The sequence below is a fragment of the Echinococcus granulosus genome (assembly GCF_000524195.1).
Source record: "Echinococcus granulosus chromosome Unknown EG_S00091, whole genome shotgun sequence".
Taxonomy (NCBI): domain Eukaryota; kingdom Metazoa; phylum Platyhelminthes; class Cestoda; order Cyclophyllidea; family Taeniidae; genus Echinococcus; species Echinococcus granulosus.
This window is the reverse complement of record NW_020170471.1, coordinates 129,492-272,125: the sequence shown is the minus strand read 5'-3', so window position 1 is coordinate 272,125 and position 142,634 is coordinate 129,492. Positions and strand designations below refer to the sequence as shown.

At 41.6% G+C, this 142,634-nt stretch overlaps 19 protein-coding genes across 19 annotated transcripts in view; 10 read left to right on the top strand and 9 right to left on the bottom strand. All coding sequences in view use genetic code 11, as the record gives it.

Moving 5' to 3' along the window:
• EGR_07955 (DNA repair and recombination protein RAD54B) overlaps positions 1-4,430 on the top strand; it is a gene marked incomplete at both ends in the record, with an annotated part of 6,569 nt that extends 2,139 nt beyond the window's left edge. The window contains 4 exons of the mRNA XM_024497204.1: positions 1,619-1,801; positions 2,923-3,209; positions 4,146-4,283; positions 4,313-4,430. Of these exons, the coding sequence (XP_024348402.1) occupies positions 1,619-1,801; positions 2,923-3,209; positions 4,146-4,283; positions 4,313-4,430 (726 nt within the window). The remainder of the gene's footprint in view (positions 1-1,618; positions 1,802-2,922; positions 3,210-4,145; positions 4,284-4,312) is intronic.
• Positions 4,431-6,119: 1,689 nt separating this feature from the next.
• Positions 6,120-8,254, bottom strand: EGR_07954 (hypothetical protein; the record flags this gene model as incomplete). Its single annotated transcript, XM_024497203.1, has 3 exons — positions 6,120-6,248; positions 6,325-7,295; positions 8,020-8,254. 3 exons carry the CDS (start codon positions 8,252-8,254, stop codon positions 6,120-6,122), a joined length of 1,335 nt encoding a protein of 444 aa, XP_024348401.1.
• Positions 8,255-9,831: 1,577 nt separating this feature from the next.
• On the top strand, positions 9,832-11,052 carry EGR_07953 (hypothetical protein; the record flags this gene model as incomplete). Its single annotated transcript, XM_024497202.1, has 1 exon — positions 9,832-11,052. The coding sequence occupies one exon, from the start codon at positions 9,832-9,834 to the stop codon at positions 11,050-11,052; it is 1,221 nt and encodes a 406-aa protein (XP_024348400.1).
• Positions 11,053-14,863: 3,811 nt separating this feature from the next.
• EGR_07952 (hypothetical protein) lies at positions 14,864-16,288 on the top strand (the record flags this gene model as incomplete). The annotated part of the gene is made up of 1 exon (XM_024497201.1): positions 14,864-16,288. One exon carries the CDS (start codon positions 14,864-14,866, stop codon positions 16,286-16,288), a length of 1,425 nt encoding a protein of 474 aa, XP_024348399.1.
• Positions 16,289-20,131: 3,843 nt separating this feature from the next.
• Positions 20,132-21,283, bottom strand: EGR_07951 (hypothetical protein; the record flags this gene model as incomplete). The annotated part of the gene is made up of 1 exon (XM_024497200.1): positions 20,132-21,283. One exon carries the CDS (start codon positions 21,281-21,283, stop codon positions 20,132-20,134), a length of 1,152 nt encoding a protein of 383 aa, XP_024348398.1.
• Positions 21,284-23,568: 2,285 nt separating this feature from the next.
• Positions 23,569-24,717, bottom strand: EGR_07950 (hypothetical protein; the record flags this gene model as incomplete). Its single annotated transcript, XM_024497199.1, has 2 exons — positions 23,569-23,922; positions 24,595-24,717. The coding sequence occupies 2 exons, from the start codon at positions 24,715-24,717 to the stop codon at positions 23,569-23,571; spliced, it is 477 nt and encodes a 158-aa protein (XP_024348397.1).
• Positions 24,718-24,741: 24 nt separating this feature from the next.
• EGR_07949 (WD repeat-containing protein 20) lies at positions 24,742-30,305 on the bottom strand (the record flags this gene model as incomplete). Its single annotated transcript, XM_024497198.1, has 7 exons — positions 24,742-24,762; positions 25,934-26,096; positions 28,006-28,428; positions 28,482-28,804; positions 28,878-29,213; positions 29,315-29,454; positions 30,236-30,305. 7 exons carry the CDS (start codon positions 30,303-30,305, stop codon positions 24,742-24,744), a joined length of 1,476 nt encoding a protein of 491 aa, XP_024348396.1.
• A 962-nt stretch (positions 30,306-31,267) lies between these two features.
• EGR_07948 (Frataxin) lies at positions 31,268-31,804 on the top strand (the record flags this gene model as incomplete). The annotated part of the gene is made up of 1 exon (XM_024497197.1): positions 31,268-31,804. The coding sequence occupies one exon, from the start codon at positions 31,268-31,270 to the stop codon at positions 31,802-31,804; it is 537 nt and encodes a 178-aa protein (XP_024348395.1).
• A 1,171-nt stretch (positions 31,805-32,975) lies between these two features.
• On the bottom strand, positions 32,976-34,107 carry EGR_07947 (hypothetical protein; the record flags this gene model as incomplete). The annotated part of the gene is made up of 4 exons (XM_024497196.1): positions 32,976-33,326; positions 33,825-33,878; positions 33,908-34,002; positions 34,053-34,107. 4 exons carry the CDS (start codon positions 34,105-34,107, stop codon positions 32,976-32,978), a joined length of 555 nt encoding a protein of 184 aa, XP_024348394.1.
• A 6,559-nt stretch (positions 34,108-40,666) lies between these two features.
• On the top strand, positions 40,667-44,200 carry EGR_07946 (Regulator of G-protein signaling 4; the record flags this gene model as incomplete). The annotated part of the gene is made up of 5 exons (XM_024497195.1): positions 40,667-40,760; positions 40,837-40,957; positions 41,451-41,842; positions 43,642-43,805; positions 43,880-44,200. 5 exons carry the CDS (start codon positions 40,667-40,669, stop codon positions 44,198-44,200), a joined length of 1,092 nt encoding a protein of 363 aa, XP_024348393.1.
• Positions 44,201-51,106: 6,906 nt separating this feature from the next.
• EGR_07945 (hypothetical protein) lies at positions 51,107-65,338 on the bottom strand (the record flags this gene model as incomplete). Its single annotated transcript, XM_024497194.1, has 19 exons — positions 51,107-51,166; positions 52,523-52,775; positions 53,832-53,981; positions 55,315-55,575; positions 56,641-56,680; positions 57,814-57,914; positions 58,360-58,451; positions 59,299-59,428; positions 59,505-59,759; positions 60,228-60,416; positions 60,785-60,849; positions 61,207-61,436; positions 62,130-62,406; positions 63,102-63,193; positions 64,246-64,591; positions 64,627-64,777; positions 64,910-65,081; positions 65,114-65,234; positions 65,267-65,338. 19 exons carry the CDS (start codon positions 65,336-65,338, stop codon positions 51,107-51,109), a joined length of 3,057 nt encoding a protein of 1,018 aa, XP_024348392.1.
• Positions 65,339-69,254: 3,916 nt separating this feature from the next.
• EGR_07944 (serine-type protease inhibitor) lies at positions 69,255-77,137 on the top strand (the record flags this gene model as incomplete). The annotated part of the gene is made up of 7 exons (XM_024497193.1): positions 69,255-69,293; positions 70,281-70,326; positions 70,777-70,869; positions 71,355-72,008; positions 74,697-75,136; positions 76,475-76,625; positions 76,941-77,137. 7 exons carry the CDS (start codon positions 69,255-69,257, stop codon positions 77,135-77,137), a joined length of 1,620 nt encoding a protein of 539 aa, XP_024348391.1.
• Positions 77,138-81,209: 4,072 nt separating this feature from the next.
• Positions 81,210-82,334, bottom strand: EGR_07943 (hypothetical protein; the record flags this gene model as incomplete). Its single annotated transcript, XM_024497192.1, has 1 exon — positions 81,210-82,334. One exon carries the CDS (start codon positions 82,332-82,334, stop codon positions 81,210-81,212), a length of 1,125 nt encoding a protein of 374 aa, XP_024348390.1.
• A 2,189-nt stretch (positions 82,335-84,523) lies between these two features.
• EGR_07942 (Zinc finger and SCAN domain-containing protein 5B) lies at positions 84,524-92,610 on the top strand (the record flags this gene model as incomplete). Its single annotated transcript, XM_024497191.1, has 4 exons — positions 84,524-85,195; positions 85,547-86,024; positions 86,894-87,265; positions 92,438-92,610. The coding sequence occupies 4 exons, from the start codon at positions 84,524-84,526 to the stop codon at positions 92,608-92,610; spliced, it is 1,695 nt and encodes a 564-aa protein (XP_024348389.1).
• Positions 92,611-102,421: 9,811 nt separating this feature from the next.
• EGR_07941 (hypothetical protein) lies at positions 102,422-103,741 on the bottom strand (the record flags this gene model as incomplete). The annotated part of the gene is made up of 1 exon (XM_024497190.1): positions 102,422-103,741. One exon carries the CDS (start codon positions 103,739-103,741, stop codon positions 102,422-102,424), a length of 1,320 nt encoding a protein of 439 aa, XP_024348388.1.
• A 3,981-nt stretch (positions 103,742-107,722) lies between these two features.
• On the top strand, positions 107,723-108,382 carry EGR_07940 (Charged multivesicular body protein; the record flags this gene model as incomplete). Its single annotated transcript, XM_024497189.1, has 2 exons — positions 107,723-108,130; positions 108,170-108,382. 2 exons carry the CDS (start codon positions 107,723-107,725, stop codon positions 108,380-108,382), a joined length of 621 nt encoding a protein of 206 aa, XP_024348387.1.
• A 1,967-nt stretch (positions 108,383-110,349) lies between these two features.
• On the top strand, positions 110,350-114,363 carry EGR_07939 (Cyclic AMP-responsive element-binding protein 3-like protein 4; the record flags this gene model as incomplete). The annotated part of the gene is made up of 6 exons (XM_024497188.1): positions 110,350-110,403; positions 110,444-111,079; positions 111,154-111,416; positions 112,864-113,192; positions 113,411-113,571; positions 114,187-114,363. 6 exons carry the CDS (start codon positions 110,350-110,352, stop codon positions 114,361-114,363), a joined length of 1,620 nt encoding a protein of 539 aa, XP_024348386.1.
• Positions 114,364-114,466: 103 nt separating this feature from the next.
• Positions 114,467-119,128, bottom strand: EGR_07938 (hypothetical protein; the record flags this gene model as incomplete). Its single annotated transcript, XM_024497187.1, has 5 exons — positions 114,467-114,525; positions 114,716-114,992; positions 116,544-116,585; positions 117,751-117,816; positions 118,952-119,128. The coding sequence occupies 5 exons, from the start codon at positions 119,126-119,128 to the stop codon at positions 114,467-114,469; spliced, it is 621 nt and encodes a 206-aa protein (XP_024348385.1).
• A 10,037-nt stretch (positions 119,129-129,165) lies between these two features.
• On the top strand, positions 129,166-138,372 carry EGR_07937 (hypothetical protein; the record flags this gene model as incomplete). The annotated part of the gene is made up of 8 exons (XM_024497186.1): positions 129,166-129,255; positions 130,041-130,135; positions 130,193-130,266; positions 134,457-134,534; positions 135,060-135,165; positions 135,376-135,522; positions 136,691-136,742; positions 138,214-138,372. The coding sequence occupies 8 exons, from the start codon at positions 129,166-129,168 to the stop codon at positions 138,370-138,372; spliced, it is 801 nt and encodes a 266-aa protein (XP_024348384.1).
• Between the last annotated feature and the right edge of the window lie 4,262 nt (positions 138,373-142,634).

The window sequence follows — 142,634 nt, the reverse complement described above, 5'->3', positions numbered from 1 at the left end:
TACTTGCAGCCTCGATTTGCACTGCCATTTCTCTCTCCTCCTCTTCTTGTCAATTTCACCCAACGTGATTTGGGATTAAATGATTAGTCCAGGATTGATTAGTTAAGTTTTGTCCGTTTTCTGCTCTTAAATAGGACTTTTCATTAGTTTTCTTCCTACCTTTTGCCTTTACGGCAAGTTGAGTTGTTACTCAAGATGATCAGTAATTGTTTGAAAATGTTGAAATGGCTGGTGTTTTGCCGGTCCTACTCGCTTCTTTTTGGTGTAAAGTGAATCTTTGTTCAGGTTTTTCTTCCCTCCTTATGTGTGTGCCTTTCCTTTTTGCTTTTCTTTTTTTTCTTATGAACCGAAGAGTAGCAACAACACTAATAGCTAGTTAGCTTCTACAACCTACATTTCACGCAACAAACGTGCATGATTATTATAAAAAGAGAACTGCCTTGTGCTTCATCCGTTTTAAGGCCTCCGGGGCGTGAATTTATTAACATTTAGAAGACTTAATATCATCATTTTCCTCTTGTAAGCTTCCTATCTATGTCTACAAATAGTTTTCGTCTCAAATGTCTTATTTTTTTCTAAATTAGCCCTTCGCCTTCACTTCTTCGTTGAATTTTGCTTGTTTAAGTGAGGTAAATTTTTCCCACTTCAGCTTAAAATTACCTGACTTGATTTTCCGGCACCGTCTTTTACATTACTTAAAAATCATAAGTAGTATCCTGACAGGTTCCACCCATTCTGAGAAGTTCCGCCAAAGTAGCATTGATCCATAATGGCTTTAATAGCGTTCATAGAAGTGTTGTTCCCGGTTAACTTTCAAGCTTCACTTCGAGTCTGGCTTAAGGTTTTAATGACGTCAGAACGGCTAGAACTAAGCCTTTTGGTAAAAAAAAGCGCTTTGGCGGCATATCTGATTAAGAATTTGTACCGACATATTTCCTGCAAAAGTCATCTTTGCTTTAGTTAAATTAGCCTCCACTTTTGCGAAGTTTGCTCCAATATGGCATTAATCGTCAAGGCGGATGATGAGACTCATGAAATCGTTAATCCCTCTGATCCCTCATTCGGTTCAAAATCGTCCAATCTACTTAAAGTGAACTCCCCAATGGAATTTACCTCCCCTTTTTTCATTGTTAAAAAAATTGAAATCCTTTATGTCGCCTTTTTCACCGCCTAATGTGTAAAAGTTGACTTGCTGTGCCCGTTTTAAGTCTTAGATAGATTCAATGCATCTTTTGGAATGTAATTTTTAGGTCGATTATAAGTTGTAGAAGTGGAAAAAAATCATCACTTTTAGTTGAATGAAACTTGGCGCTCATGCCAGTGACTCAAATGATATCGAGCAGTAATGGTTGTGGTGTTAATGGCCACGTTAATGGTGCTAAATTTTAAGACCGTCTGAAACACTTAGCTTCAACCTTGCTCTTAAGGCTTGTTGAGAAAGTAGGGGCACTTTTCTTCCTAAACAGAGTGGACTACGCTCATCGTGGTGACAGTCTCAACAGTGGAGAGATGTTAGTTTCTTACTCAGCATCGCTTCAGTTTTACTTTTCCTCTGCACGCTAAGTTTAACCTAAATGTCACAAATCAGTACGGGCGATAACGCAAATTGAACCTTTAGGCTTTAGCCCGCGTCTGGCGCGAAGGTCAGAAACGTCGAGTCAACTTGATTCGCCTAATCACAGCTGGCAGTCTGGAGGAGCGCATTTTGCAGCGTCAAATTGCCAAGTCCTCATTGGTCACCACTGCTATGTCTTCTCTGTCCTCAACCGCGCCGAATTCTCTCAGCCTCTGTGAGTTGAAGGTATGTTGACTGCTGCTTCCCTATAAATACCGCATTAGTGATGAGGAATGCAGTCGTGTAGGCCATGGCTGTGCTTTTTGCAGTTACGTGACAATGTCATGTCCGTTAATCTGCGGCTTCAATTCGTACAATCGCTTTATATCCTATTACATGTTGCAAAAGATCGTGTGGGCATCAGCTGAATGGGTGTCCACATCTTTTGATCTTTTTGGTTAAAATTTGGACGCAATTCTCTATTGAAACAGGATTATACTGGTTCTTTCAGCAATAAGCATGTGGGTTGAGTTGTACATAAGTTTGATAATGGACAACCCTGGTATCTTTTAAGATCAAGCATTTGTTTGGGTCTTCATCAAAGCAGAACCACACTGAAGGTCTGAGCCATAAAATAGCTAACCGTAGTGTGGGGGAGTGGTACCAGTGCTTAAATCCCTTTGATTTCTTTTCTTTTGTTATGTCAAATCAGCACTCCTCTCTTTCCGTCTCAATGCCCCAGTACGAGGTCGCATGTCAACTATTGTTAGTGCTGAAATTTCTTCATTGAGTAAATTTGAATCCTCCAAAATACCTTCTATGATAAATACGTGTATTATTCCACGCTATCATGACGCAAACTGCGTAAATAAAGAGTCGTTGGATAGAGGTCGCTTAAGTGTAAAGTATATGCATAGACGCCATTGGTATTGTGTACGCGGGAATAAAAGTCCAAGCTGGTGAATGCGCCAAATCTTCTTTCCTCTCTCTCTCTCCGCCACTACGAATCAGAATTAGGTCTAAAGGGCAGCCAGCTTAATGGACTTTAATGCAAAGCGGTGCTGGCGGTGTCTGCCGTCATTATTTAAGTATTTAATGTACCATTCTTCTCAACACATTTCGTCCCGATGCCCAAAATGGAGCCAAAAATAAATGCATCTAGATCCGTATCCGTTAATTCGTCCTATGCTGCTTGTCAAACACATGAATTGTGTTTGTGTGTAGACGCGTCGGGCAAGCGTCTCGTCTGCGTGGAATGTTTTAATCGCGCTATGTTCACTTTGAAACTTTATTGGTCATCTCTAGGACATCGATATTGCTGGCATATTGAATGGACGAAAGATCTGTTTTTTTCTCTACTTGTTAAGGAGCTCTTCCAATCACCGCCCAGTGATTCCGACTGTTGGACGCACGACCTCCTAGACTGTCATTGTCAGAGTATTTCCAACGATGACGTCTGTAGCCCCCAACAGATGTCTTCCTTGTGTGATGAGGACGATATGCGAGCCTTTCAACTCGGCGGATCGGGACAACGAACCAAAGCGCAGGAAGAGATGGCGTCTGCGAGCAAAGGGCTCGGACAGATCAAAGCATGGAGACACTTCCTTAGCCCCGAAGCTGTTGCTGAGGCGGTGCCCATGATGGCAACATCGAGGTGTGTTAAAGCAGTCTTTCAGCATGTGGTAACTCCTTCAGATTAGCTGTTTTCTCACCCAACTGCATTCTTTCCAGTACCTCTTCTGCATTTGTGAATATGGCAATTATGAGGATGTTTCGTGTTTTTTCAAAGATATTGAATAGCTTATTCATATGTATCGTTTGTTTTAAATGGGCAGGGAAGTGGCGATAGAACTCGTTCTTTGGAAAGCTATTGGTAGTCTTGTGGAGTGGACGCTTCACTGGAAAAGTGCATTGGGCTTTTGTACAGTAAATTTTTCTGTTGTTCCAAATGATGCCAAGTTTTTAGTCTGTCAAACTTTCGAATCACGCCTTTTTAGTCTTCTATGGGGGTTTTCCCATATTTTACTTATTTTCTCCCATAATATCAAAGAAGATGGAAAGAATTAGGGCGACTTTTCCAGTATTTTGATACTCCCAGGAACATATTGCAGGGGGCCCCGCCCAACTGTTGTACGTGTTATTTTGTGTCAGATTTTGCAATTCCTCCTAATTCTCTAAAAGGAAGGCTTTTTTTCCTGTCTCGACTTCCTTTATGTTAGCCAATCAGCATGTGCCAAAAGCCTAGTGATAATTAAAAATCCCAAAACCGGTAAAATCGGTTATATTTCTCCTATTTAAGACAAGTTTACAAGTTTGACCCAATGGTTAGTAATTGTCAGACTTTTCAACCTCTGCCCATCGTCTGCACTAATAAGCCAAAAGTCGTATCCTACCAATACCTGAGGGCTCCCAGAAGTTTGCTAGCAAGTAATTAATTTTGTAATGATAACTAGTCACGAAGTCATGGAGTTCTCACACATGTGACACCAACTAAAATATGGTAGTGCCTCTCCCACGGCATTCAAGAGTGGGGAGAAAGGGAATATAAAGAAGGACATTGCAATCAAACTCCATAATTTTTTTATCAAAGCAAATCAAAACCTAAGGGCAGGAGATTTCACACCGCTAACTCTTCTACATCCTCCAAATTTATATACACGGGCCTTCTACTCGGTTCAACCCGGGAAATGGGACTGTTGGCAAGCGCAGAAAAGGAAATACTCTCCAGGTGATTAGCACTGCTGGTAATTTTTGTAGTCTGGCCACTTTTGACTCTCGATTGGCCGTGGCACATAGGGTCGTTGCAGAAGGCGAGAATACGGTTAAGACCGGTACTAAGAATTCGTCGCGATTTGGAGAAGCCTGCAATCACTGAAGTTGCTTTAGCCAACGCGAAGATGGGAAGAAGAAAACGGAGGGCAGTTTCGACGTCCTGAAGATGAGGTAGGAGGCTGGGATAGATTTGTCGAAAGGAAATGACCTTGGCAATTGCGGTCACGGTTTCGCCATCACCGAGTCGCTGATCATCTTCGCGGTGGAATACGAGTCCGACACGATTGTGATACCTTTCTGGAGGAGAAGTAAATACCCTCCTTCATTCTCTTTGTTTGAATAATCCTACCTTTTATTGCATTAAAAGAAATCCGTAGGAAATTTGATAGGTTCAATTTTTAGTGCCTAACAGATGGAATGGTGGTATTTTTTTAGACGAGTGCCTTCTTCTTTAGTTTCGATTTTGAGATCGTTTATGCCATTTCATTCTCGTAGTAGCTACGCACTTTTAAGTCACTCTGCCCCTTTTTCGTTGCAGCATTTGGCAAAGGTAGGAAAAGGTAGAATTCCTCTTTCTCCTTTTTTTATTCTTTTCCAAACAGGAATCTGCACTTGGGGTTTTGTTTCACGTACCAAATTGTGGTTTTATTTTGTTTGTGAAAAACGAGGATAATGAATTCTTCCCGTGAAATCATACACCACTTGGAAATGGTGGTATTTCTTTTTTGTCTTACTTCATCTCATTGCAGAAATTAGGTAAAGCTTGTGAATTGAGGTCAAATAATGCGCCTAAAGTTCTACTTGCTTAGATATTTCTATTATTTTCCTCAGATTACATATTTTTAAAAAAAATAAGTCGATTTACGAGCTTTATTTCAGAGGTGCCGTCGTCGTGTTGCCGTCTACATTTGCTAAGCAGCCTAGCCTGGTGTAAAAAGGTGGCGTTATGGAAACCGCTAGGTAAAATTTATGACGTTTATTTGTTACAAAAGCCTATTTTTATTTTTATTTTTTTTGTATCTGAATGCTGCAAATTTCTTTCCGAAGTAGCTACCAACACAGATGCACGCCTACAAACAAATTACTCGGTAAAAAGGGGTACTTCGGATCTTGGAATCGGAAAAAGGGTAATGTGTGCGCATGTTTCGTTCTCTTTTTTCACAAAATAAACACCCAATTCGACTGGTTCATTTGCAAATTACCGATCGGTGCAACGGACATAAGCGGAGAAAAATACATGTATAATTTTTAAGTGATTGGTTGATTTTCAGTCTGCTGCGTGTCGCAGATTTTACGTATTTCTTTTCCAAGGTTTTTTGAAAATTGCCAAACGGACGAGCCAGGAGGGGTATAAATCCAACCTTTGTGGTGGATGACTTGGAACAAGGGGTGAGTATTCCTAACTTCATCTTTTTTGAATCAGGCCAAGAAGTTACAGTTTTTTTTCTTTTAGATCCAGAGACAAAGTTAAAGTCAAATTTTGGCCTTTTTAAAAAGTGATCGCAGGTTTTTTTGCCGCAACCTAAAATCCCCATGCACTACTAGTTGTTTTCCGATGAGCTAGGAAATTCAAAAGGCCCTGTGTAATTACTAAACTAAGTGTAATGGGAAGGCACCGTTCCATTCATCTATCAATGCCAAAATCGCGCCTTACGGATCGCCATTTTACTGCATACCTGTTTTCACTTAGGAAGGAAATGCGGTCCAGGTGTTGTCTAATGTCAAGGCTGACTAACTTGGGGATAATCTACCATCAAGATCTCCTGAGGTCAGATTTATAAAAGTTATTCAATCATTTTTGTACATTCCCATGGGAGTCATCTCCAACGTCATTCGCTTCCATCAAGAAGTAGATTAATCCGGTGGCAAGATTAGAAGGGTAGGGATTTACCAAGCATTTGTCTAGGACATTTCCACCTACCTGAAAACAGGAGATATTTCAGCATATAAAACAGCATTCTTGGAAGGATGGAGAGTCCATGCAGGAGGAAAAGTACCGGTAAAATCCACATAAATTTATCCAAATCACCCGGACAATCTACATTCAAATCGCATCCATCTGTCTCCAAAGTGTTCCTTCGAGACGATAAAATTACAATTCCTGCAGCTAGAGGTAGAATGCATGGAAGCACATCTCCGATGAGGTGATCTAGCGTTGGCCAAATGAAGGAGACGAAGGCATGACTTAGTCCCCAGGAGGCGGAAAATCCACATATGTAAAGTGTGGGTTCTGCAAAAGTCCCACCTCCAAAAAGTGATTCACTCGGTGGAATTCGATTATCCACATGGAAGAGATCAAAAGTCCAAAAGAACTGACTGCTTGTGGTTGCCACAGTAGCGATTATGAGGATGAATGCATTGAAGGCCCATTCGGCCCGAAATCCTGCTATATGGTGCCTCAATTGTTTCAGAGAGATTAGGGAATCAATCGCAAGGCTTGTTATGAGGAGACCTTCCGTGTGCTTGAGACAAGTGTATCCCATCGCTAGAGTTTGACACGACCAACGTCCAAGGAATCCTATCACTGTAAGCATGGGTACTCCATGTGTTGCGTGCATCAGGGCATCATTCAGCTCGATAAACAGGTCAATAGATTCCAGAAAGGTGAGATAAAAGAGCAATCTAGCAATGCAAAGGCCTCCACTACCGGATAGTCGTCGAAGACAATGCCAAGAGAGGAGATTCAGAATGAAGCTGACGAGGAAGACTACACAAAGGATGATTGAACAGGTCTGTTGATTGGGATAGAGATTGAATGGCACTAAATCGGTCAGGAGGAGGGTGGTTTCGTTGGCACTTTTAGTCCAGCCTTGGCTACCAATTTTCCCAGTGAGAAAGGCTGGAATATTTGCCGGATTAGCGAATCGTATAAGCATTTCTGAATGGGTTTCCACTGGTCCTTTTATTTCTGTCGAGGTGGAGGCGTCATTTAGCATTGAGAATGGAGAAGTGGAATGAGCGGAAGACGCTAAAATTTAACACAAGATCTGATTGGATGGTACTTCCGGGAACAAGGAGGTAGAGAGAGGGAAGATTCTTTTGTTTAGGATTCCGGGTCAATTTGTAAAGGACTTGTTTTAAAGCTTGTGCGTAAAAAATATCCTGTTGATTTTGTGGCATAAATTCCAAAAGCAACTACCAAAGCGCTATCTGGCCTATCTGAGAATAAATAAAGGCGATTAGATCTTGGGCAGTAGGCATAAATTGAGAATAAGTTCAAGCGGTTAGCCATTTTTCCCAAAAAAAGGCGTCAGGTTGATTTTGAATCCCGTGTCAAGTAAGATAACGTGACAAGGACTTACAAAAATTTATTTTAATGGATGTGTGCGATACTTGTGAGGTCCCCTTGCGAACAAGATGGCTGCTATGAAACAGCTTTTTTTGTCATTAAGAGGTTGCTGACGGTGTCCAAGGCTAACCGCATCAGGTGTTATAAGATCTCTCCTTCTTCTAATTTTTAAAGCCAAAAGCATAAGGTTTTGGGAAAAGGAATCGCGTATCTCCCCAACTTCTGCGTCAGTCTATAAGAGGTTGGTGTTGCCCTTCGAAGTTCAGACCTCCCCAGTGATATGAACAAAGAGGTCATGGTCAGCCTACATTAAAAAGGGTCATGGCACGATGTGCTTCTGCAATTTTTATTGTCTCAAAAAATGATGATTTAATTATAAAATAACTTAAAGTGATTAGCCTACTAAAAACTGAAGCGTTGATCGCTTTTTCATCCTCTGGTTGGCTTGGACTAAACCAATATCGGCAGGTGTAGTCGCTGAGACGATTGGAGCAGTAGGAGAAGTAGTCCGATTCAAAATGACCTGAGAGAATGAATTCGATGAGTGTGGTATTCAAATCCACCGGTATAAAGGCAGCCTCAGCTTCAAAAGTAGTGCCCGTGGAACTGGCCTTACCACGGCCGCCGCCACGACCCATTGCAAATTGAAAGATCTCCTCTCCCTCTTACGATTCACCGATCTCACTACTCAAGTGCTTGTCAATTAATGTGACAGCAATGCAGCGCCAGCGGTAAAAGAGGCGCCTACCAAAAATGCAACCGAGATGAGGGAGATCTCTTCCCCCCACAAGGCCTCCAATCAGTGGTGAGAGCATTTTGATTGGTCAGCTAGGTCTTGGTGAATAGGCGAATGCCAATGCAAGGCCAAGCGGGTTTTTTGTGACGCAGGCGAGATGATTGACATGAAATTTATCTCAGCTTTTTTCCTTGCAGAGGCGAGTCTGCTGTGATTGCTTTTATAATTTAGTTAATTACTCCAAAAGCGTTGGGTTGTGAGGTAGTTAAAGCAATTGCAATTTCCCATACTTCCGTGTTTATTTTATTCCATTTCGCCTTTCTCAAGGTATTTTGAAGAATAAAACAATTTTTTTCAAGTAAATTGGCACAGTTGAGAAAAGTTTTAAGAATGTTTACAAAGGGGTTCTTTTTCGGTCATTGTAACGAAACTGGGAATTTTGGGTGATATTGGGCAGCCGTGACATTAGTGTCACAGGCATGCCTGTGTTAGGAGTAATAATTCACACTTCAGCAAAGTGGAAAAGCTTGAGCATGGAAACAGGAAGTTTACCTTTTTTTGTGAATCTGACCTTCACTTAAGGAGGTGAATGCTAGAAAAGAAAGGGTCGGAAAATTCAGATCTCGAACATACCCATGCTGAAAGTGATGCCTTTACAAAATTGTCAAATTTTAACTAGATTTCGCCAAAGTCTTACGAGTGGAGCTGATAGAAGGCGCAATTTTTCTGCAAATTTTTAGTTATTTTTTTTGAAGCCAGTGAAATTATAAAGCACAAATCCTACCCAAAAAGTGTCTTCGAGGCGTCAGTTCACTTGGTTAACAACGCAATCGCCGCTTGATTTACATGACAAATTGACGACCAGACGATACTAAATGTCACCTCTGTCTGTTGCAGTTGAGTATGTGACCGTCTTTCCCTTCCGTCTTCTCCTCCCAACAGTTGATGTGGTCATTTTGCGGTTGCATAAGTCAGTGGAGGTTTGACCTGTAAAAATTGGACGGGTTTCAAGTTTGACGTTCTTACTCCTTACGGTTGAAAGAATGCCATGGAAAAACCCAATCAATCTTCTGAAATATAGTGCCTCCCTTAACACTGATACTGCCCTCAGAGTTTATTGCATCATTAATCCAATTGTTTTGATCCTCCTTTATTGAAGTTGACATACACAACCTGGAATAAATCAATGATACTGCCAGAATTTTCTGCCTAAAAGGATTAGAAGAACACACGTCGAAGAAGAAGAAGATGAAGAAGATAAATAAAATTTGACAGTCGACTTGGCGTGTGCGTCATTTCTTGAGTGCTGAGACACGCACCTCCGCACGCGCTCAAGAACGCGGTGTCTTACTCACAGCGTCTTTCCGTAATTTGCTCGTAACCAATCTCCACTTGGATTTTGAGAGCAGAGTGCCGCTTAATAACGGTGGCCTTATTGAAGTCAGTCACTGCACCACGTTCGGCGTTTCGAAAAGCCCCATGGCACCGCTGTTAGTTACTACCGCTACTTGTGTGTGTCGTGACGCCCCACTGAAAGACAAATCGCTTCAGGAGGTGGCTGGAAATGGACTTCGAGAGGCTAACGATCCTCCTTCCTACAAAGTTAAAGTGACAAATTCCAAGGTTTCCTTCAAATCAACTAGTAAGGGAGCAAAAAAGCTGGAGCCTCTTGAATTTCAGAAGGTGAATGATATGTACGTCATTGAGGAATCGGATGTGATTGCCTTCTCTCTTTCACATAAAAAGGACCCCACTTGCTTAGCCTTGAAATTCAACGACACTAATTCGAGAAAAAAGTTTCAGACCCTGGCGAATACCAGCATTTCAAACACCAAAAAGTCGAAGTCAAAGGAGAAAAAGAACAAGAATAAGAAGGAGAAGAAAAAGAAGTCCAAGTCTAAAGAAGCGCAGCAGAACAAGGCGTCGGAAGAAAGTAAACCTGAAAGCACTTTGGAACCGCCACGTGAGAGGTCTGGCAATTCAACAGTCACTATGAGCGACGTGAAAGCATCGCAACGATCTCGCCGACCTTCATCATCTCGGACGATTAATGACGAAGGGAGACAATATCGCAGATCGCCGTCTGTAAAAGATGGATCTAGCGTGTGTTCTCATTGTCACCAGAAACTTCCCAACAGAATGATGGCCAGCAGGATAGAATACGATCCTCCTCATCATTTGCAGTCACATTCACCACGGTCACAAGCCAGATCCTACAACTTCAGTCGGAGTAGTAGTAACGGTAGTGTCTACTATATTGGACCACGAAAGATGTATCATAGATCTCACATCAGAGATTCGCCAAGTGATGCGTGGACCAATGAGAGTACTGAGAGTTTATCCACCTCCATAACAACTACCCCTACTGATGGGCACTTCGTGAAGGTTGACAAAGTACCTTATAGGACGCCAGTGTCCTATCGTAAATCGTCACCACGACTCAAGACGTCTGTTTTGGAACCCACCTCAAAGCGGCACAATTCTAAACGCAGTAAATCTCAACCAAATGTATTCTACCTATGGGATTCTAGCAGTGATGAAGGGGATGAAAGTGACGACTACCGATCTAACTCAACTTCCTCGGATGACAGTGTCAGTTCTTACAACAATGTCATTCCCAGCGTTGAATTTGCTCGATCAAAAAAAATTGATAAGCTTCTCCAAGAATTGGGCAAGCCTGGAGCTATTCGACTGTACTGAGACCAGTGACACGATTTTCCTTCTGCCTTGATGCAAGATTCCACTTTCTATTCCTGAAAGGATGTTTAACTTATTCTATAGTTTATATTGCCTTTTTTAAAAAAGATTTGACGAAATTTTTCAATATTTTGCAATTATTTGCCATCCAATGAGATTTAGAGAAGGTTTTCATTTAATTTTTTTTACAGTTTAGTTCCCATTTTCAATGAGAGTAACTCATGGAAGAGATGGACGTTTTGACTAAAGTGACTGAATTATTTAAACATATTACTGGAGAGAAATGTCAACTGTTGATCGTTAGGTATTTAGACCTATCACGCTGATTTAATGTTGTTCTTTTTTCAACCCTAATAAAATATTCCAACTCCACTTGGGGCAGAACCATCTAGGGTCGGATGAATGGTTGTCTAAACAATGTATTATTCTGCTTTTAAGAACAATGGAATTTGACCTTGGCGGGTCACTTGAAGGCTAACAAATTCGCCCCTTGATATGTTTCGGCAGTTGGTTGGAAATTGTGGAAGAGTTGCAAATTCGCTGGTTTGATCAATCGAAAAGGCAAAATATCTAAGTTAAGCGGGTAAAGGTGGCTTTGATTTGCATCTAGCTGTCTAATAAGTGGCGCCATTGAGGGTGTGCAGTGCCTACTTCATCGGCACTGTGTAACTTAACTCGAAAATGTGTAATTTGAAAAATGGACCCTTTTAGCAAGGAATCCTCTCAAAATCCATCTAAATAAACCAGCTGTGGTGATTTTTGCAGGTTCTTGACATCCTTGGCAAATGATTGCTCGTGTTTTTTCTTCAATAGGCGGTGGCAATTTGTTTACGACCCAGAAACGGAATTGAAACGCATATTTTTACTGATTTGTTAAAAGTAGTATGTGGTATCGCCTAAACTGTTTGGCAATCAGATTGTCCTATTTTTGACGTTTTTGCATTCTCCTGTTTGAAGTATCCATCATTGCATTGCTCTAGTACCAAGGGCGCACTTTTAAATGCTTAACACAGTAGCAAGCCTTAGCACAAGTTGATTTTAGATCTAAAAGCTGATAAATCATTTACGACTGCAAAATCGTCTTCTTCACATACCTCACCTTGGGGATTGCTTTAAGATTTGTGCTCCAAGTCCTAACTGACTGTTAAACCAGTGTGCAAAAGCCGCAGGCTGGTGGTGTTACATTCTATGACACTTTTTTTCCTTCGATTTACCTTGTCAGCAGCAGGGATTGACAATTGGATGATAATTGTAACGCAAGATATTTTGCATCCATAGCAATTTGATTTATATTGTATCTTACGAGGCTAAAGTTATAATTCTTTTCACAAACTAGTCGGAATTTCAATTAACATCCTGCCTTTAAATCCATTAGATATTACACATTGAAAGTTGACGTGTAAGCAAAGTGTGGCACTTCCTCTGTTGTCACTCGATTACTGGAAAGCCTACCTGCTTGATATTTCCCAATTCCTCTAATTTTGAATTGTTGCCACTGATGCTGTTGGGTAAATAACAGTCAAAATTCCCTTAGCACATTTGTATGACCCAAACATGAAATCGTATGACGTGTCAGTAACGAAGTTACTGACATGCACTAATTATCACTAATTGATGTTCTTGTGCATACCTGCACAAGAACATGATTCCCTTTTGAATGAGCGTCTCCGTGTATTTGATTCGTCTAATTCTTCACCCTCTAAAATCCAAGCTGATTAAAACGAAACCGTTTATCAATGCTTCCACTCTACACTGCTTGGCGTGGTATTTAAAAAGTTTAAATGCTCCACATTTTGCTAAAGTCTGCCAGAAATACATAATAAAATACTAATTTTCTTTTCACAAAATGTCGAACAAAGGGTTGTTGAATTATGAATATTTTTACTCACGTAAATAATGCCAATTGAATCCCCGAGGGAAGTCTACAGTCAGCAAGGCACATTGACAAGACCTGGGGATGGGACTCATGTCACTGTCTAATTACAATTCAGCATAACACAATTCCTGTCATCTGATCACTCTGCCACGGTGACAGTCTGACAAGTGGTGAAATCACCTCCACTTTGTGACATTCACCTTGACTCCCTGTCAATTTCGTCATCGTGGTGGCAGGTTAAATATGCCCTGGGCCTTCCAATTATCGATAAAATGCAGGTTTACCTTGATCAGGGTTGTCAAATAATTGATGGTCATCTGCTCATCACCTTCTACAATTTCCTGAGCTTTAAGTTTAATTACTCATGGAAAAAAGTGCTTTGCCGTCTCAAAATGTCAAAACATGTGTCGATAGTTGCGACGGTTGCAAAATGGTTTTAAGATGTCACAGTGTGGAATCAAAACAGCATATCTACTTAATGTAGAGGAATAAAACCACAATAATGTGTAGCATTATTTCTAAATTTTACCTTTCAGGAATTCTTGTCCTTTTTCAGAAACCGTAACTCTGCAACTCGAATCGTACCAGTACGGGCATTGTTGATCCCATTCACTCTCTCCCCACATTCCTAGCGCTGCATACCCCGACAGACGGGCATCAGAGTAATGGCATTTATAGCAATTAGATTGCCTTGAAATGATAAGCAAATTAACTCGTAATTGTGCCAAGGCAAGGCATGGAAAAGACTGAATCGACATTGTCTCTTGTACTGGTGAGTTGCTACCTAATTTAACAGCTTTGCCATTCATCCTACCATTTACTTTTTGTGGTGAAAAAACTAGTTTATAGATCCTATTTACCTGAGTTTGTGTTCTTTTTCCTCGGTTCAGTTTATCTGTTATGCACACATATGAGCCTCGGCATCCAAAAGAGATCGCTTGGATGGTTATCGGTCCTGCGGAACTAACCTCAGCGTGCAAACAAATGAAGGGAGAGAGACGAGCTTGCCCTCCTCCCTCCTCCGAACGAATGTCATAATAGCGTAGTTAGGACCATCGGAGTAAAAAAAATTATAAAGGAAACCTCTATTTGACCTTAAACATTATTCTGCCAAAATAGGGGACAAGGACGCTACCTGATTGGTTGATTTTATATTTAACTAAGTCAATAAATAAAAATGCCTCAAGGTAGGGTTTTTATAGAAAATGTGGCTAATTTAGACGTTTTAAAGGACCCATCTTTTTGTGCTTTGCAATTTGTCTAACAGCACTCTTCCTGCTTCACATGACCTCTCTATTCATACATGCGGTCTTTCGGCCTTTCTATCAGCAGGCAGTAAAAATTTTGCCGTCTCCCAGGGGAAAACTTGATGCCAAACAATAGAATATAGCTCAAGTAAATGGCAGTTTTGTTATTAAATTTTGGTCGAATTACCTCACTCCTTATTCTAATGAAAAAAAATTAAGTAGTACTCCTAACCGTGCACGATTAACTACTTATAAGTCCTCGCAAAATCGGAGGTCTCTTTAAAAAATTATAACGTTCATTGAGATACATATGCTTATGGGCGACACATTCCAGAGCATGTATTCGATCGGTGGTGCCAGGATTTTTGGTGAAGAAGTGGCACTAAAAAGTGCAAAGCATTGAGTTGGTTGCTTTTATACTTGGCAAGCGCGTGATGGTATTCGCTGCCTACAAGCACAATAGCTTGATTCGCTACCACCGTCAGGAGGTGGAATGGTAGAGGTGCGTGAAGCCCTCTTTTACACACTTGCACAAAGCTTCTGCCAATCACAGAAAAATATATTTTTAATTCAATTACGCCATCGAAGAGGCATCCACTTAATTGGTAGTCCTTCGACTCGCCTGCTCATTATTCTTGCTTCGTCAATTTACCACGAAGCTCTCACTTTTGTCTAACTATTGCCAGGAGTGATGTCAGTTGTAGTCACTCATATTCCACGTTTTCACTCCCGTGATGGGTATACTGGTCCTAAATATCCTCCCGAGGGCACCTGTTCAGCGGTTCTTTTGGAGAGAAAGTTTGTTGCTTCCCATGGACCGCCGCCACGCATTGATGCTGCTCGCCTAGCTCGAACAATAACCGTTCAGAGGGGATCTCAACGAGACGTTAACATCTGTGTCTTTCGTGACCGTCTTCTGCTTAAAGTCACAGGCAGGGGCCCAGATTTGCCTGAAATATTCTTCGATGATATAGTACAAATTGAACTGCTCTCAAGCAAACGTAATATTCTCTTCATCCTCTGCGGACGACGTGGAGTTGGATGCTACTACTTCTTCAAGATTACTGACTACGGTATGGCGGAGAGGATCAAGGAGCTGGCTGATCATGTTAATCCCAACCTTATGCATGGTCAGCAGGACTATGGGGCCCCGATGCATAACTTCCATCATTACAGAATGCAAGAGAGACAACCCTTGAACGTCTACGCCTATGACAATCAACGGATAGATCGTGACTACAGCGCACCTCCCTCTGTCTCTAGCAAAGGCAGTAATACGGCTTCCGTCGTCTCTTTACAGCGCCAAAACTCTTTCATTGGCTGGGAAGGGTATAGGGGGAATCAAGACGCTCGCCGTGGTCGTTTTTTTCAGAGTAAACAGTCGTCGATTAACCCCTACCGAAGTTCCTCACGATCTAGATCACCTAGTCCACGAGAGAGCAATAAGACACTATACATTAAAGCTCAGGGAGGCGCAAGTCGAAGAAAGGCGGGTTCGATTAGACGGAAGCGTCAACCCTTACTGGGTACGGAGGATAATCGACCTCACTCAAAGCCTGTTAGTCGACCAGGCAATCGCAACGATAAACGCAAACATGGTCCACGATCTGCGATTGCTCCACGAAAATATAAGCCTTCTGAACGTCCTAAACCACGAACATTCATTCTAGACAGTAGAACTGGACGGAGTTACAGAGCAGCTACCACCGCGAGACGAGGCTATGATACTGAGACTAAGTCTGACTCGTCAGAATCTACATACGACCTTGCCGACAAAGTGCAGATTGGCCGACACCCTTATCCGCATGAGCCTCGGCTCAGAAATGTGGATTACCAAGTTAAAGAAATAGATGATTACGACTGGGAGAGTTTGGATAGTTGGGATCTTGAGGAGGGTAAGGCGTTTCGACCGTTTGAGGGTGAAACTTTCAATGCACCCCGTACTCAAGGCAGGCATCCTAGAAATGAGGACTTCACTAATGGTGAGGAGTCAAATTCCTCTGTCGACTCACTCTACCTGGAGCGTGATATGGAGCAAGGGACAAATTTTTACCAACATAATGTCAACTATCTACCCGAGTTGGAGAAGAAATTCCATCAGTTCAATCTCAAGTAGGCAGTAGACGTACCAATTTACAGAAGGTGTCGTGATGTTACTTTTGTGCTCCCCTCTCCCCTCCCTCCGCTCCTCACAACGACGATTTTGTAGCTTTCCTCCTACACATGTATATCTTGCATTTCCCCTCTACAAGGTTCCACTTTTCGCATTCCTTTTTTGCCTTATCTCTGCAAAGCCAGTTTGTAATTTTGGGATAGAATTGTAGGCTCAAGAAAGGGATTTAAGGGTAGTTTTATTTCAGGAATGTACTTTATTCCACTCATTCGGCCGTATAAATGTACTTTAGGACAAATTAATGATTTACCAATATTTATTTTTTCTGATTATATATTTTATTACCAACTAGATGGAAGCAAATAATCAAAGGAGTTGTTTGGACTTTAACCGACAAAGTTTCAACATCCTCCAAGTGTCAAAAGACTGACTCATATCCTGAGTTGAGAATACTTATATTTCATAACTTTTTAAGAAGCTTTTGAGTGAGTATGAGGGACTCATGACACTTGAAACCAATTCAGAAGTAGAGAAGAGAGGGAGGTTCTAAATTGTGGTGATCATCATTTTTTTTCCTCTGACACCTCAATTGTAGGTCTGGAGGAGGGTCTGTTTCTAGTTTTCGATGTAAATCACCTCCTGTATTTTTGCGGCCATTTGGGTTTGCTGATGGCGCTGGTAGAGTCAGGCAGTGTAGCCAATAAAAATTCTCAAAAACAGATCAATATATATTTTAGCCAATCAGCGTTGTTTATTCGGGGAGGGTGAAGCGGGCCTACACATTGCTCTCTACCATCTTCGTAAATTGACAAAAAAATCGTTTCAAAATTGATTTTTGCTTAATTTTTATGAACAAATCTGACGAAAAGACCTCTCAACTTTTGCTCCCTTATTTTGGGCACTAAAGAGGGTTGTCTTTGACCCCTAAACCATACAATTTCGTGGATACCTGCAATACTGTTCCTACGCTTGTTTTGCACGGTGTTATTGCACTTGCACCACCTTCATTCTCGGCAAGTGAGAGCTAAATGCATCTGTCGTAATCAGGTAGTTGGTTGTCAAAATCCCACTCCTCTGGGCATTTTACCAGCTAAAAAGTATTTTGTCCACCTGACTACGCATTGTTACCTCCGCGAGTTAAATGCTTGTGCTCATGAGTGCCTGCTAAAAAAATTTTCATTTTTGGCATCGTGACTAACACCCTCTGAGTTTGTGCACGCAGATTCCAAATTCACAGGCGACGTGGAATGAAATACAGTTTATTATCACACATCAATTGCGATGAGACCGATTGATACGCTATGTGGGAACTACGAAGACGGTGTAACAAGCGCTTAGTCACTTGAATGAAGCTGGAATCACAACTAATGCCAGCAGAACAGACTGAGACACTTTTTGCTTTGTCTAAGGCAATTGTTATGATTTGTATGAATAAGAGTAGATGAAAGGAGGGGGTGGGAGGAGGTCGATACCCTCACGTGAGCATAGTGGTAAAGAGGGTGTTATAACAGTGAAGTATTTCATTCAGAGCAATGATCAAAGTATTTCCTCATAATTGTTAAGGATATTAATTTGCAACCCCTTCTATCTATTTGCGGTCAGCTTAAACAAAACTTATCGTCGTATGAGACTTAAAAGTACAATTCAATGTATGCGCTTTGTAAATTCCATATAACAGTTTAAAAAGACGCTGCTTTTTGAGTGCCTCTTATCTACTCTAGAATATAAGTAGCATGGTGTAATTGGAGGTAAATAATGTTACTACAATACCGTACGGCGATGCCAGACCCGCCACTCACATTCAGCGTGCAAATGTCGGCTTCGTAGCTAGGTGGAGCCCTGTTGACAGCGAAATCTACGATGACTTGATTAAAGTTAAAGAAAGAAATGTACTCGGCCCGGACCACCCAACTCTTTTTCGTTCACAATCTGTTTCCATTTCCCTGTTCAACTTGCAACAATGAGCAAACGAAAACACCACTAGTTATCTCTATCACCCACCTCATGGAGTACCGTAGACGGAATCATGTACAATAAAAATTTCTTGCTGGAGGCCAAAGTACATCTGGTAATGCGGCCTTCATTCAAAGCGTCATCGTACAAGGGGAAAGAAAAAACTCCTCCAAGGTGGAACCCAGGATAGGCAAGACTGGAAAATCAGTCAAAAGTGTGGCCTTAACTTTCAAGACTTCAAACACGAGATGCTATTCCACTACAGAAGATTCACACCCTAGGATAAGATGGGAGAGAAGGCGCAGATTTAGCCCGTGATCCCATAAGAATCTTCCTCCTGGTAGTGATCATAACCTTTTGGGGTTTGAAAACCCCTAAAAACCATTAAAAGTGTCTGGCAACCGTGGAAGTGCCTATAACAAGGCTGTTCTTTTTTCTGTGAACGAGTTCATGCCACATTTTGGGAATGATTACAAACTTATAAAACAACAAATTTGAATTTCCTTGGCACAATTGCACAGAAGTGCAAAATTCTTGTACAAAATCACCTGGTTTTTAAATATTTCGGAACAAGTTTCTGGAAACTTAATCAATTACTCCAAATGCTACCTCATTGTCTTTAACGGAATGGTCAAATTCAACCTGCTGGCCGGCCCCATTAAGTGGCTGGTGATATTTTCAAGAACTTTACACGTGATTTCGCACTCGATGTCCTGAGTTATTTCACTCACCACCACCTGCTAATCCGCGATCTTGAAAAATCCACACATAGAAGGCGTTTATTAACCATACTGACTACATAAATAATACCAAACCAGTAATTCTCCAGACGAAACTTTACTTATTGTATTCATAATCAACCGACTTCTCCTTTTGGGATCATTTACTTCTTTTAAATGTATAGGTTAAGAAACCTCCGCCTCCTACTGAAAAGCCCAGTTATTAAAAAGTGCGCCGAAGCTATTGACCGGCCGAATGCTTCGTGTAAATAAAATGATGAATTAAGAAAGGTGGCAGATGCAAAAGATAGGTAACTACTCATTGTCAACATTAAAGTTCAATGAATCGAAGCATTTGTGTTGATCTTAGTGTTGCCTATTTTGTGGCTCTTACTTGTGATCTCGGGAAAATAATTTTCATTCAATTCACTCTTTATTAACGGAATCGATTTCGACATTTTCAAGAGTTGCGCACACAGATGGCAACAACGTAGCCCCTTATTTTAAAAATTATTCACTCCATATTATTTTACTACATTTTGAACTTTACAAATGCTTACTTTTGCTGGGCCTAGCATAAGAGCCTTGGTGACTCCGTCTGATGTGCTAGATGTGGTCATATCACCCACCTCCACCTTTTTAACTGGCATTTTGTTCTACCTTCGTAAATAACTACTTACTCCAATTTGAGTGCATGACTTGAAATTTAATATGCTATTTCACGTGGCAAAATTATGCGCAACTCTAATCAGACAGTCGAATGTCGATAATTCACCAGACATTGCTTAAATACTCACTTAAGAGTAACCCATAATTTATAACGCCTTTGGCATGAAGTAAGCAATTTTAGTCCTTCTTTTTCAATTGTCTTTTAAAATGCTTGTTTCATGCCGGGGTGGTGGCACGCCAAAAGTGGTTTCATACATGCAGTAAGAGAAAATCTGCTGTCACTTACCTATGACATTGAGGCGAAGAAATGATGATTCCTTGCTTGTAGAAGATTTTAAACATATTTTAGGGATGAAGAAATTTAAATCCAGTCATACATTATTGTGATGTATTTGCAAATATTTTACACAGAATGTCAAAGTCGATTGCAGAAAATTAGCAGAAAAAAGTATGTAAATTTAAATCCAAACCTCTAGAGAGAAGTAGATAACTGTGTTGACATTACTCATAAGCCGCGTGGTTTATATAGCGCATGAAGTAGACGTTCATTGTATCGAGATGTGGGGGACATTCTGTCCGGTTCCATATAGGATGGATAAATGGTTACTACCTCTCTGCCATGCATGTCGACCAAATCAGCCGTACTCGATGTGGTGAATGAGGATGTGCTGGAAGCAGGAGTTATGTTTGCAATCCTGCGTTCTACGCCTTTTGGATGGTTAAAAGCTCGTGGTTTAGACGCCTTCCTTTTTTTTATACTCTTCGGTGGGGGCCAATCTCTAAGTGTAGGCTCAATGATGGTATAGCTGCCTGGTTTCCAGTGTAATTTCAATTCTGAGGCTTCGGATGTCTCATCGTCTCGTGGCCAAGAAGCTGAAGAATTTCTTTTTCGATGCGGCAGAGCCTTCTCCACCTTTTTTGGTGTTGGTTGTGAGTGATTCCTTTTCTTGATAGCGGTAGTGGCTCTTTTTACCTCAACAGGAGAGCTCTTTTTGGTGTAAATAAGATTGCTATGACCTACACCTGTAGCTTTATTTGAAGTAGACATCTTGACACTGGTTTGAGTGCCTTCCGTTTTCTGATTTTTTGCGGCATTTTCACGGCTAGGACGGGGATTCTTACTCTTTTGACCATTCGCGATGTGATTGAGACGGTGTACTATCACAGGAGGTTGGTTACCTTTCTTCTTATCCGACTGTAAACCCTTGCTGTTTTTTGGAGGAGGCGTTTCCGATGAAGAGTTCACACTTTCTTCCGTGTCGCTAACATTTGCATCACTCCAGGTGCAAATATATTTAGCCACCTTGGAGATATAGTTTGCTTTTTTAAACCGAAGTATCACATACATTCCATAGGTGCTTCGTCGAAATTGAATGAAGCAGACGTCAGAAAAGTTGGGAAGTACAATCAAATGTAGAATGCTAGCAAAAGGGATCTCCGGAAAGGAGGATTCATCTTCATTCTTCTCAAATCGAATCGCGTCATCATAGAGGAGCATTTTATAGTCCAAAAAGCCATCATTCGACTTCAACGCACTAAAGGCAATGAGTCGATGTATCTCCTCGATTGACAATTTTTCGCGGGGCTCTAATTTAACTTTGGCCAGCCCCTTGACAGTTGTCTTGAACAGAGGGTTATATCCACGTGATATTTCCATCCCGAGGTGATCTTAACTGTGGTGTGTATGTGGTTTGCTGGTTGCCAATGTTATTAATCACACACAAGCTTTTATCAGCCAATCGGGTGGATTGTTAAAAGTCTTCACTATCTGCCGAAGTGTATGAGTACATGGAGCGGTTTTAAAAAGGCGTGAAGAGATGAACGATGCAAGTTAACAAATTGCATTAATTGTGACATGCTAACAAGTGAATAGGTTTTAGCGAACATTGATATGTTTTACTTTGAACCAGACAGCCACGCACAAACGCGAATTGTAGTGGTAGCCCATGATGATAATTGGCGTACGATGGGAATTAAATCTTCTTTCACACTTCATAATATATGTATGTGTATAATTAATTTTGACGTGACTATTTTAGCATTAGCAGCAACATTAATTACGATATCATGTAATGCCGATAGAGGCAATAAATAATCAGCCAGAGGTGAGAGCAAATTCATCTAAAGTGGAAGCCTGAATCAGACCTCTTGTCATGCGGCATTTTTAAGAGCACTCAAGTGACGTGAAGAACAAAGCGCCTCAGTAATGCCGTCATATACTTCTCCGTTTCACCTCACCAATTTCTCATCGTGATGGAGACAGATTTGGAAATGAAGACTACGGAAATATTTCAATAACTTCAACGTCTTTACTAAATTAAAATAAAATGTCTAGTATCTTATTATAAAAGTGAGCCAAGTCAACCACGAATATTTGCCACAAATAATACATATTACCTACCGTAAATGCTCTTTGATCAAATGAAGATCATAACTAAACTTTTGGGTTTTTCTTATTGACTTCTTTTGATTTATTGCTGTCATTTTGTTCGAGAAGTTTAAGTGATCCTACTTATGTATCTGTTTCCGCGTAGAGGTCATTGCCGTTAAAGCATAAAACAAGGGAGAGACGAGTTTACGACAGTGTTTGCTAGACGAGTGGGTAAGAGCGAGCAGGAGAAAAGGGGAGCGTAGGCTGCATTCAAGGCTTCGTCAAGATAGATCAAGACGTCTCATGGACTCTCATCTCACCTGGAGGTATTCAGTGTCATGAATGAGAATTTTTGCGTATCTATGCCTGGTCTAGCGTTAAACCCGTGAATTAAGTATTTAAAACTACGGGGGTTTAAACCGCTTAAAGGGCTGATAGCTTTGACAGGATTATGTACAACGGTTGGAGAAAATTAAATTGGATTTGCTGTAAATCACAATAATACATCACTTTTATACGAAGTAATGTAGTTACCGTGTTTTTTTGAGCAAGCTCGTGTGATTCCTCCCCCCCCCCCCCCCCAAACCCCCGGTTGATACAATCTCAACGAAGGTTAAAAGTAACCGTTGGATTAAAAAAAACGAGTTTTTAGGTTTTTCTTGTGAACACAGCTGAGGAACGCAAAGATTAAATCCATGAAAAGACTAACAAATCGCAAGAAATCGACCGCGCCTTCCAAGACCAGGTGTGAATCATAAACAAGGCGACTACTGCTACTTATACTTTATTAGTAAAAATTATAAGTGCACAATCTCTGATAAGACGAAATGACTTGAATACTTTTTTCACAAAATCTATGTTTATACGAACTTGAAGAACCAATTCGTCATAGATCTAATCGAGTTAGTAAAAAACCTACATTCTGGCGACGATAAAGAAGTAATCAAAAAACCTGATTCTATTGACAGCGCACCAATCAACGAAGAGTCCCACTCACCCCAGAGGCGACATATCCAAACCACGACATCCTCACCGACCAGCTTGCTTTCTGCAAACGCGAATACAAATCGCAAAGTACAAACACAAAGCTGAAAGTTTGCTCTAGTCCCCTTCTAATTAGAGCTAACCACCGCCTCACTTATGAAGCACTGGCGTACGACAAAACTACATTCCCAGCGTTTAGCCCATCTGGAGACTATAACATTTCACCCATCCCACTTATGCTAACATCCCAATGGTTTTAATCAAATACATCATCCTGAAATCCTGTCAGAGTGGATGGGATGATACAGAATGACCTACGCCGATATGCTCTAATCTGATTGGACAGCCCGCCTGTCGACAGCAGACCAATTCCAACCAATCACCACCAAGAAAGCATCCTCTACTTACATATATATAATTTGCTTGAATTTACAAAGATGTCGGGAACCAAGATGGCCTAGATACAAGTGCACACGAGCACGTACACCAGATGATACTAAAACGGACTGACAAAGGCGGAGGGGGGAGGCAGGAGTGGGAAAAGGAGGGGTAGAGAATGAAAGACATCAGTATTATCATCATCCCAATCACCGCAGCGCCTGACCAGCAGACTCAGGCACGAACGGAGATCGCGAGAGTCGGTGCTGCAAACCAGGAGAGAGAGCGTGATGACGTAATTGGTGGTTGCTGTTGGTAGGTGTGGCGATAGTACTACTCGTCGCCGAGGCATTCGACAACGAACCACGTATGTGGGCTGGTGATACCTCGACATCGTCGTTCACATCGTCCACTACCTCAACACAATCCACATCAACTCCACCTTCGTCGACGTCAACATCGTCGTCATCGACTTCAACGGCTCCACTGTCATCAACGAGATGGGAGGTGTCAAAGATGCTCAAATCACCGGCAGCTACTGCTGCTGAGCAGCTCTCCATCTGCTGTAAAGCAAGAAAATGGTCTGTCTGTCCATGCTGACTCATTTATCACTTAGGCAAACAGAATAAGAGCTCCTATTTCCTCTTAAGCAAGGGGAAATGGATAAACCCCGTCGTCTTCGAAAAGGAGATAGATACACAGCTTCCAAAATCGGAGCTGAACGGAGTGGTAAACCCTTACTCGTGGTTTGCAAGGACTGAAACTGCTTAGACTTGATAAAATTTTTTCTACTTACATCCGATTTGTATCGACATCTCAATCACGACTGCTGTTTAGCCTTCAGAAGGAGATTCAAAGTGAGGCACTCCGTCCACAGTCCACCACACACACACATAGGTGCACAAACGAAGTATCGTCTTCCGGGGGTGAAATGTTATGGATCTTAGAAGGAGTATGGGATGGGTGGTGAGTAGATAGTTAGGGGGCAACCAATGGTGCGTTAGAATACAAAAGCCACTTTTCATCACAAGTGAGTCAGTCGGCGAGTCAATAAACCGCCTTCTCCCAATGCCACGATTGTTTATAACCTGTTTGAAAAAGTAAAGAACAAATTAAAGGTCCTTGAATGCCCTTGTCGCATGTGAAGACATGGTGCATGGCTTCCACCCCCTTCTCGGGTGTAAAGCGGACTGGCTCGGGACTGGGAGAACCATGAGTCGCCTTGAGTGCCGTACCTCAGTGAAACGATCTGCTAACATAACGTCTCCAAGACGAGAAGCTTCGACAATTAAATCCCCAACACGATAGATCCCTTCTCCCACCTTTCCAACAAGGTGCATGGAAGCCTGCACAAACATTTGTCACTTGGTAGCATCGCGTTACTAGGAGCGATGAGATTCTTCCTGCGGAATAAAGAATAAATCCACACTCTTTTCGATTAGAAATTTCAACTAAATATGACATTTGAACAAAGCAAATCTGCCTTCTGATTCAGTGGCCTTTAGAAGCAAACAATATGCATTTCTAGTGGGAAGGGGGAATGGATGTCTGCAGCCCCTAATAAAGGGCTCCACTTTCTTTTCCTGTTGAATTCCCTAACATTCTGCAACTTCTCGGACCTAGAGATGGCATCTACTTTCCATGATTGGTCAGGAGAGACGTTAGACGCACTTAGCAATTACCACTAGGTCAAGGTCAACCAAAATAGTACCACCGTGTGTCACGGAAGTCAAGCGGTGATCACGTACACACACACGCCGTACTTTGCGGGTTATGCAAACAGGTGGGTAAAAAAAGGGTACGGGTTGAAGTCTTTGCCTCTCCTGATTAACTTGACAGGATCCAACCTCACTCACCGACAAACTCCAGTTATTATACTTTCACTTCCCAGCCGTGACTTTGTAAGTAAACCCAAAGACTACGCAAAAGGGAGACGAAGAGGGAAAGTAGGAGGGGGGAGGGAGGGAAAGAGATTCGCTGAGTGAGACAATATGCATAATACACTCAAGTCACTGTATTTCAATAGCTTAATAAACAAGTTGCGTCTCCCATAGCAGCAAGCACAGTAGACTTAACTAGCTAAACAATAAAATATGGACATTTGTGCTTCAGCCTGTCTCAAACGGTCCATCTTGCTATAGCTGTGTTAATGTTATTGCATTATTTATGAAATCTCCGATTGCCTACCCGCCTGCCTATGACACTCACTTTAAATCACTGCCACCAACATCATCGCCATCACAGGTAAGCATTCAGCATAAACTCCATACAGATTGTGGAGAGCATTCAACTTAGCTCAACACTTTATTGACAAAGGAGCATCAACTACTTTTTCCTTACTTTTAACCCTAAATCCCCAGGGCTAAATTGATCATTTGGCTATGCTCTAGCAAATTCAGAACTACTTCAAACGAGTCGAAATTGTGTGACGAATGAAGAGCTGTTACACCCTCCATATGGCATAAAAAGATGAAAGAAAATTAGGAGAAAATGAAAAATAGGAAAGAAACGGTAGGAGGAAAGCCCATCAATAACAAAGGGAACGGTTAAGTTAAAAAGGCTGAAAAAACGTACGGGCCGAGTGTAGGTAAGAGTGACGCCCTGTTGAAAGGCGAGATTGATGCTGTCTTCTCGAAAGACCAGGTCCGTGATCAGGTCGCTGGTGATGCCGAATTTGGCAAAGGGTTCTAAAATCGGCACGTCCGACAAACGCGGACAATTCGGAGTTCCCAGGAGACTGGAAGGCAAAAAAATAGGAGAAAACGTAACAAATCCACAGCACTAAACTCAACAGAGTCAAACTAAGGTGTTTTGCAATCGCACTGGTGACGAGAAGGCTCGTTGTTTATGGAGAGATTGCTGAACACTTGCGGACTATTGATAACGACCACGTTCGCAATGAATTGTTTATGTGGAGAAAAGCTCCCGGGCAGATGTACCGCCGTCAAATAATGAAGTCGAGGGAACAGAAAATAAAATCCTTCCTCTCTCCAGGGATTTCGAATGATATGGCCTCCTCCTTTTTTTTTGGTGTTCAATACATTACCATAGCGATATTTGCGCATCGACGCAATTCAATGTGTCAAGTAGCCGAGGGATGTGGATAATTTGCTTCATCACGCAATCAGCAGATACATAAGTAACTTACATTTGCATACAGAACTGCCTTTTTAATCCCCATTTTCATGACCGCCAACAAATACGAAATTAAAAAGCCCATTTATGGTTCGTAAACGTGAAGTGGACAACTGCAGGCTTGGGCGGAAGAAGGCGCATGAAGAAGAATACATTTACATATTCAATTTGGTTTTGCCGCTTTTACAAAGCAAAAACAAAGGAGCAAATCACATAACATTTACCTGGCATGGGAGACTAATGCCCAGCGTTGCCAAAATCAACCAATGGAGGGTAAACAAAGCAACCACCTTAATTAATTGAAATGCCAGTCTAATTAAAGTGTATTGTGAAAGAGCATGGGGTACTCCAAATGCCTTCCCCCCTGACATTTGTCACGTAAACAAGAGTCTTAGACTGGGTTGATGTTTGCCAAAAGGAAAGATAATAAAGGAGTGGCGAAATATCCAGAGCCGACTGTAAGTGCTACACCACTAGTGTGTGTGCTTTAAAATCTAAGGTCTCTGAAACAAAAGGCCTTTAAGACATGCGCCAGATGCACCAGAAAGTGATTCGAGGCTGATTTTAAGGGAAACTAACCGTGCAATAGGTAAAAGCAAATGTATAATAGCTGGAGAATTAGAAGAGGAGAAAAAACTATGGAATGAGGAGAAGATTTGCATGCCAAGCAGCAGGAGGAACTCGATTTCCTCCTTTCATTCCTTTTTTTCACCAAGAAAGGATAGTCAGTTCGTGGAGTAAGGAAAACAAAAGGAGAGGGGGCTGCGCTGGCTTGGTAAAAAGAATCACTGGATTGGTCAGCAAAACGAGTAGTTGGTGTTTCGACATCAGGATGAAATTGACCTCCTTCCCCCTCCCCCCTAAGACAATGGAAAAATATGCAGAAAATTACGTAATTTTTAAAAGAAACTTCCATAAAAGAGCAGTGGACCAAAGAGCACGATAATAACGAGATCTTTATCTAAGTCGCGGATAGGTAGAGTGACAATGACATAGGTACTAAACCTGTCAGCCAATCTTCAAAAAAAATCTAATCGTTCATGACAATAATGATATTACGAGTGATACAATTCTACCGCTTCAAACAGAAGATTGATTTTGTTAGTAAAAACACGTATTTTTGACAAAAGGGACTGATGCTCGAATATGAAAGAGGTCAGCATATCTGTTTCGTTTTTTGGATGCGAGTCCATAGTAGATCTACCGAAAGTAAAGTCGGCAGTGGCAGATGGTTTGGAACAAATAAGCAAAGTAAGCAAAGAGCAGAACAACTAGACGGCTTTGTGCGCACAAATTAGATGAACGATTGCATTCTGAAGGTTCTCATCACTTATTAATAAAATAAATAGAATGAAATACCTTGGAATTAGTAAACTACCAACACATTTGCTCCTACAAAGATTTGCAGACAAAAAGAAGTGAAATTTCACTCACTACTTGGAGCAACTAACAAAAGGTAGCCATTAACAAAGACTCTCCAGTGGCACGAAAAGAAAAGCATTTGTACTCACTCCCTAGACAAAACGGCAGATAGGTTATTTCCGTTAACTCCATCCGCAGGACGTTTATCACCGAGGGTGGAGTGGCAACAGTTATCCGAGACGACGGAGGACTTGCCAGATGCATCGCTCTGCTCCGAATGCCGCGAAGTAAGTGGTAACGATGAGCGGAAGCTACTGAGGAAGGGCTTGCGCTTGACCCCACCACCACCACTATTACGAGGAATAGAGCGGATTTTCTCTAACCCGTCCATTGAGCCATCGGTACAGGCAGAGGTGAAGTTGGAAGCAGAAAAGGTGGGCAGTCCTCCCAAATTTTGACGCCCGTTGCCTGTGGACTGATGGAAATGAGAGGAGAAACGGAGGCCCTGACGAATGACGTCCTCTGTCAGCTCCCAGAGACAAAGAAATGTGTCCTGACCGACCGAACCCAAACTAAAAATGAAAGAAGATTTAGTGGCTGTTAGCGTATGGACAGATATGTTTACCGATAAGTACGGAAGGCTGAGTCACTATCAGCGGATGGAGAGGAATGGTGTTGGTGCGGATCCCCGTTCGGAGAGAGTCGATCCGAGCTCGTTGCAAGGTCTCGCATTACAGCAGTACCATTGCAGAGAGAAGGAGGGTAGACAAAAGGGTCAAAACGAACCACACTGGTCCACGACTTATGGCCCTGACCCCGACAAATCACAGCTTGGGCGCTGAAGGACCAAATGGTAATTAGATCATCTTGTCCACCGACGACAACGTACTTGCCGTCTGGCGACCAATCCACGCACGTGAGACCGCCAAAATAGGAGCGCATGAAACCCTTGAAAGAGCAAACAGTAATCCTGTAACTATTACATCCAAAAAAGAAGAAGCTGGCTAAAAAATTCACCTACATATAACTGCATTTGATGGTAGCTGAAGACGCGAAGGTAACCATCCTCACTGACAACAGCCAGATACTTTCCACAGGTAGAAAATGAGAACTGATTAATGGATGAGAGGGGAGCAGTAGAAACGTCGCAATCTTCGGAGATTTTGGACTGTACGGAGTCAGCGAGGATATTTGTGAGGGCCCAATTGTAAAGGGGGTTGCAGGTGGATTTCGTCTTGCAAGTGTATACAACATAGCTAGGGCCCCTTTTGAACAGCTGATAGACAGGAGGAGTAGGACAGCAGGGAAGTTCTTCGCTGTAGAGGTACATGTGTCCACTTGTATGAGCCACCAAAAACTGATTCGTGGAATAGGGGACCCATCTAATACAGGTCACTGCCGTATGTTCAATGTACTTCTAGGAGAAGTTTCAAATTTTCACATGCTAACAAAACCAACCTCTTCGTTGAAGACTTTGCAAGGTTCTTTGTGGAATGGATCAATCATATGAATCTCACCCGCGGAGAAACCCACGAGCAGTAAAGATGAAACACCGAAATCATGACAAACGGGAGCAGATGTTTTGAACGTTTGCTTTCCTGGGGCATGGGAATCAAACATCTAAAAACAGAAATAAGTGGAAAATAAAGCATACTCGACACCCTGAAATGGGGTAAATACAGATATCCCTTCCAGAATTAATGCAGCACACACTTCTGCTATCACAGAATGATAGTCGAACTGAGGACAAGCGACCAGATTGGGGAATACTGGGGAGACACTTAGGCGATACAACTGACTTCAATTTATATGCACCTTCAGGAGTCTCGAAATGTTCTAAAACATCTTTATGTCCATAGTGAATGGACATCGTCGATCGCTTGAGCAAGATGATTTAATACCATAAGAAGTTATGCACAGAAACTCTACCACGGCGTTTTGATAAGTCCGCGACAAAGCAAATGTTTAAAACCTCAGTACAAATTAAATAATATATGATCCACGAACGTGATAGAGATTCAAAAGTTTTGGAAGATGAGCCGCTAATAAGAAATTCAAAAAAAAATTTTTTGGAAAATTAAGTTGCCTGCTAAAATCAGAAAATGATTAACGTATAAAATATTACAAAGAATTCCTAACAAAAAGCGCATGTCTTTTGTTTGCATACCTTTAAATCTATTCCGTGAATCAAAGATTTGGGCAAAAATCAGCGTGTAAACTTCTAATTATAATTTTAAATACCGCTGAAATATTTTCGGTTACCTCAAGTTTTACAGACTAGGTAAGAGTACTTAAATAGTCCATGGCAAAATTTGCACTGCAAAAGGAACAAGAACCAAAATACGGAGTAATCCTTCTAAAACCGAGAGCTAAAGATACTTAGGAAGAAGGGCCACTGGTATGGCTCGGAGGCCAGTCCACTTAGCGTGGTACACTGGCCAAAATACATAGTGACGATTTACCAAAATCGACATTTAAGAACAATCTGATGTAATGCATATTATTGGGTGCTACCTAGCTAGTAGAGAAGTGTAGGAGTTATGGTGGATCCGTGTTATCGCCACCTTTATACAGGTATGGTGGGCATTTGCACAAAGAAGCCTTTCCAGACGGTTGATTGATATTTCCGCTTTGGATAGCAATAGCTTTCCTGCAAAACATGGAACTTGAATAAAAACCGAAGTTCAACATCATTTTTAGCTCTATTGTCTAGGGTTGTTAGCGGTTCTGCCACCCGTAAAATCGCACTTCTTCTGCCCAGCCAAATTCTATCACTTGACAGCGGAACACAGGAAGAATGCCCTTCAAAATCTGGTTTTCGTTATACTGCTGCTACTGGGGTGCCTTGGACTTATCTAGTTAAAAAAAATATAATATTGTGGTAGAATCTACGAATATAACCTACAGAAATGCTAGGGGATACCGGTATAGTCCAGGGTCCAGTCGGCTTGGCAGAAGTATAGTGGTCAGGACGCGAAGTGACCCATTGCCAAAACCGAGAGTTAAACAAACAACGCGTAACTGAATCACCATATATTAGGTGGTGGCAATGCTTTGGCGCATTTATACGTTGTCTAACATCTGTTATGGCACTTTGTTGCAGCAAACTGTGTGCCTACATGTTAAGGTAAAGTCTTAACATGCAAATACATTTTCAATTCTTGAGTTGCTTCTATTCTTTAGGGATTTTCGTATACCTTTATAGGGGTAGTTTTATTCAAAACTGGTTGTAATAAACTGACAAAATGTGCTACTTTTAAGGTAAATTTTAATCACAGTGGGTAGTGATTTTAATTTCATACTATTGTTTTCTAAGTCTTGTTTTTCATTTGGCGTTTTCGTTAAATTGCGGCCTGATTTGAAATTGTGAGGCTGATGGGGGCTTTTTGTTTGCGGGTTTCTATTTTGCCAATGTCCACATCAGCAACAAACCTTGCACGTTTTTTCCTTCGATCTGGCCGATCCACAAGTCAAAAGTTTCCCACTTCCTATCTTTTAACTCAAGGGTACTTCGGGTATGTTGACACAGCTCCTTGTATAAAATACGCAACGCTGCCTCCTGTGACCACTTCAAATACTTCGAACCTATCATGCACTGAATTCAAGCAACTAAGCGAACACGTTTTGGAGTATTTAACTAATGCATTTGAGGATCTTTCGGATAACTTTGATCTTGGCTCAGAATATGACGTTTCCTATTCTGACGGAGTTTTGACAATCAAATTTGGATCTCGGCATGGGACGTACGTTTTGAACAAACAGACTCCTAATAAGCAGATCTGGCTATCCTCTCCAAAAAGTGGCCCTAAACGATATGACTACAACCCTTCGAATGGCTCGTGGATCTATCGTCACGACCAGAGTGATTTATTTCAGCTCCTTTCCAGTGAAATTTCGGAAATCTTACAAGCCAATATTGTGTTCAAGAAACCTCGACTGGATTTGTAGTTGTTTTTCCAATAAAGGTAGTGAGTTTTTTAATATTTAGTTTTCACTACAATCGGGTGCTGTGAATGCTTGTTTGATTTATGTTTGGTCATTGGGCGATATATGCCCGTTAACAATGTTGTAAAGTGTTGTGAAATATATTAGAGTAGTCAAATACTATTTTTGATGACTTTACAACTCTGACATAGCCCATCCGAACCTCTCCCGAATTTCGCGACTTGAGGGAATCCCTCGGTTGTAGTTTTTGAAAGTAAATCGTTTTAAATTCTTTGTGTTAGCGCAAAAATGTTGACAGGTCTGGTGTGAAACATAGTGATGGTGCAGTAAGGAAAATAACTGGATGTGGTTTGTCGTTAATGCTGGACACATTTAGCTGTCGACGTTGCTAGGTCGAGAGTCGCACTTCTAAAAGCAAAAAATGCAGATCTGTGATGGGCATGAATGTAATACGTGTATTTTCGTGTCTAGTACCAATTGTTTGCCTCCTTAGCTTGTGACATTTTTGCTACCATGACAACCTGGAAACAATTACAAGTTGGTTAAATAATCCTTATCAGACTTAAAAATAGACTGCAGAATGCTTAACTCTATATGCGTGTATGTAATAATTCGAGGATTTCGCCATCTTTAGAGATACCATCGAATGTAGTACGTTAAGATTATTACAAGCACTTGCTAACTATGGCTCCTTAATGCAGAGGTACTGCTGCCTTACTGTGGTTGTCATTAGCAATGACAGGGAATAATATTTGCACGTTCGTGTGCAAAACTTTATTTCTAACAAGGCGAATACACAAGAAAATGCGTATATGTTATTTTACATCTGTCGGTCCGCAATCGGGTTTGATTTCTTTGCATTATTATCGAACTCTCAGGAAAGCCATGGATTTATTTGATGCAGCTCTTAGGTTTTTCGCGTATAACTTCAAAATGATCTAGCTCTTATGATCCAAGTAATCATTCTTGAGCCTAGGTTGGAAGTCAAGTAATTAAAGTGCGGTTGTATTTGCACTTTGAAGACGCAGGAATAATTGCACCTGGATATTAAACCATTCCCTAAAAAGTAAACATACCGTATCTTGGATGCAATTCTCTATCCAGGCTTGGACTCGGTCTTCATTTTTTTCTCCACAAGTCAAATTAAAGGCCAAATTGTCCTCACCGGATTCGGCTAAAGGCACCAAATCATAGTACAGCATATTCTCATGATAGAGTAACTGGACTCAGAAAATTTCGACATACCAGAGCCGGACTCTTCATCAGGCTCCTCGTTTAATGGGCAGCATCGAAGATCTTGAAGATCGTCATGAAGTCGGCAGAACTGATCAGAATCTACTGTTTCGCTGTTTGTGCTGAAATCGTGAGACAAGCAGTCCGGAGGCACCAAACCGCGGTTTGCATAGACGTATTGACGCAGCTGCTGCAATTCCAATTCATTAATGTCCAGTCGATGCTGCATGGAGTTAAGGTTGTGCTGGCGAAACGATTCGTCCTGCTGATAGTGGGCAACCGTTGCTCTATACTGAATGCTTTCCAAAGAGGTTAATCCTATAGGGTATGATCAAAGCCTTAGTCTCAGCTTCGACATCGTACAAGGGAAGCGCATTTTTAAAACAGGAAATTTAGACGTCTTACCGCAGCACAAACGTGGGAGTCTCACAAAGCGAAGGTAAACAGCCAACAAAGTCACATCAGAGATAAATGGGTGAGGTTTGACTATGCAACACCATACAATCACGCCAAGAATTGCAAATACAACAGTAGCATCTATAATCTAAGTAATTCAAGAGAATGATAATTATCGTCAGCACAATGGTATGGTCTAGTACCCACAAATTTTAACTAAAGTATTGTATCGTAAAATTACTTAAGATAAGCCTAAAAAATTGGCACTACTCGTTTTATGACACCTTAGAAAATTGTGCATAAACTAGGCTTAAAAAGCAAAAAGTAAATAGATTCACTCTGTGAGCTCTCGCAAATTGTAGTAAGTTGTTACAATGAATCAGAATTCTCTTACGTCAATGGGGAGTCTTATAACGCGTCGACCAGTTATTAAAAGTCGTATAACAACCTAAAATTTGTAGCAAGTAGATGTCTTACTTCTGCAGTAAAAAGTGCGCAGATAATAAATGATATGGTGAATAAAATATCAGCAGTGGAGAATGGGTTTGTGTAGTGCGGTTCATTATCTGCCGCTAGAAATATGACAGAGGGATCTTAACCTACTAAATAGTAAGTAAATTACTTGTAATCTTGAGATTGTGGAGGGTCAAGAGCACTCCAGTATTACCAACGACCATAACAGATAGGAAAATTATTACTTCTACGAGGGCATTGAAAGATATTTTAGTGGGGTCAACCAATTGCGATCTTTAGCATTTGTTAAAATGTTGACAATTACCGAGTAGTTATAACTCCTGAAAACTGTGGTTGGCATAAACTTGTGAAGAGCTTAGATGCCGAAAGCATAAAATTTATTAGGTTTGCCAAGGTCGAAATAGAGACGGTAATAAGGTTCGAGTCAAATAAACATTATTGGCCGTGGATGGCTAACTACGTAAAACATGAAATCTAATTATCTTTAAACATAAACACAACAAAAAATTAAAAACGTGTTAAATTAGAGCTATTCTAGTCACTACCTAAGACATGTAGCGCATGATTTGCGTAACTATATTTCATGGGATTAACTTGGCCAAGTTTATATGTTACACTATACTTATTCATCAAGCATATTTGCTAGCTCAAAAATGTTCTATGACATCAGCGATATGAAGTGCTTTTATCGGCAATTTATCTTTGAAGTGGGTTTTTTACAAACCGTCATAATAAAACAGTTTCATTGCATGAGGCATACTTCCATCGAGATTGAAAACACTGAGTTATTTGTGCTGCTTTGCAAAAAAATGTGGTGGCTATTGCGCATGGGTTGATTTTTTAATGAAGTGTACAACATCGTTCTTTTTATCATGGAATTGCCAATGTAACTACGAATGTGGACAGCTTGACCACCCATTTGATTTCCACTTGCCTACACCGCCTTATACTCTGACAGCCATTTTCAGTTTCATCACTTGAGGATGTCGCGCTTTCTTGCTTACCTGTCATAAATTTTAAGTTAAAATTTAGACAGTTAGGATTGATATACTCATCCCCCTACACAGCAATGACCCTCCTTTTACCACATGCCTCTCCTGGTTCAACATTTGTCGTCGCTCTTTAGTTCTTTGCAATTCAATCATTTTTTAATCATATAAGAAGACGGCTTTGCCTTTCTTTAGCAACGCGCCGCATTTTAAACTAAAGTGCTTATCTTCGAGCCTATAAATAGCTCACACGTATCCAATATGTTAGTGCAATTTAACGACTTTAACCGGAAACCCAACAGATGGCACTTTATGCGTTCGACAAAGTGTGTATTAACTGTGTGCTCAAAGTCTGTAGCCCCCAATTCACCATCTAAAATTAATTTTATCGGTAGTTCGCTTTTAGTCATTTTACATTTGAGTGATATGCGTCTGACCAAAACAGTTAAGCCACACTTTTAACACAAGTGCAGCCAATGTTGCCAACATGTCAAAACTCAGCAAAATGCATATTTTTTCACTCAAATATTAAGTCGAATTCCTTCAAGTAGATCCGGCCTTAACTTTGCCCTTTTGACTGAAAAACATTGACAATGACCGTCTCCAGTATTTACACCCCAGTTTTAACCTCTTTTAACAAAGAATTTAATGGTATCACAACCTCAATAATGTCTTCTAAATAAAACTGCACTTGGTTTAATTCACGTAGCTCACCAAAGCCGAGAACGAATAATGGTCGAATTTACTTTTGCTTGAGTACTAAATTTCAGTTGACTTCAAACGATACACGTCAAACGGTTTTAACTTTGCCCTCATATTTGTCGTTAAAAAATCAACTGTAATTGCTCGCGAGATGACAATATATCCCTACAAATTTTTTACGATATTACTCCCTATTGATATCCGGCGTTTAAGGGTGACTTAAATCTAAACAATGCAGAAGGATACTATAATGGCATTAGTGGAAATGATTCTAAATTGGTTTAATTTGGAATGAATACATGGATCAAAAAAGGTTCCGCCAGAAATATGGTCAGAACTTTTGAAAATTCTCACCAGAGGAAATTGCTCCCTGACTTAAGGTGGTTCTTTAGTCCGCAGTCACATTGCAGAGATTCCCTTTGTCACGCACACTGACGAAGGAATGGCACCGAAACAACTTGCATTATCACTGCTTCTTCAAATTAGTCGATCTTCCATCGAATGCAAAATTTTCCTCTCAAAATAAAATCCTCGAAAACTTATGAATTAAGTCCTCATAAAAACCTTAGGTAATTTTTTATCCACCTTTTTTCAATTTACAGTAAATCTTTGGATCTCGCGTACAACTACCCTATTTTACTAGTTTCTTACCGCTATTTTTACCTTCTATTAATTAATTTACCACCCTCTTTTATTTTAGCATTGCCATGTTAACAAGCTTCCATCGGGTTGTTTTAAAGCATTTGAGACGTGCTGACTCCCGATTCGGAATTTCTGTAAGAAAATTCTGTTGTATAAGGGCCAAAAGTTGTCAATAAACATTGATCTATTTGATCCCAATGACCTTTAAATGCACGCCTATCACATTAACACAAATTGACCAATAAAATGAGAGCAGTCCTTTTGCGCCCTCTTACTGGCCAAAGAGAAATGACCTATAACGGCCCACTATGATAGTGAAAAACACGTCACTTTGCCCACACCTTTGTTGCAATGTACGCAGATGCATGTCTAAATCCCCTTATTCAGAAGCTAACTTATACCTAGTCCCAAATCATCCCAATTACAACGCAAATTTGATTGGTGCCTTTTGGCTACAACCTAAAGATGGCTGAGATGCAGGAAGGGCAGGATGAATGACAAGCAGGATAAATGACCCTCATTATGCAGTTTATTCCCAATAAACCAGTATAGGGCCCTGTAAAATAGAGTTCAGCCTTTTTTAACTGCGTAAGGGCTCCAAAACTTTGGGAGTCATAAAGTGGGGCCGTTTGTGTCTAACTTAGATCACAATGCATTAACTAGAAGGTGCAAATTTTAATTTGAAAGTGGAGTCATATTTGCATATACAATAGAAATTTGTGATATTTCATTTAATTGTTTCACTCAACCAAAGTGCGCGCTTCCATTTCTAATTGTGCTCCAACGGTCAATTAAGTCGGATAAAATATTTTCCCAAATGCGTATCTATTGAAACCGGTGGATATTTTGCCTTTAAAATTGTGAATTTCTAAAGGAAAAATTATTTGCTTAAAGGGTAGGAAGAGGCTCAACTCCATAGTACTTTCCTAACAAAAAGCGGGAAGGAGGGGAACAAAAATGAGTCGAAGAGGTTTTGAAATTTCCTCTTTTTTTTTGTTGGATGAAGTACACGCAAGCAACTAGCATGACGGTTAAACACGCGAGCAGGGAATTGACAAGAAACGACAACAGCGTAAACAATTATTTCGTCTACGTGATTCGGTCCTTGTAAAGTGAGAATCAGGCCCATTACCATAAGAAATAGCCTAGTTAACTTTTTTTCTGTACTCTTTTGTAATAAAAAATACTTTTAATGAGTACGGGAAATGCAAATAGCTTCTGAGTGAAATAATCTCCTGACCAATTTTCCGCAGCTTAACCGGATTAGCGACCGCCTCAAGGGCGCGCAGGATTTAAACAAATCTGAAGGTTAAAACGCAGAATGCTCATTCATTTTTGATAAAAGCTGTCCGCATTTGGTGGTTTTAAACTAGCTTGCAAAAAACGATTTTTTGTGAGGTAGGAGAAGGAACTCGACCTATAAGGCAGAGTTCTGCAACCCTTGATGTGTAGCGTAGTCCGTAGTAACCCTGGATGTCTTTCAAACAACGTTTGATGTAAGAATATGAGGAAGTTAAACGAGACGCCTAAAGTTGCCGTAGCAAAACGTACCACTCACGACCAATGGGACTTTGGCCGCGGGGGGAAAACACAAGGGGCTGGATACCAAAGTACTACAAGATTAATGTGCTACCAGCAACCGGTGGCGCTGAAATACTTGGTGTTATAGAGCTCCTTAATGTAGGGAAAAGAAGGTCATGGTGGGATTTCTAGCTTTTAAATCATTTTTTTGTAACCCTTTAGGGCAAACATTTTCATCCCTCCCCCACCCCACAATTCCTACCCCGTCCCCTGACAAGTTGACAAGGTGACTTTTTCTCGTACTTTCCTTTTTTTGTAAAAATGTTCTACATGAGTACACTTGTCATTTATTGGACACTTACGTAAGTTATCAAAATATGAAGAGAGCTACAAAAGGTAGAGGGAGAAAATCTGCCTTTTATTAATTCTCGCATTGTCTCCATATTAGACTCAGACTCTTGATTATTAGCCCCCTCCACACCCCGATTGTGCAGTCCAACGTGTAAAAGTTCGGAAGTTTGTTTTGTTTTGAGGTGTTATATTCCACAAGGTACCGGACCACACTTTGGGATTTCTTCTGTTAAAGGCAAACGTTATTTGTGTGGGTTACGGCTTCTTTGTCTTCCTCTTTTTCTCTCACTCTGTGTGTGAACATCTGCAGTGTTTAAATGTACTTTTATACCTTATGCTAATAATGTTTTTGTAGCAAACATTAAGAAACGTGTAAGTGTCAGGTAACTTTTATGGCTAGGATGTGACGTCTTAAAGAGAACATAATCGGCTTGAACACCTAAGTTTCATATCAAGTCCTTTTGAAAAGTTGCGTGGGAAATAAAGCGGATTAGTTTAAACAGTAAACAGACAAATTGCGCAGTTATATAACAAGTCGGGGCTTGTTTTGATCGTGTGTCCAGCTGCGCAGGCTTTTACATGCATTTGGCTTGTGCTGATGGTAAGGCAATCCGGTCTAAACAAAATAAAATGCCCAAATGGTTACATTACCAAGGAGAAGCAGCCACCGCCGGAGGCTAAGACCTCAGATTGGTCAAATTTGTGAAAACTTACAACTGAAGGCATACCTGAGCCACTCAGCCTAAAGTAATATTACACATTAGGGTTATTACGGAGTTGGAACTCGAACCCATGACCCTGGCTGTTTGATAGGCAAAAGGAGTTGGTGTGGAATGAGGGGACTGAATTTTGTCCCTATAAAGGCACTTCGTTTGGCGCATTTTGTCAAAAAAAGGCCCTGCTGTCAGGTCAACATTCCTTCCAATAGCCGTGGGCGGTGAATCGCCAGTGCGTGGTATGCGAGAAGTGCAAAATTGTGCATCCACCGAAAGTGACAAGCCGCGCTTTTACTCCGAGAATCAAACCCACCCACTCCAGCCGGAGCGATTTGATGGTAGTTGGAGGAGATGGATTAAAAGCATCCAATGCATCTCTTCAACTACCTATTTATCCAATCGTACTCTTCAACCTCTCGTGGGTCATCTCCGCGCTCCTGGGATGGATGGCCCCTCAGTCCCACTCTTCTCCTCCGATGGGGCCGTCTGCCGCTTGGGAGGGAAACCCGGAGGGCCGCAATTTTTCTGCACTCATAGCAATTTGCAAGACGTCTTCTTTTAAAAATATTCTAACAAAATTTAGAGGGTAAATTTGCCATTTACTCCATTAAATCAGCAGATAAAGTCAACAATATTAAAACCCGCCTTTTACCTGGCAGAAGCCTTCGACCAAGTGTAGGGCAAAAGCTGATTTAGTTGGTTTTTTTGTAAAACGAAATAAATAAGAAACAACTTTTACTTTTCAGTGTGCTCGTAAATGTCCACGAAATATTGTCATTGCCCTTAACTGCCGGAGGGCGCAATGGAAGCTAACAAGTGGACCCATCCACGGCATTTAAGACCCCCCGCCCCACCCAACTAAAAAAGCTGACGCGTCAATTAAATTAAAATTTGAGACAAATTTCTTTTCTTTTTATAGATGAATGCTCAAAAGGTAAATTTTAAAGTAGGGATCCATTGTACTTAATTTAAAATATAGTAGAAAGGAATAACCGAAAGTAAAATGGTGGTTCAAGATTGTTAGTCGTCTTGAGACGAATAGCTTCGGATAGAGGTGCTTGAGAACGAAAAAGCTTCTTGTGGTCATTCAAAGCTCAGCCAAAACTGATGGCTGTGACTTTCGAGGTTGTCTACTTTATGTGATGAATTAGAAGAGTTTTTACACAAAAGAAATGGTGTGGCCTCTGTTTGACAGAACGCACCACAGTCAGTGTGAGGACTTTTGGAGATGCGGTCCCACCTACGTATCCCCGCACCCACATTCTCAAATTACATCCATTACGTGGCAAAGATCTTCTCCAATCTCGACATATCGACAGCAATATTTAGTGTAGAGCAGCGTAAACCGGACAAAGTATTTCACAATGGAAGTTGCTAAACCAAATGAATGTCACATAGTCATAAGCTTCAACGTTCACCACCTTGTCAGTCTCCTTCGCCTAAAATAGGACCAGAGATCCTTACTTCTTTCCCGTCCTCTTTTAAAGGTCAAATTTTGACACCATCATGATAACTGAAAATAGAAAGGGAATTTACTTGAAGTCAACAAATCAGTTATTCTGACATATCTAAGTTCTTCACCTACTTTATCCAGTGAATTCTTTTCATACCTAACCACACCTATTTCCGCCACTCCCACAGCCGAGGCAAGAGATATCCAAATATGGTAATATGCTCCCTCTCCATTGGATCACTTTGTCCCCTTCATAATTGAACCCCTAATGGAAAAAAAATGCGACACTCTATTCAGCGTATTTCGAAACACTTTCCAAAGCTAGTATGATTATGTGATGCTTTTATCGCTCTAACTGAATAGGCGACATGATACACATCGGTTCTTCATGGGGCTGGGTGACTACAATGACGGAGTGCGGTCATTGGCCGAGACGATAGACCAATGTGTGCTGAGAATCCCACTCACTTTGGCGCGGGGGGGTGAGGGTGCGGGTTGAAGGGGATGTTGGACAAGGGAAAGGGAGGCGAGAGGATTAGGGAACCCACTAACTTGTAGATCTGCGCCTCTTACACACACCCAGTTCAGGTCTGCATGGCGTTGACGACACTACTAGCACCGCCACCGCCGCCACTTGGCTCACACCTCGTGCAATGAATCGGCCACGCAACTCACCGAGGTGAGGCCGATTGCACCGCTTTGACCTCCACATTTTCTTAAAAATATTATTTATACACAAGTGGATGATTAAAGCTCTTTTTTGGGGGAAGAAATCGCTTTTCGGTGTTTTGACTTGCTGAAGTCCCGCTTTTTGTCCTCCCTTCGGATTCACCTCGCCCTTTTCCCCTACGTTTATGATATTTCTGTACTCCCCACGACCGGAAATGATTTTTGGGCAAAAAATACCTCTTAAATGAAGAGCAATAACCTGGAAACTACTTAGGAAAGTAGGATCCATTTTTACTACAGCCTGCTTCCTTGGTGCACAACAGTCGGCGCTTGAAACAGTCTCTAAGTGCCAATTTAGCAAGACAGTGGGATGTTTAAAGCCATCTAGAAAACAAAAGACATTATTTTCCCGACCAAAAAAAAGAATGAGCGGAAAAGTTGTTCCAACTTTTATCAGTCCTCAAGTCTATCATCTCACAAAGTACTTTCTGTTTCAATTGCAGCCCAGAGACAAGTAGACCTCAACCCGGTGTTCAGATGAAACTGCGTGCCCATACTGTCCCGGTGCAGCTGCAAGCCCACTCGGAGATGACAATGCTGCGTAGCGCCGCCTCACCAGCTCGGATAGCCAATAACAGCACTTTTTTGGCGCTTCAAAGCACCGTCCGTAATTGCATTCCCGTTGTCCTACCCACGAGTAGGGCGCCGTTGGACTTGGTACCGGAGGCCTTCTGCGCTACTACTACTACTACAACGTTGAAAAGCCTTCAAAGGGTCTCCAGTGATGAGAATATGGCTGCTAGTTTTCGAGTTAAAAAGGTCCACCTCAAAAAGGTCACACCGGAACAAATACGTCGGTGGGAGACTAACTTCAATTTCCTCCTGAATGATTCGGGTAATTGCCCTTTGTTTGGCTAATTTACCTTCTTTTTTTCTGGCCCAGTAAATGCCAAGATACACGTGTCAATTGCTCCTCAACTAAAAGGACTCCTGGTAGGAAAAAACGTCTTGTTTTGCCGATTCTTGGAAAAACCAGTTTTTTTTTCTGCAGCCTGAAGATTAGGCAGAAAATGGGGAACTAACCAACCCTTTAATCGAAATTTTTTCCTGGATAAAAGGATATACGTTACAAGTTTTGTTTTGGAAACCGTAGGGTTGCCAGAAGATTTGTGCCTTTCACGTACTGGAGCAGGGCGCGTAAGTACTTCCGGTGTAAAACGTCGTCGGTGTGACCCAGCCTCTCTCTCTGGGGGGAAAATTATTCCCTCTACAAACTTTGTTTTTTCTCTTCGTGCGAAACGGTTAGTAGGGCCCAAAAAATGACATAATTGCTTCAAGGCGGTGGATCACATGGCCTCGAAATCAGTTGCAAGGCCAACTTCTTATTTCCTCCCATTTTCTTCTTTATCCACGACTGTAATCAACGCGTCAATATCATCCTCTTTTCAATGTCAAAAGCGTCAGCTTTAAAAAGCCAAATTTTCAGAATTTTTATGGAGTTTATGATATTTTGGGGTAAGCAAAGTCCATACTGCACTCATACCTACGTAGTAGGAATGTAACAGACAGTCCAGCAAGAGGGAAGAGCTAGAGCGCGTGAGGAGATCAAAGTTATGCCTTTAGTAAAATCATAGTGTCTGTTCTTTAAAGGCTTTGCCATTTAGTCGGACAAAACAAAGTTAGGCTCACCGACGTACCAAATGCTGCAGCCTCGTCAGTAGGGGCATTAAAGGCGGCCTCCAGCCCCACCCAAAAGGGAATGCAATCACCCGTGCCATAAATTTCTCAGCCCACGCTTTTCCCGGAAAAAGAAGGAATTTACAACTTTCTTCTACCCGTAACTTCTGATTAGAGAAGGGGCGGGGGGCGGAGACAGAATGGATGGGTTTTACAACCTGCGGAAACAACTTTAATAGTTAACAGGGTCAGACCAGTCCGGTGACTTCTTTGTCCCCATTCCAAGGTGAAATGCACAAAGTACGTTCGAAGAGAATCACTAATAAGACTGGAAATTGGACCGGCAAATAAAGTACTGAAGGTAAACCGTAAATAAACCAAAATGTGTGTGTGTAGGAAACCGTCGCGGTAGAGCACCCTTTTGTTTTTTTGCAATAATACCTAAAATAAGAAAACCCGCAGATTTTGCACATTAGTTACCAACCGTATTACAAAGATGCCATAAAACAAAGGAATTTTTGCCAAAAATGTTATACTTTTAAACATTTATTCCATTCTGCTATTTGATTTAAAGCTGTTTTTTATCAAAGGCACCAGAAACGAAAACGCCCATTGTTTCTTCTTAAAAATCTTATGGAAATTTTTAGCAGGCTGTGCTCGTTCTATAAATCCTTTGCCAGAAAACCTGGTAATAACAAAAAGCACCTATCAAGTCTTTAGACTGCAAATTTGAAAGTGGAAAATTCTGCAGAGAAGATTTAAGAGAATTTTGCAATCATATAAGTAGCTATCCTTTGAAATAGTAACTGTTTCCTTATCAAAATATCCAAAATGCCTCGCACCAAATTGGCCGATTAAAACAACAAGAAAGTAATCGGTGATTGCCAATCAAATTGACGAATTTTGTATTAAAAAAATACTGCATTGTTCGTATGAACAAAATAATTTTCTGGCATCAAAACTGTGGCGAATGATAAACAAATAATTAGCGTTTATTTATCTATGTACCTATTATAGATGGTCTGGCGCTCTTCGAACAGTTCCTAGAAAGTGAATTCAGCCAAGAAAATCTTCAATTTTGGGAGGCCTGTGAGCAATATCGGCGATTGCCAGCAAAAATGCTTGCCACGGAATCTCAGAAAATCTACCAACTCTACCTTTCTGTTCAGTCGCCTCGTGAAGTGAGGGGAATATCCCTTAGTTTATAATCTATTAAACAACATGTTTGATTTAACACAAAAAAATTTTATCTTAGGTAAATCTTGACTCAAAAACTCGCCTAAAGACAATCAGCCTCCTGTCCACTCCAACTGCCCATCTGTTTGATAGCGCTCAACGCAAGATTCAGGCCCTAATGGAAAAGGACTCCTATCAAAGATTCCTGCGTGCTCCAATATTCCTCAACTTTAAGAAGTCGGTCCTAGCAAACTCAGAGGTTACTTCAAGATCTGCTCAGAGTGCATCACCTCGACACCGTCGTAAACCCACCCATCACGGCGCCACATCTATTCACAGTGTACTTCCAAATATTCTCAATGTCAGCGCTCTACCATTGGGTCGAAGGCCCTTTGAGTGACGCTTGACAACACCCTAGGCATTACTTGCATCGGCTCGCATTCAGTCATTCATTCAGCCTCTCCACCCACTCCCTCCTTGAAGGGGACACAAAAATTGAGCTTTTAGGCGCGTAGTTTTGTACATGAAGCAAATCATTTTGATACCGACAGTACCACCTCCATGGCGAGTCCTCAACTATTTAAAAGTGAAAAGATTTACCTACTAGTAAAATGAACTGTTCAAAGAGTTTTGGGTTTTCTTTTCTCTTCAATCCTAAGCGTTACCAAAGTTGCTTGAAGGACCAACGAGGGAGGGGAAAACCAAAAAATCAGGTCCTCAAGACTGCCGTGGAATCTACGTAAAAGAAGAAAAAGTGTTTCTCACTCATTTGTCACTTCATGAGCATTTACCACCGGTAAATTTGTGAGTTTTAATTTCCTAGTTAATCAGTGTAGCGGTCAATTTAAACTGCTTAGACAAGGTAATAGCGCAAATGCAATCAACAAATTTACTTTTTTTAACAATCATTGTCACATTGTTCAAATCATGTCGGTTTGGAATTAAACTGCCAATGTCAATGGTCACTTAAAGTGTCAAGGGTGTGAAATCTCTTCAGCACTTAAATACCAGTTTTTTTGTTAAATGAGTTGAAAAGTGACCACCACTTCACCTGATTAATTTTGACATGAAATCGCTTGACACTGACACAATTTTAAGGACTACGCCTCTAAGTGCTGCAAAATCATTCAACTGGCAGGAATGACAGGTGTCAGGCACAACACCTAACGCAACTGACAATTGCGCATCTGGTCATTCGGATGGTGCCTAAATTTGACTCCTCCCTTGGAGAGCTGACATTTCAGATCTGCGCCTCCTTGCCACCTCATTTCCACCGCAGTGCAGTTCAATCTTTCATCCGTGTTTCTTCGGGTGTGAAGGACGTGGTAAACATGTCTTCGCAGAGGCAGCCTCTTTAGTAACATTTTCAGCGGTCAGAGCTCAGGCTACATTATTAAATGCTTCTTTGCAGACTACGAGATTGGAATGTCTGCCAAATGCTGGTGAGGTTTGGCGTTGAAGAGGTCTGAGTTCTCGCTGAAGCAGAGCGGAAGGGTTTGACCGCGAAAGAGATTACCACACGGCTGAGTAGAAAATCGGAGCTGTAAGGAGTCAAAAGCCCGCGACGTTACATTTTCACATTTTCTTGGTTATGTTTTATAGAAAGAAGGTTTTTTCCCCTTGCCGATCTGCGCCGCCTTTTGAACAACTTAACTCAGACGGAGTAAAACAACCCCTCCACCTCGCTTTGCCTCAAAACATAGCTAAAAAAGAAGCTTTTCGTTTTGAGTCCGCCTCCAAATAAATTTTAAAAGGGGATACATTTTCAATCTCACTCAGCCAAATAACTTAACGAGTTAGTAAACATTTAGTGGTGTCGCCTTTCGCCCTCCTCACCCTTCCCCGCCCCCACCCCCTCTGTCCCCATTTCGGAGTCGCTCCGATGACATGGAAATGTCTCTGCGACAAAAAAACGGCAAAAAAAGGCAACTCTAACCAACGCCATTTTTGTGCAGATTGCATTTAAAAATTTTCTTTTGCCTCCTATTTGCCACAGTTTTTTTTTCCGTAAATGTGAGGGAAAGAAGTTGGAGTGCTTCTTTCCATGAAAGGGTATTTCTAACGAGGAAAATATTGTCCATTCAGACACGAAAAGGAAAAAAATGAATTTTTTAAGTAAATTGACTAATTTTTACGTTAAAATATTTGGCGCTAATTTTAGCTTTGTGAGGCTGCAACGAGGGGTGAGTGGGCCATTAAGTATTAATGACCGCTTAGGTACCGTGCCAGAGCCGGCAATGGGGAGTAGGCGGGTAGTATTCCAACTTGGAAATTATCTCCAAATTTGGTTCATTAAAAGTCCTTCTAAAGGTTAGAATTGCTTTAAAAGTTGGCATAAAGTGCGATCAAATGGAGCTTTTTTCACGAGTCGGTCATTCTCACCGTCATGTCGGTAGATTGGCAATTGCAAGATCCTCATCCGACCTCCACCCTAGCCCGTTTTTTTCGCCTCCCTCGCCACACCACACATTTTGTCCTTTATTTTTTTTAAACAAAGGCAAAAATAACCTTGGCTAAGTAAAATTCATCCACAAAGGATAGAATATTTGGAGTTTTTTCTTCATTAATTCTCGGACTTGTCATCGCAAATGGCGTCCATAAGATTTAAAATTATAAGCGAAAATTTTTTTGGCAAATTTTTCTTGAGAGGGCATTTTAATTATTTAAATCAACAATAAAATTTGGGACTTTTAATCGAAGAAAAAATGCCTCTTATTTATTAATAACTGTAGGTTTTCGTTTACTGGATTTGAAATATCAGCAAAAAAATGGAGGCCCTTCTTGAGGAACAAACCTAGTTCATTCACTAAAATGTCTAAAAAATTGAAAAAAAAATTGATATTTGCGGATACATTTGTCTGACAGCAGGTAAAAATTTCCCAGCTCCCTCGATCACCATTAAGTTAGGCTTTTAGCCAATGGCAGCCCTGAAGGCACTTGATGGACAAAAGGAGGTCGATGCCACATCCCTCCTTTCAGGTCCTGTGACTAACCCACGAAGCCAGGCAAACAGACACATTAAACAAGCTATTTGAAATGTTTTTCCACCTTATCCTTTTAAAAAAATTGTGCACAAAATACGCATAAATTATGCAGAATTTTAACAAGCCTTTGAAAGGTCTTTCTTCCTCAAAGCAGAGCAACACCGGCTTTTCTTTATCCACTCTTCCTAAACATAAATTGCAAAACCTTTTCTCCCGCTTTCCAAATAAGCAAGTTAAAAGGTGCTTTTTGCTGATCAAATGATGTAAAGATGTCAAGGTAGCATGGCATCATCAATAGGGAAAAGTTGTGCTTTAACATACTGATAGGTCTCTCCATAAAACAACAACGAAAACATCTCTCCATTTTTAATAAAAAAATATTCGCTTAGGCTATTTTTTCCTTTTGCCTTTTTTATTTCCCACATTTGTAATGCGATGAAGCGGGAAAAAGTGGAGTTATTCCATCAGTGGTTTGGCTCTCTACCCCAATGAAATGCCATTGTGGCAGCCTTTAGTTTTTCAATTGTACAAGGCCGTCTGTTTGATCAAAAATTCAATACTTTCCCGTATTTTTATTCATTTTTTTTTAAATTTTTGTTGTGAGGACGGAGGTGTTTGCAGCAGTAAATACCTCAGTCGGCTTGTTAGACCGTCTAAACGAGGCATGATCAGATAGTCTACGCAAAGACGCTGTAGCCTTCTGCATTTATGGGGGAGATAAAAATCGACTGGATTCTGCACTTGTTACCCTACCTTTTGACAGGCCACTGACAGACCTGTCAACATTCATGATCAGAAAGAAGAGATACCATTGACACTCATATCAGGGCCAATAATCTCGCAGAAGATTGTTTGTCTCACACACAATTGTATAAAGTCGGACAAAAAGTCAGCATTTGATGACCCACCTAAGTGGTACGTTTCAAATGCCCCTTTTTTTGCAAAATTTCAGGGACTTCTCTTCCTTTCACTCGCCGTTATTTGCCAAGTTAAACACGAAAACTGTCAAAGCCTTCACAGACTTTTAGGCGTGACGGTACATGTGGGAGAGTAGAGAGTACCACTAAGTGATGAGTTAAACTAGGTCACTTAAAATGTCCTTTTCACGTTTGACAGCAGGCAACTTGTCAAGAAAAACTTTCAGGTGTATTTAGTGCAAACTAATGCACGCTTACACCGCCTGAAAGGTGAGAGACGTGGTGGCTGTCACATGTCACGCCAAACTAAGTGACAGTTGATCCTCAAGAGCACTGCTTTGTTTCGCAATTTCTGATAACTAGCAAAGAAAAGTGGCAAGGGCAAGACAAGGCACTTATCTCGAGGAGTTTTAAGGAAGTACCACCTTTTTGTGGGCATTGGACAATCCCGCATAAGCAGTCATCGAAAGGTGAATTAGGGAGGGGCCGGAGGAGGGAGAAGCTACTATCGGTGGGTGCATCTACCTCGCCATCATCTATAATGCTTACCAACTTATCACCACAATTCATCTTTCAGCCCAAAGAATGAATTATAGCTGTGTGGGTGTGTTCAGTCCCCACGGGGGTGGGGGAGGGGGAGGGGCGGTAGGGGAAGGGCGCGTAAACAGCAAAATTTATTGAGCACGTTCAAGAAAATTCATTGAAATGCCAGCAAACAAAAAATATGTTACATTTACACCCAGACAAAGTAGTATCCTAGCGATTGAGAAGAAAATGAAAATTACTTGACTCAGCCAGAGGTGTCAATGTCACGAGCGACACTACGAGGAGCATTTGTTATCATTCACTTGTCAAATACGTGAAGGCATCAGGCTCCCCCTCTCCTCCCCAAAAAAACAATCTGACAAAAGCCAAATAAGAGAGAAACTGACTTGTTTTATTTATTATTACAATATTTGCCAACTTGTCAGTGTCAACTTGTCGTCTCATCCAACCAATACCCTTTAAAACTGATTTATTTATTTAAGACTTGTTTTACTGTAAAAGTCTTCCTCTTTTCTATGCACCCTCTCATACCTGTCAGCTTGAATTTTTCTCACGGGAGGCTGTCAAAAAGGCAATTGACAAGTCCTCCAACTGGTGCATTTAAACAAATGGAGCGGAAATGAGAGGGGCGGTGAGGTGAAGAAAACAAAAGGGATGACCTATTGAAAGAAGCAATAGTTGGATTCTGAAAAAGCTATTTCACAAAATAAAAATAATAAAAGACCAGTTGGATCACATTGAAGTTAAATTTAAAGGCTTCCAATGGGGATCCTCTCCTGATTGGTCAATGGTTTTGTTGCGCTTATTTTGTATTTTTTTAACAAAAAATGCATGATTGTAAATTTTTTGTAATTATTAAACAAAAAAGTTAGTCAAATATAACCATCCGAAACAAATGTGATAGATCAACTGCTTGACGCCTTCCGTCCTTCTACCTCCTGCTGTCCCCTTCCCTCTTGTCTTACTGAGGAAGCTCTCGTACTCTTCTTTATGGGTGATTGCGACACATTTGGTCTTGTCTGACACTCTGACAGCTCGATAGCAAGAAGTGACGGGAATCAGTTGTATGCTTCAAGGAACACAGAAGGGATTTCATTCGTTAGATGATGTGAAAAGGTCTCACGCGACAGCGGAACCGACCAAGGTGGGCAAATAAAGTGACAATTTATCAGGAAGAAGGGAGCTAGACGCATCACAAGGCGTCAGTCTAGTCTGTCAATGGAGGTACTGCTACCTGCCTCGCATGGCAAGCCTACCCTCCACTCCGCCAGTTCATTTAAACACTCCAGGGGACTTTTAAGCCCATAAAGATGTAAAAACTCCCAAGAGTTTAAGAAAAATTGTCATCTTTTAATCGTCGTCTTTAAAGTCCTCCTCCCGCCTCTCCCCTCTCCTTTCCTCCGCGTTGCCTGTAACAAGCTCTCGTGTGAACAGCAAATAACCGCAGGGTGGGATCAAAGAGGTGGGAGGGAGTGCGTTCGCAGCCTTGAGAGCGCACTGCCCATTGCTTGTGATACACGGCGTAAACGTATGGTGGAGGCATTTTTAAAACCGCCTCCTCTCTAAGGCAAAACTGGTTCAGACCATATCCTATCCCACATCAAACAAGGTATGTTCTGTAAATCAACCAGTGGAAGGTTTTCGTGTTCCAAGACTATGGAAAGAATAGCCTACTTTGAGGAGGGAGGTTAACACATATCCCTCTTCAATAAAGACATTAGTGAGGCGTGAATATTGGGGAATTTGAAATCAGCGAGGATTCATGGTTTGTTCTTCAAATAAATTGAGATTTGTCTCGGTTTTTAAAACTGTACCACCACACAAGGTTTCCCCACTAAAAGCCTACTTCTACTGGAGAGAGAGAGCGTAGACCTTCCCAGAGAGGGTCACACCGTCCAGCACAATCCCAAGGCGCGCATTAAAGCAAACGTCAATTTTCCCACATAAACTGCAAAAATAAAGTTGATGTGGCTTTCCACCAGCAGTAGATTTCTTTAATCCCATAAATCCACAGGCACAGCTAGGTGTCTTGAAGATCCCTCCCACCCCGCCATTATGCTGTCAATGTCAAAGGCGTTTGCTAATCAAATGACTCGTCATAGAAATTTAAGCGGACAGATATGGGGACATAAATCTTGTCCGACCGTCTGGGAGAAGTAGGGCCGCATTAGTAATGAATTAACGGGGATAACGACTGAGGAACTGAGTGTAATATGATCTGGAGGCAAATAAGTCCCACATTAAAAGCACCTTGAGGAAATTTGGGTACCGTCAAAAAAGCCTCCATCTGGCAGATGAAAAGGAGTGACAGGAGGAAAAAGAAGTAAAGATGACTGCTTTATACGCACGCATACTTGTGGGCGCTATTGTTCACAAGAGAGACACGAGTTGCCCCATCTCCTTTGTCTGTCTGCCTGTCTGTTAATCTGGGTGAGTGGGTCCACGCCAAAAGTTGATCTCCCCTTCACACCGTCCCGCCAACTGACAGGTTTGTCTGCCTACATCCAATCTTCCACAAAATACGAGCAGCTATCTCCTAACTATATAGATACGAAGAAGGTAACCAATCTTTTCAAACGAAAAAGGAGGAAAAAGAAGAATCCCATAACTCATTGTCCATGAGCATTTATTGGAAAAGGTGAAGCCAAATCGTAGAGACAACACTGCAAGAAAATGTGAGTAAAGGAGGCGGTGAAGAGGAGGCGAGAGAGAGAGAGAGGTAAGGAAACATTTTGGGCAGTAGGGTCACAGCCACACACACACCCACACAAACAAGCACAGAAAACAAGTTCATAAGGCAATTGAGTAGAGGTGGAACTTTTTAGAAGATAAATGGAATGTATTCATGCACTTTGCGCATCATATTGGTTCATTGCCATCATCCAGAGTGAGGATACGCGAATCGTCGGCTGTACTATTCTGAAAAGATTAAGAAAAAAGGGTAAAAGAAAACAGGAAAAAACAAAAAAGGAGGCGAGAGAAACGCAAAAAGAGTTATCATCACCATCATTTTGTCTAGTTTTATTATTTGATTGAACCGCAACCGCTATACCTTCCGGTTCAACACTAATTGGAGGAAGGAATTACGGCCCCTAAAATCCTTGCTCCCACCTTTTTTTCCACCAAAAGTGAGTAGAATCAGCAATTTTGTTAAGCCAATTATACAAGGAATTCCCTTTTTTTGGCTGAAGTAACCCTCACCCAAATCCATCATCCTTGCCCAATGAAACGGAAGTTGATTGAGAGAGACAACACGCCTCTCCCCCCGGGCTCCAAATCACCGCCTTTGTTTATCACACCCTTTAAAGTCCCAATTGTCTATTTGCGATGTTGATGGTCTAAGAGCAAAAGCCAACAAAAGGTGACAGCAGACATCACTGACAGGAATACCATCCAAGGGGAATCAGGAGGGTGAGGTGAGGCTAGGCGGTATCCTCTCCCCCGCTCCCCACCTCCACCCCAGGCAAGACTACCAACACCTAAGGGAGGGCAGAGATTTGGTAGCAGTAAGTGACAGTATGCAGTGCTTTTGATTCTATCACAGACTGATTTACCGAGCCTGAGTGTTGGTGAAAAACAGAAATGCCCTTTTAGTTGACCCACACCTCCGAGTAGAGACATCTCAACTGAAAGTGGTGTTTGATCTTTAGTAAGCGAATAATTGTGCCTGCAATCCACCCGACACGCATAGATGCACAAAGGAGGCACAGACTTGTGGGACTGAAGCAATACATGCCCTAGAAAACGCAAAGCGGATTAGGTAGTGAGGGAATCGTTTGGCGGTAACCAATGTTATATTTGTTCCCTCAACGTCGCAATACAGAAGTCACATGCTTCCTGCCTTCCTTCAGTCAATCAGTCAGTCGGGAGGCAATTCCTTCCCAAAACGTGGGTAAAGTAAGTGAAGAGCAACTTGACAGTCAGGGAAGCCGCCAGCCATTCATTCATGGGTAATATGTGGCATGTCAAACGCTGCCTCAGTGTGGATGCATTCACATGAAAATCGCCTTACTTCTAGCCTCTACATCCTCTAAAAATCAGAGACAAACTCCGAGCCCATTCATCAGGTTCAACTGACATTGGAGAAGAAGGTGATGAAGTTTAACAACCCGAGGAAAGTGGTGGAGGGGAGAAATAAAGAGGATTGTACCCAAAAAGCGTTAAAATCACCCCATTTTTGTGTCAATAATGCAAAAATGATCACCTACTTTAACGCCAAAAAGGACCGAAAAATGGAGGCCGAGAAAAAAAAGTACGTGAAAACAAAAAACTCACTCTAAAAATGACGGGTCCAAAAGTTGATCCACGACTGTCGCCAATGCTTGAGGCGGTTAGTTGATTCCACTTGCTGTCACGTTCACTACCAGCAATGGCCTTGACGAGTTGATGGGGAGAGAGCTCCAACTCCTTTTCATCCTCTGGAATGCCACATTCAGTGCCTTGGTTAGCTGCGGAGTCGGAACTTTCGAATGCACTCTTCACTCTAGCCTCTGCGCCCTCTACCAACTTCATGTACTTGTATTCCAGTCTAGACGTTGAACAAAGAAATTACTTAACTCCCTTAGTTGAGCAGGCAGAGAGATCAAGGCCTTACCAAGGTCAGAGGACACCTTCCACAAGTTTTAGGTGAGGCGACAAACCAAGAATCGGCTCGTGTATCAATGACAACTTCTTCCGCCTTTCAGCTTTTAATTTGTCAGAGTGGATTCCACAGGTCATGCTTTTTTGCTGTCCTCTTTTTTCTTTACGATGTAAATCACCTAAGCCATGGCAAAGAGTGCTCCACTATCTCGCAAGTTGGCCTACATGCCTACTATGGAGCTCACATCCTGCGTTCTTAAGGAATTTGTTGCTAAAAAAATGTTTTGTTTCATCTCTCTTTTCCCACAACTAAAAGCACCAGAACATGAAAATCCAGAATTCGTAAATTAGCCTTTCGCAAGGAGACTTGAGAGACTTTAGCCCAACCCTTACAGTGAGGATCATGTCAACCTGTTTAACTTGTCATCATTAGTTATGAAGACAAGTGTCCAGATGTCAGACGATTGAGACTGTCTCACGAGGATGACTGGACAGGCATACTCATGCATCCATTATTCTTCTCACTCGATTTCGCAACTCACTGTCCTGAAGGTCTGAGGCATTTGGAAACTCCCATCACATTGGTTTAGTTATGAAAAAAAACCTTATCTCAATACCGTTAGAGGGAAAAATTAGCGCTGTCAACACACACACGCACACACACACACACGCAATTTTCCGTGCACGATGGAAGGTAAAATTATCGAGAAGTGACAACTTTTTCCTCCTCACTCTCTCTCTCTCTCAGTCACTTTTTCAACGGACTGGTACAAGCGGTTTGCACGCCTCCCTCCCAGTCCGTGTGTCAACCTCTTCCGCCCCATCACTGAGGAGAAGGAAACGCTTCAAATATCACCTGTACCTTTGGCTACTCGTAGTCAATCACACGGCCAGGTCAAGCAGACACTTTGCTCAGGCTTAGACGGGATAATCAACTTCTCCTCTCTCACGTCATCGCATAAGACATTTAAAAAGTGAGTGAGTGAGAAATCCATCGACTTACTTCTTATTTCTTCGGTAGCAATAGAAGATTGTGAGAAGGAGTAGAATGATGAGGGCCACTGTGAAACCAACTGCAATTTTGCCTTGCAAGGAGAGCAGTGGACATGACTCGGTAATGACAGATGTAAAGTTTGCTTCAGGACGACAAGTTCTGGGGAGGCAAAAAGAAAGAAGCATAACATACACACACATTTATATTATTCATTGCTGCTCTTTCGTGGGACGTATTCGTGGAAAAATTTAAGGATAATTAGTAACACTTGGAGTTGGATGGGGTTAATCCCATCCCCCGCCCCTCCTCCGGTCCCTAAAAAAGTGCCCTTTAATTCTAATCTGTTGTGGAGGGGGGAAGGGGGGACAGGGGGGGGGGGAAGGCAAAAAGTGGTCCTTTTAAAACACCCTTTGATGTATTAAAACAAGCCTGGGATGGAGAAATTAATGATCGCAGGTACAACGCTGGATGGGAAATAAAAGTGCTTCTTAAAAAGGCAATTAAAAAAGACGCTACTGCATACATTTCTAGAGGATTAAACACACTTTGATGTCTTTACCCCTAAAAAACGAGGGGAAAGAAGCTTAGGCAAATTATGAGAAGCCAATCAAGCCGGTTGATGCAGTTTTGGGGTATGACTAGCTACAATGACCTTTGACCTCTGATGTGCGTAAGTATGCCAGAAAGAGACATTGGCCATTCCATTAGTGCTTTGTGCTACCTTCGCCTAGCTTCGTGGACAGCTGTCTCGTCAAGCATCTTGCACAAAACTAGGGGAAGGTACAGTATACTGTAGGCCAGTAGTTATAAATCACCCAAGGTGTTGATAGATGTCAATCAAGAAGACTCTTCACCTTTGCTAAGGATGAATAAATAGGCCTGACAATCGATGTGCCAAGATCTTTTAGACAAGTTTGATGCAAATGATTAGGAGACAAGGCAGGGTAATAAGGCAATCTGAGTCAGTAATTTCCGTAACTTCTTCCCTATGTGTTATTAATACGTGGGAGGGGGAAAAGGTGGCTTTAGGACCCCTGATCCAATGTTAGATGGACAGACGCTACATTGGTTAATGTCACACAATCTATTCAGCATCCCCGCCTCATATCTCTTGAGTCACAATGCATCATTTCGTCCCTAGAAGACTTTGGCAGAAACTGCCTGTTGACATGCTAGAGACCAAACCCTTGAGAGGTATCTCCTCAATACACCTCGAAAATTGGTGGAAAAAATAAACCGTAGGACCAAGGGATCAGTCTGTAAAAAAGTGCAATCTTCTGCGAGACAACGTCACGCGACTTTTACCGACAAGAAGATCTCCCATCCTACACCAGGAGTGAGTAAAAAGGCAGCGTCATCGCTAATTTTTTTCACTTTGCGAGAGGGCAAAATTATGTCAAGTTACTAAATGTCATGCTGCTGCAGGGAGGAAGAAAGAAATATCTAAAAAGAAAAAGAGAAACAAATAAAGAGAAAGTGAAAAAAAACTCACTTGGGAGGTAAGAGTGTCACCTCCATAGAACCACCAAAGCAGCCACCAGCAATACGTTGATAGTCCTCCATACGACAAATCGGACAGGCCAAAGGTGAAATCACCATAAAATGATATTGACAGCCATCACACGTTCCCACTCCACAATTGGGGGGAATTTGAATACGTGCCGAGGTGTTAAAGACCTTGGAGGCATCGTCGACTTCACCACACCGTAGGGTCACGATGGTATTGATGCCGCCCGGACAGGCACTCGTTGTCCTATTTCAACACATTCAAAGATGACCATCGAAAAAATAAAAGAAAAAAAGAGACTAGAAGCGCCAAATACACAAATTTTGCATGCAGGCATTCCGGAAAGAGAGGGGAAATATGGGGAAGGGGAGGAGGATAAAAACAGACTAGTCCGCAAAGCGAAAGCACAAAAGGCATTCTCTCACGTACCTATATAACCTGTAATTTTATTGTTTAATAAAAAACAAAAAGGGATTAGTTCTACTCTTTTTACACATGTTTATAAGCTTTTTTGCGTTTAAATTTTTATATTTTTATTTTCTGTGAGTGTGGGTGTAGAAATTCACGTTTCCCACTGGCATCCGTGGACAGAGTGAAGAGGTTAAACTATTGCCTTTTTCCCTTTCCTTTCTCCCTTCTTCTGTGTCCACCCAATTTCCAGAATTGCAATTTGTAGGTGACCCTTAAAGCAGGAAATGAAAGACCAAGAAAGAGGAATCAGACATTCCTATTCATGCCGACGCACAGTGACATTTCTGCATTGGAGAGAGAATTCCTTCGTGTGAAGAAAATAACTCAAATGCCCCTGTTCATCGTCTTGCTTCATCTTGATTGATCACTTCAAGAAGTGGAGGGAAAAAAAGCGGAAAGTCTGCTTGTGGACTTAGGTGCCCAAATTCAACGTCAGCAAAATATCCATGGTTGCTATCACCCATCTGTGACGACAATATTCTCAGTGGGAAAGGAACAAAATTAACGCAACAAAACCGATTGTCACATTTAATTAAACACGCAAAATCTATTTGAGAAGAATGTTATTTGGACTTGACAAACTCACCCAAGTGAGTGAGCGTGTGAGCGAGTGAGTAGTTGAATGATTAAGTGGAGGCAAAATTTGCTCTGATGTGAGACATTTCAAACCTATTTTAGGCATTAGTTACTCAACATGCCTGAATTTTATACAAGTTCTAATTGAGAGTGACAATGCATTTGGATATGTCGTCTTGAAAAGGGGGAGAGAGAGAGAAAGGTGAAGGGAAAAAAGAGGGCTGAAAAACAGGAAGCAAATGCATGTTTACCAAGGGGACTTACGATTTAGTCTGGAAAAAAAGGTGGAAATCTGTCCCTATATCTGAAAGGGAAGTAGGAAGAGGGAAATAAATATTTAATATAAACATGTTTTATAAATCGTCTCTAGAGAGAGCGAGAGAGAAAGTAAATGTGGAAAGAAAAACCTTACCGTAAAAGAGGATTCACGTCTAACCTAGATGGATGTACTTTCACCTTCATTTCTATGTGATAAGGCACAAAATTTGCAACTTCTCGTTTCCAATGTTGTGGGTGTTAGCAAGCAAAGAATGGCAAGACCACTTCTCTCCACTTTTTTCACCCTTTTTAAAGGTTCTGACAACAACCCAAAGATGCTTTGGTTGTTAACTAGGTACCAGAGGTGAAGGAAAAGGCTGCACATAGTTACCGTGAATTCGACGACTGGAAGCGCTAATTACGAGTACATTCAAAACACCAAATGTCATCCAACTGAGTGACTGGATGACTATCTGAGCTCCGACCTTTCAAAGTGGGCATATGATGGGCTCAATTTTCTTTCTAAAAAATTATTGTACAGAAGTGGTCACTAAAATGGAATACGAATCTACTGCCTGGTTTGGAGTCGTATGTTTTTGACAAATAATAAAAATTACTAAATGTGATGGGGATGGGAGATTCAACGATGGTGAAAATTACCTACTTTTACTAGTGTTGCCAGTGCAGGCCACCAACAAGGGAATAAAGTTCCTCAAAGCTTATACAAGAGCCATCCAAATCTTATCCAGTAAAAGAAAAACAATTAGGAAAAACTCTCAAATCCGGCATGCCTTTACAACCCATGTAACGTGTTTCCAGCATCAGCGTATTTCTCGCATCCCATTTAGGAACCCAGCTGATCTTTTACTGCTTTTGATTTACTTTTTTTGTTAACTCGAGATGTTAATATTCGATACCCAGTTTAGAAGATGGGATTTGCTTTAGATGAGGTTTCTAATCCAACGCAAAATATTCTCTCATTTCAGTTGCGAAAGGTGAAAGTAGAACTAAAAGCCCACTTTTACAAAAGAAAATTTGCATGAAATATTCTGTTAGAGGAAAAAATGCAAACATTTTACAGATGAGTTAATGGAACACCATTTTGAAATAACCAGCGAAACTTGATAAATTATACTCATCCAGTAAAACAAAGCACAAAATTTTATAAACCGGCCTTACCATCGGCTTTCCATCCACCATTGACAAGCTTCGAGTTTATTTCTTTAGCAAATTCCTCAGATGAATTGGTTTGCACGCCCTTTAACAAGACATCGCCAAGACTAGAGAAGAAAGAGGTCCCCTAGGTCAACTTCAATTCTGCAAGCGTGCGGTCTCTAAGTGCTCAACTTCCACTAACTGTTTGGCCTCTCAATCACATATCCAATTTGTTTTAACAGCGAGACTCCATGCTTTTAGCAAAAAAAAAAACAAAATCACCTCCCAGAATACGTGCAAGTGAAACATCTTGGCACTTTACTAAGAAGGTATGCGAGACACGATCTTCACTTATCTGCATTTATAAATGAGTCAACTTTAATTTCACTGGGTTTACGTGTCCGATGCAGCTCTGATTTAAAACAAAAGTATTCACAAATTGAAGCGTCTATGATCGGATTTGACTAGCATTCACTGCCTCTAATTACCATTCACTTTTAACTGAATCCTATTAAGAAAATTAGTGATAAAACATTTTAAAATTATGAGTAAAAAGAGTAAAAAACGCACCTCATTGCGCTAGAACGGAGGTAAGTTCCAACTCCAGACGCGTCTTTCGAGGGACTCCAGATTTCTCGACATATCCAGGACGTTACGTTCGCCTACCAACGTTTGGTGACGAAATTATTTTTTTTAGGATAGTACCTCTTTAGAGAAAAAACCTTGCTTGGAGTGGGTTTACATGAGTTTCACAGTTAGTGTGCCTTCCTGGATAAGGGATACTTGGGTAAACCTCGGGACCTACTTTAAATGCATTGAACTAGATCTATTTAAGAACATCATATCGCCTAGTGTTCGCTTTCCTCCCTTGGAGAGAGCAGCCCTCCCTAACAGGAACTAAAAATCCTTTCTATGACTGCAGAAGATTTCAACTAGCCAAATTTGGTAACGGAAAACTACTTCTGCAAACCAGTTATTTTTAGAAACGGGATGAAATACAGATTGGTGGCGCTTCTATTATGTATGACAGGAACTCCACCTTCTTGGAACATTTGATTTTATGTGAGGCGGCACCAAATCCACCTCCTCATCACCGCCGTCGTCATGGACGAATCGGAAGTCGCATAACTGTTTTCGACTATAAACGCAGGTATTAAATCATTTTTTCCTTTTCTAGGTGCATTTTAAAAAAAGCTCCTATAAATGTTATAATTTATTTACGTACCTCCTAATCATAGGAAATGACAGTTAAAAACAAGTTACGCAATCAGCTATTTGTCGCTGGTCAGAATTTAAGTTTGACTTTCCACTGCGATTCTTGATTTGTGTCAAAATTTGAATGCCGGTGGAGCGGAAAGCCTAGGGTTCACCCTATTTTAGAAAGGGGAGAAGGATGGAAAGGGATGGAAAAAACTACGGGGCGAAAAACGAATGATTTAATTTGTCAAGTCATTTAAATAGAAGTCTGTTTCTTTTGAAAAAAAAAGGATAAGTAAGGAATGAGCTTACATCAACTTTGTTGCTATTGATGCAAGTAGATTGCAAATCGGGTTTGCGAGTGTTCAGAAACAACTGGAAGTGATATTGAAATTCATAACCTTGTGAAGTAAACAACTTTGCTCCCTCTGTTGTAAATTTACTAAAAAGGAATTTTTTAAAGACCAGGAAGAAAACACACATGAAAGATGCAAAATCGCATCAAGTTGTGTGGATACCTGCTCAGTAGTTCATCCAAATCGTATCTTTGACCAGTGGATGTTTCTGGATGCAAGTCGATCAGGCATTTCTCACCATTGCCTGGCACGGTTCCAGGAGGACAAGCTCTGCAAGCCTGTTCCACCGTCATGATTGAGGACGCATCACCAATAACCATAGTTCCATTCGGACAGGGAACACATTCTGCATGCGACTCGCCCGAGGTCTCATTCGTTATCATTGTGTAGAAAAGTCCATCATTACATGGTTTGCAGCTGGAAATGCGAAAAAACATTTATTTTAACGATATACCTATGCATGGGAATAATTCAGTGGGAATTTGAATGGCGCCAAAATCAGATCAAATTAAGTTTTTAAAGAAAAGGTGTACTCGACAGATGCCCTGCCCTTTCGAACTAATCGAGGATTTCAGGACATCAACCTGTTCCTAGTATAACGATAAATTTGATCTAAAAGATCTTCCGGCCTCGACATCCATCAATTCACGCAACCCTGTATAGAGTCACATTCTTTGGACACAGCCAAATGACGAAACACAATTGCTAATAAAGGTAAAAAAGTGTAAAGACTTCTTCAAGAACAATCCATTTCATCAACGACGCAAAATTCCAAGGAAAATAACGTCTAATTAGCATGTTTATACAAAGAAAACATTTTACTAAAATAATAACGGTAGCATATAAAGAAACAGGTTCAGCTAATCAGGCGTAAAATGGACGTACAATTGTTTGTCAATCCCAAGTGGGCACTTTTTGCAGCCAAGAGCCCCACTATCGCGAGTGTTGTTAATTTCAATGGAATAGATGACCACCCTGTCATCACGAGTGTTAGGGTCAAGTTCTGAGCCCGGTTCGTCCCATCGTTTGAACACCCACAAGAACGAAACGCCCTCGCAACTATACGGTTCATAGCTACAAGTGATTGAAATTATTGCTACTTAAATCATTCAGTAGAATTTGTTCTGCATTAAGTGTAGCGCTTAGAGGAATTCAATGATGTCACGTTAATGAACCAGATGAGGGTAAAGTGAGTCTTTTTGCCCTTACTTACAAAACATATTTAGTATGAAATAATTCTAGTCAAAAAAATGCTCAGCAACTTTAAGAAATTCACGGCCTAGATTTCCCTATGCGAATTCCGCTAGCAGATTTTCTAAAGCGAAAAGAAACTCCCCACTTTTCACTTGGCAGTCATCGCCACGTTTTTGTTTAGTTGCTTTAACGAAAATTTATCAGAAAACACGGCTAAATAAAATTTTGTTTGGTTTACAGCAACTTACGAGAAAGTTGTTCGGTTAACACGGCCAGCCCACTTCTCGATCTCCACAGAGTACCACTGCATATCCTGCGCGCATGAAACAGAATTAGTTTCCTATTTTTCTTGTAATTTTTGTAATCCCACGATCTACATCTACAACCAGATTTTTGTGCCCTCCCTGGCCTACAAGCGGTCCACAAAGTGGACAGGAAAGTTGTCATTTTATCTTTTCAAGTCGGGAACAATGAAAAATTGCGGCCATTACATATTATTGGGATATCTTTTTCCACAAAGAAAGGCACTTTCATGAAGGTTTATTTTTTTGATACCTGGGCAGGTGGGACAAAAGCAGAATCGAGATGGATGTCTTGGACGCTTTCTTTCAATAAGGTAGGAGGAAGTAAGGCTTCAACTAGTCCAAAGTGGACGGACTCAGAGACTCACCACAGTGAAGACGAGAGAACATGGGCCTTGACAGACCAATTCAAAGTCGAAGACAAGTTTTGTGCCCGGCAGAGGGCTGATATATCGAGCGAGATAGACGGATTCATCCGGCCTGGGTCCCAAGAAGCCGTCGGTGAGATCCAACGCCAACACCGAGTAGACTTGGCTTCCCAGACCAGGACCCACAAATATCGACGACCTATTCAGCTGCCATACCCGACAGTCGCCGTCTAAGGGCAGACAGCTAATTGGTCAAATCTCAAGGTCAGCTTCTTGAGGTTCTAGTAGCTGCATAGCAGGGAACAGGTTGCAACTCGACTGTGTGCATCAGCTTCTGCTACTTACTTGCAAGTTCACCAATCAAAATGCCGCCACAATGAGTGCCCTGACCAATTAACGGGAAGTTTTACTTTATGACGTTGTTTTGTTTCAAGACTCTCGGTGTGGTAACAGTATTTCTTATCGCCGCTGGTTTTTTTTCTTTTTTAAACGGATGAGAAATTTTGGAGGCATCTCATTAGGCGAATATTGGCAGAATTTAATGCGAAAAAAAGTACAAAAAAGTCGGCTTGTTTTCACCTTTGCACATGTAGCTAAATCACCTTCCACAATCGCCTCAAATGCACATCTTTTAAATGAAGTTAAAAGATAAGAGCCGTATTACTTTGGTGACAAATAAGGGGAATGAAGATACTTGTCAAGTTTGTGGCATAACATCACATGAGGGGAGTTACCAGTGGCGTTGGCAACAAAGAGATCGGCGAATGCTGCGAATGGATTTGCACAAAAAAGAAACAAAACAAAACCGGTGGCAAGCTTTACTTCAAACAAATACAAGCTAACGATAAAAGTGCAACGAAAAACCAGAGGAAGGAGTGACATATGTTTAAGATGCCCACGAGACAAAGGAGATGGGCACTCACCATCTACATCATGACAGTAGGATGTCATCCTGGGCGGCATTCGGCTCCAGGTATCATATCTGACGCCAAAGACAGGCACCTCATCTTTGGGACAGGCTTGACAGCTTCTTCCATCTACGGATGTTAAAAATCCCGAAGGGCAGGTCCCACAATGCGTTGTATTGAGCACCTTTGTACCAAGGGGGCAAGATGCGCAGGCCACATTGGTGCTCGATGGTGCCGAATGTTTGGTATCTTCGCAAATGACCGGTTCAATGAGCTCGGTTACCAAATGTTGCTACAAACACGAAGTGGGAGAGCACATGCGGGGCGCACACAAAATCGACGTTGGCCCTGCTCTCTGGGCAGTGTGTATCTGCCTCCTACCTTATTTATGCATTATGCATGACAGATTATTGATGAGGAGGGGTACACAGTTACTCTCTATGGGGACGGTAGATCTATCTACTGAGGTTAACTTTTGCACAAATTCATTCAAACTAACTTTCTACCTTCGCTGATGGAGACGGGGCTTTTGAAGGAAGAGCCCTTTAAGCCTACTTTGTCAGTAGTGAGACAACTTGGTGCCGTTCTTTTTCGCATATTTGTGGCGCTTGATTACGATTTCAAATAGGCCAATTATCACCGCCCTGTTTGCATAATTGATGATCTACACTTGAAAATGGCCACATATCACGCGAGAGAGAGAGGCAAATACAGAGAGGATCTCAGAAATGGCAAAAAAAAACTTCTATTATGCCACGCCTAAGGCCTAATTAAATTGCAGAAGCTATACACACCATGATCACACGCACACAATAGTGGGAGAAACAGCAAGATCTCAGGCACCTCCACAGAAAAATAACAAATCAACAAAGGCAACATTTGGTTGATTGGCTGACTAGCCACTTCGTTTATTGCTGTCGCCTTAGTAACCGGTTTAAGACAATGAAGCATTACCGTGACTGCCTAAAAATATTTGGGAGGACTTACCGTATCGGGGGAGGTAGTGCATTCGGTAAAGTGGGTGATGTATTCCGAGGGCTTACAGGGCACCTTCTTACTGCAGACACCCGAACCAGGCACTGAAAAAGGCCAGACAATCACAAAAGATAGCGCACACAACTACGTGGGTTATCCACAGACCACAGCAGTGCTGCCACTTGCAAAGAGCATCACCTACTGGCGCAGCCTACACATGATAAGAAACGGGGTGAGCAGAGAGGCAGAGAAGTGAGTGAGAGAAGGCCGTGGATGGTAAGGTCACTACTACAGGCACTTCATTATCTAACGGCGAGAATAAGGGAGCAGGGAATACACTGGGCAAGAAATAAAGAGAAGGAAAAAGATTGTAAAAAGTAGAGTGCGTTTACTCAGTAAGTAGAGTTCTGCTTCAGGGATTTTGGTGACATTTTGGCACACCATTTATTTCGCACTTAGTTTACTCGGCCAGAGTCGAGTTGGCAGTCCAAAAAACAATGAGACATGTGAGCTGCAATCAACGATGCGTTGTCAGTAGACGAAGCCAATGTCAAATCTGTAACTCTCATGAGTGTACACATTAAGCATTAAATAAGTGGTTACTTATACCAACACAAAGATCAATCCGCATCCCTTTATCCTTGTGCCTTGGAAATAAGACGCCATCTCCAACTGGTGCAATACCTGTTTAAACAAGAACACCTAAAAAAGGAGGTTTCAGATGGAAGGATAGGGATTCAATGTACTTTTTGCTTTCCTTACATTTGAAGAAAGTACTTTGTGCTTATCTCATAACCATAGCTATTGACTAACCAACTTTTGACGGTTCTTTTTCCTGAACCGTATGCTTTATTCTTGTGTGCCTGTGTCTGGCATTGTCAACTAACTTACCAAATATTGCAAAAACAATTCTTCTCCGTGTGACTAAGCAATGTCACGGGAGCGGCGGCAACTTCGCTGAGTCAATGCCGTGAGGATATACGTGAGTTTACTGAGAGGTAAGCGATTGATTTCACTTAATTTTAGGACGTCTTTTAATTGAAAAATAGAGGCAAGAAATGGAAATTATCTTATTTATCAAACATGTCAAAAAGTTCTAAGCAAAGCTGAGGAAAGAAAAGTGGAACATTGTACCAAAAAATCCAAACAAACTTACGCGAAAACGTCCCATCAGGACAAGGACTGCAAGAACTGGCTTTCTGGGTAGAAATCGTATTCTGCGGACACTTGTGACACATGTCAGAACCTGATTTGTTGGTATAGTAGCCGGGTTCGCATTCGATACAGGAAATTGTCGCAGGACGACCCGTGATTTTCACCGATTTCAGCTTAAACTGCGTTGCCTCAGAGCCCCTGTTATAGTAATTGTCTGAGTAGAGATACCACTGCAGCGTAGACGAGCCGGCTGGAACCGATGTTGAGAATGATACCCAACTGTTCTTATAATTGGGTAGCAAGAGGTGACTCCTTCCGCCGTCCAATACACAGCGCTCATTACGAACCTTCAAGGATGGATCGAGGTGTGGCCGCTACTTACCGTGAAGTAGGCTAGTGAAAGAGGATCTGTCAGTTTGAATAAAAAAGTGACATTGCCCGCTTTAATGTTTTTGTTCTCCAGGGTCAACTCCGAGACGCAAAGGGTATTAGTCGTTCCCAAAAGATAGGTACCCTCAGGTTTCCATCCAAAACTAACAAAAAATAAAATCCGCAGTTTTAGGACAAATTACTCAAAGGAAAGCATTCCGAAAAATCAGGGCGAAGCATATAAACATTAAAGGTGCAAGGAAAATACATTGAGTAAAAAAGGAAATGCGGCTTACCCTTTGCAAGCAGACGGGTCTCTACTAGTCAGAACGTCAGAGTAAAATCCGCTTGGTAAAGTTGACCAGTTATCCACCAGGAAAACATCACCAGGGGCTGCTGTTCCAACCGGACATTCTTCACATCCACTCAATGCAACATTCAGGACCTGCCCGGGTGGACATGATTGAGCTACAAGTAATCCAATTAAGAAGTAAGCTCACTGCAGTCTTTCACAAATTTCGGCGCGTCAGATACAGAGCAAACTTTTGGGTCCTTCGGAACTTTCACAATAAAATGACTCCCATCGGTCTCACATGGTGTGGTAATATATGTTGTTTGAGACTGGAAATTATCAAAAAACAGAATCGACGTACTTCAGTGCACACATTAAGTGCGATTACTGCAGCAGGAAGCAAAAAAAGTGCAACAAAGAAACCCCCAATCATCGCACAGGGCTGAAATATTCAGCAGTTTATAGTTGTGTCCGAGCAAATTCAAGGTTATATGTAATATATAAAACAACATGTCATCAGTTCATTTTTTTAAAAAAAATGAAATTATTCACAAGCGTTAAGTTAAGTTAAACATTTTTTGAACGTATTGATTCATACGGTTTGCACGTTTAGTATATGACTACAATGCACGGTATATGCAAGATTGCACTGACGTCTTTTTTTGAAATAATGCAGAAAAGTTGTGTTTTTATAGCCGCAATGTGGAATTTTTTATTCTATGATTGGCATTAAAACTTTACTATATGGCGTAGTAGCGACAGCAACTTCCCAAACAAGCATTCAACTCTGGGATATAACGTTTCGAGTCCAACCTGAAGTTGAAAATTGACATAATACCAGCTAGTGTATTACCATCGCACTGAATAAATGAGCGTCTACTGGCATGGCTCGAATCTTAAGCCGTCCAGTGGAAGTGTAATGGCTGTTCTTTAATTGTCCGCGTAACCGTAACTGGGAGGTAAGCGAGCAGTTGAGGTATTATTCTGAATACTAGTAAAAAAATTATTGTCTTCTATAAGCAATGTACTCGCGTTTTCCAAATATATGTGCTAAAGTAAACTAAAGAATTGGATCAAGGCACATTCTTTACACGCACTCCATCATCTTAGTGTAGCGTCCCGAGACTCCCTGAGGACGAAAGAAGACAAAATACTCGGGCTGAATATATTCAGCGCGGAGAAGGTGTCTGGACTATTGGTATGACCTGAAAGGCCAGCCCACCCAGGGAGGTACAAAAGGGCTCATTCAAAGCCCAAAAGTGGCGCCTCACCAGAACCGAGGGATAAACCACTATCATGTTACATTAGTATTGCATAATTCCAGTGCCGCAATTAAATAATATGTCACGTTTCAGCTCCTTATTTACATTTTAGAAAAATGGCGGCGAACAGTTGCTTACAGCTGGTTTACCATCAAAGAGGTTTGATGTGAAAGTAGACAAGATTTTCTCCAATACAATTCGGAGATCATGCCACAAACTCGTGGCGGCAAACGACGCGAGGGGAAATCTGGCCCCCAACTTTGGCTAGAACCAACCTGTGAAATAATTAAACGATCCGGGATTGACTGTTGCTGGACAGCTGGGCTCTAACCTACTGGATTGACATATTAAGATTTATACTTCGCTTTATAAAATTCCTTTTTTTACCAATATATATTTTGAAAAAATCGGTACAATTAAATGCTTTACTTCTTGCTTCGGAAATGCATTAACCGATCGTTGGTGCATATTTCTTACTCCTATTCTTTTCTGAAGTCGTTTGAATGCCCATTACTAGGGAAGAAAATGTATTAGTAACATACAGGAGGGCTTAGAGGTTACTGACATGGCTCGGAGGCCATGCCACTCAGTGAAAGTACAATTGTAAACGATTGAAGTGCCTACATTACTAAACCCAGAGTTGAACATACTATCAAAGCATTTGACGAAATTTGTGCCATTAAGAATGTGTTCAACAAAATTTAACGCTAATTCCTTAGATGAGGACAGGGCAAAAGGGAATTTGAAGAAATTTACCACTAAGATGAGTGATTGGTTTACGCAATAATTTGGCAATTTGCTGTCCTTTGTTCGAATTTACTAACCATTAGTAGATTGTTCCATCGGATAAATTTTCATTTTAATGGGAAGTAGACCCCTTATCAGCATCAATTTAACCCGAAGATGGGAAGCTGGAAAAATGATATAGTCATTTCTCACCTTATCCAAAAAATAGGCTAGCAAGTAATAAAAACTAAATTATTGCTAAAAAAGGTAGCAACGCATATCGTGTCAATTCATGGGAATAATCCGTGCAAATTTGTCTTCTTGCCGTTCTGCGCTCTCCCCGAAATCCTACTTTCGCATTCACTGGTGATGCAGTACTTCACACAAAGGAGAAACGTTAATTTTTTTGTGGAAGAGTTTGACCTCTAAGCTTGTAACAGTAGCTCTCAATTTAAATAATTGTTGGGCCCTGAAAAGTTTACCAGGTTAGAACCACAACTGGTCACAACTAGGCTATCAGTTAGATGGGTCAAAAGAACCAACTTTCCAATGACATCTGAAAATCACCAAATCAAGTGGAGGTTCTTTTCACAGGAAGGGTGAGATGTGCAGTATCTTCTGATGTGGGGAGCAAAACCAAATGATAAATGCAGTGGTTTCAAGCCGCTTTTGGAATGTCTACCCCTTTTGCTGCTAGAGTAAGGGAATCAATGACTCTCCCTTTGTCTCTGCCTTTAAAACCTTTGAACAAGCCGACCGATTAGATGATTGGATAGTGTAAGGGAAGTTATAGGGGTCCGGAGATCGACTCCGCACCAGAGGCCAGTAGCTCCCGCTCATCACGAGGTTCGAATATGCGAGGACCACTTTCCGCTTAAAAGGCGTATGCAAACAAACATACATTATGAACAGGAAGTTTACAATTCTACAGTTAAAGTGAGATTCTGTTTACGGCCTCACAATCGTGGGAGGGATGATTTATGAGGGCAAAACTCCATCAGCTATAAACTGCACTGCTATTTACTCAACAATTTTAACAGGTCAGGGGTAATTCTTCTGTTTTTTTCTTTTTAGACCGGAAGTAAATAAGACAATCTTTAAGTACCCTTTATTCGAATTAACACGACTGCTGATACTACTCAAACTAAATGAGCAGCTGATAGCGAGAATGGCCTTCACGATCGATAAAGCTAATGCAAAAATTGGGGAAAAAGTGCTAAAAAACGGATACAATTAAATCGAAATTTAGCTGCTAAAGCCCAAATTTTAATCAAAATTTCTCTTTTGTGTATGTGCGTGGAAAGGCATGGGAGTGTGGATACGCGGATTGATGACTGGGTGCTTTGCATCGCACATGTGGGCGAAAGGGGAGGCATTCAATGCCCCTACAGTGGGCACCAATCAAAATTCCCCTACCAATTGATTTCGGCCAATGAGGCAAGACACTTACGCTGCTTCTAGAAGTATTTGAAGCCTTCTCTGGTGCTTTTGGTGGCTAAATCCACTTGCTCCCCTTTGCAGGTATGTTCTTATTTTAATAACTTGGGCTTTAAAAGATGGTAATTCTTTGGTGAAATTATTAAGCTCATAATAAGTAGACGAAAAATATTCCAGATCCACATTGAAGAGCAGAAGCTAAATTCTAGAAGGACATTATCCTTCTTTTCTCGTTGAACGCTGTCGATAAACAGTGCTGGTGCTGCTCTGACCCTTATTGAAAGAACGACTCGCCCACTAGCTCAGCATGACTTCTAAACTCTATTACATAAAAATTTTTAGTAGTCATGGCTTCTTTAACTGAAACCATATCAATATGACGTCATTGGTGTACAAATGATAACAGCTAGCTGCACTTGTCGACAGGGGATTTATTAAGAAGTGTGAAGGCTTAAAGGATCTTCTTATCTTTTCCTTTTTCAAACACCCCAATGCATTATCTTTTAAAAGCCGGCCACTGCAATCAAATTACTTCGAATAATTAAAACAATGGGAATCATTTTAAAAAAAGCCCCGAATCATCAATATGCAAGCTAGCCTAACGTTTTTTAAAAAAATAGGTCTATTTTATTTAAAGAATCCGCCCAAGTAAGTGTTTAGCACTAAAGTTAAATAAATCATTATTTTTACGATTAATTCAGTGAAAAAGTTTGACAAAACATAATTTATATCATCGCAAAGAAGGCTAAAATCCATGTCGGTGTGTCAAAAGGAATGTGACAAGCCACTAGAGTGGCTTTCTCACCCGCAAAAATAATCCTATTCACCTCGATGCAGTGTTGAGGCAGATGAAGAAAACAAAAAGAAGTTGAAATTAGCAGCATAAATTGATAGCCACACTTTCCTGTAATAGTGTACTGACAGATGGCCTTGGCATCAAAACCGTCGCATTTCGATGTGCCGGTATGAGAATTTGTAAGGCTTGTGCCTCAAGCAAACTACCTATTTTAGATCGGCCAACCAGATGACATCAAAGCTAAATACACTGCTGAACCTCAATCTTTAAATATTTTACTAAAAAAAGGTTTAAAATGTTCTCAGTCGGTCAGGCTGTTGATTTTGCAGGAGTAAAACATTGACCAGAATATTATGCAGGAATCATAAACCTTCGCATTTCCTGCCAAATTCATCTAATAAATGCCCCATCTCTTTTGAAGATTAAAGTATTTTCTTCTTTCTTTACAAGGATTTTTTCTATTATCTCCCCAAAAGGCAACGTATCTTATAGTTAAGCTACCAATGCCATGTTTTTTTTGTACTGCCTTACATGCAGGGGTGCTGGAAGCAACACATCTGTAGGGCTAGGGTGAACCCTTTCACGAGGTCACAAGTGCCCTTCCAATACTTTGAGGTCACCACTTTGAAGGTGATGACTCACTTTTCAACCTGACGCTGCCTCTTTAAGAGTCCCAACATGGTGCTTAGGGCACTCCTAGATCGTCCAGACTTTGAATAGGACTGGCATCCTAGACCTGACAGGCAGACTTGCTGATGACTCATTTGGGTGTGCGCTTTGTCCACTGTCTACTTTGACTAATCCCATTTGGCATAACCTTTGTTCCTTCCTTAAGAGTATCCATGGTACATCCAACCACTAAACCCATCAGTCATTTCTCTCACTTTTTCAGGTTGGTTTCCAATTCGGCAATGTGGAAAGGCCTTTTGATCGCTGTGAGTTAATGTTGCTATGTTCACCACAAAAAGATAATTCATTAAAAATTGACAAAAATGTTGTAGGCAGGGCGGAGAATCTATTGTTAATACTTTGTTGATATGATAGCAACCGAGCCGAGGTCAACACACTTGGTGAAAGTTCATGCCTATAAGGTTCTGTCAGTGTTTATCTCAAGATGTGATTTCATTAATGGGTGTCTTCTTGTTTCTTCCCAGGTTGTATTTGTGTTTCTGACGGTCAGTTCTCAACCAACGGAACCCGGTAAGCTCCCATTTTGGTCTCCCGTGACGTGGTTAACTGTTACATGATGCGTGTCAGCACTTAACTGCACCCTTATGCAATATTTACACTTAATGAAGGTGTGGTTGTCGCCTTTTTAAGGTGCCACTGGGGTAGGACACTTTTCTGGACCCAAGGTTCTCCTCTTTTTTGCCCTCCTCCCCTTTAAAAACGTTGTCTTGGCCATTTGCCCAACGCAAAGGTGGATTGCTGACTTGACACAAACAAACAAGTGAGGTGGGAATTTCAAAACGTGGTTGTGAGATAATAAACGGTTTTAGTGTCATGGGGTGGGGTCACAGCACAAACGATTGATTTGAGGCAAGCAATCGGTGCCAAAATAAGTTGCCAAGATGTCCAAATAACTTTGTCTCTCGAGGAGAAATTGCATCTGGGTGCAGAAGGATCTAAAATTTCCTTTGTAACTTTTAGTTGTGGAGACTCGGGATAGTGAAACTCAAACACCGAAGTCAGAATCCGAACCGGCAGACGAGGAGGATGAAGAAGAGGAGGACGATGCGTTAGGTAAGTGTTAATCACTCCATCTACCACCGATTTACCTCTGAAGTCATCTAGAAGGGAAGGGTTTCCGTGCTTTTTCATGTGCTCTTCGGTATAGCTCATTGAAGTGACACCATGGAAATCGTAGAGCAGGGATTTAGTAGTTGGTTGCTCTCTGTGCGGGATTCTTGACTGGATTGTATGTTATTAAAGGCTGTCGGGTTTGATTTCGGTTGCGAAGCTTCCAAAAGCACTTGATGAAGAGTCGTGGCGCCAGAACTTAACGCATCAATAGCATCCAGCCATGCTTAACATCAACTTGCCAAATTTATTATCTTAATAGGTGACAAAAAGATTCTAAGACTCATTTTTGCGTGAACTTTAAGGGTGGTAACATATTAAGGAATTTGCTGTTCCTTCTTCTATCGGTTATTGCTTTATTTAAAGAAGTGTCAACACTGTACGATCTAACCAGACCATCCTGTTTGTCTCAATTACTGGTAATCTAGACGAGACGCCAGAAACATCGGATCTAGGACTAATTGAAAGCTCCTTCGAAAACTACGACGGCGACATCTTTGAGATTTCCCCCAAAAATACTTCTAACTACATTGAGGAGGACACTAAGGAGGAAAGTGATGGTGAAGTTGATCAAGAGGTTACCCTTGAAAACTCGAGTAGACCTCAGCACATATATCCTCCATCGGAGTACTACAGGGAGTCTTCCAGGTCTGCTGAATTGCCAGAGGGTATCAGGGAGCCGAACTATGACGCAGCACGACGCTATGATGCAGAAGAGGCAAGACAACCAGTTTATGAGCCACCCATAACTGCAGAAACGGCCTACACAGTATCCTATGGCAGTCAGCGTAAGGAATTACCGCCTGTCGACGATAACAGGTTGCTGTATCAACCAGAATTAGATGCAAGTTACCGCCAGGAGGCATCGCAATCACGAATACCGATGTATAATGCATATGCAAGGCCACAGGAGACCACAACTAACTCCTATGAGAGACGAATGAGCCAAGTGGATCAGTACTGGAGAGAAGAGGAGAGGCGAAAGCGGATTTATGAGAGCCAGAATACCTACAGACATCCTTTGGCTAATGAACGGATCGACGGTTGGGATCAGGGTGACTGCACCTACGACTCCATGGGACGTAAGTTGACCAGTGTTACGGTCCTTTTATGTCTGTCTAGTCGGTGAAGCAGACGTATTTTGAAGTGGGACCTGAAACATGGTAGGCTTCATGAATTGAATGTAGTTCCATGCTTCCGTCGAAAGGACAAAATTGCGCAACATTTGCCAAGGTCGAGCTGTCAAAGTGGGGTTCAACCTTGGGTGAAAGACAAGTCCACTTCTACTTGTCGATCTTGACTCGATTAAGATAAGCCGCGCTCTGCTGCCTGCCGCAACTCAGAACTCATAACTGGAGAGATCAGTGGCTAACCTCTGGAAATTTAGCGACCCTTTTATAGGTCTCTGCAAATTTACCGATTCAGGAGCCCTTTATGGAAGCACTCACCAAAAGACGCTTTATTCAGCTCTGATAGACACCTGCAGCACCCTAAATGGTATCAAGAGGTTTCTGATTTCACCTAAGTACCAGACGCTAAGCAACGAGGCGTCCTTGATAATCAGGTCAGTCGAGGGACCTTGCCTTGGGGATAGGATAAAATTTCCAGGGTCAATGTAGGGGAAAAATTTCCTTAACTTTTCTTCGCTTTTTGGGATACCACCTTGAAATCGCTTTGAAAGATAGACAAGCCATCGCAAGTCAACTTTTTGTAGATGCAAGTAGGCTTACATTATTGTATTTCTACAGAATACAGTTCAAATTCACTCGAGCAATCTCAACCTACAACAAGTTATGCGTCTATGGGATGTCTAGTTTCAAATGCTCCACTCATTGAGTGACCACAGTGATAAAATGACTGGTGAAATCAGAGCTACCCAGATGGCCTAGGGCCTAGCAGCTGGACGTCCCAGCACAGCATAACTGCACTTGAATTAGATACTTGTGGGTCTTGCGTCATCGTTGGAAAGAAGCTTCATCGTGTCTCACATGTACACGCACAAGGCATCTGGAATTGTACATGTATGTCACGTGGGTCAGGTACAGCGAGTGGGAAACAGGCAGACGTGGCGCTTACTACTGCAGGTAGTGTCGCCATGACAGCACACAATTTATGGCTGTAGAATAAACCGTCCTGGATTATGGGCGAAAATCGCACTTACTGTTAAGAACAGTCGCTCAAAATTTGTGGCAGATAGATGGCGTACTACCATCGAGAAGCCACTGACAAAAACTCCTCGATAAATGAACAAAATTTCAACATCTCATGCCACCTTCCCTTTGCCAAAAACTAAAAATTTAGAAGTCGAAAATAAATACAGGCTTCTTACTACCTGCATATCTTCCGTTTCTACATTTTATTGAAGGATTTGGGCCAGATAGACACAAGTAGATGAGAGGTAACTGAGGAAAATCAAACAAGGTTTCCCATCTATCATGAAAAAAAGTGATAACAGGTAGAGTGATTTCAGTGCTACAAAAGCGCCATCCTAAAGGCGCCCTGGCACTTGACATTTTGTTATCAGATCAAGATATCACGGTCTTGGCAGCTTCGTCATTTGTACAATAGTAGGAAATTTCGCTGTAGATATTTACACCATGTTAGCACTAAATTTAAGTGATTTCGGCTATTCAACATGATTTGATAGCGAAAAACCTACATAATAATTTACAATAATCAATCGGCATAAAAACTTACAGAATTTACGTATTTATCTGGAGACGGAAACTTGGATTGGGATGGAGGAGAGGCAAGCTACGCAATACTGCCCCATCCTCCGTATACTTCTAATGGTATTTCTTTAGGCGGTAATTGTCACTCATTCGTGACATTCGACAACTGCGCAAGAGAGATAGCAGTGACTACCCTTTGTCTCAGGCTTTATAAAAATGCCCAGCAAGATTGCGTTTCTTTGGAAAAAAACGTGTTATTTTTGAGATTGTTTTTACAGCCAAAAACTTCAGAAGTTCGAGCAATTGGGTTCTTTTAAGTATCGCGCCAACTCATTGATTACCTTTGATTTGGGTTTTCAAAAATTAGAACAAGTCCAATTATGTCGTTTTATTGCTGTAAAGATGTGCTTTCGGAAGTTGGATACCCTAATTAAATAAATTTAATTCTGGATTTATTATAAGAAGTCATTTTATCCATCACTTTTTTCTCCATTTCCACTAATATATAAAATTCTCTGTGGTATTGAATTCCAATTCGCATACTAAATCAAGACGAATAACTGTGCTAACGTTGTTTTGTGTGTGCGTTCGTGGACTATTTTGATTCTATACTTACATGATTTTACTCATTTGTTAGATTTATGCTTATGCACAGAGGTTCCACATATGGAAAATACTGAAAATGTTCGGAAATTTTGCGCTCGGATTATAAAAACAAAAAAAAATACGAAACCGATTTTCATGGATTTTGTTGCTCTCCGAGTCCTTTCTGAAGGCAAAATACTTCAATATTCTAGGACAGAGTATGTATTGCCAACGTTCATAATCACTTAGGGGCTGCTGACATGGCCCAGAAGCCATGCTCCCCAGTGGAAGTATAATGGCGAAGACCTAAGCTCTCACGTAGCTAAAACGGATAGCTAAAATGCAACTAAATTTCTACGGTTTACGTTGCAATATCCAGGATAACGCAGCCAAGCAATGTAATGAATAAATCGGCCACTTTCTGAAATTCTGATGAAAAAAATAAATAGACCTGCAACGATTACCCACTGAATTATAGGACCAATTCATATAAGTGTTTTATCTACTATACAGGTCCAGTGAACTGTCTAACCGGAGCTTCAAACAGCTATAACACCAACGACGCCATTTCAATGAAAGTGCCTTCATCGCCTCCATTGCCACTTTCGCCAACATCGAACGAGAGCTCTGCCAGCACGGAGGTCGAAGCAGAGAAAGCAGAATCAGAGGCGGAGCGCAGCGCTTTCCTTCGCGCCAATCGTGTGTATTTGAGTGCTCCGCGTTGGCCAGTGCGTGATATGGATCGCCTCGGCTCTTACCCGCGCCACCCCGCCTGTCGGCTGCAGCCAGAGTGGGGTGTGGGACCAGAGGAGCGCTCCGCCTGGTTTTATTCACAACCAGATGGTCGATGTCTCTGGTTCTCCTACAATGGTCACGGCGGCAATGCAAATAGGTTTTACTCGAGGGCTAACTGCGAGTCTCTGTGTGTCTTTGATCAGTTCGATTTGTGCCAGGTAGGAAATTCACCCAGTCAACTTCATCATTGTCGTAATTCAGTATACACCTTCCAAACATGTAAAACAATGGTTGCAAAAAAAATAAAGTAAATATGTGCCTAGTTAAGGATACGCATCTATGAGGCATATATGGGTGTCAGTCCGCAGTTTTGCCACATGCATTGCTTAGACCTGATGCTTATGCTTTAAGCCCATCAACTGGGCAACCAAATTTGAACTTGTTATCAGACATTCTGGTACCGAATTTGGAAAGGGTATACCAAGAAAAAAGGGTAGAAAAAAAGTGATGATAAATCTTCGGACGGCAGTGCATCACATGGGAAATAGACTTCCTCCTTTTTGATTAACACAGAAAATTCTATCACTAGTAGAAATGTTCAAAATTACTTAAAATGTAAAATAACAACAGCACGAAGACTTTATTCATCTTTTTCTATTAGCAGACAAGGTATAACAACAACAAGCACCTTTCCCCACAACACACTACACTTTAAACGGTGAAATAGTCGACCGAATTCACCGAACTTTCCTCTCAAGTCGAAGCATCGTTCCATCATGCTACTTATTTTCGTGCACACGAGCTTTTATTTCTTTAAGATTTTAATCGCCTACTTGTAAAAATTCACCAAACCACTAAAAGTACATTCCTAAATCGCAAGTAGTCCTACTTAAAAAATGCCTTTTTCATGACAAGTGATCTAGATCGTATTTCCCAGTTGTTTCCTATTGTTTGGCTTACGTTTACACATTGTTACAAGATTTTTTCTAACTTTTGGTTATTAAACTTTAATGGCTTATTTTCAGTTTATTACACACGCTATTAAATGATTCTAGTCAATTTAAACACAAACAATGAAAAAGTTGTCCTTGTAAATAAACTATGCTCTTTACAATCATTCAGTAATTATTGACGTCCTTTTTGAACGTTAACTTTTGAATTGGTCTTGATTGCAAAACTGACAAAAAATCGTTAATTCTTAAAACAGTAGCATCGGTTTTTGTTTTAAAGTTTACCTCAAATGAAATATCAATTTGTGCACTCACTATGAGATTCCTAAACTATAGCAATTTTGCATTAGAATGCGTTAAAGCTCCTTTATTTACACCTTCATAGAAAATGTGTGCGTGTCTAGGCGACAAGTCGATAGTTGCATGTTTGCTACCTAACTCGTAACCGCTTCATGAATGACATTTTTGACACCCATGTGGTACCTGAATAATTAAGTTTGGCGACGAGACATCTGGTAGTGTAACATCACCTCCTGTTGTCATGGTAAGAGGAACAACAAAACTACCAAATGTTCTCTGACTAAAAGAGTAATTATCTCTCCTCAGAACGCCAGATGTGGTTATCCGGGCAGCCACTGTATGTTGAGAGGCGATGAACGCTGCAAGGCCCACGCGAAGAGTCGTGGCAGAGAATTTGACACTGAATGTCCGCCCGACCAGCCAGTGTGTCGAGCTCGTCGTGCCATCATACCTCCGGGTACGTTCCTGTCTCAGTAAAATTAAAATTACCATTTAGAGGGCGGTAGAATTGATCCAGACTGTTAGTGAGGTCTCCGGATCACCACACATACTCCCAACACACAGAGCATAATCTGGTGCCGATTACGTGATGCGTGCGTTAGAACCGATGATCAGCTCCTTCACTTGCCATAATGTCAAAAAGACCTCCATCCTACTCAAGTCAGCCAATGAACAAGTTGTCATGGCGGAATTTACGGAACCCAAACAGAGCTAATTTCAACTAATGGAGAATCTAGAAGCTTAAGCTTTGTTTTCAATTCGTTATCCGTAGAATACAACACGGAGCTGATTCCGTACGAGTGTACAGAGCATGTGGATACGGGTGGGTGTTTATTGAAGAATCCGCAAATCCGCTATCACTACGATGTCGGCTCGAACACCTGTCGTGCCTTCTACTTCCACGGCTGCGGTGGCAACAACAACCGCTTTGAGAGCATGCAGGAATGCATGAACCACTGTGCTCTTTGAATTTCATCTCCATCTCCCGCTTAATCTATTCATGCACACAGTGCCATTTCCTCTATTAATCTATTTCAACATTATTCTCACCTTTTAGCTTAAACCTTGCCTTCCTTTTGGAAGGACGCATTTTTATGGGAAGAGAATGATATCCACCCTTGTTTTTTTGTCGAGGACTGTTGAAGCCACTTACCCTGTTCTCCTTTCTGCGTTGATTTCAATGGGCAACTTAGTCATTTTCCAACGTCACATGACTGTGGTACGACAATTTATCTTGCCTACTCTCGGCGTCACAAATGTGTGACACGCGCATTACATCACATCGTGACAGATTAATTTAGTGGTAAAAAAAGTGGTTTTGATTTAAAAAGTACTTTGGATTGGTGAATTTGGCTGTGAAAATTTTGGTATCGGTGCCTATGGTGGTTGCTCCTTTCCCCACGGGGGAGAAGGGTGGGGAGTGTAAAAATCGAAAAAATGAAAGAGGAGGAAAAGGCAACCTTTACCAAATTTTAACTGAGAAAAATTGTGTAAAAGAAAGTCAACAATAGGCTAGAATTAAGACACCAAGAAAGTTAGTACAGTTTTCAGTGGAAGTTGCTGTAACAACTTCTCGAAACACGAGGGGTGACAAGAAGCGGTGGGACAGTTTATATGCGTGCATTATGGAGGAGGGAGGAAAATGAGACACTCCAAGTCGGTGCGGTACCTCCTCATTGTGCTTTCAATCACCTGCCTCATCGGTTGAACCTGATGTCAGCGATTCCAAGTGATCTGACATCGACAAACCAGATTGATTGCGACTCCAAACGGGAGGCTGTGGAAGGTTTCTGCTGGGCTCGGTATACAGTGGGAAAGGTAAGAACTTTCTAACTTTTAGTGAGGTAGTTCCAAATCTCCTTCAAAACGGTTATTTGACGATAGATTACACGATGAAAAGAGTGGACGGCATTTTGGCCAGCCTTATCAGTGAATGTCTTGCAAATAGTCGTTCAAGGATTCCAGAGCCACCACAGCATGTCATTAACACAGTCAAGTGGCTTAATAGTGCATCATTTCCCTATTTCCCTCGACTTGCCGTGAATATTCGCTTAGCGTTCGCCCACAATGGAAGTGTAGGGTGGATGTAGTTATGGTTCATAGAGCTTTTCCCCCACTGGGAACCGGGCTGATACTTGGTATTCAAAGTACGTTGGCCTAAAAGAGGCTATAATGTCACTCCGCGTTGAAGCTAGTCATTATAGGAAGCGTTTTGTGGTATATGGTTTATCAAGATGTTCTGCGAGTGTACAAAATGATCGCAGCTATCAAACAATCCGTTACGCAATACTTTGAGGAGCATTATGACAAAACACTGAACTACCCAGAACTTCCATGTGTGAAGACCAAGAGGGATTGTGGAATTGTAGAACATTTTGCCACTTTAAAGTGTCAAGAAGGATCTTGGAATTATTGCCACTGCCAGAATGAATTAAGAATTTGTCGGAATTCGATTGATCCATGAATTGGAGAAATATTTTAGCATCAAAATTCTGATTGGGTTTGAAGGAGTTGGATCCAGGTAGATTTAAAACGCGGCAATTGCCAGAACTGAGGCTTCGCTACTCCAGCAGGACGAGAGAATTCGGCAGGATCCGTCACTAAGCTTCTCAATTGCGTGATCGTCACCAGGGTTCCCGATCGTGCCAGAGATGTTGAGAGGATACGGCAGACTGCCCATACATTTGGAGTACGAATGGAAGTACGAAGAAGCGTTCTGTGGAAAGCGATTGCCAATTTGCCGCAGTTGTTTAGAGGTTTTCGTAGGAAGAGAGTGAAGCTGGCTATTTTCGTTTTCTACTGGCACCAAATGTATCCCCACATTAAGCGCCGGGTGGGTCCATACAGCTTTATCTTCACTCAGTGTATAAAGAATAACGTGAAATATCTTTACCAATCGCCTACTGAAGGTAAACACCAAGGTAATTGGCGAAATGGTTTGTCCAGAAGCCGGAATGAGATTGTGGGCGCGGCCGCCACTCATCCAGACCCAAAAAACGCCAGTTGGGGGGGCCACAACAAAATCAGTCGCCGCGGTAGTTGCCTCGATTTCAGGCGATCCCATTCGCCAACAGGATTAAGCGCGAGAGGACAATACCGCTTAAGCGTATGTTGATGAAGAAGGTGACATCCACATTTATTTGCCTTTTGCTTTCTCCTAGTGATAACCAGGTGAAAAAGTCAACTAAAAAGGAAAAGTTTTGGAGTCACCTGCATGCCATGCGCAAGCAGGTGACTCCAAAACTTTTGTGGATGTCAGTCAGACAGCCATTTCCTCCACGTAGACTACGTAAACACACTCTTGGAAAGGACTGTTTTCATTGGATGAGGCAAATCTTGATGTGATTCAATGTCGGGCAAAGAAGCATATCATTGGTCAATCTAAAATTGTCCAATCACGGTGCTGACAGCATTCACATACATATATTTAGGGCACCCGTGACATCCCAGTGGTAAGCGTTGTGGGTGAGTGGATTGGTGTGAATGCCTGGTGGCCTACAAATGCGCCTATTCACATAGTACGATACAACTGGAAATAGCGTAGGATACAACCAGGACAACGAGGATCAGTGAATTAGTCCGTAGGAGCAAAGTCCAATTTTGTTGGGCCGACAAAACGCAAGACCTGAGATTTCGTGCCATTGTGAAGGCTGCCCGTTTGAAGATCTAACACTGTTGTATATGAGGCGAGGTGGGAGTGGAGGGGGATTGGAGCGAAGGTAAAAGACATCGCCTTGGCTTCCTCCTTTCCTGCAACGCCCTGATGGCATAGCTCTGAGCAGTGCGTTTCGTCCTTCCTCAGCATTGGCGTTCGACTGTCACACGCGCTGTGAGAAGTGATTAAAGGGGTTACCTGTAGTCTAGGTGGCTTGTGTCATCGTTCGGCTGCATTGGGAGGAGGGAATGTGATTTTGACAACTGATCACTCAAGCGCCCTTCAAACGGATTTTTTTCCAATTCTCCCCCGAGTGATTTGGGACCCACTTTTATGCTCTACGCGTCTCACAGTACTATATCAGTGAGACCTACAAGTGATTTTCTCCTCAAGTTCAACAATTATCTCTGAAAAGTAATTATTTCTCTGCCATCTTGACCGCGCACTGATGCGACGGATATTTTTTTCGTCACAATTAAATTCCATATAGCCATATATGGCAACTAGACCAACCAAAACCGATCTACGTTTTCCCCACACATTATGTTAATTTATTAGGGTTAGAGGAGCGACAGCGGCTCTCCATAAGAACCGACCAATCCTCTTGCTAGTATGTGACCATCAGTATTTTGGGGGACTTATTAAATGTTCTACCCCTCAGTTATGACTCAATTAAGTGCCTAAATCGCCACAATTATAATAGAACTTGGAACTGGTGAAAGGAGTTAACTGAAGAGTTTTAATGTCTGTGGAAAAATGGTCAGATTGTTGCTTAGTTGGATCAAAATTAACCCCACTTATTCCTAATGCTCGAAATATATGAATGACTTGCTAAAAACCTACAATGAAATGTTGGTTCTAACTGGGCCTTAACTAATTTCGAAGGCAATCGGCACCCACCCAACGCCTACTTAAAAGTCGTCCAAACATTCAATGCACCCAAACAAACTGCAAAATATTAATCTTGTTTAATTTAATATATTGTGGGCAGTAGTTCTTCCTTAGGTACAATTTTAAACTCGCAAAATTCGACAGCTAAATTACTAACTCATTTTAAAGTCTTTGGAATAACCTTGCAGTTAGGTGAATAAATGGATTTATTTACAATTTTCTTTCTATCAAAGCAAAAAGATGAATTTGTTTTACATATTTTAATGGCGATGACCCAAACTCAGTACAATAGTTTGCGTAGACATGCCTATTACAAAGATGAACTTCTTTTGAACAGTAAAAATTACTGTATATAGGGCAAGCTAAACACTCGTTGATGCAACTGCTACTTGGACATTATGCAGTTATGGCAAATTGGATATTACATGAGGGAATGTTTGATAAGACAAACAAGGCTTGAATGACAAACTCGGGAAACTCGCGAGGTAATTTTCGTCACACATTGTGTTCGTAGAGTTTGCCTAAATCGTCATTCAGCCCTGAGCAAGAGTGGGAGTGGAATTTGGTTTGGATACCTCCAGAAGCTTGTCTATTTGGCCTCTTGTGGTTTTTCAGCACATGCCTCCGATTGTACACATGATGCAAGGCTTCTTGACCAAGTCTGTATTGCATAATTCTATTTTGCAATCGTTCCAGTTCACTGGATGTGAATATTGACGGTAAAAGCCCCATGGACTGGCAACAGTTGCAGGGACAATGATAAGATGTGTCCATCACATTACTGTGATGCTCATCCAGTCGCATTTTCTGCATCGGCTCGTAGAGTGGTTCCACAGAAAGGGGTCTAGCTTGATTGCCACTTTTGTCTTGATGCCTTCTTGGCCCTCTAGATCGTTCATTAGATCTTGAACACCCAGAGCGGCCCCTTGGTGACGTGACCGGTGAACTGAAATACCTTGCGTCAACTGTTTTAGCACGTCTCCGACGAGGTGTCACTTTCGTATTTCCCGCACGACATGTCATCTCAGTGACACTTCGAACAAAGTCTAGCCCCAATTTTAAATTAGGTGCAAAGAAGACAAGTAAGTCTACTGAATTTTCTTCTTTAAAACCTCGTCGAATAGCAATAACGACGAGTGGTGGACGTGGAAATTGGCGGTACTTTAATAACCAGGCGCTCAGCTGAGTGTCCAATTCGTGGAGATTCGACTCGGGAATGGTGTAACGCGCATCGGAAGCCCTGCGCAGGTAACCATAACACAGGCCTGACTGCCTTCGAGAGGCTGACTGCACCACTTCAAAGCAGAGACAATCACAGAGGACAATGCGTTCAAACTTATATACATCTCGTTCGTTGATCAGAGTTCCCTTTGTGTCGAAGCTACGATAACGCCAACTGCGTACGCTAAGACAGTCGTCCTCGAGAGAGACTAAACGCGATTCAATGGGATTTTGTATATCAAGTCTACTGAAGGGGATCCTATTCTCGAGAGCTTGTTTAAGATAGGCGATGTAGTATTCCACAAGTTGGTGATGAATGGCGTCGGTATTGGAGTACCCAAAGTTGCGGGCAGTAAAGCGACCCAAATATGTGAGAGAGAAGGTCTTATCACAGGACATCAAATACGTAAAATGAGGCAGCATACGAGTATGTGTGTATGCGAGTCGTGACATGGAAATAATTTGCATAGCGAATGCACGTGTTCCATGGCGAAAAGACATGTTAATTTACTGGCAAGGTTTACTTATGTTCCCCATGCATTTCCGCCTTTGTTTAACGTGAATATGCTCCAGAAAAGGACAGGTCTTAGCTATTATTTACTAAAGAGAGGAGAAAGGTCACAAAGTCTGGTTTGTGGACTGATTTAATCATTTACCATAACAAGTCATATCACGAGTTCTAACCAGTCAATAGTTTAGTGTCAAAGTGGTTAAACAAATAAAAGTGCCACAGAACTACTGATAGTATCGGCTGCACCCGTAAACAAGCCCCTAAAGTCCAGTTCTAAGTGCATGAAATCAGGTGTGGAAGAGAGACACATTGAGTCCATTGCGGAATTGACTGAACTAGTTTAAGCAGAAAGAAATTTCTTCAGAACATGGGGTTGTTAAATAATTAGTTTAATGAAGAACTATGTGATTACTCGAGCTCTTTATAGTCATTAGGATGCTATTCCGTAGGTAAAGAATAACTATTCTTTGGTTACTTAGCTAATTACCAAACCCTGAAGTCGAGGAAGGAGGGCGGTGCTGCACCTATTATAAGGTTTTAAATATATGGAAAAATGATGCCCCGTTCGTTTCTCTACTAGATGGACGGAATACATGCAGAAAGATAAAGGCACTAAAATGCGAAAAAGTAGAGAATTTGAGTCGAAAAAGAATAAAGACAGTGTAAAACTGGTTTTAGATGATGTACTTTGCTAAGAAATTCGCTTTCCGGATAAATTTAACATGAATAGCAATTAGCATAAGAAATGCACACGTTAATGCGTGTTTTTCAGTCTTGAATGGTGCAAGAATAAAGGAGTATTTTTTTAGTAAAGTTTTGAAATCAAGCACTGCTCTAGATACAACGAAATCTTAAGATGCGTCACTGATGTTGTAATCGTGTCAGCCTACAAAAGCTCTATTCCTGCTCAGCAGCATGGCCTTCAAGCCACGTGAATAGATTTGTCACTTTTTATGTGCCAGTAAAAAGGAATCCTTATAGCGCCTTTAACTATTGCTACCCCCAAAATTTCTCTGAGATCTACACACATGTGATGCATTAATATTTCGTTTGACGCTGAGTTTGAGCACATGGACACCAAAGTCTCTGTAGATGGCACTTAAGCTGGGTATTTTGGCCTCCTAAGTGCAACAGTAGCCGTACAACCCACCTGTATAAAAGGAATTTTTGTCTTATGCTATTTCAGCCTCATCCGATCCCAGAATAAATTGGGTGCCTCTTGTAACCAATGAATATAGAAATTCTTCGATTAGTGTGCATTAGAAGGACAAGAAATGCACAGGTTTTGTTATCAGCTACTTTAGCCTTTTTAGGGTGCATGCATTTACCCCACTTGCATTTAAAACACAGCAGTTTTCTCGCTATATTTTCTCCCGCTAACTATACTCAAAACCTTGCTTTGCGGTTCCCTAAATACATTTTAAACAGCTTAATATAAAATACGGTAAATAAGGTTGGTTGCACGTAATGCCTTCATGATAGATTCAATGACAATAGAACTTTGTATATTATAATCTGAGGCGAAAGACCTTGAAATATCGTTTTCATGAGTCATCGACAGCCATGAAGCGCTTCATTCGACGCTGCTTACGTTTGGTCGGATTCTATACGCTGTTTTTCCCCGCGGGATGGGTGTTATTTTGAATGCATAGTAAATTAATGTTCCTGTGCAGGTAACTTTTTCTTTGATTTTTTTGCTTGAGCCTCCTAGCCTCGGCTTTGTCCCTCTTCAAAATTTCATAGTCTTTTTCGTATGTGGAGGTTTAATGAAGACGGTATTGCTAAACTGTGCTTAGCGTTAAAAGGATCATCACTCTTTGCTTATTGAGTTTTAGGAATGTTCACATCAAATTTTTCATGTCTTTGGGGTCGGCTGGATTAATAAACATATTTGATCCTTAAACTGCTCAAGAAGTTACATGAAATGTCGTTATTAGTCCCCGTAGCCCATATATGATATCTTTCGTGCATGTATCCAGTGCAAATCAGGACGTTTTTTTTTGGATGCTAGGATTTGTTACCGTAGACCTTTATTTGCTTTCAGGTATAGGTTTTAGAACTGATTTCATCTGTAAAAATGCAGTCAGATGTTTCAGTTTTAACCTGCACTCCACAAAACACTCCTCAACGCCTTCCACACTTCATTCTTGGACTAAAGAAGGAGCCGAATCACCTCCCTACCTGTGTCGTGGATGGATCAGCTGATGTGAAGAATGTCTTCCTTTCTCACTTGGGCACCAAGCCAAGCGATTTCTACTCCTCTTCTCTTCTGCAACCAGAAACACATAAGGTCCATTTGGACAGTGTTGATACCCTGCTACGCAACAAGTCTTACGTGGAACCTCCTTCCAATCCTGATAGCGACCTGAATGAATTACTCCAAATCGTAAGCGAGCGATCATGTTTCACTGACGAGAAACCTCTAACTGAGTCAACGAATTCCTTTTGGTTGCCGAATCCTCCTTCTCCTGCCATTTCTATGGTGAAACACGAAGAGTCACTGAAATCAACTAAGCTTCCGACGGTTGATCAGATAATGAAATTTCATTCGAGAAATGCATCTACTTCTGCAGGTGTCCTTTTTTCTACCCCATCAAGCTCGTCGTTGACTGAGCCGCCTTTCGAACACTCTTTACAATTCCCATCATCGGCTTCTTCGGAGAATTTTGCTTCCTGCGCTGTGACGGCTCCCCAGTCGATGTTGTCATCACTAGATTCTAGTGAAATTACCTCAAAATTAAGTTGTAAAGTATGTTCACCTGCCTTTTTCATTGGCTTAACAAAGGCGAACTCTTGTTTTAAACTTACTAAATCTTATCGGCTTCCACATATTTACCCCTAAGTGATCTTGTTTTCGAGTCCTTTTGTCACGAGTTTGATAATGGCATTTACGTTTTTGTCAAAAATTAGTTCGCATAAAGGGCCCAACAACTCAATTCTTATCATTTTGAATAAAGCAGACCATGAATTACATTCCGGCGTCTTTTGGGTTAAGCTTTTGTTTCTCTTTTTTTTAGGTTTGAGTTTGGTTTCGAAGTTGCTACTTTCGAGTTAATGAGTAAAAAGTCATTTATTAATTTGCATTTGCATTCTCTCCTAGCCACTTCAACTACCATCTTCGGTACCTCATGCTCCTCCGCAAAGCAAATACGGCAGTGGACCAGCCTCGGTTAGTGTGTCATGCCAAGTCCCAAGTCATCAGTGGCGTCCAATCATCGCCTCCGACACCCCTGTCACTACACCCACTAAGGAAACCGAGCCGAGTTCACAAAAGTCGCAGCCGCGTTTTATCCTGCCTAATACCTCACGACCACCTTTTGAGGTATCTCTTGCCAAACAGACCCTTCTTGTACCCATCAACAATCCCTCCAGTGGTGCCGGGTCCCTCCTGCTCCTCCCTCTCGCTGTGGCAGCAGCTCTGCAGCACCAGAAGCAGCAGCAACAGCAGATGCCGCCGTCCACTGCACTGCTCACCTCCTTACCCGGCACTGGTGTCTCTGGTACCACGCAGTTCCTACTCATTCGGGCTGCTGATGCACCGAAGACTACTCCTGTTGGCATCATTCCCTCCAACAAAAGTGTGTTCTTGGATTTTGAATCGCAAAGTTTGTTTTTTTTTATGTTTAGCGAAGACGTATTCTTCAGTTTTCTCTCATGTCTAAAGCATCACCTGTTTACATGCTGTCGTGCTTTGTCGTTTAGATCTTTCATGAGCACTACCTTTTTGTGATTTTTATTTCTCTTTCTCCTGCTCGAAAAGTTTCGCAAAATGCCTCAATAAAAGAACCAATTTATCATAAGTTGATAAAAAATGCATGTCACGCTTTTGTGACGTTGGGCTCAGACAGGAAGTTTGGGGTGTCACGCATGCGTGACACTAGTAATTAACTTGTCGAAGATTTGGAATTCTCTGTAACCGAATGCATTTCATGTCCTACTATCAACAACCAATTTGCTTTACCGGTTTTGCGATTTGCCTGGTTTTCCATTTGAAGGCAATCATTAATTCTGTTTTCAGATTTCTTGGTTGTGATATACCTAGTTTACCCTATTTCATTGATGTTATCTTAAGTGGGAGTTACGATTGCATTGCATCTCCCTACTTGATCCGCCTCAACTGATTTACTCGAGTTAGCTGGAAGGCTTCGAATTGACTACGCATGTACGTCGCCTTTGGTCTAGTCAGCTCTCATTGTTTTTTATTTTAATGAAATCCAAATTTGGCGAGACCAAAAACAGATGTGAACTTAGAAAATTCACTACAGGGAAATTGGGGGTAGTGCCCATTCGCATACGCTTTTCCCTAGTTTTTCTGCATTTCTTCGTTCTCTTGGTGCACATAAAAATGTCTGACCAACTTATTTTTGGCTAGTGCACCTTGGCAAAAAGTTGCTCTTGGTTTAGGTTTGGCTACGGCAATGATCCTTGCTTTTCCTACGGATTTTAGATGACGTCACGCTCCCCATAGTGACCACATCATCCACTAAGCTGGTCAGCATTCCAAGTAAATCTGAAACGTTAAGTCCTCGTCTACCCCTTCCTCCATCATCAACAATGGCATCCACACCAGCGATAGTTACGTCGGTCAAGCCCTTGGCTCCTGCTGTTCTTCCACCGGCCGTGGAAATTCTTCCAGCACCGTCGTTCGCCAAACCTGTGACCCCTTCGAAACATCGTTTTTCCTCCGAGGAATCCAACACTGTCGTCTCCGCTGTTGTGGCAGCCGTTTCAACGCTAAGACGTCGACACCAGTGCCCCTTCTGCACAAAAAGTTGTGAGAGGAAGGACAACCTTCAGGCGCACATACGAACTCATACTGGTGCGTGCCTTTGTCACTCACGTAGTTATTGTTTACTGGTAATCAGAGTCTGCTCACTAGATTTAGTGCTGTTTGTCTATTCAATAGTGTTAGCTCCATTCGGTATGGTCTATGTACTGCTCAAGTTTTTTAGTGTCTTTGATGTTCTGAATACATTCTGGTGTTACCTGACCTCGATTCAACTATTTCACTTTCGATGTCGCCCTTCTTTCATTCTCAATCTTACCTTTTACAAGTGTATGACCGTAGATCCTCTTTTTGAATATTTCGCTGTGTGTATTTTCCAATCTTGTAGCTGTTCCGCGCTTTCTTGGCTAGTGAATTTAACTTCTCTCGCCTTCTTTTTTCCGTGATCTGCGATTGACTATTCCATTCGCGACTAGTGTGTCACACATGTAATGGACCACTTTTCTTACCTCTGTCTGCCTTCACTACCACCGGACTTTTGATAATCTGTCAATTTCACTTGCCGTGGTTGTCACATCTCCATGATTGCAGTTATATGACTTGTACAGCCAACTTTTCTCATTTAGCTCTACTTCATTTCTGATGTTCACAAATCAGGACTCTTCACTCTTCTTTTTGGCCTTGTTTCTCACCTTTCTGTACCCCAGTTACCTAAATCCACCCTCTGTGTGTGTGTCTCACATTTGACTCATCCGAACATTTCTTGTCATCGAAATTCTACTCCGCCTCTCTCGCTCTTGGTTTTGTAAATCGCATATTTGGCCCTAATTTAACAGAAAGTTTTTTGACAATAAAGGTATGTCGCTTCTCTTTTATTTTTTCTACTTTTAACTTTCCAATCCATTCGAAACCCTGCCTGCGTGTGGCCTCACCTACCCTAACTTGATTCAACTGTTTCCTCTTTTTTTTATTTCACCACTTTCAGGTCCATTTCTCCAATCTTGTGATTTAGGTTAGCAGTCGAAACTTCCCACGCTCCAACTTTAGTGTATGAGGCGTACTCTTTGTCTACTTCCCTTCCATCCTTGGTCCTGCCCTCCACATTTTTCTTCTGACGAATCCCTAATTTTCCTAACTTACCTATCTACAACCGTTTGATGGGTTATTCTTTTACTTTTTCCAGCTACCTTAGCCAGAAGTTGGAGGCTGAACTCCCACCTTCCCATTTATTGGCTCCTTTCTCCACTCATCATCCTTGTCAGGCATATTTCGTGTTTTTTTTTATCTAAAAGTCTGACTTAACAGTCTCTATTCGTTGTAAGCCTCCTAATTCGCATATTTCATTGACCTTCCTCCAAAAAATGGCCTTTGCGGAGTCGTTGGAGATGGGTTGTGATCTCTTGAACCCAGTGTTCCATTTACTACTGCATTTCCATATCTCTGAGATGTACCTTTTCTCCCTGAATTACAATTGCTCTCTCATACATACACTTCATAGTAAAAATTTCTTTACCTCACGAAGTGCCAATGCCTTATACAAGAAGTTGTGTACTATATGTCACTACATCATCTTTTGCCATCGCACCGTCTTCACAAAAAATTTCCAAACCTTTCTGCTATCAGACATTACCCTGTGCGCGTGTTTCTGCGTCTCCTACTGACGGGTCTTCGGGGTCATGTTGCTACCGCATCAACAATACTAAATGCCAAGATGGGGCTGTAGCTTGTTCGCTTACCAAAAAGCAGGCCTAAAAGTGATTAGGAACGGCTTGGGTGATCCATACAGGCTTTTCGTGCATCATTTCTGTACTTTTTAGTGTGCTGCAGTGCTATATTATCCGTGCACTCAGAAGTCTGGAAGCCTTTGCTACAACGGTGTTAAAAGGCACGTTTTTTTCATGAGAAAAAGAAAACACCATAGCCCATCAATAGTGTTTTATGTAAATAACTGAACAATATGAACAGGGAAGCTTCCTTTGTAAGTTGATTGATAATTTGGCAGTTAAAATCGTATTTTTGTTTGTTCTATTCCCTTTTTGGGACTGATTTCCATGCCTCTAGTGGCTCTTCGAAGTGGTGTTATTTCCGTCCGGATGCTCAATCATCTTGCTAACTTCTCAACTTTGGCCTTGACTTGTTTAATTTCTTCCACTTTCTCTTTCCCCTTTTTAAGATCGTTTTGTTCCTTGATGCTCTATGTAATTCCCCATCTTTATCTCATCTTCGCACCTTTAAAATATCGGTTCGGTGGATTGTTTGTGCTTTTTGTAAATGAACTTATTCCTTTGTTCATGGTTCATAAAACGTAAGGCACTTGGGAGGGGTATTTTGTAAGATTCTGACCTCCCAAGTTTTGGTAGTTTCCTCTTACTTTCACTTATCCAAAAGGAATTTTCTACACTACACAAAATTGCTCCTTTCCAAAGCATCTTCCTTCAACTCCTAGTCCCTAGCTTTCTTCCTTTTAGTGTGTGTCGTAGTTTTTATGGGTTCAACATGATCAACTCCTACTGCATGTGCTTCCAGTCTATTGCTTTTCTTTCAAAAAAACCCTTTTCCGTGGTCATAAGGCATCGTAGCTCCCGACTATTTGGTTAGATCTAAGCCTTCGCCCTTTTATATGGGGCTATCCAAAGCCCGCACAGCGAAAAATTTCGCTCTTTGTGGGTTTAAAAACCTCCACCGCGCAGTCATCTGAAAACGTGACTTATGATTGAAGAGAACTTTTGGTGGGGAGCAATCAAGCATCACTGATCTTCTCTTACTCTTGGTCTGCCCTAATCCGTTTCCCCTCGCCCTACTTTCGCGTGAGATGGGAGGGGAGTTTTCTTTAACTTTAATTACGCTTCATCTCACGGTTTTGCATGAAAAGCACTTATTTTCTCTTCTCGCTGATTTCCAAGCTAGCTTTTGAATTGTGATAGCTGTTATTTTTGATTTGATCAACCACAGTCAGAGAGAGCTTTCTGAGTTCCGGTATCCGTTGACGTAATCCACCGCTGCAGGTTGTCAATCCTCTTTTAAAGGGTCGTTAGTGTGGATTCTACTTTTCTAAAATGCATTGTCTTGAGAAGCAAAAAAGCCTCCGTTTCTGCTCTTTTTGGTCCTCAAATGCCATTACATAGAGAAATGTCATCCGTGAACTACGAAGAGTGGGGAGAGAAGTTGTCACTTTCCCTTCCATCCCATCCCATTCATAAAGTGTAGTATGGGGTGTTCTCGTGGGTAGGCCTCGCGGCTGCCATAGGTCTTACCTTAGAAAAAAATGGGGCCTAATTTCGACCGTTTGGTCAGTCTCACATGTTTCTAAAACATAATTTGGTCTTGGACACCTTCCAGTTGTATCGAGTGGAGACATGTCGGCTTTCGCAGTAACAATCTCGTCTGCAGTCCACCACAAACCCAATCACGCATACACACACACTTGGGTTTTTTTTGCTCATTGCAATGCATACAAAACAATTTTTGCACCACAAGTCAATCAATCAGCACAGGATTTAAAATGCGGGGCCCGTTTTCATAAGGTACATGAAAGAAGCCGTGGATAAATTGGCGGTTGTTTGATGCTCATCGGAGTCTACTAAGGCAACACCTGCACATACCTCCTGATTGAGATAGGTTCATACAAATGCCTTGTCAGGACTCACGTTAAACTGCTTTGAACTCTGGTGCAACAGTCATCAGAATCTAGTTGTCTGAAGCGTTTGTAAGTGTTACCTTCTGCTGCACGATGAACCTGATCAGGCGCTTCTTCATTCCTGGGATCCAGTTCAGTTTCGTAAAGCAGACAATTTCGAATCACGTCCATCAGGTTTAACCAATTTTTGATGGTATAAGTGCAGGTTCCAAGTGTAGGATACTGTACCGGTAGCCACAGGCATACCCACTCTTCATAATGGTTCATAACAAATCCAGCGAGATGGTTCTCCAGCTTCATGGTTCAAGTTTGATCCACTTCGCCAATCGAACCACTTAGAGCCATGCCCTTCAGGTTGGACTGAAATTTGATAATGTGAGGGGAAAGTGGCGGATTACACACAATACAGATTGCCGTACTGGTCGACTTAGTCCTGTCCACCAATTTATGACTCCGACACCTCCTCAGGAGTTACGATGCGACAGCACAACTTTCTTGGTCGCTCGACACACACATCATAGCTCACTGGTAATGCTTACACACCGTTCCGGTTTAACTTCACGGGAAGGCCTCTCTACTGCGACACTTTTGAGGCGTCACAATTCTTGATGCCTCTCCAACTTCTACGAATGCTTATCCCCTTCTAGCGAGGACACATTTGAAAGAACTCTTGCATTGTCCTTTTTAGTGTTGTTGCCTCTTCTTTTAACCACATCCATCGGGGAGCTTATTTGCTTCTCTGCCTTATTTTGTAATTTGGGCCATCTATTAGGTCAGTATCGCATTATCTTTTTTCTGCCACTCTTATGAAATTCCTTCCGTGTATTTGTAAACAGCATAACGTGATGTTTGCATCGCTTTTGGCTCAGTTTTCCGACATGGCTTGTTTAAATTCCAGCCTTGTTTTGACATTTAGAAATTTGTTTGGATTTTGGTGGAGGCCCTATAGGGTGTGGCGATGCGAGAGTTGGCTGCCTATCAGCGCAACCTTGCGTTGGGCGACGGATAGGGTAGGTGTTACGGGCGTGGCTTCCCGTCACCAACCCTGAGATCTACTTTCAGGCGTTTTCACTCCTGTAAGCCAGCATCGTTTCTGCTCCAAAAGTCTTTCTCACCCTTTTTATAGTTTCGCTCCAACTTTGTCTGTCAGCAGCATGCCAGAGCGAGAAAAAACGAGGGAGCTAATGTCTCCTGAGAGAATTTAACTCTAGATTTGCGTTTCGTAGAGCCCAAAAATTCTACTCATGCTAATTGCCCTTCGTTAAACAGTACTTTTGTGTGGAGGTCGGTTTTATATACTTTTTCCCATTCACTGCCACTCTTCTATGTTAGCTGTGGCGTTGGTAGGTATCGAGTCCTCAGGGTACGCTTACAAATCGGTCTTTATGCCTTAAACTGAAGTTGTGACGGTTTTCGATGCGATTTCGATAGCCCTTTTATTGTGATTCTTGACAGTTTCATTCCTCCTCAATATAAACCTTCCTTATTTTGCATTATGATGTGATATCCAATCAGAGAAATTACTCTTACCATCCTTTTGAGGTAAATTCGTCAGTGTTGACATCAGTAGAACGAGTCGTAAGAGATCTTTTCTTGTAATCCATTGTCTCATTCATCTTCCCTTACAGGTGAGCGCCCATTTCCCTGTCGCTTCTGTCCAAAGGCCTTTCCACAGAAGGATCACTTGCGAGCGCACATCCGAACACACACGGGTGAAAAGCCCTATCGCTGTCCGCAGTGCTCCAAGGCGTTTGCGCAACTAGGCAACCTGCATCGCCATGTTAAGACACATCGACAGTAGGGAGGGGCATTGGGTCGCCTTCTATCTCTTGTTTTCACTTACTCGCTCATCCCGAGTCTTCCCTCAATCCTATCACGTGAGTCAAGTTTTCTCCTTTGCCAAGTCACTTCATGGTTGTGGTGATTTTTGGATGCGTCTTTTCTGCTTGATTTTACTCCATTTTCTGTGGATATTTTAAAAGTGCATTTCTCTTATCTATTTCCTCGCCGATCAGAGGTGTCAAATTACTTTCATAGGTCACGTTTTTTGGTAATTTTTCAGAAACAACAGCGTTAAATTCTATTACTGTGAATAAATTAGGAGTATTTTCTTTGCTTTTATCGGTGGTAGAAAATATCTACCACCTTGTAGAGTTCTTCCTCCTTCCCTGCGTAATTCTCTCAATCACTTTGCTTCCCATCTTATCGGTGGGATATTTCCCCCCTCAAACGTGTCATGATTTGTGGTACTCGGAAATAGCTTATACCTTACTTCTGCTTCGTTTAGCCACTGGTAAACGTTGTCACATCCATAATTGATGCAGCATCACGTTAGTGAAGGTGAATATTCTCATACCGAATTTGTATTTTCAAGGGTCTCTTCGAGGGTATTCTAGGTTTTTCAACCTATAGATTCGTTTGAAGTCCTATAGGATGCCTAAAACCATTTCACTTAACTTCTACGCCTCGTACATATGTACAAGCCCTCCTTATTCCTCCTCCTCGTATACTCTGTGGTACTCAAGGGCGGTTAATAATTCATAATTGGTGTTATTTCATCCCAAAAGAATTCTTCTCTTCTAAGTGCCTTCAGAAGGATATTCCCCAGCGTTTCAGCCTCATTTCGTTATGGATGAAATGGGCCTACTCATTGTCGGTAACCAACACCTTTTAACTCGTCTACCTTTCATGCCTATCAGGATGCACAGCCGATTGTTTAAATTATTGCAAGACTACTTTATCTATTGAAAGAAGAGGCTCTGTGCAGGGATTAGTGTCCGAAAAGCCCTTCCACTTCCCGTATTAAGGCCTGCTGATTGTTTCTGCTTGATTTCCACACGCCCTATCGAACGAGGTCCATTTTCGCCGAATTTTGCTGCTTACCTGCATCCGTCCCAATCATACCTAGTATCCGAGATCAGTTTCTTGTTTCTTTTTCTTGGCTTCATATCCTTTGCGATTGGGTGGAAAGGGGCGCATTTTTTTGCACATGCCATGCACAGCTTTATAGCAAGGCTAGCGAGTACTTTTCTGTACTACTGTTTAGCAGCAAGCATTTCCCTTACCGCCTCCAATTCTTGTTCATTTCGCCACACCATTGTGTCTCTCACACGCATCATTAAGCACTTCTCTGGTTAATAATAGCCTGACTTCTATATGTGTTGCTAAAATGTGTTCGCTGGAATGCCTAAGTGCTTCATTTTATCTCACTCAGGCGCCACTATCTGCCGCATTAGTCCAAAAAAAAGATGCGTGCTACCCATGTTTGGGTCCTAACTACCACATTCGATCGCAATTTGTAGGAACTATAGGGCATTGGCATGCTTGAATCTCCCCATAGAGTACCTCTTGTAATGCTTCTGGCCATTTTCCTCCCATTTTAAACTCCCCCTCACAACATCGGCTTAGTTTACGAAACTAAGCCAGGCTTTAGACATGAAGAAACTCCTGGTCAGGTCCGTTGGATCGCGTTTGAAGACAGTGCGGTAGGACGTGATAGCATAATTGTCAGTGATAAATTGGCTCTATCTATGGCACCCACTCTGTCCGTCTCCCAGTATGTACTTGTGTTGGTAGAAAGCAAACTTCAACACTGACACATCAATATCAAAGCGAAATGCGGCCTAAATTTTAAGAAATGTCGAAAAACTGAATCTAAATTGATATGAACATTACCATCTTGGTGTTTGCAAACACACGAAGGCGATCAGATGAGAATGGTGGAAGGAAAGAAAGGAGATACTGTGATACTGACCTAATGAATGGCTCAAATTGCAAATTAAGACAGAGGAGGAAATAAACACTCATATAGCTGTGAGTAAATGAGGAGGCGTCAACATGAAAAGGACAATGCGAGAGCTCTTTCAAATGCATTCTTACTAAAACGGGATGGACACTTAGAAAGGCCAGAGCTCCATCAAGGATCGTGATGCCTCAAACACGTACGAAGTCGAATCTAATGTTAGGTAACCATTAGCCACGACAGTCCTGCGCTTGCGTCATGAACTGGTGGACAGGACTGAGCTGGCAAGTACGGTAATCTGTATTGGGTTCTCTCTACCACTTTCCTCTTACATCGTCAAATTTCGCTTCACTCCGAGGGGGATAGCCCCGGCTGGTTCGATTGACGAAGTGGATTGAACCGGATCCATGAAACTGGAGAACCGTCTCACTGGATTTGCCGTGTAGCATTTGGAGTAGGTGCAGTGTGCGTCCACAGAACGTAATGTCGACAGATATCGAATCGGTGAATGAAACCGCTTGTTCAGATTGTCCCTATGTCAACTGGAATGATTAAAGTTTTAGACTTTTCAGTAATGTTTCATGCGGGTGGAGCAGAGAAATTCGTGGAATCTACATAATTGGGTTCCATATATTCTCTGTATCAAGAGCTAACAACCAGCTTTTTGTCTAACTGAGAAGTAACCTTTGTATTCCAACGTTGGAAAAATGAAAATGTCAATTGTCACCATCCAGATGATCTGTTCACTACCCACACCACACTTTCAAGGTCTAGATCATTCCATCCCCCAAGAGCTTAGACATTGTATTTGTCTGTGTGTAGACGGGATCTTCAACCATGGATTTCTCACTGGAGGCTAGGCAGGAAGTACCGGCCATGTTCCACACACGATTAACCAAGTAACCAAGTAATATTTAAGCATCAACCTGGTAGGGTGCTAGCCACTTTGTCATTTGATGCCCTTTCATCACTTTTTTATTGACAAATAATTCACAGAGTGAACTTTGACCACTTTTTTGGCTCGATTTCATAATCAAATGTATCTGCTAATTAGTGCCCGTCATATATAAATGACGTTCCTACGGGGATTGGTTACAGGCAGTGTGTGTGTGGGTGTGTTCGCCTCTTTCCATGTGTGATGAATTTTCTTTCCCTCCCTCCTACATAGCAATGTTGAAAATTCAGTATCCAATGTTCCTCTTAGTACATTTTTTACATGGTTATGGATTTTACCACCTCTTCTGCCACCTTTCCTAATTTCCGCACTTTTCATATCGCTTAGAGGTCGTGCTTTTCCCATATTTCTCGGTGATATTTCCATCGTCAAATTGGCAATTATGAATTCATACTGTGAATGGTTGGCTTTGTCCGCATTTCACTCCAATCTCGTCACCCACAAAGTGTGTGGAAGTGCTTTGGGTGATAGTTAAATTGCGATGTGGCCTCCCTTTTACAGGTATGGTGTGTAAACAGGCCTGTAAACTCATTTTCTTGCCTACATTTGGCGACACTAATGTGTGGCGTGCTTTTTTTCCACCCTTTTTGGTGGATAACTGGTTGCAAACTGTGTAGGAGCTTTTCAATTTGGACGTAATGGTCAACTTTTTTTGGCCTGTTTGAATGCTAAAACTTCTTCGGGTTGTGGTGCTCAATACCCCTTCGGTGTAGCACTCTGTCGGTGAATCTGTCCAACTGGCGGTTTGGTTTTTTGTAGGAAAAAAAGTCTAGGCAACGTCCTCAAACATTTACTCACTGACTGGCACACGTCCATCAACTTGACGGTCTCCGCAGAAAAAACTCCCAATGCGGGTGTTATGACCTCCGGTAAAAGTGCAGCCGCACCAACAAGGGTAACAGCGGAAGCTGTCTCCGTGTTGTGTTCTTTTGTGGGCGCAAGTGCATCATCACCTGCTCAATAGTTCATTGTTGTTAGAAAACGAGGCTAGAAAGAAAAAAATGTGAACTTTTCTTCCCAACCAAATATATTCTCGCCTTTCTTTTAGAGAGTTGCATTAACTGTGTGGGTCTAGTATATGCGAAAAGGCCTTAGCTTAGCAGGAAGTTGCGAATGTCGGTTTCCAGTGTTGTCAAACCCGTCAACCGGTGCCTTCCCGGTGGATGGATTAGGTAGTTTTGGCTGAAGGTTAACCTCAGTAGCTCCGCCCCGCCCAGATCTCGTAACAATTCTTCAAATTCTGGTGCTAAGGCGTTTCTTCCCCTCAAAGCACACTCATTTAGTTGTTCTTCATAAATTGTGTAATGCTCGCATGCTATTCGCTCCATCAGAACGTCATTCGATGTTTTAAATCTGTCCCTCTTCTCATTTCTGCAGGTCTGAAACTTACCTTCGGCCGGTCTTTTCCTCTTTTTCGAGTGTCTCCGACCCACTTGATGTGTTTTCAGCTGGGGTTAACTTTCTTTTTAATGTGCCTTGACGCATATTTTGAGCCTCTTGCTTCGTCTTCCACTGAAGGCAGTTGAAGCTGCCTCACTTTTTTTGTGGAGCTGACCCTTCATTTCAAATCTTCACCTTCTTTCATCCACCCGGGACATCCGGTTCTCTTGTTTTTCTGCAGGTAGGTAGACAAGCCACCTTTCTTGGCAGGTCATTTTACTTGTGTTGTCTCTCCAGATTTGGTAATTACTTTCTACTATTTTGGTTTGGCATAGCTAAAGTTGGTGGTAATTACCTGTAATTAAGATTGCCCTTTCCTTTTAAAAGTTAACTGAGCGCACTTTACAGTGGTGACTTCCTTCAAAATATCACCTTTTCTTGTTTTCTTTCTTTCTAGTCCTCAGGGTAAATTGCTTCGTTGCAGAATATGTGTTCTTTCTTACTCTTCTCCTTTTTGTGGATGCTTCGAGCTTTATACTGATTTTATTTTTGATGGTTTGAGCGAATTTTAGTGGCTCTTAAACAAACTCGTCTCCTTTTTTGCGATGGCGGTTGGTGTTTACAAGTTTTTTAATTCCCCAGCAAAATGCTTCGGGCACGCGCTTTCAGCGGGAGGGGGGGAGAAGGGAAGAGAAGGTGGGGGCGAGACAGTTGGAGGTTTGGATGTGACAACTCTTACTTCACTCAGCGAATCTCTAATTCATCCCAAATCACTGAAATTCATCTACTTTGCTATCAGCCTTATCGTGGTTAGTAATTCTCTTCCACTTTCTATCCCCTCCCCTCTCCCCAAATTCTGTAATGGTAAACGATTAGGGTATTCTAATTAGGCTACTTCTACTCACTCAGGAGTTGAAAATCCAAGACTTTCATTTTCTCCTATTAATTATTCAAGAAGGTAAATCCGGTTATACACTTACTCCCTTCCTTCCTCTTCCTGTTTTTGGATCCGTGGTCCAATAGCCCTGCTAATAGAGGGTCCAGCCCTCTGATTGGCTACACTTCAGGGTAATAGAGTCAAAACTAACTTCGCTTTTTCACCCAAGCTCCACCTTTTGTCGTCTTGCAAATTAACTACCGAGTCTACAAGAAGTTAGTTTTTTTGTTGCTACTTTCCCTTTTTCCTTTTGAACTTTGACATACTTAATGATTTGGGAGCATTTTTCCTCCTTTTGGGGAAGTGGATTGGTCAATTCTGTATTTACAGTGCCATGGTAGATTTTTTCCTCGTTTTCATTTAGATTCGAGGAAGCACTTTTCCCGTGATTTGCTCTTTTACAAAAAATGACAAATTACGCAGCTAATGGAGTTTTCTACGATGAAATTTGGGCTGTATTTTAATCCACTGGGTTTATTGACACGGCAAGGTGATGGAGGGTGGAATTGGGCCACCACCACATTTGTCTGTCTTACGCACTGTTTTTTTTTTTCAATCATGTTGACAACTTAATTTGTCCCAAGTGGTGTGGTGCAGGACCACAGTGGTGGTAGTGGTGGTAATGGGTAACGACAAAATGCATCAAACTAGCCTAATTTATATGTGATTTTTTCCCCTCTTCTTGAGGCAAGGGGTAGGCGAGAAGTGAATTTAGTTGGTCTGCCACGCACTATAAACACACGGACAGAGATACACGTCTACTGCACATGCCTACACACACACTTCATCGGCTTCGCGTGTATGCAAATTCTTGGCCCACGCCGAACAGCGAAAGGCAGCCAGGTAGGCAGGAAGGAAGAAAGAAGCAAAGATCATCCTAATTTGCATTTTTCACTCATATTACGCCTACTGTGTTGCAGGCTTTCTCTCTTGATGGTTGGTAGTTTTTGGTTTTCTTTTGCTATTGCCCCTACCTACTACTCCACCCTATCGAGTGTGGAGAATTTTGCGGACTGATAAATCGCGGTCTTTTATCTGCCTTCCCTGTCTTAAATGTGTGTTTGTGTGTGTGTGTTTGATGTCTCCGATAGCAGGTGAGTGTGACTCCGGTTTCCACTATTTCATAGCTGACAGTTGACAGGCCAACTGTAGTGTGCTTCTTTTTTTCTGAGGTTCAGTGTATTTGTGTGAGGTTTATAAACTACTTAATGGGCGGTGGTGGCAATATGTATTCGATGGGAGGGTGATTGTCAAGGCACCTGATAACTCGTTGAACTCTTTGAATATGATTGATGTCTTCGTCTTCACATAATGCACACATTTTCAGCTATACCTTTTGGCCCCACTCTTTTTACAATGTACCCTGGAGTTGTCTTTTGGCATCAGCACCAGTTTAATAATCTGTCTCGCTGCAATGCATCCCTTGATCCGAGATTTCGTAATCACTCTCTCACTCGTGGGCGCAATCGTCGCTGTTTTTCATTGACTTATGCCATGTCATGTATCAGAATGAATTGGAGCAATTTGACTTGAGAAAGGTCCTTACCACCGTATGAAATCGGTCCTTGTTTCATAGTTCACGATATTGTCAGTTTAGTTTTGTTGGCACGTGTTCTACAACTATCAAACGAAATACGGGTATAATTCAACCCCAAATGAACTCTTTATAATGCCTCAAAAGTTGGTCATACGTTTTGTGGAGATATTTCAAAGTACAATGCAATTTTGATCTTTTGTGTTTTTTTTTCCGCTCATTTTCAGTGTCTGCATTACTGCCGAAAATCTACCTCGTGTTTCAACGCACGCATTGACTGTTCACAAATGATCAGCGCGCGTGATTTGGCATTTTACACTCGTCTACGGTGCAATATCTCTTCACCAGTGCAATAATCCCTTGTCTTCAGCCCCCCGTCCCTGCCCTCACCCAGCTCATCATTCATTAATTCACTTTCTTTCATTACCGACAAACGATTGTGCATGTGTGTGTGTGTGTGTGTGTGTAGTAGTTTTGGCTCTGTTTTATAGGCCAGAATGCATTCATTTGTAGCCGTCCTCCCCTCCCCCCCCCGCCTCCCCTTCCATCCCTTTTAGTCTCGCTATCTTCCTGTCTTCTCTACTTACCTATCTTGTACTTTGTTAATACATGAGCACTTCTTTGTTTTTTTCAACTTCGATGGCCTTGATTGATTGCTTCTTCCAGAGTTGAGGGTTGGGTTGAAACCTGTGACGAAGAGAAGTTTTTTTTTCCACTTTTTTTAACATGGATATTGATGAACTTGTGTCTAGATGGCTTTGAAAGTCCACTTTTATGAGCAGGTTCTTGCGACACTTAAAAGAATGCAGGAAATCTTGGTTGTTGTGTTAGGTGCTCCTTCTTGTCGTTAGTTGTTAGGTTCTGACGCAACCAGGCGTAATTCTTTAAAACAATTGACTCGCTCCTACAAAGTCTCCACCTCCATGCCCTCGCTGTCAGGGCTGCACATGTAAGTCGCCTCAGTTTTGTTATCTGACTCCAGAGGTCGCAAATGAGTGACGCGTGTTCTTTACCAATCTATGCTGTTTCGTTGCATTCATTGGTGTCGTAGGCTGTGACGGTCGATCATCCTCTAGTGCTCTGGAGGTCAGCTTGTTAAATAAAAATTCACGGGGGAGGATCACTGTGTTCTGGTGGAAATCCATCCGTTGTAACTGTTTAACTATGAGGAGGTTTTGACCACTGCATAAAATGGAGTTTTCTCCAAATCTCTGCATCTTACAACCTCATCAAGGCATCTAAGTCTCTTTCGCCTCACTGAAGGGTAGATTCAAAGTAGCAACTCAAGAAACGATTCCCAATGAAGGCATTATCAAGTGTAGTTACGCGCAAAGCTATCGGGGCTGTTACCCATCGTTGGTGTGCTCTCTACTCTCACCAAGTGTCAGGTCCGCCTGATGGAGGTGATTCCGTTTAGTCTGATTTACTAAGGAAGGTAAACTCGGATGCTAGCATTGTAGACTCGAATCAGTGAGCCAGCTTTTTTTGTCTAGCCTGCGGGGGTGTGGTATGCGATAGTAGAAGGTAACTCCCACTAATGCTTGGGGCAATGTGACTCTGGTGATGAATCACTCATCAAAGGCTACTGCATTGCGTTCATGCCCCCTTAATGGTGCAATGATGTAGTAAGCGCGACTTTCAGCAGTGTTTCACGTGAATCATGACAATCCATCTCATTCACACGCACCCACGTTAATGGAAATGGGAAGGTGAAGGCAGTGATCCAGTCGAAGCATGTGGGCCTCACTCACGTGCGAGAAGATAATGATGACTAGCTTCAAAGGCTACCAAATTTTGGCTTGCAAAGTTAAACCAACGTGATCATCGTTGGCAGTCCCAATACGATTCACTCATCACACACTTTTGAGTCACGCATCGTTTGTGCTCCGATCTGTCTACCTGGCAAATTTTTCACCCTCTGAGACAACCAAGACTGATCATATCACCTATTCTTGCAAGTCAATACAGAATTCCATGCCGTAGCACAACGCGTCTATGGGGGAATTTAGACTTCAGGAGGGGAGGGAATGGGATGAGCGAGAGAGCGCCTCATCCCATCCTCCACGTTCCTTAAGTCACAGGGGACTCTCCTCGCGCCGCATATATCACCGGTCTCTCGGTTTCTTTGTTTATTTGACTTAAAACCTTGACATTGATCTACGTATTTGATTAATTAAAAGCTGATGCGGCATTTGTTTAAATGCGTACGCTGAACCATGCGGGCACTTTAATCTCCACAACTAATTTCCCTCTGGGGCATAGCTTTCAGACCTCGCAACTCTCCTGTACGTTGGTAACGTATGTTTTACCATCCTCCTTTGACTTGACACGACCTTGAGGGGACTCAAGGCGCTACAGATTCTCACAACACTTAAAGTGGAGGGGCCTAATTTGATGTCTCATGTCCTGTCGAATGTTAGTGTGACAATTTATGTAATATCTGATCATGTCACCGCTCTTCTTGACAGATTATCTTCATGTCATTTTTAGCCCCAATTGAGCATCTTGTTTTTCATTTCATTCAGACATGACATGACGGGGCACTGCCCAATGAAATTCAAGTGCCCTCTTATTCATCAATTTAGTTAAACAATAGTCGTACACTATCAGAAAAAAAGAATTTTCCCACAAAAAACACAAATTAAGTGGGGTTTATTAAGACGTGGGCTCGATGGGATGTTGTGGAGCCGAACACCTAATACCTCTCCTCACATCGACTGCTCTACTCATTGAGGTAGCACCACCATTCTCCATCGTGAGGTTTTTCACACCAAATTTAACCAAGCATTTAATTAATAGCTCTAAATTTCCGTCACGATTTCCTTTAAAAATGGTAAACAAATGTCAAAATTAATCAATCCAAAACGAAAAATCAGTTTATTAATGATTATTTATAAAAAGAGAGGGAGGAGAACGGTGATTATGTTGAATCGAAAGGAAGGAGAAGGCAAATCACTTACATCCGAGGGATTAGATTGTCAGCGCATTCATATGGGTGGAAAGGGGAGAAATAGAGTAATATCAGGTTAGAATACATGATACTATCTTTTCTTGCCTTCACCATCTACGCTCGACTCATGCTTGCGTAGCTGTTTCTTCTATCACTTTCACTGCTCGAGGAGACGCGTCTTCCTACTCCATTGTTCGCAGGTCTGTTGACGCCCCTTCCCATAGGTTTCTCCTTTAATTCCACCTCTTCATCACTGCTGGAACTGCACTCGAAGTAGCTGTAGTTTTCTGGGACTAAATGATGTGCAGTGAACATGTAGACATTTCCAGATTCCGATAGTCGACTTCCAAAGCCACCATCCGTCTTGATTATCTTTACATCGACAGCCCAGTCATCATCGTACATGTCAACTAGTAGGGCTTCGCGTAATTCCTCCTCCCGTCTAGCGTATATGGGTTGGGCAACCTTCCAGTTTTTCGGGGCTTCCACGTACATCTCCTCGATGAGCGGTGGCTGTCTTCGATGATGCTGTTTCTTCTTACTAACTTTTGTGGAAGGCGATGCACTGTGCAGTGGTGTGCGTGGAAGAGTGCGTGGTGAAGTATTCTCCTCGTCATCCTCCTTTTCAGTCTCGGATTTGTCCTCGTTCAACATGGCCGGGAATGCGGATTGCACCTCTGGTGTGGTTACGGTGTCGATTTTATTCACTTCTGGTTTAGATTCGATCTCGGGGGCTTTCCTGGGCGATATAGCACGTGGCGAGACGTCTGGTTTTGCAGCATGGGTACTTTCTTTTGCCGTGCTTTCTGAAGCCGTGTTCGGCTCCTCGTTTTCGGAATGGTCACTTTCTTCTTCCACATCATAGGTGGGTGGCTTGTCCACATCTTTACCATTTTCCTGCATTTCCACTTCGGGTTCTTCAGAGATTGCACCTTTAGAGGCTCGTGATTGACCAGGCGATGTGACTTCTGATTGTGAGGGCAATGGGGCCTGAGAGCTTAACTTTTTACGTCCACTCTGGATGACATTGCAAACACGATTTGCGTCTGATTCGCTCTTCATCTTTAACAATAGGTAGGCGCGATTTCCCTCCGATTTATCAGGCACCACAAGAATCACTAATTTGGGATCTCGAGCAAAAATGAAGAAACGGAAGATCTCATTGCATAGCAGCGATAATTCGCGTGGCGCCGATCCAACAACCGATTTACGTTTGATTATAAGTCGAGTGTCGGTGCCGATGACCTTGACTTTGTGGGCCTTTCCGAGATTTCGATGTGAGCGCATTTCGAGAACTTCTCGAGCACCCTGAATATCCACCTCATCCTGTGGTTTGATGGGCACTCGACCCTCTATAACGGCTTCTGTCTTAAACTCCGCGCTGGTCTTCTCCTTGCGATGCTTGTGTTTTGCAGTAGCAGCGTTTGTTGACATACTAGGCGTCGGTGAGGTATCTGATCAGAATGAGAAGCCCTTCCCGCCGTTTGTGTGCAGCTCACTCACTGCTAGTGTGTGTGCACTGCTCAACCAATCACGTCCTCACCACCGCAGCTTCCCATTGGATGGAAGCGCGCGTTGCCATGAGATTTGCTAAATTAAACAATAAAGGGCATTGGTTTGAGTAGTGTTAAGTGCGTGGAAGTGTTTTCCATCATCTGACCCCTAAAAGTGGAATATTTCAGACTTTGATGGAGTAATCACTACTCGCACTAGAAAAGTGCTTAATCCAAAGGTTTGAGTACCAGATAATCAGAAGTTCGACTGATCTAGTAGGGGGATGCTTTGGAGACCGGTTCGGCGACACTGAGGGTAGTTTCAGATTCCATACTATTAGCAGCTCCATTCAGCGCTGGTTACGAAAATCTCCTACAGCGATTCTATTTAGAAAGGCAGAAATTAGGGTGGAAACGCATGTCCAAAGGACACTCTCTCCCACAGATCAGTGGATCAGCAAGTCGTCAAATCATATACTTCATTTCTGCAGGTCTTTTTGCCAGTGGAATAGTACATTTTTTCCACTCGCCTGACTTCATGTCAGTTGCTGATTAGACCCGTAAGGTGTTTGTCGCGCCAGCACCGCATTTACCTCTAATTAAACGCACACACAAGCATAGGGATGGACATACACTCGCTTGATGGCCTCATTTAAATTGCAAAATCAAGCTACGAGGAAAATACCTGGAAGTTTTCTTTTTCCGTGAATCATGAAATTAAAATACTGAGTTTTTTACTCGACGGAAAGCCATTTTGATCGACCTGATTTTGGAAAACGGTGAACTTGTTTCAGCCAATGGAATTTGTGCGGAGGCTAAGGGTGCATCTGGGCAACTGATTGGAGCGGTGCTTTCAATGCAGCAGCCAATTCACTTCATGCAAAAAAAAACATAGAAAAAATGAACAAAAACTGTTTGTTTTCCTATTCCCTTCCGACTGGGTGAATAAACTTCATGGTACGGTTTTTATACTTTGGTACATTCTTTAAAAGCGTTGCTAATTAAGAAAATGAGGACAAATTAAAACCAATAAGAAAAAAAAGTTAATTAAATTTTTGTGTTATTCTTGTTGCTATTCCAGTAAAGTGGGTGCTATTAAAATCGCCCATTTTGACCTGAAAACGAGGGCTCAAGTTTTCACAAGGGAGTTCCCTTAAATTCCAATTACGGTAGTTCACACCTGCAAGCGGTCGGCTCAGCCTAATCCAAAAAATCTGCATTTTTTTCCGGTAAAAATGAAGCCTGGATAGTGCAGTGTGCTTTTTGGAAGTAGAAATGAATGAATTGAACCAAATCTTCAATATGGCCGTCGTCACCCTACCAGACAATTGGAACAATGTGAATGGCTTAAATGCAAATAAGGCTTTCACTTTTGTTCTTTTTTTCAGAGCAATAAAGTGTTCAAATCGCATTCTTTTTGCTATTTTCGGCTTTTAAAGTTTAAACGAATGACGAAAATGTCGAATGCACTAAGCCATCTCCAAGCTTTGGGAAACAGTTGGTAATGCATTTCGGCAAGACTCTGAGCCTTCGTGCGTGTTGCGCCCTGAGGTTGTAAAAAGTCATAGTTCTATGGCAGAAAATGTATTACTGATGGTGTTTACTTAATTCGCGGTTTTTATTCATGATGTGGCCACTTAGGGAGTTCCACCGTTGCACACACACTGGCGAGGCCACCTCACCTACGCGCCACTTCGGTAACCCCAAGCCCAAGTATTATGTCTTCTTTCATTCTCAGGAAAGTCTCAAGGCGCTACAATGTTGCGTAGCCAAGGTACAACGGCGAAGCCTCAAATTCCCGCATAATCAAAACACAGCTTTAAACAAATTGTAAATGTAGCGCCCCGAGACTTCCCTGAAGACGAAATAAGACACAACACTCGGGCAGAATACATGTATTCAGCACAGAGAAGGTGTTTGGGCTACTGGCATGGCCCAAATGCCAGTCCACCCAGCGAGGTACAAGAAGGCAAATTCAAAAGTCCAAAAGTGGCGTCTCACCAATACCGAGGGATAAACCACCATTGTATTACAATAAAAGTATTACAGAATGCAGTATGCAAATTAGCATTGTCTCGAATGACGGGTGATATCTAATTCACCCGAGGCATCATGTATTTCATTTTCCGTGAACATGTGCTAAATGACTTCATGTGATGTCTTTGATATTTGCATTTTGAGATTGCGTCATTAATTTGTCTTCCAGAAACCAGAGCTTTTTCCAAACCCTAGACGGAGGCATGACTTTGTCTCAACTAAGCTTCGCTGTGGATGGCCAAAAAAATGTTTGCAATCTCATTCACCATGATATTTAGCTACTCGCCTTTCTTGATTTGTTGCTCCCAAGCTGGTAGTAACCATACACACAAGATTGCTGTTTACTGAATGACTAGTTGTTTAAAAGGTGAAAATACCTCCTCCCAAAGCCATATCAAGGGGAGAGATTGGAGTTTGATGGACATCAGCGATGGCTAATCTATGGACCTTTGCCACATAACCATGTAGCAAATCATCATTTGGAATCCGTTTTTGCTTCTTTTAGGTTCTCACTGTCAATGGAAAAGCGAGCTAGATAGTTCCCAAGTGGAAAACCACTTTAAGTGACTTTTCACCGGGCACATTTCATGCGTACGCAAACGTCAGGGTGAGTATGTATTCCAGTGTGTATGTGTGTGTGTGTGTGTGTGTGTACATTTTACTTCGCTGTTCGCGTCAAAGTGTATTGTTGGGCGGATTTTCATCAGCCAACTGCGCACTTCTGTGTTGTTCAAATACAGGAAGGTGAGTTATGACACCTATGCGTCAGTTCTATCCCCTTGATCAACCTCGTGTATCGTATGTGAGTCGGTATGTGAGACAATGTTACGTTAAATAAAATTTGTAGTTGAATCTAATGGAATTTAATGTACAAATTAGGAATAGGAAGTTTGTAAGTGGCGGAGGTGGATATAACGAAAATACTATCAGAAGCAAGCGTGAGAACAAAATATTAAAAAATATGGCAATGAGGAGTCATCAAAGGGTCTGCTATTTTATGGAAGCTATGATTTACACAAAATATTTCTCAAATAAGATAATATTAAAATCGACTAGGGGTGCAAATTTGTCATGTTCTCACACATCAAACATTACGATATAAGGTAATGTGACAAGCCCCATCCAGGACACATAATTGAGAAACTTAAAACTGCCGGTCTAACTCACTTCATGAAGAAGAATACCACTTATTTGGAGAATAATAAAGCAGTCGGTATGTGAAATTACACAAAAATCATTTGAGTTCCTATTTTATGGATAGGTGGATAATTTGACAACAATAACTGTTATTTCTACATCCTGGGATCTCAGTGCGTGGATTTTTTATTAACCCATTTTTAATTGCATATTTCACTCAGATAATAAGGTATCTTTCAAGAAATCACCAGCAAGCCCACCAAAGTCAACTCCGGATGGTCGCCTTGAAAAATACTATAGACTGCCAGATGCCAGACAATACTTTGCCTCTATAATCACTTTTTGCTTTGACAGTTTGTTAGTTCTGCATCTGATATTGCGGACACTATGATCTCTGCACTTTGTACTTCAGCTTAACAGCATGATTCAATCTTGGCAGTTGCCTTATTGTTACTTTACGTTATTAATACAATTCTTGTCACATTGTTATGCCTCCTGACTATTCTTAAGAAGACTCGGGGTGCTGCGAATGAACGCTTGCTTTCATTTTAACAATATTTTGACGTTATTTTAGCTACATACTAAGTTGTTAAATTATAAGCCGAAATAACTTTTCTTGGCAAGTTTTAACCATCAGTATTTTTATTGTTGGGAAAATGCAAATTACTTTGACTGACTTAGATTGTTTTGATTTTTGTATTTGTATTGCGGGCAGTTCGCTTGTGGCTGGTTATTTGCCATATCAGCCATGGTTTCTTGGTTCAAAAAGCCGAGCCTGGAGGATCAGTTGTTCGACTTGAAATTTACTTCGAAACAGCTTCTTGGTTTTTCAAAGAAATGTGAGAAGGAGGAAAAAGATGCCAAAGCACAGCTCAAGAAGTCTATTCAAGCTGGCAACATGGATTGCTCACGCATTTATGCAGAAAATGCCATCCGAAAAAAGAACGAAGCCCTCAATTACATGCGAATGTCTTCAAGAATTGATGCAGTCGCGGCTAGAGTACAGACGGCGGTAACCACACAATCTGTCACCGCTTCAATGCGAAATGTTGTGAATGGTATGAATGCTGCCATGAAATCAATGAATTTGGAGAAGGTTTCGAACTTGATGGATCAGTTTGAGAAAGAGTTTGAATCTCTTGATGTGCAGTCCCAGGTCTGTGCTAAGATATTTCTTGATTAAATACTTTTGTAGGTAATGGAAGGTACCATGAATAACACTACATCCTTGAATGCTCCATCGAACGAAGTTGATAGTCTAATGCGGCAGACTGCTGACGAGGCTGGGATCGAATTGGACCTGAATCTACCCAGTGGAATCACTTCTACAATTGGGGCTCCTACTACATCGGTACCTGCCGAAGAGCAGGAATTATCGGACCGTCTGGCTCGCCTTCGTCAAAGCTAAACTTGAGTTACCCCCTTTACTGTGATGTTTCGCCTGATCGATTGTACACCTTTCTTTTCTTTATTCGTATTTGCATTAACACAGCTCTGTGATTCGTATCCAAGTGTTATTGTTCAACGATACGACGCACCCTCTCTTACTGATATATTCTTTTCATCTTTCATATGTATAGTTAGCACCTTTAAGGGAGGTTAACTTACAATTCAGGTGTGTAGAATTTGTCATTAGGTCATCATGGCCATGTCTCCCAATATATGCCGTCCGCTATCGTTTTTTGCCACCGACCCCTGCCAACTACTCAGACCAATATTTGAAGAAATTACAACTTGAGCGTAACCGTACCTTTGAACCCTGAACCTGTACAATAATCTAGTGGCACCACTTAACTGACGTTTGCTATTGACAATTCAATGCTTTCCATAGTCTCTGTGGCGTCAAATTTGGTTGTAAATTAGGATTTGGTTGTTACTTTCGGGATTTTCACGGTTAAACTTGAGCGGGGGCATGCGAAGACGCTCCCACGTGTAAAGATTGCTTGACGATCCTATTAATGGTTTGCGTGAACACACATTCACCCTTCGATGGTTGCTATTTGATGAGACCACACCTAGCTGTGCACCTCAGGAGCGTCGCTTTACGACTATTGCAGAAAAGCAAAATCATTTTTTGCTATTTGACTGCTCTACCATAATCGATCCATTGCATCACAAAGTTGCGGTAATCATCATCTTACCGACATCTTAGTGGATTTTGAGTAGGCAATTTGCGTAGGTGAGTAGATTACTATGTCTAATATATCTACCCACCTTTTATGTCCGTTGCATTCTCGTAAAGTTCTTAAATTCGGCGAATAATTGCGGGATCCAAAACCGTCACGACTATGTGAAACAATACGTATCTTCTGTTGGTGTTAAAAATCATAGGAATAGATAAGCTATGAGTACTGCAAAATTCCGCCCAGAATTTAAACGAAGTTTGTGGGTAGATTTGAAATGGAAGGTTAAGGTCAAAGGAGGTTTTCTTGCCCTTTTCAAGTAAATAGATACGAAGTAAAAGGAAGTGAGTGAAATATCAAAAATATTACAAGTGATTAACTATGGTGAATCTGTTACCGCATTATTTAAGTCCTACCCATTGTAGGCTGCAAAATTAGTGCCTCCCTCTGTGATGCTTGCGGAAAAATTACCTTAACTGTGCGTGTGACGCAACTTTGATAAAGATCTATGGGTCTAGCCACAAAATGACGCAAATCGTCGTAGAAACGCCGGGATTTACATCCAGTTCATGTAAAAGAGAGATAAAGAAAAACAATAGATTGTTATCAGGCTTAAATGGCAAGTGACTACTGGTTAGTGGGTTAAATTAGTGCCTAAATGGGAGAAGTAGGGGTTTATAGGATTTTTTCTTAGTGCTGACTTTTTTTGAGCTAGGTTCTTCCAAATTGCCCTGTCTTATTACCTCGTTTAGAATCTGAAGCAGGCTTTAATTTTGCTTAAGTAAAGAGCCATTTTATTAATACTACCTATTAATGGGACCAAACAAAAAGTACAAATTAACTAATGATAGTGACCTCGAACTATCTTGAGATTTTTCAAGGTGATCAATTATCCAATCAAAACACTAAGCTGACTTTTAACTATCTGGGTGGGTCACTAGTAAACGTCATCCTCCGTTAGTATTTTTTATGCGATTCTTTTCTTATTATTTGGCAGTATCTGATCCTGACCGCAACTGCTCTTCCCATATAATTTTTGAAACCCATTTAGTTTACTAAATATTGCTATTGAATTATTGTCGTTCATACATTCTTATCGGGCCTAACTCACACTTTTGTATCGTCTTGAAACACTTTAAAAAATTCTAATTCACTCCTTGTAGCAAAATTCAGTGCTCTCCTTTTTTACTTTAGAATATATTTTGCTGTTACTTAAGCTCAGGATTTACTTCCACTTTTCAACTGAGTAGCGATGGACTACGATGTTAGTTCCGCCGCCGTTCTTGTCCCACGAATCAGTGAGCAGGTAGGTGGACTTGTGCTATTTACCTCGACACAAATTTTAGCTCTCACAAAGCCTGAGCACACTGAAGGATAGATTCATTCTTGACGATAACACCAATACGGAGCAGCCACCCATTTCCCCTCTTTTCCAATCCATCCAGGAGGGATGTCCTTCTGATGTTATTCCCTTTCACCATCAGGAAGAGGTCGTAGCCACCAATGGCTCTCATGATGCTACACTCCTTTCCATAGGCGATCTTGATTCCATCGATGCTAATGATCTCTTTTCATTCTTCCTCGAGGATATCCCCACTTTGGATTCCACAGCCTTAGTTGATGGCAAACCACAGGATACTCTAACGTCTGTTTTTGATGCACCTCTCGGTACATCGCCACACTCTCCATTGTCCTCTGATCTTGATATTCCATCGGACCTTCTTGATCTCATCGATTCCTCGTTGAGTGGTTCATTAAGACAAAAATCAGGTTCCTCTTCCTCCTCGGACCCCCCCTCTCGGGAAAAAATGATCATGGATGCGAGCCCTTCCTACTGTTCAGAAGTAGATGATGATCAATACGGTAGTGGAGATGAAGAGCATATTGAGCGAGCGATGCCTTCCCGAAGACGAGGTCGGGGTGGTAATTTTTCCAATCCACCATTGTGTCTCCACAATGAGGATCTGGCTCGTGGCAAACCTGTAGGTTCATTCAACCTTATTCAGGTAGATTTTTCTGCATGGTACTTACCTGATCTGTTGGCTGATGTCGATAGGGACAGCGGTTAGTTCTCACAGCTGAAGAGAAACGTCTTCTAGTTCAGATGGGTCAACGCATCCCGACAGCGTTTCCACTCACACGTGGTGAGGAGCGGGCGATTAGGACTATGCGTCGGAAGATACGGAATAAGCTCTCAGCTAAGGCAAGTCGCGCGCGACGCCAGGAGTATCTTTCTAGGCTTGAATCGCGGGTGGCTGATTGCCATAAGGAGAATCAGCGTCTGCGTAGTCGTGTTACAGAGTTGGAAAAGGACAAACGGTGAGTTGAGTTTAGTTGGAAACCATCTGAGGTCGTGGAGCACTTTTGCTTGTGTTCATGTATACAGCCTCTGGTACAACTGGTGTAAGGGGCGTCGGCACGGCAATTTTTCTTTATTTCGCTTTACTGTGTTGTTATATCGCTTTAAGATAGCTGGAGTTTAACTTGAAAGCCGGGTTTCAATGCCGTCTTGCACACATAATTAATAAAGGTGAAAGACATTTATTTTTGTATGTGTGTGTGTGGAACTTTTGTGGCATATGAAAACGGTTCACTTCTCCTCCATTCTATGGTAGACTAGGTGGAATAGGATACCTTGGTGCTCTAATTTTTTTCACATATTAAAATGTGCGTGCGCATGTGTGTGTTAAGTTGTTGTGCACGATGAACGTAGGTTAAGTGTTGCCTTGTGCTTGACAGGGCGTCATTTTCTCATGCAAGAACACCTATGGGGCGCGTTTTGTTGTTAGGGGTTGACAGGGTCACTTTTTGGTCTCTCTGCTTGTGTAATTCGGCTCACCAAATTGATTTGATTTGTACCTTCCTCGCATAATAATATTGAGTAGAAAATTGTTATTTTGTTTTTTTGTCTTGTGTGTATTGAATGTGATTTTATCCGGACCGCCATTGGCGTCCACACTACATCGTAAGAGGGCGGTCATAGAAATGACCGACCATTGAGTCTTCCTATACTTATAAATTGGTGAGTGGAGTGCAATCTTTTCTCACACTACACCAGTAGTTATTCTTCTGTAGCATCGGAGTCACCACGGTGGTTAAAGTTAACCTAAAGTGAAATTATGCCGCTGCCTGATACTACTTATTTACCGCATTTAGGCAGCAAACAAACATTTACACATCTAATGGATTGAAGTTACTCAAGTATAAGTAGTAATGATGCGCTAAAATTCGACGATTTTGAGGTCATTCTAAAGCCATTTTCACTACTAAGATGCGTAATTCCATCGACTAATTTGCCTATCCTTGACAGGTGGGTGCAATCATATGTGCCTGATGGGTTAAAGTTGTCAAATAAAGTGACATAGCCAACTTTAAATCTTAAGCTGAAGATTTCTCCATTGCTGTAGATCATGATTAAACTAATTCTAATTGTATCCGTTCATACTGCTGATTGGCGCATTTTCAGTGACCACCCGGTGAACCTGCGACGGTAGATGCCCTCGCACACATCCGTAGGACTGAATTGATAAACTAACGTTCTTTCTAATCACCGCTTTATTAGAAATTTGTGTTTTTACAGGCGCCATATGAACATATTTGTCAAACCACCTTAGTATTTACGCAATTTGCACTACCGGTATACTTGATTTCGGTGACCTGTCTGCAAACCAGAAGCTGTGAAGATCCCGTAAACATATGTTTTGAATAACGAAGTAGATTAAAATAACTGGTAGATCATTTACACACCTGATGTATTCTATTTTAGCGGTCTGCTAGCAAACCTTCGCCAGATGCGCTCCTACGTGGCCCGCTTGATTGCAGGTACCTGGTCGGCAACAAACAGTGGCAACGGCTTGAAAAGTGATTCCACCACACCTCCACTGCAGCCACTCTTACCTCTCACTGTACCTCGTCAAAATCAACATCAGCAACAACAACAACAACAACAGCGCCTGCGGATGAAGTCAGGCAAACCGGCTAGTCTGCTGCTGGTGGCACTCATGATTCTCGCCTCTTCCACTATCTTGCCTCTGCCCGGTTTGGATGCACCTATCTCCAAAGACGTTGCAGCTGCTGATCAGGGTGTTCTTTCTGGTGTGTTTTGTGCGTTAGCCTTGCACCCATTGAAATGCATATAATTGACGTCGATTGGGTGGATTGTTTGACATCTAAATCAGGCATGGTGATATCAAACATCTTTTGCTTAGTTGCATGCTTTTCTCATTGCTGTATGATATAGTCTCACACGAAATTCGAGTCGCTTATGAAATGATGCCGCTGTGATTGTAGGGGCTTTTTTCTCTGTCTTTAAGGTCGATCTAGAGTTCTGCTGAACCAGAAGATTGAAGAGGATTACGCATTGGAGCACAAAAGTGAGAACTCTCTCCCTCCTCCACCCTCCATTGTCGATCGTGCAACTGATGCGGTGGATGATGGTCTCGGCGTCAAAACGAAAGTTCGCGTCTTGAATAAGGTACCCTCCCCCCTTCCTACGTGGTTCATTCAAATAAAACGGGGACTTTTTCTCTTTACACCTGTAAAAGGAGTTGTCAGTAGGGCAGGAAGTGTGCACGATTGCTGCTAGCCGCTGTAGGCGTCGTGAGGGTGGATGTTGTGAGTAGTAGTGGCTGTACGTGCGTGTGTGTGAGTGGAGGTGTCAAGTCCGAACTCGCGGATATTCACTTGTAGAAAAGACGACTTCAGACATAGTATTATACAGTGATGGAGCACCTAGCCGCATTAATACAGATTTAAAAGACGTAGGCCTTTCAAACATTACGAATGCCAGTTATGATTCTTCTCGTGGCGGCTTCCAGCACGCGGCTTCGGTTGTCTTGCTGTCCTTGGGACACTGAACCGATGCATTACCAATCATGGAATTGGATAGGAGATGTATCGCTTCGTGCAATAGTAAACACATTTTTTTTTCAAACAATTGAAAGGTTTGCTGCAAAACTATGTTTAGCAGAAGGACGGTTTATTTTCCAGGAAATTTCTTAACACAAAAGTTCCGATTTAAAGTGAACGCTTTGTGTATCACGCATTTTCTCCCCCATTAGTGCATTATTTTCCCGCTCTCTTCTTTTAGAGTGCCGATCGAGTGATTGTTCAATCAGTAAAAGAAGAGGAGGGGGATCAATTTGATCCATTCCTGCTGCCGACAAATGCGGGGATGAAGGAAGGTCTGATGCCTAAGGTGAAAAAAGGGCCAGATATTAGTCATCAGAAAAGTGTTCTGATGCCGTACTCGGTAGAGGATCTTTGATTCCGTCTCAGTTGCCTGCTGATCTACTTTTTTTTTTTCATACTTCTTGTCTATGCTTATGCTCCTACCCATCTATCTATCCACGTCTCGCAGTAATATACGATTAAGCAATCTCTAAGCTGGGCTGTTGATGGGTCATTAGTTTGAAGGTAAACAGATTGGCTGAGTATAATGCAAAAGACATGATATAACATTGCGTCATGTGGTGATGAAGTCAGAGGCTTGTCATATTCCAACAAAACTCATGTGACAGGTTGAGCGTTTGGTTCAAGTGCAGATGAGTCCCCCATGCATTAGCCTTTACGATTATGCGGGGAGGCTTTGATCACGCTGCCTATGCCATCAGTCTCACCTTTAGCATTTGCCTTCATTAAGGTACCTTCATGACTGCTTGGGACGCCGGGATATGTTGCTGAATGCCGTCTACCTCCTACTACAACTTCGAAGGTTGCTTTCGGTTGTGTAAATGAAACTTTTGTTTGGTATAGAAAGCTAGCAACTGTTGTAGGTAGCTGGCGCTTGAGAGCTTGCTGATGAATTTCCTGAATTTTGCTTTCTATATTCGTAGTCAATGATATGAAAAGGCTAGAACCGAAAGAACAAAAATTGTTTGTAAAAGCTTTAGATTTCTTAATTAAGTTGTAAGAAGGAATGGAATGGAATCCGAAGGGAGGGAAGAGAAAGAACTACCAGATAGATGGCTTAGATCTACCCTCTATTCTCTATATTACCCGCCACAATGGCGTAATGCAACCAATGGGAGATGGCGAGATGTGTGATATTGAAACGCGTGTGTTGCGTTCCCCGCCCCCCTTCCAAACATCTCTTTCTCCCGCCTATTTTGATTACACTCTCATTACATTAGTTACTACTAGGCCCAAACCGTTGCAATTAATTCGACTTGTCTGGTGTATGAGGCAAGTTGAACTTAGCTACCGAGATGAGAAAGCTGCCAGTAGTATGCGTTGCCAAGGCGCATTTGGGTGGAGGTGGTCCAAATTGTAGGGGAGACCGAACACAACCTTATCAAAGGCCTCAGATTATCTCTTTTAAGGGTGCGTCCTCATGACAATAGTAATGATGAGCACCAAAACAACTGATTAGGCAGAGTGTGCGTCTATGCTAAACTGCGTAAGCATTTTCATCCCACCAGCTTGCACTTCCAATCTACTTCTACTTATAATTATGTGAGTAGTACCTGCGCCTCCACATTAGTAGGATCTATAACGAATTCGGGCAGGGGGGGGGATACTGGGAGAGCTGGAAGTCGGGTCTGGTAAATTAACGTCAGCAGAATAATTCCTGCCCTGGGGAAAAAAAAAGGGTTGTGAAATGACGCATTTAGCATGTCAATTCCCCTCTAATTCACCCCAATTATGAGGCAGCATTCAAACAAGAACGCCTCTCCACTAAATTCGAAAATGGGATGGGAAATTTATTGCCTTCCATATATGAAGCACCACTTACCACAGGCTGCAAATAGGTTTAAGACCACTTCAACAATCCCTGGACGTGTCATTGGCAGCTACGCCACTCACCCCATTTTTGACCTTTAGACTTCTACATAGCCAGCAAAGACAAGGAAGTCGTGGCATTTTATGATAGCAACGGCCAAATTATCTTCTGTATGACAAGTAAACAACCTGCATGTGATAATTGGCGGGGGCCCAAAATGTAAGATTTAATAGCTTGCCATCACTTATTGATTCCACTTTGATGAAAATCGGCTTAACAACCCAGTTAGTAAACCAGCCTAGCGTGGATCGCACCGAATGCGTCTCAGTAAAGAAGTGGGTGTGCTGAGCGTTCAAGAATAAAATGCATGAGAAAATGTGTAATGTTCTGGCAGTATTTCAGCCCCCTGTTTGTTTACACAGGTGCATTAGGGTTAGAAAAGTGTGCTTTTGTTTACGAGAATGACCTCAGCACCAGCCAGATGTCTCACTTCTTCCGAAGACCATGGTCACCACTTAGGTCATTTGGTGCAATAATACACCGGTGAACCGATGTGATTAGCTCCAGTAAAATGAATAAAAATCAGTCTCATTGAAAAGGCGATCAGTATTGCCGGCGGTCCAGGATTCCGCCCCAACGTCACGCTTGTTGAGCTAGGATAAGATCTTGACATCCCCTACTTTGCCCCGTGAATTTCCCTAGTGCCTTTGGGTTCTGCCATTTACCCAAATCCAGAGACAAATAGAATTTCCTCCACCAAGAAGTAACTTTAAAGTTATTAAAATAGAAAATGTGACTTACAGGGGTTTCATGATAAATTGGGAGCGTTTTTTTTGGAAAAGTAGTTATTTAATTGAATAGGTGCGGTTATTTATTCTACCTCAGTAACGGAAATCATTGATAAGCGGGGCAAAAACACCAAAAATATATGCCAAAATGTTTAAATTGCCAAATGACCTTTGAGTGCATACAATTGATTATGTTTATGGATATAACATACGAATTACTTAAACTGCTAGGAAAACGGTTGAGTAAAATGCAATAGGGTATTTTAAATTAAAATTTTCTGAATAAATGTTATACTTCAGATTGCGTTCGAAAACCGAGAGATTGTGACAAGAATACTTACCTCTGTTTTGTAGCAAAGATGCGTCAAATTAAATGATTTTTAACCATTATAGACTTTACCAAAGTGTGTAGCTTGAAATGGTCCAAAGATTGTTTTTTTTCACGTAATATTCTTTCAAAAACCCCCGTTATTCTACTCCTACTACTAATAATTCTTTTTGAAATCCATAAAACTGCGTATATCCTGCTTGCGAATTTGAAGCCCTGTGACCACTAATACTAACCAAAACTGACAATCGTGTGAGCTCGTGCGAACAATATGCTCAGTTGGATTTTTATATCCCACTGAAACGTACAGTTTATGGAGTTAGGGAGGATAGGTAGGCCACAGGTGGGTATGTAAAGCTGCATTGTCCACCTTCAGGCCGCAGAGAAGGGCGCCTCTCCTGCTATCCCATGCCGCAAATCAAATGTGCGCGGCTCTTTAACGATGAGGACACTTCGTCAACCACAAAGAGAACTGTTGGGTGCGCTGAACGACAAAGTATGCCCATCAAGGTGAATGGGTAGTGCATTTTCTGGGCGAAATTTACGATCTGTCCACATGGATGCCAACGATTATAACCAGTCGGCACGGAAAATTTTGCAATTGGGATAGCACGAAGCACCTCCATTTAGGCCCAACCCAAAAGATCACAGCAGTAGTGCTCCCACAGAGAATACCAGCCCAAATTTTAAGCTGAATGGGTATTTTACCTGACCATCTGCTATCCCAAATTACAGTCGAGGAAATTCCTTCGTTCATTTGTAACTTGTCACACAGGATCTAGTAGCCACCATAATTTCGTATTTGAACCTGGTTACATAATTGAGGGGACAAACAATATTACTTGGCTTTAAATGCCGAATTCCTGGACCATTTGTTGGTTTCTAAAAGGCGTAAACGTAAGTAAGTTTATTAAGTGCCATCCAAGAAGTAAGTGAGAAAGAACTGGTGATGAAAATGACGAAAAAGTCAACAAAAAAGGTGGGATTGAACCCGCTTCAAAAATAGCCTTCGACTAATCAATTGGCAGCATAGAAGTGATTGATGGGTTGAGGTTGGGCCATGATTAAGCAGTCACATCAGGTGGCGTTTTCCATATGCCATTAGAAAACCTGACTAATTCCTCAAAGCTCAAGGAGACATCAACAAAGTTCACTTTGAATAGAATTCCAATAGAAAGGTGAAAAGAAGGAGGGCTAGTTTAACTACCCTTTAGGAAGACAATTTATGACATTCGAAGCAGCCTCTCCCTCTCACTACTGGCATTATCTCTCATTGAAAAGTAGGAGGAAACATACCTTACAAATGACTCTGTAATCAAGGTAATAGTATTAGACTCCCAGCGGTTTAGGTAGATCATATACTGAAGCACTTCTAGTGCCAAATCAGGCACTTGTGGCAGTTAAACTGTACCACATCGACTTATAAAGTTGGCACCAAAGGGTAGGGTTATGACCCTTCTTCATCCTTCTAATCAAGCATTCCACTGTACTTGAGGAAGATTTCGGGCTCCAACTTTGGTGACGGAAGTAAACAAGTCGGGTGGTATTGGGCAACTTTTTGAATTCTACACTGGGGATGAGTTAAAACGGAGATTTTTGTAGAATTATTGCCAACGGAGTGTGATCAGGTGTAGGCACATAGAAGGCGACCTTGAAAACGGGCCAATTAGATGTCAGTAATAGCACCTGTGTAAAACATGTATCGAAGAGCAGGCTGTCTCAGTTAACCGGTCCTTCTGTACAAATACTATTTTTGCTAGAACATGGCCTTAGAGAAGTTAGTGATTCTTCGTTCTGCTGAGAGTCGAGAGAAAAATATATAATGACCACTATTTGAAGGAGGTATTAATAGCCTTTAGAATGACCTCAAAAGAAGTCTATCCATATATTTAAAGTGAGGATGATTAGACGCATATTTTTAGATAAAGGGATCTTTTAAAAGCTGAAACACTTAACCCCCTTTCTACACGTACGTCACGAATATGTGACACCCCGATTTCCTTGTCTGAGTCCACACTTCAGAAGGATTTTTAAAAAATACTTGATATTTTGAGATAAGTAATCTGTTGAAATAATTGTACTTTAAGAATGGTTTATTTTGAAGAATGAAATCGAAAACAAAATAGTCTTGATTCTGGTTTTTTCGATTGCCAAAGCTATAAATTCCCTTCTTTGATGAGCAATTAATTTGCATGTTTACCAGAAACCTTCCTAAATGAACTTGTCATATGGCTGAGCTTGACTCTAAGAAGTAGTAACTTCATGGTAAATCACCTTTGTGACGCAGTGTAGTTGCGCTCTCAGGCAGGGCCTAATAAAAGAGAACTCGTGCAAAAATATACCTAGGACGCCTTACCCGTTCGCCATCAGATTTTTACCCTCATGAGACAAAAAAAATGAGTGCTGCACTAGATGGCATTAGCACGAGTTTAAGCTATCAAGTGGGAAGGCGATCAACGAACATAAAGAAACTGTACAATCGCAGATATATTTACTAACATAGCGTTCCGTTAATTTAATCTTTTAAAGACATTTCAACTGTAACGAATTGATACTTATTTGAGACATGCCACTCCACTACAACTCTGTGCGTAATAAAGGCAAAATATAATCAGTTAATAATGCGCTCACAGGAATTCTTACTGTTCTTGAGCAAATACTCTTCCGTTTTACGGGACATTCGACGACTATGTAGGATGTAATTTACTATTCAAATCTAATTTTTAAACTTGTTACATTTGTTTGACAAGTTTGCACATTCTCGCACTTCCTGGAGGCAAAACGCTTTTCGTATGATGTAATTAGGAGGCGAAAATCAATGCGTGCAGGCTGCTTCCTTACTTTTTACATTAAAGTAGTTGTAATTATACCTATTTAAAATACCGACCTAGAAAATCAAAAGGCAGGTAAGTTCGGTTTCTTCTTTTGTATTTGTAAATATTTCTTTTGACCTTGATCAAAACCTTACAAAATTTCCAGGGATTGTAAACAATAAACATGTTAGTAAAGCTAAATTAAAACGCTGAAATGGCTAAGCTACTTCCAGATTGGATTAGAACATCTTTTATAAACCATCGTTTGAATACATTTGGGTCAGAGACAAGTGTGGCAACAAACATTTGAGCCAGTTTGAACTCTACCCTCTGGGATTAACCTACTCATTTATCAGCATTTTTGCGATAAAAATGTATAGTATCTGACCCAAACGGCACTTTTACTCGAGAAAACCGGGTAACATACTTATAAGGTGTACAAACACATTTGTGCCCCGAAACGCACACCGATAAGTGCATAAAAAGGAATTATAGCCTTCGTGATACCCATAGGTATTCGCATTGATGGAGTACCCGTTGTTTGCAAATAGGCTTTAGTTTTTTTGTCATTTTGCGGGGTATGTTTAGCCTGAATGAAGAGCACTTTTAATGCATGATTTAAACTCCACCAAATTCAAGACTTCGACCTGAGACAGTTTTAAGCGCATTTTTGGCTCCCTATTGCGGTTTATTCAAACTAGAAGTTCTTTCGACAACCGTTTGGAGCCAAGTTGACCAGTAATGCATATTAATTTTATTACAGATCAGTAAGCAGATTTTTCCCGATTTGTTTCATAATCTCCCTGTGGTCATTACGTTGGACGTCAAAGTTGCAACGTTTTTACACTGCCACAACAGAACCACCGCCTTAGCAACCAGGTCTGGCAACATATTTAGCGTAGAATTGAGTAATCAAGGTCACTCTCTCTCCTCTCGCTCATCCATGACGCATACACCACTCGCCTACGTATTCATGCATGATAGCACCCACTCCGATTCGCTGCAACGGCTGAAGGTGAATGCAGAAGGGTGCACACGCACAAGAGAGAGAAAATGACAGGGGGCAAGAACATCTGGAGTTGTGTTTGCCCTTGTGCCTGCCTGCCTCTGCACCACCCTCACTACCTCCCTCTCAGCACAATTCCATTCACGCCTATTGCCAAGGTAGCCAATAAGATTGCGCCATGCTGGTTGCTATGGTAAGCTCACTGCCAAATCGTATATTAGTATTTAGTAATAAATATGTGCGCTTTCGACTTAATAAGATCTATTGTTAAATGAGAGCCGCGTGGATTCCGCAAAATGATGTCAATGACGCTCACAAAGAGTTCACTCATTTAATCCCTTTCTGCTGGTGTCAAATAAGCATATTGCTAAATTATTACTACCAGTATCCTACGAAGTATTTTTGAGTGCGACTATCCACAAGATCAATCAACTATTAAAGATGGGTGTTACGTTTATTTCGACGATCCAAAATAGTCACTTTTGACATCACGAAAAGTTGTTCATGGCGCTAGAGAGATTATTTAAAATGTTGTCTGGATACTTAACTGAATATAACCAGTTTTCTGGAACAAACTTTATCAGATTCGGGTTAGGTTTTTCAACCAGTCGCGAAATAATGACTGATATTAATGCAAATTATTTAAACTTCACTCATCTCATCTAGCACTGACGTGGAATCGAAAAAAACAGCACCTCAGGACATGAAATCTGACAAGATTTTCCAATCTCATTTAAGCTGTGGATGTGGCAAGACATAGTCACTTTAAATGAGAAGAAAATAAAGCTATCGTTTCTAAAATTCACAGAACAACACCAAATTTTTGTACAACTTTTGAGTAACCAAATTTGTTACTCGTTTATTGCCTACATCAGCTATTTTATCGTGAATAACTGAACCTTAAAAGTGTGCTTGTTGAGTAAGTAACGGGTTACGTACTTTTTCTTCCAAAACCCAGACACACTTGTTTATGACAGTGCTGGCAGGCCACTGGTCAGTTTAAGTCGAGCGCTGGTCTTCTGGCCAGCCAATCAGTAACGTGAAGAAGAAAAAAATGCAAAATAATTTATTTTCTTTCTACTAATTTTAAAATTCCCCCAAGTTTGGTCTATTGTTTGTGTTAAAAAGCGCGTCCACTTCCGTAGTGACGGTTTCACCCAAGTAAATGTGTTCAAAAGGTAGTGAAAATTTGCTTTTCCTTTAAAATAAAAACCTCAATTCGTATTGGTGGAAATAAGGAAAAAACACAAAGTGGACTTTTCTGTTGTCTTTATCAAAATTTGTGGGTAAGCTTTTAGGATTCCTTTGCTTTTGCTGAACAAAGCTAGCTTAAATTAATTGTTCACCTTTACCGATGCCCTAAGAAGTCATAGTACCAGCGCAGATGGACTGGAAGCCATCTGGCATGGCCCGGAGGCCACACCGGTGGCCCAAAGTACAATCCACAGAGTCCTTCATTACCCGCGCAACCGACCGCGGTGTTAGACCAACGGTCTAGGCCTTGACGTTTCCGTATCAATAAACTCCTCTTCGTTGATAATAAAGATTAGATTGAGTTTCTTTTTACTTATACATTATTTATTGACTGTAAGGGTAAAGCATTATATTGTGCTTGTTTGGTCATTTCGCAGGTCATTTTGTGTGCTGGGAATGAGAAATATTACTTCCACAATGATGGATTGACAATAAAGCAGCTCATCATGCCTAGGAAAAAGGCTGCTGTTTATCCGGAACGATTATTTATGCGTTAGTTTTGTTGGCTGCGTACCTTTTTAGTGTAGGGTTCCCAGTCACATGTAGGATCGCGTCGGTGCAAATGGATGGTCCATTAGTGTACAGATGAGCGCGAGAATATGGATGTGGCCGAATGCTCAAACCTTCAAGCCGCGAGGGTTGAAGCGCCAGCGCAAACAAATTCGCCAGTGAAAGTAGTGAACAACATTTTGATCACTAGTATGAGCTTCTGCTGTGTAAACACAGGCAAGTTACTTTGTCAATCCGAAGGAATTGCGAAAGTAAATGTTCCACCTAAAAGTGCTCCCAGAGCGCGATGTGCTGGAGTATAGCACGTGCTTCTGGAGTAACGGAGCACGTCGGTAGCTTCTGCTCTTGTGTATTTGTATCTTTTTGAATGGCTTTGCGATAATAGAGAGTATCAGCATGCACTAAACTCGTCCTTATTAGGAGAAAAGCCGTGAAAGTACCAATTGCGCTTATTTTTAGCATGTCTGGAAACTAGGCATGAGGAGGTAATTTGCCAGAAATAGCTAAAACCACCAAATTGAAACACTTCCTAGAATTATAAACATTCGCAGCACAGTTCTTTGGAAGAAAGTCAAGCTAGTGACGATATTTTCCAGAATCGTCTTGTATTTCCGCCTACTCTGAGGCCGTTTTGGTTGGGCGGAGGTTCACTCAGGAGCTAGTTAGCGGGGTCTGTAGTTGGCTGAAGTGCAAAAATTAAAAAAAAACCCATTTGGGTTGCCAATTCTAAAGCTTCATCCAACCGCTCTCGCCATTCCTGAAATTGAGACAGACCTTTTCACATTTGAGTAAAATCTGACCAGCGATTCATCGGTCGCGTCACATGCAATAGTTGAGGGCATAGACGCCATTCGGGGACAGGATTGTGATCATGAGATAATTACTGTGTTAAATGCCCCCAGTTTTCCTCCTTGGCCATTGGCGCTTTCTTACAGAGCCGATTAAAGCGGTCCAGTCGGTCAGTGGGACTCGGCCGGTAGTCATTCCTTTCGGTTGTGATCACAGCAGAATCCGCAGGAGAATCGTGGCAGATCCTCCCACCTGCGAGCTTGATAGGAAGCGCATATAAGAGGCGATTTCGATGGCTGCCGCCTCTTTGAAGTTCCGCGCCCATTACAGACGGTCTTGCTTGGTACCTGTTTCAGGCCCAATCGACTGAACAAGTCGTTTTGCTAATGAATACACGGAGCTGTAGCCTTTCACGTAGCTTCAGCTGGCCAGTATGGGCACTGGCAGAGATGCGGGAGGTTGAATGTCAAGTGGTTTACGTAATTAGACCCATAAATTCTCCGAGGCATAGATTCGAGGCCCCATCAACCCGTGGATGCACTGAAAATCCATTGAACTGAATAATGATGTACTTCCGACGGTCTGATCCATTGTACTGGGAAACGATCATAACTTTGCGTGTGTTGATTAAGTTTTTTGAATTGTTGCAATATATTATCAGTTGCGTGGACGAGACTGACTGGTCGACAACAAGGCACCAACCCATGTGGTGTCATTGGGCCTCGTAGACCGTGTTTCCATGAGCCCAATTGGCTTGACTGTTGCGTAGCATGAAGCCGGAAGCTGATCTCATCCTCAGACTGAAACTGCATACGTTTGTACGGAACAGCTCGGATAACAATGATCGCTGCCCAGTAATGCCCTACAGTGTAGCCACGTTCACATTGAAGTTAATGGCAATTGGAGACTTTGGCTCACTAAGGCTGATGTTCATTCTTCCTGATCGGTTGTTCTGGACCTCCATAGACTAATCGGACCCTATACCCTCCATCAAAGCCAGTAAATTCAGAGTAAGAAACATTCGTATTTCTCTCCCATCAAAATTTCAGTTTGCATGCGAATGCGAATTCGGAGAGGTCGATTAAACATATTGTTTACTCGGGTTCGACGGAGGAGCAGAATGAACTTGGAGACTGCGAATCCGAGATGCTGTTGTTGCGGTCCAATGGACCACGATGATTTCACCTGCTTTGAAGTGCAAATTTTCCTTGTCTAAGCCTATTGATTGTCATCCGTATATACAAATAGCCTGGAACACCATTAAACAGTTAATCGTGGTGTTCCACTACATTTAAACTTAATATGCGGGGAAATCAGGCGGCAAACAAAAAAGCCCAAAGTTAACTTATTTGTTTATCTGAATGAACGGCCTCAAGAAAAGTGTTGATCAGCTAGAGTTAACATTTAAGAAATTGGTTGGATCACTTCAGATAACTTGATTTAAATGGCATGCTATTTACACTATTTTTTTTGTTCCATGCACAAAATGAAAATCAGAAGTGTCAGTCTGCATTCAGTCGCTGCACGTAAAGCACTGACATGAGAAAAAAATGCAATCATTTTGAGTGATGAAAGTCGGAAAGTCAATTATTATGGTGGAGTAGTAAATAAACTAGTCGCAGGTGGAAAAATTGGCAGCATTCTTGACGGCCACAAACTTTAATTAACTACAAAAAAGATGGCTTTCGGCCTCTTTAGGAATTTTAAAAACCACCTTTACAGTGGTTTTAGTTGTTTTCTATGTTAGTTTTTGTTTTGAAAACACCCACGTTTTTCCACACAGTTTGATTATACGAGCTGACAAACCATTCGCCGATTTGAATCGTGGCGCACTAGAGATCAGCCAATCAAGTGGGAGACTAGTGTCGGAGTTAGTGAATGTCTCGTAAATAAATAGGCGCTTTTGCCAGTGAAAAGATGCGCAAATAAATAACCAAATTAGACGAAAGTTCTGAAAACATTTATTTTAACTCGCTTTGCGTTCCCAGTGGATAAACAGGCGCAACCGTTCATCAGCCATGTCGTTTTCTCTTCTGACATAAATTCCGCGGGGAATACTGTTAATGATATATCTTTAAAAAAGGACTTTTTTAAACATTCTTGTTAAATGCGAATATGTTCACTTATCCGTCTAAACAAAAGGGATGTATAAAATAATAAAGGGGAAATACCCCTAAAATGTGTCAAAAACTTGTCTGCAGATATTCCCTAATCTTACTTCAGTTTACTTTAAGCGTGTTGCACTGATATTCTGCTTCCTTTATTTTTCCCCTTTATTGCCTACAAACTTACAAAGTTGTTTTAATTAATTCACCTACGAAAGAAATTTTTCTGCTCTAGGATACCCACTCAAAATGTTATTCTCCGTGATGGAATCGGAAGCAATGCTTACACATTCCTCTCGTTCATTGAAATATTCTTTAAAAGTAGAAATAAAAGTGAGCTTTATTAAGAATTTTGTAATGACGAAAAACGGCCTCAACTTTTATCAAGTAAACAAATGCACTTTGATTTGTTTTGCCAAAAAGTGAGAATTTCATTAATCTGGTTCACTTATGTGATTAATTCTAAAGAAAGTGTTCAAATTGTTACAAGACAAAAAAGCACTTAATTTGACGTAGGCGAGATTAGAGCCGTCAACTTATCTATGGCTCGGAGGCATGATGTCGTAAATGATGTGACGGCAGATTTTATTTTACAGGCTCTAAGCCTCTTGCTGAACGGAAACGGTGCAGGTGTGGTGCATCTCGTGGCAATTTTATGTGAAACGCGCACCGATTCACATGCATTCACACACACACAAACCCGGCATTGGTGTGGTGTGACGTGTGTATTGTATGTGATGGTCACGGTCAGACAGTTTAGGCTAACTCAGCACAGGCAAGGTGAGGAACACAAGCTAGTTTTGGCTTTGCTTATTACGCCTACTGGAATAGTCAGAAAGGGCAGAAAGATGGAGATAACGTAAAGAATTTTTTGCGACAGATTAATCTCTTTGAAAAGTTTCACTTTCATCATCGATGTCTGGCAACTTTCAATGGTTTTTTGGAGGCGGTCGGGTAGAATTATGCTGAGGAGCTTTTTGAAGTGCATGTCATTTAGTCCCTCTTCTGGTGTAAGGGAAACCTGGAGATATATTATTAATCAGGGGAACAATGACAGCTCTTTATGTGTGCTTTGAACGAGGTTTCCACTCAAAATGGGTAATGATGCAGGTCAAATGTATCATCGCTCTTGTTTGAGGGCTCTTGAATGTTCCCCTTGAGAGACGAATTTCACTCCAAAGTGCTACCCATAACACATCGTGCGATCATTGTATCTCCTCCCGCATTTTATTGCATCTATTTTTATTTATTTTCACGTCAGCCTATGCAAAACAAGAAGAAAGATGTGGTGCATAATGCCAGTGACACCCGGGCTCTGCTCATGTCTCCTGCTCCAAAGCCTTATATTTTCTTCAATGGTGATTCTGACCTCATCTGTAGCCATCTGCAAAGGCCGATCACAAGCTTTCTGTTTTTCGGGTCGTTGGGTTGATTGTAGCCTCACATCCACTTCGTCAATGGTTTAACATGGCTTCACCAAACCCTAGCATGAGTATTATTGGCCACTTTCCTCCCTCCTACTTAATTCTCAATTAAGTAGCTACGTATCATTTTATCTCTTCCGGTAAATCAATTTCTTGCTCTTCCGAAGACTCCCAACTAGAAGTGGAACGAGGGATTCACGCCTTCTTTTGATAATACCTCATTTTAGTTGATCAAGCATCACGTTTAAAATTAATCATAGATTTCGTGGGAAATTTCTCACACCCACGTAAACACAAGTTTTGTAAAGTTTACTTCCATTACCAACTTCTACTTAAGTTCTTCAATCTTAAATTCTATGAAAGCATGAGCTCATACATTTACGGGTATGTTTGTAAGCTTGAGTGCCATCAAGTTGTCAACTAGAGAATACTGCGAGAACTGCTGGTGTATACGTGACTGCTGGATGGCTATCGAGGCCACTTAGAGAGAATGGTTGTATTGCTGTCTATCTATCCTCCCTCACCTGACCTTAATACCCAAAAGGGTTTAATGGTGCATGACCACCGGGATACAAGTCGATCAGGGGGGAATTAGGCGCATGCCCCAGTCTAGAGGGACCTCCTTGAAAGTTCGGGAATTCGATAAAATAAAAGGCGACTTCCAGAGAATCGTCTTCTGAGATTGCAGATGCTTTCACAGCTAAACAAATGCCCATATCGTTAACTAACCATAAAGGATCTTCTCACTACTTATTTTACACTTCTGGGGTACGCATAAATCCCACTTCAGGAAACGATTTTTTATTTGTGATGATGGTGAACTGACAACGGAAGTGTTTCCTACGAATATTTTTTCTGATGCCTCAACATTTGCCTCCGGAATTGGTTAGCTAATTGGTTGAATAGAGGACCCACAAACCCCATGGCACCACTGAATATACCTGTGAGATAGATGGTAGGGAGACAATGCCTCACCTTAAGGTTTGGCATTCACAGGTCACACAGAATAGCAGGACGGTGGTCACAGCTAGATTGTTTACTTTTACAGGTGGGGCATTTTTTGTAGGGCGGAAGTTGTGCCCATCTTCTATCTCAACGGCTCGGCTGCCTTCCATCAAGCATTTATGAAAGAGGGGTAAGGCGGCGACGAACACAGCCTGTTGATGAAATCATGGAGCAGTGAAGGGATTGAAGACATCACCTGTCGGTTCGTGGGATATGACCGGTTTTAAGGGGAGTCTCCAAACCCCCCCCCCCTGATTGTCCTGCCTTTTAGCCATATAAAAACGAAAAAAAGAAGAGGAATAAAAAAATGGTTTTGAATGCCCTCTGACCGATGTATATGCTCTTAATACCCGATTCCCTTCTCTTACCACTACTTTTGTGAATTGGGGAAGATGTGCCTGAAAACAGAAATTGCTCCTTTTAATTTCCCTTTTTCTGGTACTTTTTTAAGTTGAAAGGACAAAATAAGACCTCAAATCTATTATATGATTTTAATATCCTCCCTTCTTCTACCTTCTATCATTTCAACATTATCCAAGCGTTTAACTGAGTCATCGGCACAAATAAATATCAACTTTTAATTTACTTTTTCTGGTATCTAATTTTCCATTTAAGTGTCATGGATTGTTAGAAATTCTGCAAAGTCAAATACTCTTAGTGGATTTTTCACCCTTCTGCCTGAGCACAAACTCCAACAAATGTGATGGAGGTCACAATCCCGAGGGGTGACCTTGAATCCCAGAACATCAAAGCGACCGTGCAGTCCGTTAACTCCACATCTTGCAACACTTCAAATTTGTACCACTGGGTTATCATTGACCGCCTTTTTCTCCCTTAAAACACAGGTGAGTCTTTGTTGTCAACTGGTGGGAATCGCAAGCACTGACTTTATCATTTTAAAGCTTAGGCGTGTCCGCCCCCTTTAATGGCTTCACTGTAATTCACGCATTTTATGATGCACAGTTATAACCCTCGTTTTGCCATAATCCACAAGAAACAAACGACCTGGTTATAGGGTGAAGGAGGTACAACAAAAGGTCTCCTTTAGTAGTTGCTGCTCTTTTTTCCTTCTGAAAAATCCCACAATAAGTTAGATCTCGCACCTTGTGAGAAGTAGGTAAACAAGGTCATCTCTTTTCTACAGACACTTTACCATTCGCAGGAAGTAAGGATAGAATATCGAAGGAAAAAGAGCAAATAAATGAAAGAAGGTCACCTTTAAGTTTTTAGTCGACTAAATTTTACCTGCATTCTATCCGGAAATGTATTAATCATGCTTAGCGGGCTCTCCAATCGCCTCACTTTGGAGAGTTGGCGGAACTGTAATGATTCCGAAACTAAAGAGGAAGAAGAAGAACGAGAAGAAATCACGACTTTGCTGTGTAAGTACTATATCAAGAATGAAAAGAAGACGAGTAGGTTGTAGACATAGCGTTGTGGCATTGGAGGACCTTCCGAATTTGTTAACCGCTTTAACCTCGTATTCTGCAATGCTATCATTAGGGAAATGGCATGACACCAGAAACCAAGTGACCCATTGCCGATTCCTCAGGAATGTTCGCAAAAATTGCATTCTTAGTAAGGGAACTATTGACTAGGCTTGTAGGGAGAAAAAAATGCCTAGCGGAGCTATCCCCTATGTTTTACCTGGTGGTAGCTCTTTGAAATAAACATCCTTTCATATAAGAATTAAGTATGTACACTTTTTTCTTGTTAGACCAACCGCCCACTCTGTACTACTTCCAGGCGGTGGATTAACTCAAAGGCAATGTGTGCTCCCATCGGAATTGGTGAGCGAAACCGCCGATACTTAAATATGACTGTCTTTCAAGCTCGGTGAGGATCCATAAAAAATAACCTCTTCTTTCGGGTCGTGGATGATTTTTAATGCCTTTCCCACAAAGATGACTTGCCAAAGGTAACAGGGAGGGGAAAGCTCATAAGCAGACAAAGAGAGCTAGACATGGGGGGCGGGAACTGTGCATTGACACTTCCTTTTGTTGAAGGTGGATGTTCACCGAACGAAGCCTCGATGATCTGCATAATTTGGAGCACCAAGGCCTTTATAACGCAGTCACTTCTACTTGGCTGTCCATTTTCTTCACCGTCGGACTGCGGATTCAAATTCTTCACGTATACTCGAAGGGGAGAAAAGAAAAGACCCAGATTCATAAAAAATTAAAGCAGTTTTACTTCAAAGAAACTTCTTCCTCCTCCTTCTCCTTCTCTCCCTCAAAGCTCATGTTTCAAAGTCTTTTCCAATTTTATGAGAAAAAAACTTAAAAAAGAAGAACTGTAAAATAATAGGCATGGGATTTAGGGTAGGACTTAATAACTGTAAAATCTGCTTAGTTACCTTCCAAAGTTCAGAAAATTTTCTCCACTAAGTATCGGAATAAAGAAAATACCTTGGGTGCGTGAAGAAGGTAATGCAGTTTAGTGAGGAACTGGTTGAAATGACCTCTTGGCAGGTGTGGAATCTTTTGGAATATACACAAGAGTTTATATGCATGCACTAGAAAGGCATAAATATACTTTGGTGTGTTTAACAAGGTAATCCTGGCAATTTCAACTTCGCTATATTGAGCAGCTTCCTGTGGATGCGTGCGTGTGTAGAGTGGTGAAAGGAGTAAGTAGAGGGTGGGTTGTAGAAAAAAAGTGGGGGGAGAATGAAACGAAAGCCGAAAGATGGATTAGTTTACTCATTAGCGATGAAGCATTTCAAAACATTTAAGGGCGATGCCCATCTCTTCCCAAGCGGTACACCTCTTTGGTGAACAGATAATCAACTTGGAATACAAGCAGCAACAGTTGGTAAGCGCATGGAAAGAAGGTCATATTTACAGCATACAGCACAACATATATCTCTGGGAAGATCTCTTGCTACAGTTTAGGATGTATGAGATGCTACTCATCCCACAAAATGAGTAGTACCTTTTATCCACACCAGTTAATCACAAAAAATGGAGCATTCAGTTAGGACTTCAAAACTGCGGTGTAAATGTGGCGACAGGAGGCATCTTGTTGTTCAGTAAAGCAAAAAATGACTTTGTAAAGTAGACTTAACACCCAAATTTTCTCCCTTTATAAAGAGCAATGCATTTTCTTAGCGAACCACAAAACTTTTCTTTTCCAGTTGTTTTGCGCTTGCTCAGTGTAACAAAAGGAAAGGGAAAACGTGCCGCCGTGTGGTGTCGCGGCTCTGGAGAAGGATAGTGGATTTTTTATGGATAAGCAAGCAAACCGTACGTTAGCTGAGGAAAATGATCATCACCTTACATCCGAGGCCTTAAGTTAAGGTAAAAAATGCCCCTGAGATAGAGAGTTGATTGCAAGCAGTACTTTCCCCCCTAAAATTCATTGAAATTCCCAGTTAATAAATGTAATTAAGTGGGATAAAGACGTCTAGTCAAATAATTGGGAAGTCTATTTTATCTCTTAGGTAGTGGTTATTATACCTGTGGGTCAAATCAGTAGACAGCTGGATGGATGAATGAATAAATGCAGAGCGGTAAACTATTCCAAGGGGTAGGAATATGAAGAAGCTACCACAAATGAAACTTGACATTCTATCTACATCCTCATGGTAGAACAATGTTCATGACATCTGCCGAAATATCAAAAATCAAAACTGATTAAACAGGTTTTTTAAAATATTCTCTCCACGTTAAATGAGCAAACATTATTGGTGGAACCTGTTTCCTACTTCAAGGTCATGTGTTTCTCCACAGCTGCGCGTAATTTCTTTCGCCTACATTGAGGTCAGGGAAATTTCCCCCGTCAGATTGTGCAACAGCACGGCATCGCGGGCCACACGGACCATAAATCACAATCGGGACGCTTTCACACATGACTGCTTTCCCAGTGGCAAAACTGTCTTTCCAAATACGTCTCGCAATAATGTTAGATCATTGGTGTTCTCGCATGATCTCTTGTCCCTGCTTCCCCTCCTCCACTTCCGCCTCCGCCTCTGCCTGCGCCTCCGCCCGCGCCTCCGACTCCCTATCCACCTTTACCTAAACACACGGCGCAAACAATATAGATAGGCATGAATATTAGGCACACCAACGGCAGGATGAGGAGGAGAGGTTATTTTTGATCGTAGCGCTGCTTCCTAATTGGCTGACGTTGGCTCTGGCATCCACGAGGGAATGGTATTCATTCGGAGGAACAGTAGATTCTCCTCTTCACCTGTCAGAATAAACTACTGAATTCTCCACTTTATCTACTGAATTATGCTTTTCTCTCATTCTTTGTTGCATCTAAGGTGTATTATTTTGAATTGTATTCTTGTTTAAACTTGCTTTAAAGCCTACATATAAATTACCAAAATAAAGTTTAAAAGCTACTTATTAATTCAGCCTAGTCCCCTAACTTTCTCCCTACCTTTCTGTGATTATTTGTACACCTTCGAGTAAAAAGCCTAGTGACTGTCATCCCTGACTGCTGTTAGGTCTTTGTCAAGTGAACAGCTCATGGTGAGTAACTCCTCCTGCAGTCCACCACCCACACACAAGCACATAAAAATAGAGAATTGTGGAGAGAAAGTGAGGCGCGCCTTGAAAGCGTGAGGTGGTTGGTAATACCCGCTGGCGTGTTGCTTCTACGCTCCAACTTTCTCAGCACAGCACAGTTGGTCAATCAATGACCCCATAATGCGTGGGAGTTTGTTTTAACGGCGTAAGTGAAAAAGGTTGACAAATTTCAGAAAATAACTCACAAATATTAATAATTGGGTTATAACCTCTATTTGTTGTGCCATTCCCTTTGCGCCCCTTACTACGAAATGGAGGGGCACCCTAAAACAGGAGGCACATTTGGTTTAACGGCCTTACATACTGGTTACTCTGGTCTACCAGAAGGTATCCGACAGTAGTCTGTGACTTTGGAAGCGAATTGAATCCGTTGTGTGTAGCAGACCAGCCCAAATTACAGCCGTCAGGCTGGTCAAATCGGGATGAAAATGCAAAAGGAGAGGAGAGGGGCAAATGGTGGGAAGAGGGAGCAGGAAGGCACATTTGACAAGCTCCGCCACCAGTCTGGTAGTAATCACTGGAAGAGCAATGGCAGATGGTACACACTTTCCCATTACACGTGACAAGTGACGCCACTTATGCTTATGCATAATGAAGTGATTCCTCACAGGAGGGACAGTATGGATATCAAGTGTGTTGTAAAGAATATGCAAATTCCTTCCTCCTCCTTTTTCTAATTTTGAAATAACTGGTGATTATTTTCAATGACTTCTGCAAATTAATTACTTTTAATTTGACAAATTTGTTTTTAAAGAGGTTTTAGTAAATAGAGAAATATGGAATAGTGTTCGTGCGAAACCGGGACTGCGGAGTTCCAATCCCCGCCATTGGTTAGGCGTTGAAGTGATCCTGAATGACTGCAAATAACTAAGAATGGAAGTTGTCTTATGGATGTCTGTAAAATATTTGCACCACTCAAAGGACTTGTTGGAGCTGAGGCATACAGTGGCTCAGGCGAGACTTCATCAACGCACTTTTCCACCTTCTTCGCCCACGGTACATGAAGCATCACCCATTTTTATGTTCTGCTTTTTGAGATTTTTCTTCCCACAGTCCAGGTGTGACCTGAGCGCAGGGAGATCTACTTCTTTAGAAAGTGGAAAGGATAATTGATGAGGTGCATAGATTCCACTATTCCGTCAGACTGAAGGCTAAAAAAGATAGCATTGCGCCAGACTACGCAAGCATGGACTGTAAACGTACACACGCAGACATGTGTGACAAAACCTGACGATCATTTTGTTTATTTATTTATAGTAAGAACCATGGTTAATGCCCTTTGCTTGTCATCTTCACTGTCTAGGTGTGGAATAGACCGCTTCAGAAACATACAATGAACCATAAAATGTATGCTGAATAACCTGGCATTAGAAATTGGGTTGAAGCGGCAGAAAGGAAAAAAACTTGATAGCCACACCAATCTCATCTCACTGTGGAGGCATTTTCTAGTGCCCTCTATTACCCTATTTTGACTGCTAGACACTGAAATCTGCCGTTAAGGGTGAAGCAATTAGAGGGGAATAGTGGAGAGGTAAAATGTCAGGCGTTTTGGCACACAACCAGATCTAATAAAGAAGTAAATAAATGGCCGGAGCTGGAGTCTGTGTGTAAGGGAGTTCAATTTAGTCGCCCTTAAATGGAGGGAAACACGCAGTACATTAAACATGCCCATTCACTGTCACATGTGATTGTCTAATGGGAAGAAAAAGGTGGTAATCATAGGAGAGGAGGGGATAGCTGAGGCCGCACCCGTTTACTCTCTTCTAGGCAATTTTGATGGTGAACGATACGGGGTCTTGCATCGTATCGCGGTAAGACTGAGACTTCTTTTCTTGGTGTGGATGTTTCGATGGCAGGATTTATTTCCCTTCTCTCCTCCACCACAATCAAGATCTGTGGAGGATAAAGATAGATTCCAGCTGTAATAGTCGCGCCTGTAGTGTATCACACACACAGAGGGGCAAAAAAGGTGTAGCTTACCTTGGATGAAGTGATGCGTGCCTTAGAACTATGCGGTAGGTAGCGGAGTGGTACATCGTCTAGGGCCAACCAATGGTACGCTTATTCAACTGACATTTCAGGCGTCACTTCTTGTCACGTTACAAATCTGTCACGGTCAGTCAATTTTATGCTTAAAATGCACATTAAAGAAGTGACAGGTAAGATGGCAATGTGTTATACTGTCAACGTCTCGGTTTGTTACTCAAAACGGGTAATGTCAAAGATTAACTTTGACAAGTCAATCTACTTCTTCACAAATTCTTCCCCAGAGGAGGTCTCTCCCTCCCATAATCCAACCACATTTAGTGAACTAAGCAAATGCATACCATTCCTAGGAGAAAAGGTTTCGCTATCACAAACCACCTTAAACAATTCAATCCTGCCTTTCTGTTTACCTCAAGTCTCTTTTGTTAGGCCCAAACAACAATTAAACTTGGTACAAAGGGCGACAGACTGGGGAGAACTGCTAAATGGAGGCAAATAAGAGGTCACAAATATCGAGCTTTTTCATATTAGGCGATTCGACTGCCAACACCAAAGTTGGGATGCGACTAAAAAGAGGTCTGGATGTAGATGTCACTCCTTCATAAGGGATCACTAATATTGTGATTTGCTCACAAGAATGAGCAGTTTGACAGACTATCCTATGGTCTACTACCCTCTTCTGAGTAATTACTTTTTAGGCTCCAAATATAAGTGTGCATTATTTGTTCTTTGTGTAATGATAGACCGCAAAAGTTTGTTTAAATTTACATCTCGGCCGCCCCCAGAATTTAAAACCTGTTTAGGGTAAACACTACGACTGCACCAATGGAGGAGCTGGACAATTCTCAAGGTCACTGCATGCTTATTCATAAAAAATACTTTCTCAACTAAAAAAGGTAGAAAAGAAAAAGCACTAAAGACTAATCGATTTCCTCAAATGTAAAGTACTTTAGGGTTGATAGTGACCTTTTTCGATAGGAGGATGTTTTGTCTTTAATAATTTCTATTTCCAAGAAATATACTACAAAAGAAAAAAATGAATTTTTTTGCATTTGCTCTAACTGTGTGCAAGAACAGGAATCTTCCATGCAAAAAAATCACTTGCGGTTGTTCACACAGCGCCTTCTGTGAACAGGAGCTTCTGCAATCATGTGTTGACATGTGTGTCAATCTGGGTAGTGGATTAGAGTGCAAGCTAACAAACAACTATTTCATCAGAACTAGAGCTCAGAGAGGTATAGTGAGGAATCTCTTGAAGAGGGACGACTGAAAACTTGAAAGATGGGGTTTCTGGTTAGCATTGCGTTCATGTGTGTCTCCTGTGACTCGAAGCAAAACCTGATCCAGATGGACTACTATCTCAACTTTACCGACTGATCAAGCCTAACGGAAGGTAGCCTTGGATCCGAAGAGACCTTTAGACTAAATCTTAAGTTCGTCATAACTGTCAATAATGAACTCTTTGAACGCCATATGACATCGCTGAGTTGGCATGTTTCACTACGTTCACCTAAATGACGGTGACCCTTCATTCATCTTTTAGTCGCATATTAAGCAGCCCTCAGTTCCCTCATGTGCTAATAATACATCTTTTGCTTTATCATAATGCCTAGCTAGAGGAGCTAAACTTTTTTATAAAAATTCGTATTCGCACCCAAACTACTGTAGTTTTGTGTCTAACCAGCCCACGCACATGTCGAAAAGGTATGGACTGTCGTACAAAAAATACAGTGATTGAGTGAATAAATTAGCAGAAAGCCAAATGCTGCCTGGACAAAATCGCATGCGGCTCCAGCTGGAACTGTCATGGAAGAAACATACTTGTCAAAAGCGAAAGCGAGATTGCCTTAATCCATGTGGTTACCAATTCATGCGCGGAAAAGTTAGTAATATGTGTTACTTTCAGGTTACATAGAGAGAGTATCTTTATGTGAAAATTATTAGGTCTTTTAAACGCGCTAAAACGCCTCATTGAAGTTACGCCATCCTACCACCAAAGTAGGTAGCATAAGAAGAAAAAAGTGGGCAAACTTAAACCCGCTTTTTTTTCTCTGCGGTAGGTCGCATCGTAAACGCAGCTGGCTAGATACAATACACCAAGAGAGAATAATATTCTGACGTATTTTGACTACTGACAGCAAGGATTTGATCATAAAAAGGCATATTAATAACATGGATTGCAAATCTGCTCACAAATTTTTGCTTAACGTGTGAAATATACTGAATTAAGGCTTAAAGTTTGATAAATTCGTCGCATTCTTGACGAAATTCATAGCTTAAGCCAGCTTGATATCTAATCTTCAGATAAGTTTACAATTCAATATTTTAGTCTGATAATAGGCAAGAAATTACACCACTTTAAATGCACAAGTTTACAAAAAGTTACCTTTTAATTTAACTTCAAATTTTATTAACCTTAAGTAAGTCCCTTCTTTTTCCTATCTAGTCATGCACCCCGTTTCCTTGGTCACTTTTATTCTTCTTACGTTTGACCAGGAAATCAAAAGTTGTTTACGTAGATCCCATGTGTGATATAACCAAATGAAGTCAAATTTATTTTTTTTTTAAAGCAGCCTTAAGTTTTACGGATAAGTTTGCGAGAAGACTGGACCTTTTCTAACGAGAAAAGGAAGAAATCTAGACCAGTCCTGAGGTCAATTATTTCCTTATCGATGAGTGCGGAATACTTGCATCACAATCTTTTAAAGATTTTCAGCGTTTGCCAAGTCTCTAAGAAAGAATTGTCTTAAATCCTGTTTGACCATGCATAAAAAGTCATCTCTTCAGTAAACTCCAGTGTCTTTTAAGTACTTTTTTCGGTTAAAAATACCTGTGGTTTGCTTTGGAAAATGCAGCGCAATAGCTTTAATATATAGTGTATACATTCCTGAAGAGCCATTTTAGGTGGTAAGCAGTCAGGTTGCATCAACTTTGTACCGCGGACAACGCTTAAATTCCCAACGCAGGAGGAAGAGGGGTGAAGAGGCCACCTTTGATGTCGCCTTCATTTCCGCTCTTAAAAAGCCTTAATTGTTTGTACATTTCTACATTATCGCATCAAATGACGTCTTTCTCTTACCCATCTTCCCCATCCACGGATCTGGAATCGGAGGCAGTAGACAAAAATCAGCAAAGTTATTTCTGTATGGGGTATGCGTGTGTATGTGTGTGTGAGGAATGAAGGCGCCTTGACATTTTGTTGTTAATTAGAGATAGCAACTTGTGTTAAACATCCACAAACGGTGTAAAAAATGGGGTTAACCAAGGCATGAAATTCCTCGATTAGTGTCTGCCTCCCCAATTCGCTTTAGCAATCCTTCGCGTGTTAGCCTCAATTGAAGTGAAAATATGTAGCGGCATGACCGTCACTTTTTAGGTCTAAAAGCAACAAATGCCTTAAAACTAGTCAATTTTGCATCAAGTTGTCGGAGGCGTCTCATAAAAGAAGCACTTTGGGTTTTTCTCCATGTGCTACAGCGGCACCGTCTCCTTTTCCTTCACCTTTGTACAATTGTGTGGACCTCCAGGGCACACAAGTCACGCGGTTGGACGACAGTATACCGTTTCCTAGGCATAGATGTCGTTCTAGCACCAGGACAGTTACTCTTTCACAGACCCTTAAAAGCCACCGATCTCTAAGCCGAGTGGCCAGGGGAGTCGGGAAGACTTGACATTTTTAGTGATATTGAGGGATGAGAGGAAAAAAAGTGGGCATAATATTTCGTAAGGGTGAAGAAGAAAGTCACTTGATTTAGTGCCTTCATTTGTCAAATTATTTGACGGCTACTTTTTATCTCTCCGTTATCTGCCTCCTTGAAGTACATTTAGTCGTGAACTCAAACTACTTTACAGGTGCGTACTTCCAGTGTGTATAGAAAAGTAAACTACGCTGCGTACTTTTGCGCCAAAAATTTAAATAAAGGCAAAACTTTAACTAGGATGAAATGCAGTGAAAACCCTAAGAATTGTCATGGTAACCATGGTAATGAAGAGAAGACTGAAAATGGATGAAATGTAACGCTTTCGTGCTTGTTTTAATCGGGTTAAGCAATGCCCAGACAATTTAAGTGCACGTTCTCCTAAGGTTTGTGGTAGGTCGAGGGATTTTTCCTACCCTACCGTTTAGTAGACGAATTGGGGGAAAATAATGGGGAAAATGGGTGCTTTTACTTGTGTATGCACGGAAGGGACCCTGCATTCAAGCCCTCTGCTTCGGCTCAACCTTCTCGGCTTTCTCTGTAAAGCACATATCTAGTTTGTCAGGTGCATTACAGCTTATCATATAACTTACTTTGAGGCTTCAAGGCTTTGGACGACGCCCCACTGTGCTTACCCTTCATGTTTCAACTATTTTTAGTGCAGGAGAGGTGGGGTCTTTTTCAACTTCCTGCAACGCCAACAACCTCCTTATGACCTACTCACAAGTCCATCAACAACAAAGAAAGGAAAAACAGCTCTGCATCCCATGATAAAATTATGAGCACAGACATTTACCTGTTCGGTTTAACCAGTGATAGACACACTGGTAATGTTTTGATTCAAAATTAAAAGCTCTCTTGCAATACTGCAGTCCACATTTTTCCTGTGAATATTTGTTTGCCAAAAAAGAAGTTACACCCTCTAGCTGGTTTGAAGAATAACTGTCACTGGGTTGAGAGGAAAAAAGCTATACCCTAGTTAGAATTGTCATTGACAAAGAAGACGTTCACACTCCAGTATCATTTAACCATACAGCAGACCTCAAGGACTCAGGTTTGTCCATTCACATTCATAAGATGTCACGTCACACATCACCGGTTGTTTGGTGCACACGCAAACTCCTTTAATGTTGTTGCTGCTGTTGACGCTGTTTTCGTAAGGCGCCCTGTGTGACAGAGTGTGAAGTGATTCGTGGCACACACACAAGCACCAGTTACTAGTATGGTGTGACACATGACACTGCTAAATTTGTGACCCCTGTAACAGCCAATCAACGAAGAGTCCCGGTTTTGACTCGAACGTGGACAGTAAAAATGGAACACTGGGAAAGGCCTGTTTTCTAACTGACCGCCTGACTGACTGATTGGCTGCCTGACTGCTTGACAAATGGTGGGACATGGCTTTTGCATTGTAGCTTCAAGCGAACGAACCCACTAGTGCTAGTGCAGTCTTTCCCATCCGCCTCCACAACACCCTTAAATCTGTCCCACACTTTCGAGGTGTCTGTTGACTGAACACCGCGTTGGATTTGTGTGTGTGAATGTATGCAAATGTAACGGACAACAGATGGACTTGGGGGTCAAATAAGTCTCCCCCACTCAATACCTTCTGCCTCGAAGGTATGAAAGGAAAAATGTCCATTTTTTCTTCCAAAGGAAACTTATGATTAGTTAATTAGCCTACAGGGTAATGTAATAGTACCACACAACTTATTTTTCTATGTGATTTGTCCCCTAGGAAAAAGTGGGTGGGTGGGAGAAAATGTCTTATCGCATTCATCTCATCGCCTTGACAACATCCCAATGAGTAATGTTTGGCACACATGTCGTCTCAAGCGTTTCAAACTGTCACACGTTGTAGACTGTGTGTGTATTTTATATTACCATGAAAGGAATACCGCTGTTTGTGGTTTCGCCCCTTCCACCAGTCTCTATGTGCGTCTAGAAGTGTGCATTCTTCAATGACTCACTACGCAACACTGCCTCTAGGTCTTGCAGTAGCGTCAATTCAAATCCGCACAGTTCCGACCGATTGGTTTTCAGCTTAACAGGATGTGAAAAAAAAATGTTGCCTCCTTTCACCTACTCTAAGTCACGAAGGAATATTTATGATTCCTTCCAGTCACCTTTTCAGGTATTTTTCCCAAATTTATGGGAAGATCATCTAAAAATTTTTTTCCGTCCCACTTCCACCCCCATCACCTCCCGCCCAAATTAGCGTACTCAGAAGTCGCTTCCAGATTCTGCCTCAATGACTCTCGAACTTGTGAGGTGAAAGGCGAAACGATGTGTCCCCTCTTGCTGCCATTTAAACTAGACTCACATTATATCTTCATTTGTGAATTTTTAGCCCCCTCCCTTCCCCTCCCTCCTCCACAAGATAAACGCTATCTGAAAAAATACAAAAGTATTAATAACTATTTCACACGAATATAACTAAGAAGTTAAAAAAGGAATCTTGTCTCCGTTGCCTCACTTTTATCTCGCACCTATCTTGTCTACCTAATCAATGATTGTCAAATGTAGCCGAAAGGTGGCACACATCATTCAGGCGATAATAGCATCACTACACGTCAGTCAGTAAACAATCCCCTCTCTCTCAATGGTGCATCATTATAAAGCATGTGAAAGAAACGAAGAATCAATTGATGGTCTTTCCATATTCTCTCATTTGATTAACCTCCACGACTTTACCTTCCCAGGAATCGTATTATTCCTGCTCTCAATGTTCGCAAAATACGTCACTCCTTGAGTATTCTACTCACTGATAACATGCAATAAGGCATTACTTGTTAAGGAGAGAGAGAAGTTTCCATTTAACCGCTTTTTTTAAGTGAGAAAATGGGCTACAGCACCTTACCATTTTCAACAAACAGACTGCTATCACATCCATCAGGTTCAAAGTAGACCGAACGTTAGAAATGTGGTTATTAGAGGTCGGACAACCATAAAATTCCCACCAACCATCTTGATCACTCGATGACATAAAGTTGCTTTTACTTTGGGAAAAGAAAAAAAACAGAAATGTAAGATACGTGAGGAATTTCGTTCACTTGATCAACACGAAGAAACTAGGCAGAGGGCGAAAAGGTTTCCAGTAAAGATCCGAAGAACTTTGACGTCCGATAACAAAGTGGGCACTTCTCACTGTATTTAAGGGAGCAGTAGACCTTCATTTTCTTTTATCTCCTCTTTTTTTGGTACAGACTAAAAGGGAATCTTGTATAATTTCTGTGACTGCTCTCAAGTGCAATGGGATCGGAAAATGAGAAACCAAAAAATGGTGACAGTTATATTGATCTCAGAGAGAGGAGTTAAAAAAGATAATGAGGATTTGGCCTCTGGACGGTCGCAGTTAACTGATGTCGATTGTCCATCCCCCTTAGAAGTGAGAATCACTGTAATCCGGTTTTCTTTTTCGGCGTGGGATAGCCCCCAATCCTTTCATTCACATTACTTGAATATATTCCACAAAAAATATTAACCGGATTGCAATAACCTTTAAAACAGGTAACCTCACATACACCGTGCAGGGTCACAAGAGATCTGACTTAGGCGGTGAACTACGTAGTAGCAAAGCAGCGCAGTTAGACAGATCACAGTGAATTTCATCGAGTGGAGCCCCTCTCTCTCTCGCACTCTCCAAATCTATGGGAATCACAGGGCGTTCTCTTTTTCAAGTTCTGCAAGTTCCCATGCCAACTAAAGAAAGGAGGCATTACTTGACCTCCATTCTCAGGCACAAAAGTCTAATATTTCTTTTTACACATAACGCTGCCTAATAATGCTTTGCAGTACCCGCAGAGAATGCTTCCGTTAAAGAAGTAATAACGGAGGAAAAAAGGGGTGAAAGAAAAGAAACTCATTAAGTACTTTTAAGCATGACCTCAAAATTGGAAGTACTTCAAAGGGAGTACCGCTCACATGAGAGAGGATCGACGTTGGATGGCAATAGTGTCTTTCGATGTTTTATTTTTTGTCTTTATAAAGCATTATTTTCGGACACCTTTTATCTTACAGCAGTCATTCATTCCTGCGTAATTGCTTGTTACGCTAACGTGGCCCCTATTAAGAAGATTTACCACATTTTCGTGGCATCTGTCTTTAAAACAAATTAAGTGTGGACCTTCTACAAAGTCCTGAAAATGGTGGGTGGGGAGCGACGGAGACTACAATCAAAGCTGGTAGATCGAGGAGGGGGGAGCATGTGTAGTTTAAATGGATAATTTGTCGACTCCGGCCGTCACCAGCCATCGTGTGAACTTGGGCCAATCGTGAAATTGGTATGTGAAGGTGTTTGCAGTGATCCATAGCATAAGAGTACTTGAAAATTCAGCCAGGGTTTCTGGAGGTGACGCCTCTGCGAAGGAGTACAAAGAGATGGAAGATAATAGGCGGTACATTTCAAAAGTCCATTGGAAGAAGTGAAATGCTACGTTAATGAATGTATCAGGAGGAGGAAGGGGGGGGGGGGAAATGTCATTTCCTGGATTTCCACAGTCCTCGTATTGTCATTCTCCAAAGGCAACAGTTACATGCCCCTTGTGATGCTAAGGTAAGCCATCCAACCAATGA